The sequence below is a fragment of the Macrobrachium rosenbergii genome, chromosome 23, assembly GCF_040412425.1.
Source record: "Macrobrachium rosenbergii isolate ZJJX-2024 chromosome 23, ASM4041242v1, whole genome shotgun sequence".
Classification (NCBI taxonomy): Eukaryota; Metazoa; Arthropoda; class Malacostraca; order Decapoda; family Palaemonidae; genus Macrobrachium; species Macrobrachium rosenbergii.
In genome coordinates this window covers 52265525-52386635 of record NC_089763.1, presented here as the reverse complement: position 1 = coordinate 52386635, position 121111 = coordinate 52265525, and the positions used below count along the sequence as shown (strand labels likewise).

Here is a 121111-nt window from a genome sequence, read left to right as displayed (position 1 = left end):
CTCAGCCTTGTTCATCCTGTCGAGCGAAGAGCATTAATATAACTTCTAGAATGGAGCCGAATCACATCCACAACCATCCGAATCATGTCCACAGTCTTCCGAATCACGGCCACGGCCATGCACATTCTGTCCATGGCCATGCAAGTCACAACCACGGCCATTGGCGACAACCATGTGCAAGTCACCAACAGCATGTCTGTGCAGTGCCTTTCAATCATGTAGGTAACGGCTAACGTTCAAGGGCTGATGCATGTCCATTTGCCCTTGTCCGTAGTCCTGACTTTTCAAGTCCGTCTGAGGAATGTGACTCTTAACATGTCCATGGACATAACTCTTTACGATTCCGAGGATGTGACTCATCAAGAGCGGGAATGATGGGAGCCCTTCATGTGAGAAGAGGTACTTCATGTGACAAGAGGTCTCCAGTTTCCAATCAGGACCTCTCTCTCTCTCTCTCTCTCTCTCTCTCTCTCTCTCTCTCTCTCTCTCTCTCTCTCTCTCTCTCTCTCTCTCTCTCTCTCTCTCTCTCTCTCCCTTATGGTGTTTACCTTCACCACAGGAAATGCAGGATTTGAAGAATAAGGTTTTCTTTCCTCTTATGAAGTGGTTATTGATCTCATTTGTGATTTCAATAATAATCATATAATTCTGAAGTTTAAATCCCCACCTGTGATTGTTCCTACTGCTGTTGAAGCTCTTCTACACTCAAGAAAGGATTCGAGAACGCCTCTGGAGTTTCTTGGCTAAGGACAGATGAGGAAATACCTCCTGTTCCTCAAGAACTTGGTGGGATTAGATTTGGTGGCTTATTTAGCCTACCCTAAGTGATTGAGTCCTTAGCCTAGCCTACATTACATCAGAGGACTAGTTCCTCTCTGGTGTTTAAGAAGAACTCGTCTTTTCATAGGATTTTGAATGCTGGTTCTTGGCTTCGTCAGATCATTTTCACTTCCTTCTACCTGAAGGACTTTGCCCACAGGACCTTGGACACTTTTTCCTTGGGTCCGGTGGTGACTGCTCAACAAATTGTGTAGCTCATCCAGTGCCCGTGGTGGGACAGTTTGTATCTTGCCTAAGATGTTAGTGTAGAAGAGAGAATGAGTGAGATGACAGGTCTCTTTTCTTTCCCTTTTCCTTTCTTCCCTACCTACGGACGGTTTTGAAGGATAGACACATCGTACGCTGGAACTGGCTTGATGCAGGTGAGTGTTGCAGTCATGCTGTTACAGCACTTATATGTTCCATACAACATACAAATATGCTTCTCAGTAGCCTTACTTCTCTCTCCAGCAAGGGAAGTGAGGAGTGGTGACAAACCCATTGCAAATGGCTGACATGGTTTGTTGCTTAAACAGATATAATTCTCTTTGACTTCCATATATGAAATGAATCTAACACGTCACATTGTATTTTAACCTAGTGGACTGGGTGTTAGATACCCACATATCTAACAACTCAGAGGCTTAGGTCCTCTTCCTTAGAACCCTAATTTCTAGGAAGAGTAATCAGGTGTGCCGAACCTCCAGTCGGCTCAGGATTCACATACCTCTCTCCAAGTATAATTCTATCCTAATGTTAAGACTGATGGTTATTTATGCATATGAACAAATGAAAAATTTTTAATTAATTTGTATTATTCTAGCTAACAAACCTGAGGTCTTAACGCTGACTGCTCACCTTTTGCTACCCCTCTTATGCCTTATCCTGGGCTGGAAGAAAGACTGGATATGTAACGAGGTTCTAGCAAGGTCTCTAACCTGCTTCCACCTCTACATATCAGATGCCAGATGCCACAGATTCCTTGCATATACAGTTTTTTATTTTTTCCCTTACGGTATCGATAATATCTTACTGATAAGGATAGTGGAATTGATTGAGACACTGAACTCTTTCTTTTCTAGTTGCTTTCTTCTCCACCAAGATGGGTAAAAAGATAGGACCTATCAGATGTTGGATCTATAGGATACACGTGACTGAAGTATTCCAACTGATATAACATTTTGTTTTGTACACTATTGTATATTTCAGTGGCATAGCCTTCCTCTCTCTAGCTAAAGGGAAAAGGAATGATATCAGACATGTATTGATAGATACCTTAGTTTCTTGTCTGAACAGATATGTATATCAACTGATCTAGGGACTAAGTTCTAAAAAAAGAAAAAACTTACTTTCAGTCAAGGAAGAGTGTCTGGAGCCCCTTTCCTTGGTCGTCGTGCTGTTACGTTACTCCTGTGAAGAGTGGGAGATGTAAGCAGTAATTGCTGCTTACAATCCTCATTATGATAACAATGACACCATGATACTAACATGGTCTCCAAAGGTATTAGTGTCCTTCCATGTCAGGTATGCAACAGTGGTAATACTCGGACAGACAGAAGTACTTTTGGTATGATGTCCAACAAGGAATCAGAAGCGAGATGGATGAAATGTCAGCACTTTTTCGTTGAAGTTAAGGGATAGGATGGTTGATATTGACTTCCAGATCTCGCTCAGCCTCGAAAGAAGATTGATCATACTCTTTCTTCCCTCGATTTCCTGTTGTTGGCTCTGTTCTGATCTGCTTATTCTGCATATTCGAAGGTGATCAGTTAGATTGATTGTTTTCCTTCGATGGTCCTGTGGCACCAACGACAGTATGACTTCTGTGTTACCCCCATAATCTAGTCTTTCAACCCAAAGCTAATGACTAGTTCGTTAGCTTCGAGTTGCTCAAGTTAAAAGTAAGTATACCTTACTTTAACCAGACCACTGAGCTGATTAACAGCTCTCCTAGGGCTGGCCCAAAGGGTTAGACTTATTTTATGTGGCTAAGAACCAATTGGTTACCTAGCAGCGGGAACCACATTATACCGAGAAATTAATTTCTATCACCAGGAATAAATTCCTCTAATTCTTCATTGGCCGGCCGGAGATATGAACGCGTGCCCAGCAGCGTGCTAGCCAAGAACTATACCGACCTGTCCAATGAGGAACTCGAGTTGCTCAAGAAACGATAGCCAAGGGACCCTTTCCCTAACTAGGGAACTGATCAACCAAGCATTCTGTGAAACTTCCTACTAGACGTCAGGACGTTTAGGGTAAGATTTCTAGAAGGCAAAGTCATCCATATGTCTGTCACATTCAGAAAAGACATGTAGTCGAGTACTAGGATAGGATGTATTTGTGAAATTCACATTCATATTCTCTTACCTTGGAGTGTTGACCATAGGCAAATGGATCATTTCTCTGCCTAGGAGAATGACCTTCTGAACGTACCCTGCAATTTCCTGGTGGTCATCAGTACGTTTGAGGCAACATCTCTAGGTGCCACAGTCATCCATTGATCTATGGCATTCAGGAAGAACCTGTCGATCTGGTACTAGGATGGAATGTAATTATGCAGTTCACATTCGTATCCTTTTACCTATGGGTCCTTGCACTCCTTTTCCATGGATCCTTGGTGGATTCTCATTAAGTCATGTAGTTTACCCAGCTCTTAAAGGACAGGTTGCATCTCACCTAATGTGTGCAGCTGCAAGGAGGTGTGGGGAACTGGCCTCCTACCTTCCTCCTGTTTTCTGTCCTCTTCCAGTGGATAGAGGAAGAGTGAACAAGCCATCATGACCTGGATTGGCTTGCATGCAGGTGATCTGCATGACTGAGTAGTCTAAAATCCAGTTTTGTTTGGATTATTAGATGCATTTCCTACCTTCTCTCTGGCAAGGTGAGAGAAGGACTGACTATGAGCAAGCCAGCTGGTTATTTTAGCTACATAGTTTTTGACATTGTGGGTTCATACATACCTTTTGAAGCAAGGGTTTTCATACCTTCCTTTTATTCGAGGTGCCCAGAAATCTGTCAATTGAACATCCCTTGTTCAATAGATCTGAGGTATGGGATCCTTCCTTTGTTTCCTCATGACCAGCAAGAGAATACCATGTGAGCCAAACTGCCAGTCAGTTCAGAGAATTACTTGGAATCCTCCCTCCAGTAGTAAGTCTCCATACATAGGGTTTGTATTTGTGTAGGAAAAAATGACAAATTTTTAATTAATTTGTATTTTTCCTAACATACAAACCTGAGGTCTTTACATAAAAGGCCCACCTTTTACCACCCCTCATTCTTCTAGCTGGGCCAAAAGGTTTGTATGTTAGGAAAAATACAAATTAATTAAAAATTTGTCATTTTGTTAAAGTTTTCTTCTATAATTGAAGACCAGAAGTTATATTTTTTGAAGAGTTGAGCATTTTCTAGCATGATGCTACTATATGACTCCTTCTCTGATACTGAAAAGTTGTAGATGTAAAAAGATCACCTTTATCATCAGACAGCTGTGAAGATTTCTTGCATATTATGCATGAATCTCTTATCATTCAAAAGTGAGTACTCCAACCTGTCAAAAATGTATATAGTTATGGGAGAAAATCAGAAGGGATTGAATGAAGGTGTCTATGAGCTGATTGTAGTACAGTAAGCTCCAAAGGCCCTTTTGCTTTGCCTTGAGGATAATGAGATTGAGGTCTTCAGTAGAATAGGGATAATCCCATGTTTCTAAGAGGATTAAAATTACCCACTTACACACAATGTTCATAAATATAGGTAGTGTCTTAAATGGAAAAAGATACCCCAGCAGAGTCTGCCATCCATAGATTAACCCTTAAACGCCGAGCCTCTATTTACAAAAGTGTCTGTCGTATGCCGGCGGCGTTCGGGAGTTAGCGCCAAAGCGGAAAAAAAGTTTTCTTCAAAAAATCACAGCACGCTTAGTTTTTAAGATTAAGAGTTCATTTTGGCTCTTCTTTTGTCATTGCCTGAAGTTTAGTATGCAACCATCAGAAATGAAAAAATATCATTATCATATATAAATATTGAAATATATGACAGTGCAAAAAAAAATTCATATATAATTGTATACAAATCGCTGTGAGCAAAACGGTTAAAGCTAATGAGTTATTTTTTCTTTGTATTGTACACTAAATTGCGATGATTTTGGTATATAACAAATTGTAAAACGATCAAAGCAACACAGAGAAAATATTATCACAAAATGATGCATGAATTAAAAACGCACGGACGTAAAAAAAAAGTTTTTAAAAATCCACCATAGATCGAAATATTGTGCTAGAGACTTCCCGTGTCTTGCAAAATGAAGGTAATTGATTAATATTACTAGACTGTAAGTGTTTTAGCTTACAATTGCAGTTTTCGACCATTTCGGTCGAGTTAAAGTTGACCGAAGGTAGAATTTTTTCTATTTATCGTGATTTATATGAAAATATTTCAAAATTGATAAAAGCTACAACCATGAGTTATTTTTTGTTGTATTCTACATGAAATTGCACACATTTTCATATATAAAACTTTATGTAACGACTAATATAAAACAGTGCAATCATTACAACAAAGTGACAAAAGAATTTCTGAGATGTTTGGCCGAGTTACCGCGTGGACGTAAGGAAAAAGTTTTTTTTAAAAATTCACCATAAATCGAAATATTGTGTTAGAGACTTCCAATTTGTTGCAAAATGAAGGTAAATGATTGAATATTACTAGAATGTAAGAGTTTTAGCTTACAATTGCGTTTTTCGACCATTTCAGTCGAGTTAAAGTTGACCGAAGGTTGAAACTTTGGCACTTATCGTTATTTATATGAAAATATTTCCAAACTGATAAAAGCTGCAACCATGAGTTATTTTTTTGTTGTATTCTACATGAAATTGTGCACATTTTCATATATAAAACTTTATGTAACGACTAATATAAAACGGTGCAAACATTACAACAAAGTGACGAAAGAATTTCTGAGATGTTCGGCCGAGTTACCACGCGCGGACGTAAGGAAAAAGTTTTTTTTTTTTTTAAATTCACCATAAATCAAAATATTGTGCTAGAGACTTCCAGTATGTTGCAAAATGAAGGTACATGATTGAATATTACTAGAATGTAAGAGTTTTAGCTTACAATTGCGTTTTTCGACCATTTCGGTCGAGTTAAAGTTGACCGAAGGTTGAAATTTTGGCACTTATCGTGATTTATATAAAAATATTTCAAAACTGATAAAAGCCACAACCATGAGTTATTTTTTGTTGTATTCTACATGAAATTGTGCACATTTTCATATATAAAACTTTATGTAACGACTAATATAAAACGGTGCAAACATTACGTCAAAGAGACAAAAGAATTTCCAAGATGTTCGGCCGAGTTACCGTGTGCGGACGTAAGGGAAAGTTTTTTCAAAAATTCACCATAAATCAAAATATTGTGCTAGAGACTTCCAATTTGTTGCAAAGTGAAGATACATGATTGAATATTACTAGAATGTAAGAGTTTTAGCTTACAATTGCATTTTTCGACCATTTCGGTCGAGTCAAAGTTGACCGAAGGTTGAAATTTTGGCACTTATCGTGATTTATATGAAAATATTTCCAAGCTGATAAAAACTACAACCATGGGTTGTTTTTTATTGTATTTTACATGAAATCGCGCACATTTTCATATATAAAACTTTATGTAACGGCTAATATAAAACAGTGCAAATATTACGACAAAGTGACGAAAGAATTTCTGAAATTTTCGGCAGAGTTACCGTGCAGACGTAAGGAAAAAGTTTTTTTCAAAATTTCACCATAAATCGAAATATTGTGCTTGAGACTTCCAATTTGTTGCAAAATGAAGGTAAATGATTGAATATTACTAGAATGTAAGAGTTTTAGCTTACATTTGTGTTTTTCGACCATTTCGGTAGAGTCAAAGTTGACCGAAGGTTGAAATTTTTTGTAGTCGACGTACAGTATGTTCACTCGTCACCGACAGACAATTTTAGTCGACTTACGATACATCCAGTCGGCGATTAAGGGTTAACAAACTTTTTCCAAGAAGAGGTTAGTAGCATCTTGAAACTTATTTATCTGCTATCTTGAATAGTAAGCAGAGTTGACCTAATGGAGAAATTTATTCAGTCATTGATAATTTCAAAGACATGGCAGGCAATGCAAAGAGTTGACCCACTCACCACCAGGAAGAGTCAGTTGCCAAAATATCATCAGAAGTAAGGCTTGTTGAGTTTGACCATGCTGCTGTCAGGGCCCTGATATTAGTAAGACTTTGAAGGGGAAAGGTATGTGGAGAAGACCAAAACTGGAAAACTTTGTCTCATAAAAATCAAGCTGAAATATTTGGGAAGACAGATGAACCTATACACAGAAGTGTGTTTCTTGGAGATTGAAGGGATGGCAGGACTGAAGCACTAAAGATAATGTTTCATTTGGAAAAGGAGATTAAATGATTTAGGCAAATCAGATCAATGACTGATTTCCAGCATCATGAGGGTTTCTTGACCACAAACTTCCAGTTATGGGAACTTTGGTTAGTTCTAGGAAAAGAACCAGTTCAATGGCTTGTTGCTTCATCATGATGTTAACTTTGTGATCCAAAGTACTGATTTCTTTGACACTGTGGGATAAGATAAAAAAAAAAAAGAAAATTGTTGATATTGGTGACAGTGGAAGAGGATCTTTCACATGAAACTTGAACTGCCAAAGATTTGTACACTTCACCTGTTAAGAGAAGCCAGAGCCATAGCAGAAATCCTTTTATGGGGAGTGGCAGTAAGAGGGATGTGTATGAATTAGAATTTTCATTAAGGTTATCTAGATGATCTTCATTGCTGGCATGTGTGACCCATTGACTAAGGGGGACTTTAATGAAATCGATCCAGAGCCAACATTTTTAAAGTTGAGAGTCAGAGCCTCCACATTCCCTAATAGAACCTGTGGGGAGGACATACAGAAAGAGTGATTCATTTGGTAGATGAAGGACCTGGAAAGCTCATGAGATTGTTAATGGGATCATTGATGTGTGAGATTGTTTTTGCAGAATAACAAAGTCAGAATCCAGAGAAGAGGCAGAGGCAGTAATCTCTAGATTTTTTTGAAATCCCTATATTCTGTCTTATATATGAAGGAGTGGACCCAGCAGAAGTCTGATTTATGAAGTTATGAAGAAGTTAGGCCAGTGATAAAATACTCTTGTGGGTGGTAACCATATGTATTTAGTGGCAAATCAGCCTTAAAGAAAATAGTTTCCCTTACAAAGGAACATTTTGTTTCCATTATGTGATCAGCCATCTTAGGTGTGGAATTAACTAGTTGAAAGGAACAGTGATAGAGTGGTAAAGTCGATAACAGATCTCACAGAGGATATGAATTATTTTTTACAAAAGACCTCCATTCACAACTAACCAAGTTCCTTGTACAGAGCTAGGATGGGTCTGTTCTTATAAAGGAGGTAACCAAAGCTTCAAAGCAAGGCATCTTTTTGGATTGAATCTTTTTAGAACTTACATTGGTCAGTAGGAGAATAAGGAAGTTTTTTTTTTATTTTATTGGTTTATGTTTCGTAGATGATCAAGAACCTAGCTATGAAAAAAAGGAGATTAAGAAGACATCTTATGTCTATTTTAACCAAGGAAGGTCATATGAGGCAAGGCAGGATGAAGACATGTTGATAATTTCATCAATATCTGAAAAAGTATCCTATTGGCATACAGAGCAAAAGCTTATGATGCACCCAGAATGCCTGTACTACTGGCATTTCATGCAGCAGAGGCATGGACACTGGAGGAGATTTTGAAAAGTTGCAGCTATAGCATGCTAAGATCATAGCTAAAGTTGAAATGGAAAGTTCATATCACAAATGAGGAAGTTGCGAGAGATGAGGGTGGAAAAACTCATCTCACATCTAACTATGTAATGGAAAATTTATCTGATAAAATTATCGATATAAAAATGTCAGTGATAATGAGTAGGGTTGCAGGTTGAGGAGAGGTTGGTTGGAGAAATGAGAGTTCTGTACCTCACTCAGTGACCTGGAGGAAAAGCCAGTGGACATCTTTTCACCCAACACATGAACAGTATGATCCCTGGCGAAAGATCATGAGATTCAGGGGAAACCAAAAAGTCTGTCAGTACCATCCTATCTTTAAAGGCTGAATGAAGGGGAGAATGGTACTTAGTGGGATAGAAAAATTTGGTTTTAGAAGAATGATAGGAATTTCCAATGTTCATCAAGAGTGTGATTTGTAAAGGGATTAAGGGGATCGGCCGGTTTCCGACTTTTTTAACGACAGGTTGTTGATATATAGGGGGTTTGTTAAAGGATATTGTGTGGAACTTCTGGGAAAAATTTTTGTTCAGTGACCTTAGGTTTTGTGACGCCAGAGCATTTTTTCGGCCAAAAATGGCCATTTTCAAAATGCATCTCCTCCTTTGCTTTTTGGTTGTAAGGGATGAGATTTGAACCACGTATAAAACACATATGGACCTTCGATACAAAGCCGGGGATTTTTGAATTTTCAATTATTTTTCGAGATATGAATTTTTTTAATAAAATTTTCCCGGAAAAATTACAGAAAAAAAAAAATTGCCAAAAATCAGAAACTCAAAATATTAAAAATTCCAACTTTGTTTTAATCTACCATGTTTCCCCATGTTATATTTAAAATTTCATTTAGATTGGTCCAATACTAAGGGAGGAGATGCATTTTAAAAGGCGAAAAACTTATGTTTTGAGAAACGGGCCTTCAAAGTTTTAGTTACATAAAAAAAGTAAAAGGGACTTCAAAGACTGTGTTACAATTAATTCTATGGTTTTAATTTTTATTTTTGGGTATTAATTAATGCAAAATGATTATAAATAAGAATATTAATTGATTATTTATGTGCCTAAGACACATTCTTATAAATTTTAGGTTCCTGGTCCCCCTGTCTGATCTTGCTGCAAGGTATTACTCTAGGTATCATAGTTGCCTACACTTTTTATTAGTGTCTCGAATCTATCCCTTGCCAAATGGATCCTGGGAATTACTTTACATTCACAATTAGGGATTCGTGATTCAAGTAATTCATCAAGTCTTGCTTCACTTATTATGATCATTTTATTTTCAGGATCGTCTATAATATCAACCTCCGAGCTACTGCTTTCTTTTCTAAAATATCTTTGCCCTTTGGTAGTGACGAACAAATAAAAAGGCGTTTAGGGGTGGATGTGGTTGGTCTCTGGTCAGCAGAGATCGCTGCCTCGCGCCGTTTGATGGGCGACAGCTCTCTCTCTCTCTCGTCGCTCCATTCCCCTCTATGGCACTAATTTCTTGAACTCTTTCTTCTACTTCTCGGCTTGGACTATTCCACTTGGCTTTTCTGCATTCTAGAAGCATGAAGTGAACTCTTGGACCTTTTAGGCACGGTGAAAAAACAAAAACACCGCAGAAAATACAGAGTTCAGTCAAGGCTAGCGAGCATGAAAAAACGTGTCCTTCTAGCTTGGAAGTTTATAGGCAACTCTCGGCCACAGTCGGCGTCATGGTATGGCGTGTACGTTGTCATGGCTAGGAATAACTAAAAAGGTGCCGAGTAGGATATTATTGACATTATACATTTCATTTCAAAGGAAGTTTTTGTAATATATATCGCAAAAACTATACCAGACTAAATCATTTGCGCTACTGGTGTTTTATGGGTATATAGTTATTGTTACATTTTAGGCCATAACTAGAGAAATACGGCAAATTTTAGCATAATATTTCGTGGACACATTCTTGAACCCTATACGAAGCCATAGAATTTTTTTCAGCAAATCGAATTTTTTAAAGATTATTGGGTTTTTTTAGGCGGCCGATCCCCTTAAAACTATTAGAGGTATGAAGATTACCAGAAAACTCTCATAGTCACCCATTTGACACAAGGTTCTTTTCATCAGTACAGGTCTTGTCAGTAGTATGCTGAACAGCCAGGCAAGAACTTTGTTACATCAGTGTATGACCATTCTAGGGTGGTTCTTCTGTGACTCCAACAGATAGAAAAATTAAGATGAGAGTTATTCTCAGAGAATGCTGCCAGTATGGTAAGGAGGGCAACTAGAAAAGAAGCCATCAGTCTATTCAAAAATTGAGGTGAAAGGAAGTAAAAAGAAGAAGTAAGAGAAGATGGATACAGAGCAGTAAAAAAAGAAAGCTGATGCTCATGCATCAGAAGAGAAAAGGAGTAGCCAATGACTACAGAACGACAAGGAGTATTACAATGTGCTGATTAGAAATTGAAGGAATAAGAGAAGCAATTATTTCTCTCAGATCTTCAGATTAGTTCTTCATGAGAAAATGTTCAGACAAGCTGGAAGGAGGATAGAGAATCCATGTAGGACTAGCAGATGAGGCCAACGGCCATAACACATTGAAAGCACCTCTTCTTGTCTGACTAGTAGATGAGAAGAACTTTACCCTCTACAATGAGAACAGGTCTTTTACAATGAGAACAGGTCTCTTGGGAGTCAAAGAGAAGGACATGAACTTTTAACAATGTTAGCCACCACAGGTCAGGAAATAAGACATGGCATCTTAGACAAGTAAGTCTAGATATGCAATGCTTGTACAAAAGTAAACTACTGTAGTATGGTTCATTGTGATTTGTCCAGAGACTGCTTAGCAATAAAAAGGTATTACAGTACTTACACAAAAATAGATGGGCCTACCCTTACCTGTCTTCCAAATTTTGACAAGCTTTTGATTGAGGTACAAGCTCTAAGCTACGTACCATACAACACAATACATATATGTACACAAAAGGGAATATAATCACTAAAGAAGAAACAGTCATGGTAGACTCCTGGAGCAATACCAAAAGAAGCTGGAAACGGGAAGGACCTGAAAACATTATGGAAAAAGACAGAAATAACAAAACAAGAGCACTCTTAAAGACACAGTAACAGACCAAAACTGTATTGTGTAGGTGTGTGAGAGATTTTGAGTGTTTTACCTTCCGTGAGGAGAATCTTTCTCTCATGCCTTAGATGAACTTTGTAATCCCCTTTATACCAAATTGAAAGGCTGTTATGAGTGTTATGAGAAAATGGGTTGTATTGTGTATGGATGTGTAAAAGGTTAAAGTATAAAATTCAATGAGAATTTAGGTAATGTAAGAATATTTTTAATGTGATGAGTACTTCAGAATACTTTACTAAAAATGCATAATCAATGTAGATTTTATAAGAAAAGCCAGATGTCTTCAGAACTTCCTCCAGCTTAGGTTTGTTTAAGTGAAGTTACCAAAACTAGTCAAACCTGAACTATCCATTACATAGATAAATCTTGCACACAAATTTGTTCATGAAAAAAAAGAAAAAGGTTAAACAGTCTTAACCTAAGACTTTTTTTTTCTTTGTTGCTTTACCATATTGAAGTACAAAAACCTTTTGTCTATTTCTGCTTTCGAGAATTCTGTGACAGTTGTGCATTTGTATTTTAACATTTTTCCATGCACACAGACAAACTTAATCATGAAAACAAAGTACTTGTTTGATGATTCATGAGACCTCCCCCTTTACTATACCTGAGAGATGCATACTTCTTAAGAAATTACCACTCATAATGTTCCTTGGCTAGCATATGTAGATTGTACAGAACTAAAGTTTTTGTACAGCATCTAAATATAGTGCCTCAGCATGTCAGAAATGGAAATGTTAGTAAGGTACAGTAGGTGAAATAAGTTCTCTTCATAATTTTACTACATTTTTCCTCCTTATGTCCTTAAACTGTGTATTGCCATGTGTATTTTTTGCCTTCCTTGTCTTTCATCCTTTTATATTTTTGTATATTTTACATAAGGAATGTAAGTTTAGAAACAGATGGGAAAGGGGGAATGTGATTATTATGGAATCTCCTCTAATCCTGATGAAGTCAAGTGACTGGAAAATATTTGGCTAAGCCCATCCTCACTCTGTGCCCTATTGGATCTCTTTTGTTGCCTCTGACTCTACTGCCACTCCTCAGCAAGGCTCACCTTTTTCATATGGATCTGCTCTTCCCCCCCAAGCCCAGTGGAAAGATGCATACTTTATTTGTGCAAAATTCAGTCCAAGTACAACCACCATAACTGTAGTCATTTCATTAGACACAGGAACATGTCTTCTCTCCTTGACACTGTTCTTCCAGCTTCTTGTACCTTGATAGAGAAGTCTGTATGGAAACCACTCTCCAGCACATACTATGCTAATCACTACTACTCTGTGCGTAATGCTTGTGACGATGATTACCAGTGTTAATAGGATGGTTATAGCATTTTGGAATGCTAATAAATGCAGTCATCTGGACAGTAACTGTAATCATAAAATTTGACATTAAATGTCATTTGAATCATCATCTCAGCATAATCCCTAGTTGGGATTGCTGTTTCTGTTTTTAATAAGCCTTTTCCTTGCTTCCGTCTTGTACCGTTTCATCTGTTCCTTAGTCTCATGAAGTCTTAACATCTTCTCTTAGGCCTTCCTCTCCTTGCCCTTAGCACTTCCACTTACTTGATTTCTCCTGCAACATGTCACCCATCTTTTCCCCTCTTCATCAGGTGCCCAAACCATCTCAATCTTGACCCTTAGACTTTCTTTGACATAGTGACATTTGCTAATCCACAGATACAGTAAGTGACATTTGCTAATCCCCAGATACAGTATATTAATTTTTTTGTCCCATCTCTTCTTGTCACTCCACTCATCCATGTGAGCATCCTCATTTCTGCCACATTAAAATTATTTTGTTCTTCAGTGGTGTTGCTTCTAGCAGGTCTCTAACCATCACCTTGAGCTTCATGGGACACACTTGTTACAGAATAAGCCTGATAACCCTCCAGTATCTCATTGAGCCCAGATACTTAAATGGTCTCTTAATGTTCATTCTTCCCATCTTAATCGTTGCTTGCTGGTCATCGGCCATCCCTTTTGTCAAATGTTCAGTCTTTGTTCAATGTATCTTCATTCCTCTATTCCCTAATGTATATCTCCACCTCTCTAGGTTCCTCTCCAGCTCTTTTCTAGTTTCTGTGATCAAACAGTCATTACATCCTGCTTGAAAGTGAATGAGGAGCTCACCTCTGATCCCTGGTGTAGTCCTACCTTGAGCTGGAAACTGCTTGTTATTCCTACTACACTTCTCACGATGGTTATATTTCTATACATTTCACACAATGGGTGTTGCATTTCTGTACATTTCACTAATAACTTTTTTATTTGTGCCTCCTACACCCACAAATTTATCCACATTTCTTTTTAGGTACTCTTTTCCCATGCATTTTGTAGGTCAAAGAAGACCATATAAAGAGTCCTCTGCTTCTCTCTGTACTTCTCCAGTACCATACGTAAAGGGGAATATTCCGTCAGTTTTACCAGTCCCTTTTATGAAACCTAGCTGCTGTCTTCCATCTTGACCTCCTGTCTAAATCTTTGGTGTATAATTCTTTCAAATATTTCCTGGGTATGGGCCATTTATCTAATTCCTCTATGGCTTTTGCAGCTTTGCATGTCTCTATCTTTAAAAATCAGTATCATTATGGTCTCAATTTTTCTGGTATAATTTCCTTTTCCATAATTTTATTCATTACTTCCTGTATTACCTCTGTTCCCTTCTTGCATGGTCTTCCATGCTGCAATAGGTATGCCATCTGGCCCAGCAGCTTTAGCACTGATCATCTTTCTTAGAGCTTCCTTTACCTCTCCTTTTATCTTATAAGCCTTTCCAAAATTTGAACATCCATCTACCCTTATGAACTCACATTTTCTTCATGAAGTAGTTTTTAAAAATATTCCTTCCATTTTTTTATAATGTCCCCATCTGTCTTTAGTGCTTTTGTAGTGATGCACAGGAATTGGACATTGCTTGAATGTTATCTGCATGGCACGGTGGAAGATGATCAAAGCATTGCAGCAGTTATGTCTAGGATATAAAGATGCAGCAAGCTTGCCTAGTTCCTGTCTTTAGTCATATGCTTGATTTGGTGGTAGATAGCAATTTTTAGTTGAAGGAGCAATTTTTTTGGTTAATCCCAGTAACAAGCAAGACTAGTCTAGTGTACTAAATAGTTGACAGGAGTTTTGATGCATGGGCCCCATTCAACAGTCTTTTAGAGGTATGAACAGTGAATATAGTTGCAGGGGATTATGTGGCCTTTGAATACAATTTCTAAACAGAATTCATCTCTTCATCCCTAAAAAATAATCTAGGTGGTGCTCTTTCAAGCAAATAAGCGTAACACAGGATTTTTCTTCTGTCCTTCTCAAAGTGGCATTTCTTCTTCCTTGTCTTGTAGGAAAACCACATCTGTTCGCCATCTCTCTGCAACTTCCAGTAATGAGAATGCAGCCTAAAATATGTTTGTTCTAATGAGATTACAGTTGGGAACAGTTGCTGAAGCATGGTAACAGGTGGTCCATTGGTAGCAAGCAGATGAGTGGGCGGGGAACTGCCTATTCAACTGTTGGTAAGTTTGACATCAAAGCATCCCTGTTGTTTTTTGTTTTGCAGTTCAGTAAGTTGGAGGCTCAAATGATAATTTGAATTATTTTTGTTTCTCATAGGCAACTTGTATCACTGACTTCAGATTCCTGTGTTATTAAGTGTTCATACAGTTCAGTAGCCTCGTCTTACAGTAAGACTGTTTTTTATATTTGAGAAGCAAACTGGTAATGTGATTTTCTCCAAAAGAGGTGGGTGAGATTTCTATTTCTGCCCTTCTCACATTCACCTTCCTTCTCAGTCTTTGGATTGTGTAGTTTTGGGGAGTGTTGGGAGTCTTCTTTAGGTTATCCTTCAGGATTTCCTACGATCAATCCATTTTGCTGTAGAAGAGATGCCCTTGGGAGGACCTGTTAGTTAATCACAAAGTTCGTGATCAACTTTCAGGAAGATTTCCAGAGAAGGTGTAGATTATTGCCCCCTTTGTCGGTCAGTCTCTAATGAGACCACCCTTAAGTGCAAGGTCATATCTTCAAGAGGCTTCCAAGAGGTTAGAAAAAAAGCTCTCTACCCCTTTTGTCTGTCATCCTTCTCTCGGTCACAAGTGTGTTTGTGTCTGTGCTCATGTTTCCTCGCTACTCCCTACAGATTTGTCCCATTAACCAAATTCTCCCATTTACCAGCTGGTATAGGAAAGGCGCTCATAGTATAGTGATGTCACCACCCTCTGTGCTAAACCAAATGGTAATTGTGGATGCATACCCAATCAATTTTGTCCTGGCTATTTTTGTCCTGAAGCAACCAGTGAATCTGTTGTTACAATTTTTGGTGGTTGCCCTAGAGTCCATTTTGGCTTGTGACCTTGGCTGCTGTCCTTCAGGGCTACAGCGAGGGATTGAATTAGTAAGACCAAAGTTAGAGTAGGAACGGTTTACCTTCCTTCTGTCTTTGAGCTCTTCTCTGCTCTTTCCATAGTCCCCTTCTGTCTCAGACTAAAGAGTCTCTCCTCTGGGTGATCCACTAAGAATTCCCCAGTGTTCCTAATGCAGAAGGAGCACCAGTTTTTTTCCCCATGGTGACCAAACTCTGGGAGTAGTCAGTCTAGTGTGATCCTGGGAGTCGTCAGTCTAGTGTGATCCTTCATGTATGTCTGTTTACAGGCTCCTTTTGGAAAGTTATTCCAAGGATGGTTTTTATCCACAACTCTTTTGAGCAAATAAGCACAACGCAGGATTTTTCTTTCGTTCTTCTCAAAGTGGTATTCCTCCTTCTTGCAAGAAAACCACATCTATTCCCCATCTCTGTGCAACTTTCAATAATGAGAATTCAGCTTAAAATATGTTTGTTTTTATGAGAATACAGCTGGGAATGGTCATTGAAGCATGGTAACAGGTGGATAATTGGTAGCAAGCAGATGCGTGGGTGGGGTACCGCCCATTCAACTGTTGGTAACCTGTTGGTAAATTTGATATCATAATATCCCTGTTTTTTTTTTGTGTTTTACAGTTGTTCAGTATGTTAGAGACTCGAACAACGATTTGAATTATTATGGACTTCAGGCTTGTGTGTTATGAAGTATTCATTCAGTTCATTAACCTAGTCTTTACAGTACAATTTTTTTTATATTTGAGAAGCAAACTGTAGTGTGATTTTCTCCAAAGAAGTGGGTGATGTTCTGTCTCTGCCCTTCTTGCATTCTCCTTCCTTCTTAGTCTTAGATTTTGTAGTTTGGGGGGGGAGGGGGGTTTGTGTTGAGTGTCCTCTTTGGGTTATCCTTCAGGATTTCCTGTGATCAGTCCCTTTGCTAATGGGAGGGCTGTTAGTTAATCACAAAGTTCATGATCAACTTTCAGGAAGATTTCCAAGGAAAGTGTAGATTATTGTCTCCTTGGTCAGTCTCTAATGAGACCACCCGTGTGTGCAAGGTCACATCTTCAAGAGGTTAGAAAGAAGCTCTCAGCCCACGTTGTCTTGTATTCTTCCTTCTCTTGATCACTAGTGTGCTTGCATCTGTGCCCATGTTGCCTCTCTACCTCCTACAGATTTGTCCCCTTAACCCAAATTCTCCTGTTTACCAGCTGATACAGGAAAAAATAAAGATGTCACCACCCTTGTACTAAACCAAAAGGGCAAGTGTCGATGCATACCCAATCAGTTTCATCCTAGTTGTTTTTGTCCTGGAACAACCAGTGAATCTGTTGTTACAGTTTCTGGTGGTTACCCTAGAGTCCCTGTTTTGGCCTGTATCTTAGGCTGCTGTCCTTCAAGACTACAGTGAGGGGTTGCATGAGTAACACCAAAGTTGAAGTAGGAACAGTTTTCCTTCCTCCTGTCTTTGAGCTCTTCTTTGCTCTTTCTATAATCTCCTTCTGGCTGGGTCTAAAGAGTCTCTCCTCTTGGTGATCACTAAGAATTCCCCAGTGTTCCTACTGCAGAAGGAGCACCAGTTTTGTTCCTCTTGGGGACCAAACTCAGAGAATAGTCAGTCAAGCGTGATCCTTCATGCATGTGTCTACAGTCTCCTTTTGGGAAATTATTACAGGGATGGTTTTTATCCATAAATTCCATTAATTTGGGTGGGGGAGGGTTGCTGATTAGAAGGCATTAAGGTAGGAGTAGGAAATATGGTTTCTCTTTTCTCCTGTTTTTTAGTTATTCCCATCTGACAGCAGTCATATATTTGACCATGAGCTGAGAACCCATTCATACACCATTGTGCTATTGTTTGCATCTCTCTTCCCTTGTATACCTCAGATATCACAGGAATGAGTGGGTCTATTCTAGAGACCGTGCCTCTGGATTCTTTGGAATCTGTTTGGTTATGGTACTGGGTGATGATAGTGATCACCATTCTTATAACCTCAGTTGCTTTCTTATGCATGTGCACTGCCCTTGCTTGTACCTTACAAATGCACGTGTGCTACTTATCTGTGTTTTTTGTGCACTATCTGTGCTTGTACACATGCTACCTGTCCCTGTATGCTGTGCACACTCATTCAGTGTTCATGCTCCTGCCTTAATGACACTGCCCTTGCTCAGGTGCTGCATATGCACATGCCTTGTGTGTGCTTCTGCAGTACTTTTGCACTGCCCATTCTCTCATGTATGCACTACTTGTGACCATATGCCATGCATGCTTGGGCATCGACTGTGCTTTTGTTTAGTCACTGCCTATATACAGGTACTACCTGCTCCCATACACTGTGCATGCTCATTTAGTGTCCGTGCTTGTGGTTGCATAGTGCTTGTACCTGGACATTGTCTGTGTTCTTGCACGTTCAGTACCTGTGCCTGTACACTGTGCATATGCTTGTGGTGTCTGTTTTCATGCCTTGCAGTGCTAGTTGGTTCGATCTGTGTATGTTTATAAGCATTACCTTTGTGTTTACAGTGTGCCCCTTGCCACGATGCAAGAATCGTTCCAGGTTCTTTCAAACTCTTAAACAATAATTTTTCAACACCAGCAATTGAAATATGAGAAATGAATATAAAAATAAACTCTCACAACACTACAACACTATTTATTCACAACCTTATTTACCAAGAAAATGAAATGTTGTTTCCCCTTTGCTCTCAGTCAACATAACACTAAACAAAATAAATCTAAGCAGTTATAGATAGGGGGAACAGGTTGTAAGGTAGAGCAATCTTAATACTTATATGGTGAGTTGGTGAGTTAACCTTTCGTGGCTGGGGTTTCAGCTGAGGAGATGATGCTGGCACGATAACCTCTGGCTTGAAGATGTCACAGAAGGGTGGCTGGGAAACCAGCAGAAATGTTGCTGGTACGATGACCATGGGCTCGTAGACGTCACAAAAAGGATGCCTAAGATGAGGCAGCAAGTGCTGTTTTCTCCAAGAATCTGGAGATTGTGCAAATGGAGGGCAGGAAGGGTTGAAGACTTGTCCTTGCTACAGGCTACTTCACATTGTCACAGGTAGGAAGGGCTGACTACTTCACATTGTCACAGGCAGGAAGGGCTGACTACTTTTCTTCGTCATTGGAATGTAGGCTCGCTGTTCCGCCTCATCTCGAAATATGAAGGGCTTAGGGACTTCTCATCACAAGCAGGAAGGGCTGGCTGCTTCTCTTCGTTTCGGGCAGGACAAGATTTTATGGAGAAGAGTAAGGGGCGTCTGAAGGGGATACTCCCATCGGAACCTTGCTTTGTCCGACCTCTGAGCAGTCTCTGTCTTTGTCTGTCTATATTTCTCCCTTGGGAAGTCTCTTCTGGAAGCTTATATAGGCAGAGCTAATGAAGACAGTCATTATTCCCATATAAGGAGTTTTTTGATTTTCTGCGCAATGATTGGTTCCTAATAACTGCCCACTTCCGGTCACACCATAGACGAGTCCAGATCAAATTTTCTGATGCAATGTCGACCGATTATTGTGCCATGTTACAAAGGCATGGCATGAGATATCACGTGGGGTCATTTCCACAAGACAGGGTTTTCGTTGACTCACTAATTTTCCAGGACGCGTTGACAACAGGAACTGACTGGTGAGCAAACAGGAAGCATCACGTCTTGGAAAATGATATATTTTTCAATATATTTCACCATTATTGCATCTACCCATGACACCCCTCTGTCACAGAGTACTGGACCAGTTTTCCAGCTTGGCCACTGCTGCTGTATGCAAAGATGAATGCTTTGAAATGAGTTTAGATAGTTTGCAGTCTGCTCGAACACCATGCTCTCTGGTTGCATGCACAACACCATAAGGTCCAAGTGGTGGTATCTTGGATCACAATTGCAGTCCAAGGGGTGTGTCAGCTTCACACTTTTCACACTTGCAAGGATTGATTGGGATATAAAGATACCTCGCCTTTGTAATCCATATGTGTAGGTTTGATAAATTACTGCCAGCTCTCATAATAGTTCTCACTTTCATGATGTTCTGTTCAAGAACCGGCATACATTCCACTTATTGGAGGATGTCAGTTTCTGATCAGCTGCCAGTATGCAAGCAGCATGTCTGTATTTTAGGATATGCTCACATTTTGAATGGTCTCGTTCCAGAGTAAAGCCATCACAGACATGTCCCTGCATGAGAATTTGTATGTTCTTGTATATTAATTGAATAACAATTCTTAGACCATGGAAACATTGGTCTCAACTTTTTTGTATACGCTGTTTATAAACAAGTACTGTATGTGTAATATCTTGCCAATACTTGTGTTTGACTGCTTACATTTGTCTGCAGGATATTACATTGTATGCACAACTGTATTGTATTCATCACTGCCTCAGTCCAACAGTTAACAATAGAGACCGGATGGCACAATGCTTATCAGTTTCCTGCTCGGTGCTCTGGCCGGTGAAGGCTTGCATCGTAGCGAGGGTTTTTCATGGTTGCATTTCTAATGGTCAGATTCTTTCACATTTCTCCTCCACTCATGCTCAGTAGGAACTAAGCACTTACTAGCAATTCTTGCTGGGTGAGGTGAAGGTGTTTTGTGCACCAATACCTTTCACAGATCTATTGTGATATCACACAGCCTTAACCAGTGTTCTTGGTGCCCATGATGAGTTGACCAATATGTCTGTGCTCTGTTGCCCATGTTTTACGTGCATTACCCTTTGCAAAAGCTGGTCTGGTCAGTAAAGCTCAATAACTAGGTAGTTGATTAGTGGAGGTGGGTGAGGAGTTGTGGGACCCGCCCATACGTGTTTACTAACAGATGACTGCCCTTCAAATATGTATACTGATGGATGACTACCCATCAAGCATGATGGATGGCTAAAGGAATCATACATCACTAGGATGACTGTAAAAGAAAGGTTCTTTTTGCCAACAAAATGACTCTGCCTATCTTTATAAAAATGATTTAAAACAAGTTGTGATTATCAGTGGTTTTTTAGAGATCAAAGTAGACTTCTGCAGGCTGGGTACTTTGGCCCACCTATCACAAATATGAATACTAAGTTGCAAATCTGCTTTTTTTTTTTTTTACAAATGGAAATATTTATATATCAGGCACTGAATAATATTTCAAATTTTCAGTGCACACATTCACACCTGGAAGAGAGATAGAATTTAGGCCAAAGGCCAGGCACTGGGACCTATGAAGTTATTCAGTGCTGGAAGGGAAATTAAGAGTAGAAAGGTTTGAAAGGTGTAATAGAAGGAAAACCTCACCTTTGCACAATGAAACAGATGATAGGATAGAGTGGAGAAATATATAAGAAAGAATATGAATGGAAGTACAGCAAAAGGAATGAAAGGAGTGGCAGCTAGGGGCCGACGGGACGCAGCAAGCAACCTTATGTAATGCCTACAGTGCACTGCATGGCGTGCACTGACAGCACTATCCCCCTACAGGGTTATTCATACCTGGTTCATCCTACAATGCGAGACAATTTATTAGACTGATCTTGATACCTAAATTGAGTATAAACATGATTGATACTTTTTTCCTAATTCAGGTTATGCAAATCAACAGTAGGTGTTAGAGGATATTTCTGCCAATCATCATTAATGCAGTCTTTGTCAAAGGTTCAGTAACTGGAACTTTGCTGTTGGACTTCAAGTGAACCCTTATTTTCTTTGCACTTAGGTCTTGTAAAACTGTGTTGAGCTGAAGTATGAACAATCATAGGCAACACATTGTATTCCCAAGTAACAGTGATACTGTGATTTTTATGTACAGTAATATTGTGGCCTCTGGCTTTCCTTTTTATTCATGCTAAAGGCATAGGATGGGAGACTTCCTAATTAATTTTGTACCACATCATATCCCTCCTTTTCTTTTATGACGGTTCTGAACACTGGAGGGTAAGCATCTACAGCCTGATGTTTAGAGCTGCTCTCCTCATCCTTCAACCAATCATGCAGTAGTTTTCATTGATTTGAATCCATATTCCTTGGTTTTTATTTCATGGTAGCCATATCTAATGGCATTCCAGGCTTTCGCTAAGCCATCACAAATTTCAAATTTTTGTGCCTTACTCTTTACAGGGCTAACCATCATATCTTACACTCACATCTTGTGCATCATTTACTGTGCTCCTCCAATCTTATAATTATTTCTCCTACTGTAGTACAAATTATTGAGTCACCAACATATATAAAAGGTTTACAAATTAAAATAGTAAAATTCTGTAAATGATTTATAACACTTTCCATTCTGTACATAATTTACAAACTTTTTACTGGAAATGTCTGTTTCAATTTAAGCACAATCTATTTATAAAATAAACTTAAATAATCTGCCTATGCATTATCGCCATGGTTCCTTACACCAAGTTATTTACAATGCCAAATCTTTTTTCACTTTCGTCAAAATGAACTGGTCGCCCATGTCCCTGTTGAAGCCCACTTCATATCTCTCACCAGGTGCCTGAAAAATTAAGCAAAAAAATTTAAGATGAATGTTTAAAAAGCATGTTGCAAGTCTACAAGAGGTATTGTGTTAACAAATGAACGAGCTTGTATTTCTGCCAGTTCAGTTAAAGTAACCAGAAAATTCTCTGTCATTAATTTATGTACGGGATATTCATACAAAGTTAAATTTTGTTCATTAATGTAATGACTAAATTCAACTGACTGTCCATTTTTCTTTTGCTTGGTCAAATGCATTCTAATGTTTTATACAGTACATGCCAATCGTATTGACAGTAGATTAACATAGCTAAATCTCTATATTTATTCATAACCTTCCGCACCAAATAATGCAAAGGGCCCCTGTAAAATTCTGCCACTATGTCTTTCCTGTGCTTATCTTCCACAATTACTACTCATCTCTAGCCTACCGACTCATACTTCACAATCCAAATACGTCTGGGCCTTCTAACTTTTCTGATGCTCACTATAGCCCAGCTGACACTGTCATATTCTCTCAGGGGTTAAACAAAGGACACTGTCCATGATTTATTAATGATCTAACTACTGAATATAAGGGTCTATTATTTTGTGATTTCTATATATAAGAGTTCTTGAGATCTTTGATAGTAGTACATACCCATGTACAAAAATGTCTTTTTTTATATTGATAATAATGTTTACAATAAATTTTTAATTAAAATTTGTGATAAAAAGATTTTAATAATTTATGGGGTGTCCAAAGGCAAGTGCCCATGCCAGCATATGGCTGTTTTAATCTCAACTTACTGTGACACATCTTCCCACACTTTCCTCTCTTAATATACTATCTTGTATGACATTTGGGTTATCTGCTTACAACTCTGATGATGCCTTAAGTCTGTTTCCAAGGGAAAGACCTTCTATTTAACAGTCATCATTTTATGAATAAATTCATTCATAATGGACTAACCTAGTGGCTGGTTAAAAAATTCATAAAAGTTTTGAACATAACAAGTTATTTACTGTATCTAAGTTTACCTTTGACAGGAAACTTGAAAGTATACAACTGATTATTAGTTTTTCAGTTGCAACTATTAGTTTTTCAGTTGCAACTTGTTATTTTTTTACATGTCGGTGCTGTACAGATGTATAAGGTACCTATTACATGCTTAGCTTTTGCAGCCACTATACTGTATATACTACTGTATACTGATATGTTGGGTATAGTTTGACATCCACATGCTGGAAAATAAGAAACAGACTGAGTCTGTGTAGACAAGTTATCTATTTTAGTAAGACCTCTGACAAATGTATATTTTTCATATTGTTATTAATCAGACATTTTAATTCTGTAATCTACTACCTATATATACAGTGTAATTTACTTTAATTATAATATAAAGTACTTCTACTATTATATTTCAGTTATCCAATAGCAGCAATGCCTATCTATGTTTTCAAGCTGCTACCCACTTTACCCTTTCTAGTATTAAAAGCAGCCATTGTAACAGAGGAGAAAAAATTCACATACAATTATATGTGACTCGTTTCTCCTTGTATGCTGTCCATCAATGACCACACCTTTCCTGTACTTCTCTTCCTAGTTCTCTATCGATGTAAAAAGTTTAAAATCCCAAGTACATTTGTCAAGAAGGTTGCATTTCAATGAAGTTTAAGCTTGACCCACTACCTGATTCTAAGTCCACGTTTGCATGCATGTAGTATTTCCTTGACTTTTTTATCCAGTATTCCTCAATGACTTATAGTTGTTTAGATCTGGACTTTAAAACAATACTTAGTAAGGGTGGATAGACAAATGAACAAACAAACATACTAAACAAATACCCCTTCCCCAAAGACTAAACAAATATCCCTTCCCAACACCATTCAGGAAGGAAATAAAAATTGTGGCTAGTCTTGTACACACTGGTATATGAAAAATATCAACAATGATATACAGTATATTAATGCTAATCCCCTATCTTATCAAAACACTGAATGGACTATGATAAATTTTAGGCTATTCTATCTTAAGGAAAATAATAAAAATTTGGACTTATGTTCAACTTGAGCACGATGATGTAGACAAGCATGTGGATATATGTTCAGTATGCGGAAAAGAAATGGCAACCAGCTAAACTGTCATAACTCTGCTGGAAATGTCAGGAAGCAAATATGTCTACAGGGGATGTGTACCGCACTCCCCCAAATAGCTAAAATCCGCGAATACTTAAAACCCCTCTAAAAACACATAGAACTGCCTATTTTGATAGTTCAAAAAAAAAAAAAAAAAAAAAAAAAAAAAAAAATGCTTACTCTATACCTGAGTATTTTAATAGTTTTATCACATTTAGTCATGAAAATATGAAAATACAGTAATTAGTGAATATTTCTCAGTGAAAAATACCACGAATGGGCGGATTTTCCACAAATAATATGTATATACGTTCCACAGAGAAATCCATGAATAGGTGAGTCCGCGAATCTTGAGAACGCAAATATGGGGGGTTTACTGTATACTCTGAAAGGAATATTAATTTTGTAGTGCTATTAAGCATAAACTTATGGTAACCTAGCACTATGCCACCATAAACTTCTGGTAACCTAGCACTATGCCACCATAAGTGAAACTGATTTGTCAAGTACGTAGTTGTTTGTACAAGACTTATCAGGATATTTTATACAGTGGGGTGTTAAGGAAAACCGATTAAAAAGTCTTTTGACACCAGCTGTATTACACTAGTGACAACTCATTACATAAGAATGAACTGACATACACACCTTAAATAAAAGATGCATAATGTTAAACATGCAAGACTACTCAAGTCGATCAAGGTAAAAACTGACGTATAATGATTATAATGAACAATAACGATGATCTAAGAAAAGAGAACAGCCCTGTCAAAACTGAGAATGAAGATCTATGTTGAGAAGGGATCAATGAGGGCCTGAAGTGAAAGAATAAAAAGACAATCCAGTCATACACAACAATAGAGAAAATATAAAATATGAATAGTGACAAGGAGGGAAAATTACAGAAAGAGGATGAGCACTGAAATGATAAGTAGTAAACATTTCCTTACCATACAGTTTACCTACTGAATAAAAGTTGGGAAAATGATACTTTCATAATAAAATTAAGTTATATGTATATTTACCAAGTAATTACATAGCTATAGTTTCTAACTCGTGCGGCAGCCTTTTATTTAAAAATTGCAGTAGTGCTTCGATAGTTTAGTGTAGGTGACAAGCCCCGCCCACTAGGGAGTACTGGAAACAACTTAGCAGGAAACTCATTCTGTCTGTGTCCTCATGTCCATGAGAGGGGAGGGAGGGAGGGCTCTGATTCTGTAATTATTTATCTGGTAAGTATATATGAAACTTATTCTGCCCACACTGATAGGGGGTGGGATATATGGACATATTCTACTCCAAAACATTAAGGTATGGTAATGACTTTGAAATAGCAAGGATTGCTAGCATTGAAACGATGCTTGTTTTTCCTTACCTGGTAAGAGAGCTACTGCAGGTGAATACTGCCTCTGGTTGGTGCTTATCTTAAACTGTAGTGGTGTGGCAGTTGAGCCATGGGTCACCTCTATATAAGTGGGAGTCTTGCAGTGGAGGATAGGCCTGATCGCTGACAAGACATACATAAATGCCCTTCCCCTGGGTGCAGTACCAACAAAACATATAACCAGACAATGCTGTCATCTACACTGACAAAAAAACACTACCCATCCACTAAGAATGGTGGGTACTCTAGGTACAAAGTACCCTGAGGCTCCCCAAAACTCAACACCCTATGTCAAAGCGAAGAGACAGAAAAGAGAAAGAATGCTTCCTATGCTACTCCCCCCAACACCATGCCAGCCACTGATAATGGACCCGGGCTACTGCAATTCCCAAACGATGTTTCGACTTCTTTTAAATAGTGACATGCGAAGATCGATTTGCACCTCCAAAAGGTCACCCAAAAGGTCGACTGATGAATGGACGAAAGGGACATATTATGCCTGAAAGCAAAAGAGGTAGCGACTGCCCATACTTCATGCACTTTCACTTTGAAAAAAGACAAATCTAAGAGACCCCTTTCCAGCGGCCGTCTGTTGAAACCTGGGTTCATGCAACAGGCTCAACTGGGGGGCAACTACCTGTGGGCAAACCCCACCGGCCTCTCTTGGACTCCCGGTATGTCTTCTCCCAGGTTTTACGGGAGCAGGACAGGGACCTTCATCTAGAAGAGCCGCAGGATGAATAGCCACCTCCTCCACTTGCACTGCACTATCACTTGACACTTTATGATCACTGGACACTTTTTCTTGAAACACTTTGTCCATTAGGACTCTCAGGGATGCCTCTAACTCCACAGTATGCACTACCAGGTTTATTTTCTTATCGAACTTGGATTCAAGGTTGGCAATGGCATCGGGGTCGGAAGCATGGGAGTAAGTGGACTGATAGTAGGAGGGCTGGGAATAGGGGAAGGACAAACATCAGGACTAAGATCTGACTTGGGCTTAGGAGTAGAATCTATGCTAACAGAAGCTCTACTCTCGCCCCTAGAGGCCACCTTTCTCTTCCTATCCTTTTCAAGCTTATTGGTGAGATTCAAGAACCTTCCACTTTCTCTCATCCCAATCCTTGCACTCATCACACTCATCATCTGCCCTCTAAATTTACTGCAAATTCTTAAGATGACTTAGTCAGTCTTACTTTTACAACACTCGCTAGATGCATTGAATCATATCTGTTGACAAAAGCTAATAAAAGCTAAATTTACTGCAAGAATAACCAAAACCCGTATGTGAATCTTAAGATGACTTAGGTTGTCTGCTAAGTTTCAGTACTTACAACACTGCGCTAGATGCATTCTTATATGAAAATTAAGATTCATGAAATCATATCTAAGGCAAAAATATTGAATAAAGCTAAAAATGTTTTCGCTTAACTCCGTGTTTTTAAAGAATCAGTTTCAAATTTTGTGCCTGGGTTTATTTTTGAAAAAAGGACAACAATAAAATTTTTCAAAATGCATCTCCTCCATAACTTCAAATTTACAGACAGAGATATATATTAGAACAAAGTAAGAGAGCGAGCGTTTTTTTTTCAAATTTTTTTCAAAATATTTTTCGTTTTTGAAAAACCGATGAAAAAAATTCCCAAAATTTTCGACAAAATGAAAAAACTCTCTCTTTGTTTGTAGACAAACTTTCATTTGCTTTTTGTTTCATTGAGATTGATTTTATGGAGAGCTGAATGTCGATAACTTTAGTTTTGAGATAGTTTTAAACAGAATGAGGTTTTTTTAATGAATCAGTTTCAAATTTTGTGCCTGGGTTTATTTTTGTATAGGGCAAAGGACTGTAACCATAATTTTCGTCTTCCGCCCCCATTAGCTGGTAACCCCACCCCCAAAAATTTTTCAAAATGCATCTCCTCCATAACTTTTGCAAACTAAGAGCTCAAATTTACGTGGTAGACAGATATTATATATTAGAACAAAGTAAGGGAGCGTTTTTTCAATTTTTTTTCTTTTTTTATGAATATTTTTCGTTTTTGAAAAAACTTGATTGATTTTTGGAAAAAATTCCCCAAAATTTTAAAACAAAATGAAAAAACTCTCTCTTTGTTTGTAGACAATTTATTTAGCTTTCGTTTGCTTTTTGCTTCATTGAGATCGGTGCATTCGTTATGGAGGAGATGCAGTTTGAAAACTATTTTGAGCTATGTAATTTTGCTTCTCTGGTATTTATTTGCTTGCTGTTACATTTGATGTTTTTAAATATTTGAAAAGATTCATGAAATCATCTAATGTTATAAGGCAAAACTAAGATTCATGAAATTGTCTAATATAAATATCTAAATAAAGACTGACTGAACACTGTCCACAGAGTTGCCATATAACGCATTTAGATATTATTATTTCATAGCTAAAAAAAGGAAATTACTACCGATATACTGACATTATCATTACATTATTTTAATTTTTTTCTATGATAGGGTTACTGTTTTTGTTTATAACTCCTAAACTATGGTTTTTTAATAAAACTTTCTGAGAAGATAGTCAGGATATGTATGATGCCATAATTAAAATATCTCAGAAAATTTTGATTTTTCGATTTTTCGTCAAACGCTCCCTAAACAAAGGTAACTTAGGGCAGTCAGGGAAGGTATTCAATCACTGACTAAACTTATTTGTTAGCTGGATTACATTACAATCAGGCTTGGTAAAATTAACTTTTGTTTGCAGATTTTTTAACTTTTTCTTGCCTTTTAGATCGTTTTTTTTCTCTAATTTTTTTTTAGTTTAATTCTGACTTTTTAGAAATAAAATACACTGTATTAAATAATTTCATATTTCTATTCTGTCTACTCTACTGGTTTGCTATTATTTAAAATATCGGCATTAACTGTATACAAATACAATACCCTAACCAAGTCTACAGTCCATCAAAATATATTCTTACAAATTATAATTTGCCTCACAAAAAATGTCTAAAGTCAGGCAAAATATATTCTTACAAATTATAACTTGCCTCACAAAAAAGAGTGGTTTGTGGATACAGTGTAATACTTACTAAGAGAACCTAAGAAAACCAAGGATAATGTGGACAAAAAACTCCTATAGCTCTACCATTTTTTCAAGAAAAACATTTACAACTTTCCTTCCACTTGTGAGATATTTTACAAACTTCATCACCAGTTATTATCTTCAAGAATAAAATATGAAATACCAATATTGAAAGATATGGTATACTATACTACAAAAATGTAATGAAAATCAATACATACTTGAAGCAAAACATCCGCGTATATTTTGTGATCTCCAGCTGGAATAACCATCTCCTCAACATCAAAGTCAGGTACAACCAACCACATCATGAACTGACTTCTGTATTTAGTATACCTAAGAGAAAAGTGTCATCAGTACAAAGAAAATAATTATTTCCTTAATGCCAATTCTGCTTTATTTTGTTAAACACACATCTGTAAGAGATAAAAAATGTGCCTTAATATTTGATGAAAAATTTAAAAATTTTTCACAAACCATTTTCTTATCATAGCCTTTTACTCTGATATCCTGGAGGGTACACCATCCACACCTTATAAAGAAAAGTGTAAGCAATAAACAGTAATCAAAAAATGACATTTTTATGATAAAATAGTTTTATATATACTTACCAAGTAATTACAGTAAAACTTTGCTTTAATGGACCCAGAACCAACGGACATCCAATTTAACGGACAAAATCTGGCCAAGGGTAATGGCTGTTGTTGTTTACGTTTACTCGTGCACTAACCTCAGCATTGGTGCGAAATTGGAACTTACCGTGTAAGTCAGTGTATAAGACAACTTCTGGATAAGATGAGGTTGAAAATTATGACAAATTTTCATGAATTTATCTCCTATCTGTAGTATAAGACAACTGTATAAGACGACTGCTAAATTACAAAACCATCTGTGTTTTAGGCTAGCTTTTGCAACAATAGGTATCTTATGAAATACTGGTTATGTAAAGATGATGTTATTATAAATGCTGTTTTCCTTACTGTATCCCTAGAAATTTAAAATAAACAAAATAAAGCCAATTCTATACCATGTTTTTCCTACACACATTCCCTAAAAGGGAAACCATTGTTTTGTTTACGTTTCATTGCCAGTCACAATCCCCTAACAATATAATAATGTACAATAATTATTGTACATTTATTGTTCGTATGATTGAATTGTTCCAAACAGTTATTACCACCAAAATGATAATGAATTTTTAATGAAAAATTAATATGTTATCCTAAATGTTATTACTACTGTAATTACATTACCATTAAAATTTCTGAAAAGTTACCAAAAGATAAAAGGTTGCTGTGAGCTCAACCATACCTCGATGTTTACATTTTGTCAACTGGCCTCACATAGATAAAAGTTGATGTCAATGATATGGAATTATTCCTCAAATATGCTTTTTATTATGAAGAGATATATAGGGTATAAAAAGGGTTTTATTACCTTTACTATCAGTGTATTTCATACTGCGAATCTTTTCATGTACATAGGTGATTATCACACCTAGGCTGAGGCTAGCCTACTGATAAAAACCTCTTTTAACACACAAAAAAATGCTTCACTTTAGCAGACAATCGGCTTTTAACAGATGACCTCCCCCCCATTAGTCCGTTAAAGTGAGGTTTCACTGTATATAGCTATAGTTTCAACTCGCACAGTAGCTTAAATTTTGAAATTTGTGGTAATGTTACTTTTGTTTTGGGTAGATGACTAGCCTCGCCCACTTTGGGGAAAGAGAGGAACAACTCGGCAAAGAGCTTCAATTTGTTTGTGCCCCTATGTCCATGTGAGGGTGGGAGGGAGGGCTCCGATTCTGTAATAGTACTTGGTAAGTATATATAAAACTTTATCATAAAAATGTCACTTTTATATATACAAGTAACTTACCAAGTAATTACATACCTGAATCCCACATTGACATGAGGTGGGACACACGGACATATTCTACCCCAAAACATTAGTAATGGTAATGAATAGAAAGTTTGCTAGTATGATACAATGCTTGTTGTTTCCTTACCTGGTAGAGAGCTACTGCAGGTAGATACTGCCTCTAGTTGGTGCTCATCTTAACCTGCAGTGGCATGGCAGTGTAGCTGTGAAGCGCCTGCTAGTTTAGTGGGAGCTTTGCAGCAAAGGACATTTCCGATGGCTAGCAAAGCATCAATAGTTAACCCTGCCCTGGGTGCAGTACCACAATAAAAACAACCAGACAAACACCGCTGTCACCTACAGCACATAAAAAAAAAATAACCACTATCTGTCCACTAAAAAACTGGTGGGTACTCCAGGTACGGTACCCCCGGGCTCTCCTAAGACTCGACACCCTATGTCAAGGCGAAGAGAAAAAAGATGGAAGGGATGCTTCCTACGCTTCTCCCCCAAAACCACGCCAGCCACTGACAATGGACCCGGGTACTGCAATCTTTGCGTTGCAAAGATTGACTTGCACCTCCAAAATTTTGATTGAAGAGTGGAAGGGAGCAATAAGTTATGCTTAAAACCTAACGAGGTAGCAATTGCCCTGATTTCGTGAGCTTTTACTTTAACAGAAGGCAAGGCGTCCTCTCCAATATGGGAATGTGCTTCCAAGATAAGGTTTCTAAGAAAAGACCCCAAGGCATTCTTGGAAAGGGACAAGAAGGATTTTTAACAGAGCACCACAGGTTACTCGAAGGTTCACGGATTTTTTCAGTCTTGTGTAGCTAATATCTTAATGCCCTCACAGGACAAAGAACAATCACTTCTTCTGGGCCCAATATTTCCATTAGGTTCTTAATGGTAAACGAACGAGGCTAGGGCTTAGACAGTGTCTCAATCTTAGCTAAAAACCAGACGGTAAAGGAACAGATTGCATTCCCTTGGGAGAAGCCAATCCCCCTAACAATGGCATGCAGCTCACTTAACTCACTTAGCAGTTGCTAGGGCTGCAAGGAAAAGGGTATTCTTAATCAGATCCCTTAATGTTACTAAACGAAGGGGCTCGAAATGGGAACTAGAGAGCCACTTTAGAACCACATCCAAGTTCCACGAAACTGCCTCTACCTTCTTCTGTTTGGATGTTTCAAATGATTGAGATCAGACAGACCCTGGTTTGTGGAGATCTACATCCATGGTGAAAAACAGACAAAAACAAAAAACAACAGCAACCTCTTCGTATATTTACAAGCAAATTTACAAAAAGACTCGTGAGGAGAGATGCAGTACTTGAAAATTTTTCTAGCCTAACCTATCCTTAAATTATTCAATTATGTGATCCACTCACCTGTTCACGTTGTTCTTTTTACTCTATGCAATCCAGCTTACGACAACAAAAACCACAAACAGACTTACAACCCAACCATTATCGACCTAACCTTCAGAGAGCTCTCTCTACCTTTTTTCCACCATGCTTTCAACACTCCCGCTTATTGTTTGTTTACATTTTTCTCCCTCCCGCCATTTTCGTCCTGTGACGTCACTTCCTATGACGTCACAACAATAACACACTCTTTAAACATAAGGAGTGCTATGCTACAAAAACATCTTATAAAATTAAACATGAGCTTTCTTTTTATACATTCTGTAATACCCATACACTTCATCAATGCAGAAAATAAAATAATGACTAACTTATAAAACTAACATACAATCAGTACTTTCCGCCTTCAAGTCACAAGCATTACTGATGGCTAGAAAGATGTCTGTGGCAATACTGGTACGACTCGTAGGTCAGTATAAAAGTTGCCATTAGTGTGAATTTATAGCATATAGAAGTATTGGCACCTCTCTCTCGCCCCATTCTTACCATAATCAGTGTTGCGTAATACTGTTTCACACTCAGGCTCAATCCGTCCATCTCCCCAATCCTGTTTTGCTTCACACTCAGGCTCAATCCGTCCCTTAAGGGTTAACATTTTGATTTCATGTATGTTATGTGGGTTTTCTAATTCAAGTGAGTATCAAATGCTAATCCTAAAAATTTTGCTTTTGGCCAATTGGTATACTAAGATTTCTGATTTTTAAATCTATTTCTTCACTTTTCTCCATATTTTATTTTTATAAAACATGACTTCCTGTGTTTTATCTATGGAAAATTTAGACCCTATAGATGAGGCCCATTCATCTATTTTTTTATGGTTTTATTAATGATTCATTCTGCATGTTTTATGCAAGATGCTGAATAATATATGGCAAAATCATCTGTGTACAGGTTACTTTTAATTCCAATAGTTAGAGAATCTAAAGTAGATCTATTACATTGTGACCCAAACTGAGTAGGATTCAAAATTTGTTCTTGAATGTGTCATTTTAGTCGAGCATTTACCATTTTCTCTAATAGTCTGCATACACAACTTTTTAAAGAAATGGGTCTGTAATTACTTACATTACTGGGATCCTTTCCAGGTTTGGGAATAGGAATTATTATGGCATTTTGCCATTCATCTGGAAATAAATTTCAAAGCCATATATGATTATAAAATTGTAACAGGTATGACTTTGCCAAGGTGGGAAATGGCAGATCATTTCAAAACAAATATTGTCACCTCCAGGAGCAGATTTATTATTGTTCAAGAGAGCACATTCCAACTCTTCTATATTGAGTTTTTTATTATAATATATATCTTCTATTACGTATTGCAAAATTTATTGTTAACAATTCTATATTATTTTTCTTTGTGCAAAAGTGTTCATCTAAATTTCTACCACTGCTTACATTTGGTAAGTTTTCTCCTATTACATTACTTATTTCTTTTGGATCAAGTATTCTTTTTCCATCTTTTAATATGGTATGTCTAGGAGGCTTAAAATTGGCAACACTTATTTTCCTGAATTTTGCCCATGTTTTTTATATAGAAGTGTTATTAGGGAAATATGATACACATTTCCTCCATGAAATGATTCTCCCTTGAATTACTTCCTCTCCTTTGTCTGAGCCGAGCTCTAAAGCCTGAGGCTCCTCAGAGGGAATAACTAGACTAGAGGTGGTAGCATCAGAACTCCCAACTCCTTGGGATGAATGAGGTTTCACTCTTCTCAAGAGACTTTAATTTAGAAGCAAAAACTCATTCAATGGAAGAGGAAGAACCAACGCCAAGTTGCGCTTGGCACTGAGAGCAGAAAATTCCCCCATATTAGCTCACTACTGTGTCGAAAATCATGAGGTGCTGATGACAAACAACCTGGTAGGGGAGCCATACCAGTACTCTGTGCTACCAAAACAGAACCAATCAAACGTGCAAGATCAACCTGCCTAATCAGGGAAGGGACCAAGTGTCAGCACCATACAGGAGACCTCAAGCACCTCAAAGAAGTTTGTAAAGACTGCATACTTATGAGGAGACTTGCAAGGAATTGTCAGTATCCAAAGAGACTGTGATTCATAGATTGACTGTAAGGAATATGGGGCACAAAGGAAAGGGCTAAGTATGGCAGTATGACACCAGAGGAAAATGAGAACAAGTGTGACACTTTAGCATGGCGCAGCACCAAAGGCAATAAAAATCTATAACTAGCAGATCAATTATAATTGCATGCTCCATTCCTGCCGCACAAATAACCTCCAGCACATCACACAAATGTGAAAATGGACAGGCAGAACCTGAACATCTAGGAGACCAAGAAGGAGAACAATGGTGTCTGGCACCAGAAGAGTGTCTCAAGATGCCAAAGCAACATTTGAGGGAGACATCATCAAACGAGGGTTAGGAGTGACAGGAGAACCAGAGTATGAACCCAGATAGGGATTGCTTGCTAAGAGTTCATCCCTTTCTACCTTGCAACCAAGCATCAACCTGCCTGTGTGCAACCCACGCCAGATCGGTTAGACGAAGGAGGCAACAGGCACACACCACTTCCTCTCTCAGACTTACCCCACTTCCCTGTACCTCCAACAGTGAAGGGAGCTTCACAGGGCATGGCTAAGGTATGGTTAACAGAGGGAGGGCATTGGCTCTTCCTCTGTTGCCAGGGGAAAACCTGTTAAAGGATGATTTATTTGTGCTGGTAATGAAATGAGTGTAGCAGTGGTAAACTCCATAACTTTTCAAACGTAGTACTACAGCTGGCAACATCAGACTCTAATACTATCCCAAACTTGATATCCTCAATGATACAGGGAGCTTTGAGGAGTGAAGAAAAATGTTTAAAGTGAGAAGCATTCCTAAGTACACCAGAAGAGAGGGAAAAGCAACTCTTGACAGAAAAAAGCCTCTTATTTCTATTATTACTTCCTATCTTAGCTTTAGGAGGACCTCTTTGTCATTTTTCCTTAACTTGTCAACTTCTCGCCTCCTTTCATCCTTCAAATAATTACTCAAAACATCTGGACAATCGTCACTGCATGGGCCACTGAAGGGCCAATCCTTGCTCCTAAATTTTAAGCATGGGTCATGACCATCTTAAGCCTAAGTGTAAAGACAGGTGTTACACATTCTCACTTTACATATCCTATACATTTTGTCATTATCTTTCTGATTAGATATCCTAAATAACAAACAAAACCAAATTAATATCAGACCAAGTTTTAAAAAATCCAAATTTTCAATGAGAATATGTAAACCGCACTCTTCCAATACATCCTCGCAAAGTGATGAAAAGAGAACCAAGTAAAAAATGTGCCGAAGTTTCTTCAACGCAATCAAGTTTTCTGTACACCTTTATAATCAATGTCACCGAAAATACATCTATATTTCGGTGGTCTCTGTATAGACCTGTATGAGCTACGGCCCATGAAGCTTTAACAACAGCCAGGTGGTGGCCTGACTGAGGCTAGAGGGTTGCAATTTGGTATGTTTGATGATTGGAGGGTGGATGATCAACATACCAATTTGCAGCCCTCTAGCCTCAGTAGTTTTTAAGATCTGAGGGCGGCCAGAAAAAGTGTGGACAGAGTAAAGTGCAGATGGGCAGACAAAGCCAGCACAATAGTTTTCTTTCCAGAAAACTAATAACTAAAAAAAACTATATATGCTCGCACCAGCAGTTCACCACCACAGTTCAAACTAAATGATCCAGTTAATTTTTTAGTTTTAACATTCAATCATTCTACCGCCTGACGTGGGGAATACAGCTATCATAATACTGTAGTGAGGTAAGATTCATATAACTAACTTCTACTTCTAGAAGTAAGGAACAATTGCAATTGAGAATGGCACTCTAGGGCAAATGGAAAAGCCATGAAACTACTACAATAATTACCACAAACCTTCTCTCACAAATAACAAGGAATATCAAATCAAATGAGAAAAATTTTAATGAGGAGCAAGTGTGGAGGTCTTTCCCCACATATGAAGTATTTCTTGCTTGTTGAGAATTACTTTTTCCTCTTTCAAAATTCCAGGTGGCCTGTCTAAGAAAATGTAATATGCTAATGCTAAAGCAATGGTTTCCATTTTTGTACATTCAATATTATCACAGAAACAAAGTGTAAAGTTCTTGTCTTAGGCATTAGGGAAAAAATACAATGTACTTACTGCATTCGCTTTTCACACCATTCCCATTCATCCTTAAGCTTCCAATCCGCCATTTTAGGGTCATTCTTGCCAAATTCAAAATTGACCCGTTCAATGTCCTCTACTACAACTTCAGTATCACCTTCTTCTGACCAGTCATATACCAAAATCTCAGCATGATTTCTGCAATAGAAATTAATGAACACACTAGGTCGTATTCCAGGTTTACTGATCTATCTGAAATCCTTTAAATCATACAAAGCTTGCATCTCTAGGCAAGATTACATTTCAGTTCAAAACTAACAGTATTATTTATTATTCTGTGAACTTCAAAATTTCCATAATCTCATTCTGTATTCAGTAAGTTGGAAAGCACATAGCTCAAATTATGGTTATTTGCAGAATAGATGAAATTAAAACTGTGCTTATCAAAAGATTTTTAACAAATATGCCAGCACAGCAATTCCACGTTTATAAAAAACCAAATGTAACCTACTTCATTTCCCTAAGGAATTGCTGCTTATACTTCATTTCCATCTGAGAAAGAAACTCTGCAGATAAAACAGAAGAATTTATCTCATGAGGCAAACCCCTTGCCTGGATTCTTTTCAAGGTAACATCAACAGGAACATCCAAGTAAACAACAAGATGAGGTCGCATCAGAAGTGGCACTGTCATTTTTCTGCACTCATAATACAGGTTAAGAGCTGAAAAAAATATATTCTTTAATATGCTTCCAAGAAGCTCTCATACCTAAGAATCCATTCAGCAACTTGAAAAGAAAGAGAAAATGAACAATGCCAGCAGTGGATAGCTAAGGTGAACTGTATTTAGAATGAAACAACTCTTGGATGCATACCATTGTCTTTAATAGGCCTAAACTGAAATAGAAAGGGATAACTAGAATTTATCACTGCTGTTGATGATTTTCTTCCAGGGCTTAAGAATTGTTCCTTGAATCAAGTATACAGTTCTGTACCACCCTTTCACCCTCCCTCACAACCATATTTTATCAGACCATGAATATGACATTTTTATAATGAAATAAAGTTTTCAATACACTTACCAAGTAATTACATAGGTGTTAGTTTAATTTATTTGCAGCAGCTTAAATTCAAATTTCGCGGTAGCAACACCGATGTTCTGTGTAGGTGACTAGTCTTGCCCCCTAATGACAGAGTTAGGAGCGACTTAGCAGATAATCCTCAGTCTGTTTATGCTTATGTCCATCAGAGGGTAAGTATATATAAAACTTTATTTTATTATAAAAATGTCATTTTTATATAAGTAACTTACCAAGTAATTACATAGCTGAATCCCACACTGATGGGAGGTGGGATACATGGACATACTCTACTCTAAAACATGTAATGAATTAGAGATAGAAAAGTTGCTAGCATTGAAAACAATGCTTGTCATTCCTTGTTAGTTAATACAGCCTGCAGTATAAGCTACCTCTGGCTGGTGCTCAACTTAACCTGTAGTGGCGCGGCGGTGAAGCCAAGGGCCACCTCTACTAAAGAGGGAGCTTTGTAGCAGAGGAGAACTCCAATCGTTACTAAAGCATCAGTGGAAGTTACGCACTCAAGGAATTATCTGATGGCTAGCAGAACTTTAAAGGTGCCCTTGCCCTGGGCGTAGTACCATAATAAAAACAACCAGGTTATGCTGTCACCTACACTGAAGAAAAACCACAACCCATCCAATAAGAGTGCCGGGTGCTCTGGGTACACTGTACCCGCCTTCCCCCAAGGCTCCCCAAAATTCAACACTGCACTATAAGGTGAAGAGGCAGTAGGAGAAAACACTATAAGGTGAAGAGGCAGTGGGAGAAAGCCCTATGCTTCCTTCCGTGATACCATGCCAGTAACTGAAAATCACAAGGTACTGCCAAAATTTTAAATACTGTTTAAACTCCCTCAAGATTATAAGAAACGAAGAACGATCTTACTACCAGTAAGCTGATCGTCGAATGGACATAAAGGATATATAGTGTTTGAAACCTGATGAGCTAGAGGCTGTTCTGACATCTTTAGCTTTCACTAGGAGGAAAATGCTTCTCCTAAATCTGAGTATGTCTCAGAAGATGAAGTCCAATTGGATAAAAGGCAAGATGTTCTAATTAGAAAATGAGAAGAGCTCTTGCCGTAACTCCCTGGGTTATGGATGGCCTGGGACTTCTAGCTTTTTAAGCAATACCATACCATCCAGCTGGGCAGAGAGCTCTCTATTCCTCCTCAGAGCCAGTGAGCACTTCTGGCTCTCAAGAGAATGAGCTGGCATCAGAAACTTTAGTCTTCCTTAAAGCTATTGAGCGCTACTGGGCGCTCAGAGCAAAAGCTGACGTCATAAGGCAAAGCTGGTGCTGGGTTGGCGCCAAAAGAGCTATGAGCTCAGGTGTTGTCTGGCGCTCCTGGAAGACATGGATGTCTGTAAAATTCCTAAGGAAGAAAGAAAACAGAGCCAGGTCTTGGATTGGTCCATGTCCTTGACTAAAATCCAAGGAGAAACGAGCAAACCATGTCTCCTCCTTCCTTGCTTGGGCGTGTCAGTAACTTCAAAGAAAATTAAGCTAGGGATGCCAACGAACTAGGTCTCCATGCTTACACGAGTTACGCATAGTTTGATACCCCTTAACGGGTAATTGCAAAAGGAACACGGACGACTTGCAGAGGAGACCTAGGGACTGAGGTACTAGCTTCAGAAAGTCGATCCCCAGGTCTGGAAGACGAAGAGAGAAGACTGACTTACACGTCTTGCAATGGCCTCTGCAATACGTCTAAAAATGATCTTCAATTAATAATCCTCCAGATAGTCTGGATTCTGTCGGGGGAAGATCTGACTACCTTGGTAGATCTCTTGAAGCGAAGATGTCTGAGAAGACATAGCGGGGGAGGATCCTGTAGAGTCTGCCCACAATCGAGCAGGTTCAGGGACCATGACACAAGCCAGAATATGGCCATGACACAGTCCAGAATATGGCTAAGTGGACAACGTAACTTGGAGTTAGCCTGAAGATTGTGTTGCTCCTCCTTGACCATGATGTAGGGTGTGAAGAGAGGTGGTCCGACGATCTGTCTATAGCACGAGGATGTTGCACAGGATATAGGGATGGTATGGACCACAAAAGGAGGAAAACGAAGATTCCTTGGAGGGACAAACAGGTCCAAGACAGGTCTGTCCCATAGATTCCACAGATCCCAGCAGCCGGGAGACTGACAGTCCCGTTCTGACATCTCAGTACGTCTGATAGGGCTTTAGTTCTATGAACTGATCAAGTGACTAGAAGATCTGACTGATCTGTCTACAGAAACAGGGCTCTTCCTATAGAGGTGGGGAGATGTGGGATAGAGCCTTGCTTACATAAAACATTAAAACTGTAGTCTAGTCTGAATGGTTACCACAGTCTAGGAGTGCATGAAGATCAAAAAGCATTGGAGTTATGTGAAGAAACTTCCACCTCTATGAGAAGGAAGTGAAGGATTCGTCTTTCCGGGGACAACGCCCCAGAAAAACCCCGGTTCCCTAAGAAGGCTCCCCAACCCGTAACCAAAGCGTTAAAAAGAAATCAGGACTAGGTTTACGGATGAAGGAACTTCCTTTCCAAAAGACTAAGTTCGGACAACTATAAGTATTTAAATACAAGAGGAACAAGGACTCCAGAGAAAACTTGTGCTGTCAGGAGGCTGATATCTAGCAAGGACAAGGAAATGTGCTTCCCGCATCTCCAAAATACATTCAGTGGCCATGAAGCTTGAAGGAAGAGGCTGTCTGGTTCATCTTCTATCCACTGTGGGCATGCCTGGCATTGATGATTATGCAGATTCGCGGCCAAAAGAGCAAATTAGTAGAAGGACGTGCGGAATTGCAGACAACCGTGCCAACTCTGCCAACTTTTTACAACAGCCAAGTGAAAATGTCAAAAGCCATGCAGAATCAACAAAAACTGACCTTGATGACGCTTAGCGTGGACTCGATGACACCCTTGTACAGAACAAAGACATGCAGAACTGTATGCAGCTAAAAATTCTGAAAAGTTACAATGGCTTAAAAAATTCCATAACCATAAGAACCTGGGCTCCATGAGCTTACACCAGGTGTACAGAGGTGGCCACTGAGTACTAGAGATATAATGACGAGCGCTCTACAGCAAGTGCTGGGCACTTGGACAAATGTGCCAGGCACTAGGAAGTGGCGCCAGGAGCTGGGGAAAGGGTCCAGGTAAACACGAATTGGTGCCTTACAGGAAGGTCGTTCAACAAAGAACAAAACTGCTAGAAGACCATGAGAAGAAGGTAGCTTTTACTGTTGACAGGAAGTAGAGAACAGCAACTGTCAACATGTAAATCTTCAGCGGAGTGAACAGCCAAGAACCTCATGGCGTTCGGTCTTTGCCAGAAACCTTGGAACTGAAGGAAAATTGGAGGACACATTGAAAAGTCCTATTAGGTCTGTCCAAACTGGCCAATGACTTGTAGGCGCCAGAGCTAGAGTAGGCTCACTACTAACATCCCAGGCATGAAAGGGGGGGGGGGGTTCGGAAGAGGGCAAAACTCTCGGACCATCTGAAAGCAGAGGTCCTTGGCAAACGGAAAAACTCGAAAATCCAAGAGATGCAACTGAGAGTTGACAGGAGGACTCTGGCCAGTGCTCCTGATGTAAGTCCAGAAAATTAGGACTTCTAGCAATCTTGACAAGAAAGTCTAGATCTGACAAGGTACTAGAGTGAGGGAAGACAAAAGACACTTGTCTTGCTCCTTTTAAACGAAAGCCAAGTTTCCAACCTTGACAGATGCTTGGATGACTAGGAAATAGCCCAAAAGAGGGAGCTTCCTTCAGCAACTTAACAACTCTGACCCAGAAGTCTTGTCCGGAGGTAGATTTGGTCCTTGTTCAATGGGAACTGGCGTACAAGACAGGACAACAGTGTGTTCTTAAAATTCAGGTGCTGGACACAGCAGGTTGGTGCTCGGATCCCTTGGATCCCTCGGATCCCACTGTACACCTGGATCCTTCAGATCCCACTGGGCGCTTGGATCCACTGGATCCCGCTGGACACTTGGATCCATCAGAACCCACTGGACATTTGGATCCATCAGATCCTACTGGACACTTGGAGCCATCAGATCCCCCGAAACACTCAGATCTGCTGGGCGCCTGAATCCCACTGATCACTCGGATCTCAGTGGGCGCTTAGATCCCTCAGATCCCACCATATACTTGGATCCCTCGGATCCCATTGGGTGCTTGGATCCATCGGATTGCACCAGATACTTGGATCCATCAGATCCCACTGGACACCTGCATCCATCAGATCCCACTGGACACTTGGATCCATCAGATCCCACCGGATGCTTGGATCTATCAGATCCCTCTGGATGCTTGGATACCACTGGGCACCTTGATCCCATGGGACGATCTGCTCCCTTTGGACTTCTGGGATCCACTTGGCATTTAGAGGCCATTGGGTGCTTGGGATCCACTGGGAGCTCTGCCTTGTCCTAAAAACTACAAGAGGGGTCCCTAGGGCACTTACAAGGGATCGAAGGAGCCTGAACCTCCATTGCAAGCCTGGAAATGTCAGCTGCGCCCTGTAGACTCAAGAGTCTGATCCACTGGAAGATAAGGTGTGGGTGTCTACTGGTACTGTACACCTTTCCAGTGGTTATCCACCAATACCTGGGAAATAGTGACAGGTTCAGCTGAGGGAGCACCTACCCATGGGCAAAAACACCTTTGGACTCCCATGGACCGACAGTATGCCTCCTCCCAGGTTTAGGAGATCCGATAGGGCTGGATAGCCACATCCTTCTCCACACATCCAGTAACATCCAGTAAAACACCTTTCCAGTGGCTGTCCATCGATATCTGGGACTGGCAACAGGCTCGACTGAGGGGGCGACTACCCGTGTGTAACCCCCAGACCTCCCTTGGACTTCCAGTATGCCTCCTCCCAGGTTTAGGGGAGTTTGACAGGGACTTTCTGTCTAGGAGCATCGGGGGACAAGCAGACATCTCTCCATTGCACTACACTTCACTTCACTATTACAAGGTTAACTTCTGTTAACCTAGACACAAGACTGGCAATGGCATGGAAAGGAAGCGAGGAAGCCAGGCATGGGAACAGAAAAAAAAAAAAAAATTAGAGGGCTAGTAGCATGAGAGAAAAAATTGGACAAGGGGAGAGTAGGCACCAGACGATCAGGAGCTTGGTGCTCCCACATGCAGATGGTGCCAGGCAACTGGTGGCGTCAAGTGAGCTAGTACCTCGTAAGTTACGAAATCGGGAGCTGGTGAGCACTCCTGGGCGTTCGGAACCAATCCTCGGCTGTCAAGAGCGTCAATTCTTCCAAAAACCCAGCACAACCAAAAAAATGAACAATTTCTCTCCTTACTACATTCTGCCCTTACACTTTTTCAGTTCTCTACAAAGGAAAGTGTAATAAGATGTTTAATTCTTTAAAGTACATAGAGTACCATCAAACAACCAAATCTCAACTCCTAACAAACATTATTTGAGACTTGCAGAGATACAGAGTATCATTACCAAAAATATCAGTCCTGTAGCCAACGCAATGTTTACATTTTATCATGCTACTAGATAAAGATGATAGAGACTGCAAAGTTTACTTTATCACGTTACTCAGCAACACTTTACTTTGTTACATTACTTGTCGTAAAGGTGAGTTAAAACAAAGATTGTAAATTCACTACTGTAGAGGTATTCATTATCAAAAAAATCAGTTCAGTAGTGAATGTAAATATCGGTTCCACAATGAACCAATGTTTACATTATAGTACGCCACTCAGCGAAGGAGAGCTAAACAATTAACTGCAATGTTCGCTGTAAATACGAACATTTGATATACTAGACACCACTTAGTACCAAAAAAAACAAGAAAAAAAACTCATCCTGAATGCATTCGGCTGAAATTACTTGACTTTCAGCTTAAACACTAAGGTCCGGTTAAATAACCAAAAAAAAAAAAAAAAAAAAAAAAAAAAAAAAAAAAAAAAAAAAAAAAAAAAAACTGCCGACACCCAATATTAACACCAGACGTCGCAGAAACAGACTGAGGATTATCTGCTTAGTTGTTCCTAACTCTCTTGCTAGGGGGCGAGACTAGTCACCTACGCAGAGTAGACTAGAACGCGTACAGTTAGCCGAATCTGTTAAGTTTCCCATACTATTGCCAAAGAGTTGCTATGTTACTCGGGTAATTAATAAAGAACATCATGATGCTAACGCTCATATGGGTGTAAATGCCACTGTGGCGAGTGTCAGACAGGAGTTCTGGATCCCACAGATAAGGCAACTGACTAAGAGTATAATACACCATTGTGTTATTTGTAGGAGAATGCAGGGGAGGCTGTATAGGCCCAATGTAGTTCCTCCATTACCTGAGTTCAGGGTGCAATGTAAGCAACCTTTTAATACTACAGGCATGGACTACACCGGCGCATTATGGGTTAAGGGAAAAGGACAAAACCCTGAGAAGGCTTATATCATCTTATTTACGTGCCCAGTAACCAGAGGCATACATGTGGAGCTAGTTGATAACCAGTCCTGTGACTCGTTCCTCATGAGTTTTAGAAAATTCTGTAGCACAAGAGGTTTCCCAGCACTCATGTTGAGTGACAATGCCACCACGTTTGTAGCGGCATCAGAATACCTTAAGACCATGTCAGAGAATCCCAGGGTAATAGAACATCTGTTAGATATAAAGTGTAACTGTAAGTTCATTCTAGTGAGAGCACCATGGTTTGGTGCTATATGGGAAAGACTGATAGGACTTCTGAAGTCATGTCTAAAAAAGATCATAGGCCAAGCCTTGCTCAGTTTTGAGGAACTGACCTGTGTGCTGGTGGAGCTGGAAGGAATTATCAATGACAGACCATAAAGTTACGAGCCCCGGGATTTGAATCAGCTGGAAATTTTAACCCCTAACCATTTGATCCTTGGACGAAAGCTGAAGTCCTTCTCAAGAGAAGTAGTAAATTGGGAAGAGGTTTCCAGTGACCCTACCTATGGACGGAGAGAGTTACCGAGAAAAGATTCCTGTATGTATCCAAGTTGTGTGACGACTTGTGGAAGAGATGGGAGAGGAAGTATTTAACAATGTTAAGAGAGACCCATCAAATAGGAATAGTGCATGGCTCTTGGCCCAGGATAGGGGAAGTTGTCCTCATTCATGACAAGGGGCGAAGGAGCAAGTGGAAGTTGGGCCAAGTGATCGAGTTACACATGGGGAGAGACAAGGTCCCTAGAGTGGCTACTCTAAGAATGGCACATAGCCATCTTATGAGACCTGTAATTAAGTTATACCCCTTAGAGCTGTGGAAGGAGATAAGGGAAACTAATCCTGCGACAGATGGCATTCAGTCAAGCACCCACCCGAGCAGGACTGCTCAAAAGTAAAAAGTAAGCTGCAGATTTTACCCACTGAAAACAGGCATTTATAAGAACAGGACTAACTGTAAATAATGACGGTCTGAAGTTCAACCAACTCGCCAACAAAGGGCTTTTGCAGATGCCAGAAAGGCATTTATAAGAACAGGACTACTGTAAATAATGTAGGCATAAGTTTTCTTGCGGGGGAGTAAGTTGAAACTTCGACAAGAGAGACTGTACTTTTCCGCAAGTTGTGGTACAGTTTTATGTATTCTCTTTAAATTTATGCAAGTGGAAATGCATATTATGTAGAAGAAGGATATTATGTTTTGTTGTGTTTGTAGTTAGTAATGAAAGGCGTTGTTTTGGCTGTTTTGTGTGTTTAATTGTAAGTATACATGTAATAGTGCTTAACTACTGGTATCGGTTGTTTGTCCGGTGGTTAGTCGCAGGTTTGGTGTCGGTCACAGATGGCTGTGAACTGAGTCTCTTCACAGCTTTGATACAGTGAGGTTTGAGCTAATAAGGACTCAAGATTGCAGCCATAATTGTCAGTGCCTACAAATCCACTTAAGTATTCCTATTCATCTTAAAATACATTTAGGGAAAACTTCCTTTAGGAAATATGCATATCTAAATGTAAGGAGAATTTCTTGAGGTGTGCTTTGGATGAGGGTCATGAGATAGAGAATGCTCACACCAATCTGACTACTGTACTTCGAGCTAGGGACAATTGAATGCGCCAATAGTAAGTTTATATCGTTTGTTTAGTTAATATACACAACTCACTGCATTAATTTAATTACAATTTGAACTAGCATAAGAGTGAAGTAACCTGGGTATTGTAGTATAAGACTTGGGCTACGACTGGGTCAGTATATTTCGAATTGTTCAGGCTATACGATAACACTGACGATTTGAAATGATATACTTATTCTGAGTGAGTCGGAATAAATCATATTGACCAGTTAAAAGTGAAAGTGAAAAGATCACTAAATATTTTAAAAATAGTATCTAATTTTAATTGGGGTGCTAATAAGAAATCGTTGTTAAGGCTTTATAATGCAGTATAATGGCTGCCATGTATACTCATCTGCTTCAAAGACTAAACTTAAGGAATTGGATGCTGTGCATAATATGGGGTTAAGGATCTGCACTGGAGCTTTAAGAACTTCACCCATTGAAAGTATTTTATGTAGACTCCCATCAGCTACCACTGGACTTAAGGAGGCATGAGCTAGGTCTGAGACACAACATGCGGCTGAAATGCTCGAAGGAGAATCCTCCTTTTGAGATCTTAAAACAGTGTGACTCAAGTCTTTTTGGATCTGGATCTTCAATACCATTTCAAATCAGACAGCTGGATGATCTGGAGGATGAAAGCACAAACATGCAGAAGATCCTACAAGTTAAACATCCTGCTATCCCTCCATGGTTTATTCCAGCAATAGATGTCTGCATTAAAGACACAAAGAAGAAAGACCGTCTGGAAGAAGAAGTCAGAGACAAGTTTTTGGAGCATGATGAGAGGCATATAAATGACATGAAAATCTATACTGACGGATCAAAATCGGAACATGTAGTAGGATGTGCAGTGTTATGTGAGGGGGGAATCATATATAAAAAAGTTGATCAGACTCCTCACCCATATTCACTGCTGAAGCAACAGCCATAGTTGATGCTTTAAATCTTCCATCTGCTAAGAAATTTAAATCCAGTCATATATAGTAACTCAAGGAGTGTTTTAGAAGCCCTAGAGAAGTTTAACCCTACCCACCCCTTAATTCAAAAGGCTCAGGAATGGTTTTTTTATCTTTCTGTTCACCACAAATCAGTTAAGTTTTGTTGGATTCCTGGGCATACTGGTCTAGAAGGGAACGAACTGGCTGATAGTAAAGCAAAGGATACCGCAAGATGAGATTTCTTAACTAATAAGGTGCCACATTTGGATATGCGTCCAGTTAGCAGACGATATATTCGTACAAAATGGCAGCAAAGATGGACTTCCCCCATTTTATCCACAAATAGGAAGTACAGAAACATTAGAAAAAGTATTGATTTTTGGAATTCGAGTTTTAATCATAACAGAAAATTTGAGATCATCCTAACACAGCTTAGGATTGGCCATACCCGCTTCACTCATAGCTATACATTATTTTAGAAGGAGCCAGTGCCCAAATTTGTGCTCACTGTGGTGGTCAGCTATCCGTTGAGCACATGCTGGTGCACGGTCATAAATTTAATCGCCTTAGGCAAAAGTACTTACTAATTGGGAAGACTATTTTAGAAATTTTAAATGATGATGTTGAGGTAGATAACCTTATGGGTTATCTGAAAGAATCTGGTTATTTTAATGATATGATTTCAGTATATTTAATAAAGATTTTAATCATATTTATTCTTATACTAAGTATATATTTTGAATATAAAAGTTTAATATATACTTATTTTTTGTTGGTTCTATCTAATATCATTCTTCATTTTTTACGTTCATATTTTAACACAATTTTACTAGTATGTCACCATTTACCTATTCATTATCAATCGTATCATTAATTTATATATTTCACCTTCGTTATGGTGCTGAATAATCCTGGTGGGTTCTGGCGCTTGGTCTTCCATACCTAAATTTCATTATCAATAAACCAATCAATCAACCTCATAAAACAGGTACTGGGGCATGGTAAATAAGAGGAAGGTGACAGAAGGCACAGAACCATATCACCTCAAGAACTGACCCGGTTCCCTGGCAATGGACTCTTCTGACTGTCACATGGCAGTCCTGAGATCAGGCTATAATGATGAGGGCGCAATCACCAAACCTCTCAAAGGGGAATGTGAAAAAGACTGCACATTATGGGGGGGGGGGACATGGAATGGTTCCCTATAATCCATTAAACCTCTGAAAAAATGACAATTTTTTATAAAACTGTATTTTTCATAACATACAAACCTGAGGTCTTTGCATATGGATAACTTTTGCCAAAGCTGGAAAGTCCGGCCATTAAAATTTAACAAGGCAGTTATGGTAACAGTTGCCAAAGGTAGGGGCAGGAGTACTGCCCCCCAACCAGTATGCATTCGATCTTTTCAGTTTACCTTTTGGCCCAGGTAAAAGAATGAGGGGTTGTAAGAGGTGGGCCTTTTATTTAAAGACCTCAGGTTTGCATGTTAGGAAAAATACAAATTAATTAAAAATTTGTCATTTGTTTCTCAACGAATACAAACCCTTGGTCTTTACATATGGAAACTTACTACTGGAGGGAAGATTCCAAGTAATTCTCTGAACTGACTGGTAGTTTGGCTCATCTGATATTCTGTTCCTGGTCATGAAAGAGCAAAGGAAGGGTACCATACCTCTAATCTACTGAACTAGGGATGTTCAACCGACTGAAAAACCCTTGATTCAAAAGGAACAGATGAACCTACAATGTTGTAGACTATATAACTAAAACTAACCAACTGCCTTGCCCATAGTCAGTCTTTCTCTTACCTTGCTAGAGAGAAGGTTGGAAATGCATCTATTAATCCAAACAAAACTGGATTACAGATAGGATATTCAGTCATGCAGATCACCTACAAGCACACCAGTCCAGCTCGTGAAGGCTTGTCCACTCTTCCTCTGTCCACTGGAGGAGGACAGTAACAATAGGAAGGTAGGAGGCCAGTCCCTCCCACACCTCCTCCCTGTAGCTGCACACCTTAGGCAAGATGCAACCTGTCCTTAAGAGCTGGGTAAACTACATGACTTATTGAGCATCCACCAAGGATCCAAGGAAAAGGAGTCCAAGGACCCATAGGCAATACCCCAAGGTAAAAGGATAAGAATGTGAACTGCACAACTTCATTCTATCCTAGTACCAGACTCATGGGTTCTTCCTGAATAACACAGACCGATGGATAACTGTGGTCCCTAGAGATGTTGCCTCAAATGTACTGATGACCACCAGGAAATTATGGATACGTTCAGAAGGTCATTCCTCTAAGCAGAGAAATGATCCCTTTGCCTATGGTTAACACTCCAAGGTAAGAAGATATGAACATGAATTTCACAAATACATTCTATCCTAGTACTTAAACTACATGTCTTTTCTGATTGTGACAGACATATGGATGACTTTGCCTTCTTAAGATCTTACCCGAAACGTACTGATATCCAGTAGGGAGTTTCACGGTACGCTCGGTTGATCAGTTCCCTAGCTAGAGAAAGGATCCCTTTGCCACTGTTTCTCAGGCAGCTCGAAGCTAACAAACTACTCATTAGCTTTGTGTTGAAAGACTAGATTATGGGGGTAACACAGAAGTCATACTGTCTTTGGTGCCACTGGACCATCAAAGGAAAACAATCAATCTAACTGATCACCTTCGAATATGCAGAATAAGCAGATCACAACAGAGCCAACAACAGGAAATTGAGTGAGGAAAGAGTATGATCAATCTTCTTTCGAGGTTGAGTGAGAGCCGGAAGTCAAGATCAAACATCCTACCCTTTGATTTCATTGAAAAAGTGCTGACATTTCATCCATCTCGCTTTTGAATCCTTGTTGGCCATCATACCGAAAGTACTTCTGTCTATCCGAGTACTACCACTGTTGCAGACCTGACATGGAAGGACACTTAGACCTTTGGAGACCATGTTAGTATCATGGTGTCGTTGTTATCAAACTGAGGACTGTAGGCAGCAATTACTGCCTACATCTCCCATTCCTCACAGGAGTAATGTAACAGCATGAGGACCAAGGAAAGGGGATCCAGACACCCTTCCTTGACTGAAAATAAGTTTTTAGAACTTAGTCTCCAGATCAGCTGATAGATATATCTGTTCAGACAAGAAACTAAGGTACAGTTATTGCCGCTTTAATGGTGCTTACAGCGCTGTAACTTGATGTTGCATGAAGTTGCAGCGCAGTAAGCACCATTAACTTTATGCCTATTCTTGCTGTTAGTGTCGATCAAGTTACGGCGCTGTAAAACGCTGTTAACGGTGCTGAAAAAGCGTCATTATTTCAAATCCATTATAACTTGGTGTAGCCATAAGTTAGTAACACACTGTATCTATCAATACATGTCCGATATTCCTTTCCCCTTCAGCTAGAGAGAGGAAGGGTATGCCACTGAAAGTTAAATGTGTACAAAACAAAATGTTATATCAGTTGGAATACTTCAATCACTTGTATTCTATAGGACCAACATATGATAGGTCTTATCTTCTTAACTATCTCGGTAGAGAAGAAAGCAACTAGAAAAGAAAGAGATCAGTGTCTTGATCAATTCCACTGTCCTTATCAGTAAGATCTCATCGATACAGAAAGTGAGAGCGGTTTAGCATAGCTAAGAACCATCGTTCAAAATTCCATGAACATAAAAGTTCTTCTTGAATATTAAGGAGATCAGTCCTCTAAACATGAGTGCTCTTGTATACACATTATTTGTGTTAAAACCAATCTGGCAGTAGAAGCTGATAAGGGAAATTAGGCATGCTAAATCACTTCACACTGCCAAAGAAGTGGAACTCCTATACCCGTGCATGGGCACAGACTCCAGTGACAGAACTTGTCTGACACACATTCCTCATCCTAGAATGTGTCTGATTGACGTCTGTGTTGAGGATGCTACTGCAACCCCATTCATCAGCACTGTATACAGAGAAGATGATAGGATAACCCCAGGGGATGTCTTATGATAAGATGATCTATGCAGATATGTGCCAAGTACTCTACTGTCAACTTGTGCACTGTCAACGGACTTTGCACCATTGACAGAGATGTCCTAGCACTGTCAATGGAATGTGAATTGTCAACAGAGGAGACATCCTGTGAGGAGATCCCCTGTGATGACATAAGTTCAGTATGCTACTCAAAAGAGGACCATAGGACACCTATCATCATAGGTGTCCTATGATGATAGGACACCAAATATGGTTCACATTCTAATGTGAATTATCAAAATGCTTTTCCTGGACCAAAAAGGGGACTGAAGGCAGAGCTAAGAAGTCTGGTCTACTAAATGAGTAGCAGAGAAAAGAGCTGGAGAATGAGTAGAAACAAAAGCAAATGCACTTGAGAAAGAGAAACAAGGCTTCTTAATCTATTTGCTTCCATTCTATTCTATAACTAAGAAACTCAAGCATGAGTCTTGTGACCAATCCCCATATTCCTTTATAGTCAAGATGACACTCTAGATCCATGCAGCCAGCACAGTCAGTTGTCGAATTCAACATTAAACATCCTCAAACACAATAACCATCTACATAGCCTGACATTCTTGCTTTGCTTGCTGTGGAAGACATCCTAAAGACATCTTCCATAACTATCAGCCAAACTAGTGAAATACTGACAACCACCCACAGCCATGGCATGAATTCTGACAAGAGCTAAAGCATTCAAAACACACCTGGTAGAGAACAGGTGAACTAAACAGTCAATTGGGTCAGCCAAGCAACTCACCTGCCACTACAAAGATATTGCTATCTTTATCAGTAGGTAAGATGTATCCCAAATAAAAAGATAGCATTCTTGAACATAGGAGTGTTTGGCTACCTAACACCAAAATAAATTCTCAACTCCTCTTCAAGGATTAAGTCTTACTAGATAAATCCTTAGGGCTCTAACTGGACATAGCAGAACTTCCTTTTCATTGCCTACTAAAGCAGTTGAATTGAGCAACATCACACATCTGGGAGGGGCTTTGCTCTTTCTTTGTCTTTGGCCCTAAACAATGGGAGAAAAAACAAAAGACATGTCCCTTTGTATAAAGCCTTACAAGAAAGGGCTTTAAGCTCACTAATACACTTTGCTGTAGCAAGAGCTAAAGGGAAAAGTGTTTTGAAAGTTAAGTTCTCAAGGGAAGCCTTATCCAAAGGCTCAAACTGAGATGACATTGTGTTTAAGGGCTACATCCAAATTCCTAAGTCTAAAAAACTGGAAGACCTCATCCAAAGTCAAGAGCAATTTTCAAGTTAGCATGTCCCAAAAATGAAGACAACATAAAGTGATATACTTCAGGCCTTGGAACACAAAACTGCTTTGCATACCTGAGATACTGGAAGAACTGGATTGAGTTATCTATAGGTACAGTTGGTTGAAACCCTTGGGACAAGCACCAAGATCAATTACTGACCACTGTTGTTGATAAGGTCTAACAGTGTATGGCATTCAAAACTTGAGGATTGGTTGCAGGGCTTGGTCTTTGGGAAGAGTATGTGAGATAGCAGAAGATACAGCAGAATGGCAAGGGGGAAAAGCACATTCCTCCTACTTTCAAAATGTGCATAGTGACTGTTCAAGCAGGGAAAACATTCACATATTAGAACTAGTAGAAAAATCCTTAAGGACCACAATTAATGGACAAGGCTGATGCTTACATTTAGACAAGGTGATAGAAGCAAAGGAAGCAGCAAAACAATATTCATTCGAAAGCTGTGCTGCATGGCAGATGGATTAAACATGTAAACATAGCCCTGACATTTAATGACTGATTTCTCACAGAACAAAATTTCAAATTTTAAAATCATGGAAAACATAGGCCTGCACTGAGAGAAATAAGCTGTAAGGATAATTATTAAGGAGGATCTAACAGAATGAGGATAGATGTACATACAACCCTACAACTTCTTTTCTTTTTTAAGTAACTGTCATGTTAACAATAACATCCCTGGAGATTTGAACTACCAACAGTGAAACACTATGCCAGTTCTTTATGCACTCTACCAAGAAGTTTTTATGATAAAACAAAGTTTTATGAATACTTACCTGGCAGTTATATATATATAGCTTAATCCCTGTCGAACCGGCAGATTTTTCAAAACTCGCGGCAACCGCCGAATGGTAGGTGTCCGATAGGTGGTTAACAACCCTTACAGGGTGGTAGTTGGAATCATTCCCGTTTTCAGTTCCTCAGATCATCTCTTGCCCGACCTGTCTCCTGAGGGGAGGAGGGTGGGATTTAAAATATATATATAACTGCCAGGTAAGTATTCATAAAACTTTGTTTTATCATAAAAACTTCATTTTTACGAATAGAACTTACCTGGCAGTTATATATATATAGCTGATTCACACATTTGGAGGAGGGTGAAAGACACGCCAACATTGTTGGGAAACAACTAAAAGTCGTAGGTAAACACCTTGATTCCTTACCTGCTAAGGTAGCTGACTTCAAAGGTTCCTGCCTCTTGAGCCGCTTTCCCTTAGGAGCGCCAGCCAGGTGAAGACCTGTTATGCTGAAACAACTCAATCGAGTCTGTCAAACGGGTGAGACCAACAACGTGACTAGACTTCTGTACTTCCTATTCCCCTTCTATTACCTGTAACCTTACTCAATCTAACCACCTAACCTTGCAGACTAGATATACACCTATCTAGTTAGACTGGGGTTGCTGTTCCCACAAGGAAGCTTCCTCAGACAACCATAAAAACACCAGCCCAATTACAGGTATCCCAAACAAAAGTTAAGGTTGAGGGGAGGCAGTAACTCCTTTACCCAATACCGAAGCTGTAGCTACATATGGGCCAAGGTGTAACATTTCTCATAATCACTCTTACCTCTCTGAGGTAATGAGAAGCGAAAACAGAGTCACTTCTCCAAAAGTGGCATCCATAATTTGTTTAACTGACATATTCTTCCTATATGCCAGAGAAGTTGCAATGGCTCTTATTTCGTGAGCCTTCACCTTCAACAAACCAAAGTTCTCCTCTTCACATAAAAGGTGAGCTTCTCTTATTGTCTCCCTCAAAAGAATGATAACGCATTCTTCGAGAGGGGCTTTTGAGGATCCTTCACTGAACACCACAAGGAACTGGAAGAACCTCTTAAGTCCTTTGTCCTGAAATATATGCCTTTGAGGGCTCTAACTGGACAGAGGAGTCTCTCCTCCTCTTGGCCCACTAAATCAGTGAGGTTAGGAACCTCAAACGTCCCCGGCCAGGGTTTGGAAGGGTTCTCATTCTTAGCAAGGAAGTCAAGCCTTAATGCGCAAATTGCTCCATTACGATTGAAGCCTACTTGTTTCTGAATAGCCTGAATCTCGCTGACCCTTTTGCTGTAGCAAGAGCCAGCAGGAAAAGAGTTTTCTTGTAGAGTTTTCGTCATTATTTGTTTAACTGACATATTCTTCCTATATGTGAGAAGTTGCACTCTTAAAGATGGAAAAGGTCTCCTCTTCACATAAAAGCTCTCAGGGTTGCTTGAGATGGGTTCGAACTTCCTGCTGCACAAGAACTTCAAAACCACATCCAAATTCCAGGACGGGGTCTCAAAGTCTGCTTCGTTGTTTCAAAGACTTTAAAAGGTCTCTCAAGTCTCTATCTTGAGACAAATCAATGCCTCTGTGCCTAAAGATGGTAGACAACAAGCTTCTGTATCCTTTTATGGTGGATACGGCCAGCTTAGAATCTTGCCTGAGGGACAAGAGAAAATCAGCTATCTGGCTCACAGAGGTAGTGGTTGAGGAAACCTTATGCTGCTTACACCAAGATCTAAAGGTTTCCCACTTTGATTGGTAAACTCTCTGTGAAGAGACCCTCCTCGCTCTGGCGATAGCTCTTGCAGCTTGAGCTGAAAATCCTCTCGCTCTGACAAGCTTCTCGATAGTCTGAATGCAGTCAGTTGAAGAGCGAGGGGTTTTGATGATACCTCTCGAAGTGGGGCTGTCTGAGAAGCCTTGGACTTGGGGAAGACTTCTCGGAAAGTCCACTAACATCTCCACCACCTCTGTGAACCACTCTTGCTGGCCAAAAGGGGGCTATCAGGGTCATTCTCCCTGAATCTAGGAGGGCGAATTTCTTGACTACTAGATTGATAATCTTGAACGGAGGGAACGCATAAGTGTCCATCCCCGTCCAGTCCATCAAAAGGCGTCTACTGCTATTGCTTCTCTGTCCGGGACTAGAGAGCAGTAGTTGGGGATTCTCTTGTTCTGGCTGGAGGCGAAGAGGTCTATTGAAGGCCTCCCCATAACCTCCACAGTTTCTGGCAAACTTGAAGATTGAGAGTCCATTCCGTGGGCAGAACTTGCCCTCTTCTGCTGAGCATGTCTGCTCTTACATTCTTCTGCCCCTGCACGAATCTCGTCAAAAGCTCCACTCCTGTGGTCTTTTGTCCACAGAAGGAGCTCTCTTGCTGTTTCGTAAAGAGGTAAAGAATGAGTCCCTCCTTGTTTGCTGATATACGCTAGAGCCGTGGTGTTGTCGGAATTCACTTCTATTACTTTCCCGCGACAGATTCCTTGAAGGCTTTTAAACCTAACCAGATGGCCATCAACTCTTTCCTGTTGATGTGCCATCCGATTTGTCCCTCTTCCCAAGAGCCTGAAACTTCCTTGTTCTCCAGTGTTGCTCCCCATCCTGACTCCGAAGCATCTGAGAACAACACTAGGTCTGGGTTCTTTCTGCGTAGGGAGATTCCTTCCCCTAAGATCGACGGATCAGCCACCAACTCAGATGTTTCTTGATCTCTGCTGGAATGTGGAAGGAAAATGAGTCCTCCTGATTCTTCCTGTCCCAGATTCTTGAAAGGAAGTGTTGCAGAGGTCTGAGATGCAACCTTCCCAGAGAGACAAATTTCTCGAGCGAGGAGAGGGTGCCCAACAAACTCATCCACTCCCTCGCCGAGCACTTCTGCCTCCCAGGAAATACTGAACCTTCTCGAGGCACTTGGTTTGCCTTTCTTGTGAGGGAGAAGCCCGAAAACGAGCTGAGTCCAGAACTATCCCCAAATAAAGAATCGTCTGACTCGGTTCGGTCTGGGACTTCTCCTTGTTGATAATGAGACCCAGATCCTGAGCAATCATAAACGTCTTGTGTAAGTCCTCCAGACACCTGTTCTTCGACTGGGACCTTATCAGCCAGTCGTCTAGGTACAGGGATACTCTTATCCCCTCTTGATGAAGCCATCCTGCCACATTTGACATTACTCTGGTGAACACTTGAGGGCTGTGCTGAGGCCAAAACAAAGAGCTTTGAACTGGAAGCATTTGTCCTGGATTACAAACCTTAAAAACTTCCTTGAAGTCGGGTGGATGGGGATATGAAAGTAAGCGTCCTGCAGGTCCAGGGATACCATCCAGTCCCCTGGGCGGACTGCTGCCAGCACAGACTGAGTCGTCTCCATGGTAAACTTGGTCTTCCCACAAAACCGTTCAATGTGCTGACATCCAGGACCGGTCTCCATCCACCCGAACTCTTGGGCACTAAAAACAGACGATTGTAGAACCCTGGGGATCCTAGTTCCAAAACTGGTTCTATCGCTCCTTTCTCCAACATCTGGTCTACTAGATTCAGGAGTGCCCCTTGTTTCATATGCGTTCGAGTACTGAGCCACTAGGGCTCGTGGCGTTGTTGAAAGTGGCGGTTTTCCCGTAAAGGAATCTTGTACCCTTCCTGATGACTGAGAGGGACCAGGTGTCCGCCCTCTTGCTTCCCATGCCTGCCAAAAGTGAGACAGCCTTGCTCCTACTGTTGTCTGGAGGACTTGTTTCTCAATTCCTAGAGCGTGTTCTAAACGTCCTTCTGTTAGTTCTACCCCTGTTTCTTGTCTTCTTCCTCTGAATTCAGTTCTAGAAGGAACTCTGCCCCGAAAGGGCTGCTGAACTTTCTTTTCCTCCTTTTTGCAGCTGGAGGAATTGCCGGAGGAAACCTCCTAGCCGAGCGAGTAAGTAGATCTTGCCTAGCTTTATGTGCCAGAGTCAGAGAAATATCCTGACCAAGGACTCCGGAAACAAATGCTCCGAGAGGGGGCGTATAGGAGCTCTGCCTTCTGTGCGACTGTAGTAGATTTGGACGTGAAGGAACATAACAAAGCCCTCTTCTTCAAAATCCCTGCAGTAAAAAGAAGCCATCTCATTTGCTCCATCCCTCAGAGCCTTATCCATACAGGCCATAATACTGGAAAGGTCTTCAATTCCTGTTGCCTGAATGGTTTCCATCCTCTTGGATAGAATTCCAACAGACCAGTCTAAAAACTAAACACTTCAAAAGACCTAAAAATTCCTTTAATGAGATGGTCTAGTTCCGTCATCGACCACATCACCTTAGCTGAGTTAAGGGCATGTCTTCTAGAAGAGTCTACTAAACCAGAGAAGTCCCCTGGGAGGAGGCAGGTACTCCCAGGCCAAGAGCTTCTCCAGTGTCATACCACATGCCCGCCTTCAAGCAAGCCTAGCTGGAGGAAAAGAGAAGGAGGACTTCACTGCTTGCCTACGCTCCTTAAGCCAGTTATCAATCCTGGTCAGAGCCTTCTTCGCAGAAATGGAAAGTTTCATTTTAATAAAGGCTGACTGCTTCCTCGATTTCTTCCTGTTAAACTGGGACTGAGGAGAACGAGGAGCAGCAGGCTTAAACCTCCTCCCCATACAGCTCCAAAGAGAGCGAGAAAGAACCTTATAATCATCAGCCGCATTAGAAGGTTTATCTTCGTCCTCTGAAACGTCTTCCAAATCATGCATTCCTTCCAACTCTGTCTCTTTCTCTTCTTGCTGTATTGCGCCCGGGGAGGACGTACGATCGCCGAAAGCGTCCTGGCGGCGAGAGCTGGTTGCGTCCTGACAAACCGCCCTAGAAGAATCCTGATGTCGAGAGCTGGATGCGTCCTGGTATCGAGAGCTGGAAGCGTCCTGGCGTCGAGCATTGGATACGTCCTGGCGCCGAGAATTGGATGCGTCCTGGCGTCGAGAGGAGGATGCGTCCTGGCGTCGAGAGAATTCACTGCGTTCTTTCCTTCCTGGAGAACCGAAGTCGTAATCTTGCTGAACAAAGGAAGAATGTTCCCGGCGAGAGGAAGAAAATTCCTGTCGTTTAGCGTGGAGAGGAGAAGAGTCGAGCCTCAGGAGAAGAACCCTGAGGTTTTTGCTTGGGAGAAAAGAGAAGATTCTTATGTCCCAGGCCAGAACTGCGCCACTTGTTGACTCGAACGGGAGAGGATCCAGTTCTCTCTTATCTCTAGAAGAAACCTCAGCAGGCACTCCCTTCTAGATCTCTTCACTGGTAACTTGGAGTCTTTACGTCTGACCGACTGGGGGGAGGACGACTAAAGGCCTGAACAAGAGAAGCCAATTGGCCTTGCATGACGGTCATAAATGATTTAGCCGCAGCAGCTGCATCTTGAGGTTCCGAGGGAGAAGTTTGTCGAGACAAGCTGGGAGAAGGAGAAGGATCTCCTCGAGAATTCTCCGGAAGCAGAAAGAAGAGAGATCTCCCTCCTCCGAACAGCGAGAGGAGAACATTCCGAAAAAGGTCTTGACCTTTTTGCTGGAGAGACGTTCCGGTCGTCGTCGGAAGCAAAAGATTCAGGGCTACTCCACGCACCCGAAAGGGGAGAGCGAGTCGAGGTTGATCCTCTTGCTGCAACCATCTTCTTTTGGTCGGTCTCGAATCCTCAAACTGCCATCTACGTCTAGGAGAGGGGCTAGGAGAAGACGCAAGCCCTTCCGACACGCCTTTCCTGTGGCGGTCATAAGCAGCCTGGGAAAAAGCAACAGGACTGCTTGAGGCGACGGCTGACCGAGGATACGTCCCTCTCACCCCCTTACGATCGTCGACGTACCTTCTCCCTTGGTCCTGGGAGCTTGGTAGAGGTCTAGATCTAGGGGCATGACAGGGTCGATCAGTCGCCACCTCCACTGCACTAGCACAAACACTATCACAAACTTCACTTGCACTCTTACCTTTCTTCAAGGCTTCAAGTTGATCCTTTAATTCTTTCATCTCAGCCGCCATCCTGGCGAACTGAGGGTCCATAACAGCAGATACAGTTCCTGTAGAAGGAGCAGGGGTTACCACCTCGGGAGAAGGATCTACTTCTAAGGGTGATTTAGGAATAGAAGGGTTAAAAGAAATGTCTAGGCTAACATCACTCACAGACCTAGATTTAGATTTAGAAGCCCTCCTTAACTTATCCATTTCTAATTTACGCACATAGCGTTTCATTTCCATCCATTTCTTTTCATCCAAACCCTCGCATTCTTTACATCTTTTATCCAAGGCACACTCAAAACCCCTGCACCCTAAACAAACAGTGTGAGGGTCCACCGAAGCTTTCGGCAACCTAACCTTGCATTCCTCATTCACACACACTCGAAAAAACTTAGGATCAGACATCTTATCCAAGAACAGTCAAAAGAATAAACCAAAACAAGCCACAAAAGCGATTGCCAATCCAAAGGTCAATATACGTCACCAATAAAAGGCCAAACACAGCGACCTAGGGAAGCGAGCGAAAAACCCGACGGAGAACCAACAACGATGTTGTCAGTCCAACCGGCAGAGATGATCTGAGGAACTGAAAACGGGAATGATTCCAACTACCACCCTGTAAGGGTTGTTAACCACCTATCGGACACCTACCATTCGGCGGTTGCCGCGAGTTTTGAAAAATCTGCCGGTTCGACAGGGATTAAGCTATATATATATAACTGCCAGGTAATCCTTCTCACCATGAACCCAGTTAAAATCTTGAGGTCCACAATACCTAAGTCAAGTCATACAAAAGAGATGAGTATATTATGATGAAAAAATCTTTTCCACCTATCCCACACATTACAGTACTCAGTCTTCCTAAGCTGACAGGGCAGCCTTAGATATTGTGAGTTTTGACACACAAAGCTTACCTTTCTTGCTCAAGTAACCAAAATGAGCCAAGGTTTCTGCAAACACTAAATCACTGTAAACACTCCTTTCCATTACAACACCCTGACCTGCAAATACAAAAATACAGCTCTTATAACTAGTCAATATATTTTATTTTCCCAGTTTATAATACAATCTGCAGACTGTCTTTCTACATAAAAAGAGAAAATCATTTTATAATTTTCAAAGGTGCAAAACATTGTTTACCCAGCACATTCATATTTTTTTGCATTTGTGTATCTCTTGAATCACAAGTGGTCAGGTTGGTAGAGAGGAATATTTAAAAAATTTGCTAAGACTCCAATTTCTGTCATAGTCTGACATCATTAAACAATAAAAAATTTGCATTGTAGCAAAGAATCTATGAAGGTCCAGCTGCAATAATAACTTCTCAGGGTCATATTTTTGGAGGCTTTAATGACTACAAGTAAAAATTTACTTGAAACATGTTATTAAAAGATAATGTGATATTCTATACACAATGTAATAATTATAAAATAAATTTTTTTCTTTAATACTTTAATGTACTTTGTTGGTTTTACTATGTAATTTCTATTTAGTTTCTACCTTTTCAGAAACTGAGTGCCTGACAAGAATCGGCTTTATTTTTTCAAATCTAAAAAATTGTTTATTTTGAATAACTGGACTTTCACAGATAATCAGAATATTTTCCTTTTTAAACATTAAAATATTTGCATTTTTACAGATAATCTCAATTTTCAGAATAAATACATGAGGTAAAGTGTATATTGCATCCCAGATTGACCAAACATACATACAGTCTCAGTCAAGTTAAAAAGAAGTTATGACAATACAGTTTACCCCCGACTATTTGGTTTCAGGATTATTGGATTCACAGTTTAACCCCCTTAGGAAAAATGACTATTTATAATAAAATGAAGTTTTAGGCATTCGTTCCGGATTCACCTATTTGCTAACTTTTCTGTGGAACACAAGTCCAAATAACTTAGGAAAAATGACATTTTTATAATAAAATGAAGTTTTATATATTCCGCTTTTTAGTTCCCAGTAATTACATTAGCTAGAGTTTCTCTTGCCTTGGCAGCTTAAATTAAAAAATTCGCGGGTCAGTGCTTCAGTTTAGTGCAGATGACTGGTCTTGCCCACTAACGAGAGTATCAGGAACTACTCGGCAAACATTCGTCATTATGTTTATCCTTTATGTCCATGCGCGGGGAGGATGGAGGGCTCCATCCATAATTACTGGGTAAGTATATATAAAACTTCATTTTATTATAAAAATGCCATTTTTATATACAGTGAACCCCCCGTATTCGTGGGGGATGCGTCCCACACCCCCCCGCGAATAGGTCAAATCCGCAAATGCTTAAAACCCCTCTAAAAACACTTAGAACTGCCCATTTTGATAGCTTAAACCAAGAAAAAACCTGTAAAAATGCTTATACCTGAGTATTTTAATAGTTTTATCACAAAAAAGTGCATTTATTCATGAAAATTATATGAAAATACAGTAATTAGTGAATATTTCTCAGTGAAAAATACTGCGAATGGGCGAATTTTCCGCTAACGATGGCTAGATGTGTTCCACAGAGAAACCCGCGAATGCGTGAGTCCGCGAACCAAGAGAACGCGAATACGGGGGGTGTACTGTATGCAACTTACCCAGCAATTACATTAGCTGATTCCACATTGACAGGTGGTGGGGAATCATGGACAAATTCTGATCCCAACCATTAATTCATGTAATGATTTGAGATAATAGATAAGTTGCCCACATTGGACACAATGCTTGTAGTTCCTTGTTAGTTAAGAGAGCCTGCAGTATAGAACTGCCTCTGGTTGTTGCACAACTTAACCTGTAGCAGCGTGGCAGTAAAGCCTGGAGTGCTAGCGCTTCTACTTAAGTGGGACACTTCGCACCGAAGGAGTACTCTAATGGCTGATGATGTATAAGATTAAGCTTTGAGACGAAGGTGTGCACCGATGGCCGACACAGCATACATAATTAACCTTGCCATGGGCGTAATACCAATAAAAACAACCAGATATGACTGTCACTTGCACTGAAAAACAGACCATGACCCAATCACTGACAGTGATGGGTGCTCCAGGTAAATTGAAATCTCCGGCTCTCACAAGTCTCGGCCCCTTACTACAAGGTGAATAGATAGTAGGAGAGAATCCTGTGCTTCCTTCTACGATACCATGCCAGTTACTAATAATGATCGCAAGGTACTGCAAGAATCTAACACTATTTAGACTTTCTTCGAAAGGCGAGTAGTGAAGATTGATTACACTTCCCAAAGGACAATTGTCGAGTGGACGTCAGGGGCATACAGTGGCTGAAAGCTAAGGAGGTAGAAGCTGTTCTGACATCTTTAGCCTCCCTAAAAAGGAGCAAAATGCTTTCCTACTTCTCAGAGTGTCTCGGAGGTTGATTATAGACTGGACGTCGGGGGCACACAGTGCCTGAAAGCTATGAGGGGAGGTTGTACTGATGTGTCTAGCTTCCACTAAAAGTAGGCCAATAGCTCTCCAGAAACTAAGAGTGACATCAGAAAAAACAAGAGAGGACCACATGTTCTTAGACGGAGGGTGCTAGGACATTAAAGGTCATGAAAAAACCTCCTATGCTTCCAATCCTGCTGAGGTCATACCATAAAACTCCAACAGAAAACAAGCTTCCAACTCCTCTCCAGAGCCAAGGATGCAGTAGAGTTGGCGTTAGACCACCGGAAGCTGGCGCTGGGTGTACTGAGCTGGTGCCAGGCTGTGGGTGGGGCCAGCAGAGCTGGTCGTCAGCTAACTAATTGGTTGGGAGCTGGTGGGCACTCCTAGCAGCTCGGGGTAGAGCAGGCACCCAGCTGCAGCTGGTGCCAGGTGAGGTGAAAATCAGGTGAGGAAAAAACAACTCGGGCCGTGGTATTGTCCGCATGTACCACTACAGTATTGTCTTGTTGTGTACCTGCATCACAAAATGTTGTAGACCTAGATGTATCGCCTTCAACTCCTTCACATTGATATTCATCTCTTTCTCCTCTGAAGACCACTTCCCTGAGACTTCCTGATTCCCCAGGAGTGCTCCCCAACCTACATCCGATGCGTCGGAAAAGAAGTCTAGGTCAGGGCTCACTGGAGCAAGCGACTTCCCTTCCGAAAGTCTTTCCTAGGACCTCCACCTCTGCAGATCCTCCTTTATCTCTGAGGTTATCAGAAAGACATGGTTGTCCTGATGAACTTCCAATCCCAGCAAGCTCTTAAAAAAAACTGGAACTGGAGAGGTCTAATGTGAAGTCTCCCTAGTCTTACGAATTGCTCCAGAGAAGGCAACGTCCCCAAGAGACTCATCCACTGGGTGGTGGAGCAAGAACGAAGTGATAAGAGGAGGTCTACCTTCCTCAGACAGTCTTCCACTCTCCTGAGTGATGGTGAAGCCCGAAAACTCAGGGAGTCTATCAGAACTCCCAAATAAAGAATCTTCTGAGTGGGAGTCATTTGTGACTTCTCGAAGGTCATTGTTAGTCCTAATCCCTGGGTCAAGAGAAGAGTTTTTTGCAAGTCCTTCATGCATTGATTCTTTGTGGGTGATCGAATTAGCCAATCATCCAGCTACAGCGAGATCCTCACTCCTGCTAAATGTAGCCAACCTGCCAAAGGAGCCAACACTCAGTGAAGACTTGCAGGGCCATCAAGAGACCGAAACAAAGAGCTCGAATTTGAAAAATCTGGTCCTCAAAAACGAAACGTAGGCATTTCCTTGAATCCGGGTGAGCCGGAATATGGAAATAAGTGTCCTGCATGTCCAGGGATATCTGCAATTTTCACTAATTCTATTGCCTTTTTGTTCAGAAGAGAGGGCACTTCCTTCGACAAGGTCGAATACTTCTCCTGGCCAATGGAGTAAGCTGTCAATACAACATGAGTGTCGGTCAATGGCGGATTGTCCTTGAAGGGGATAGAGTATCCCTCTTTTAAAACTTTGACTACCCACTGCTCCGCTCCTCTTTTGCTCCATCTCTCCCCAGAGACGAAGTCTGACCCCCACAGGAGCATGAAGGACTAAATCCTCACTTGCAAGAGGAAGATCTTGAGGAAACAAATGCTGTTTATCCAGAGGGGAAAACAGGAGGGCCGATTTTCGTGGGGTCGAAACACCCTCTGCTGTAAACAAGACCCACAGTTTGCGCTTCTTCAGGACACCCATGGCATACAGGGCAGCTACTTCATGCGATCCATCTCTGATGGCTCTATCTGCGCGAGAGGAAATTCTCCAGGTCTGCAGCTTCAGCACACACGGAAGGAGATCTTGAAGCTTCTTGGTGACTGCTCCCAAACACCAGTCGAGAAAACTCAACACCTCAAAGGTCTTAAAAATACTCTTCAACAGGTGATCCATCTCCTGAGCTGAAAACGTTTTCGCAGATGCGAGAGTTGATCTCCGTCCCGAGCCAATGAGCACAGAAAAGTCCTCCTGGAAGGAGGCAGGCATTTCCTGGGAAGGAGCTTCTCCCATTGCATATGGCAAGTACCGCCTACGTGAGAGATGAGAGGGGGAACACTAAAACAGGCCCTTCCTTGATCCCTCTTGTCAGAAAGCCATTCCTCTACTTGGCGAAGAGCTTTCTTCAAAGATTTAGAAAGAACCATCTTAGGAAGACTAGTTGAATCCATAGGCTGATAGCTCATCATGTAAGACAAACCTGGAGAAGAAGGAGAGAACGGAGTGAAAAATCCTTGAACTGCTGAAGAAGGCACTTAAGGAGATACAGCATAGAAGACGTATCCTGCTCTCTTCTTCCTCCATAGAAGAAATCGGAGATGTCATCATATCTGATCCAGGGGCAGTCTGCGCTGCAGGTTTCTGTAAAAGGTGAAGGATATCTGTTTTTTTTTTTTTTTTTTTTTTTTTTTTTTTTGCAAAGGTTCAAGTGCTGGGTCCAAAGCAGAAGAAGGCTTGTCCAAAGATGCAGGGCACTTGGAAACTTGATAAGGTTCAGAAAAGCTCGGAAGTTTGGCAGCTTCAGGCGCTCGGCGAAAGAGAACGTCGACCCTGACTCAGGGTGCCTGACTGCATCAGGGCGCTGGGCTGCATCAGGGCGCTGGGCCACATCAGGGCGCTCGGCTGCTACAGGATGCTTGTCTGCTTCAGGGTGCTCAGCATGACGTCCCACCGAAACAGGATGTTCCGAGGAAACAGGGCGCTTACGTGAAACCTGGAGCTGCTCGCCTGAGAGGTTTAGAGAGCTAGAACCTCGCTCCTGGCGCTGAGGAGAGGAGAAAAAAGCTCTGGAGTGCCCCACTTGCTGCATGAAGGTTGAGGACTCAAGGAGGGCTCCCTCATTCTCTTGTAAGGGAGATGTGGGGACTGATCTTTACCCGAGAAGCGTCTCTGAGCGGGCAAGAATCCTCCATGAAAGACGGCTCCTACGAGGCAACGCCTCTTCAGAACCTGATGAAAGCCGATGCACTTCCGAGATGCCTTTCCAGTGGCTGTCCCTGGTCGCAACCTGGAATGCAACAGGTTGGACTGGGGAGATGACTGCCCGTGGGCAGACGCCACTGACCTCCCTTGGGCTGCCGGTATGCCTCCTCCCAGGTAGAGGGGAGTATGGCAGTGACCTGCGCCTAGGAGAATCAGCAGGACAAGCAGTCGCCCATCCACTACGCATCCAGAGAGATGCCTTTCCAGGCTGTCTGTTGATACCTGGGACCGGCAACAGGCTCAACTGCAGGGGCGAATACCCATGTGTAACCCCCCGACCTCCCTTGAACTTCCAATATGTCTCCTCCCGGTGTATGGGAGTGTGACAGGGACCTTTGTCTAGGAGAATCAAGGGACGAGTAGACACCTCCTCCACTGCACAATACTTCACTATCACAAGGTTAACACCTATTAACCTAAAACAAGACTGGCAATGGCATGAGAAGGAAGTGAGGGAGCCAGGCGAGAGAGCAAGTGGATAAAATGGGCAGGAAGGTTAGCAGTGGGAGAGAGATGACTTAGATGGCGCCAGAGTACCAGGAACTGGCGCTGAGTGCCCGCCCAATAGCGAATGCCGAGGCGCCAGAGAGTGAGCCCCGAGCGCCTGAAGCGTTCTGCAGTTGGCAGCCTTCGAGCCAGTAGCTCGAGCAGGTGCTGAGCACTCTGCAATTGGTGGCTGCCGAGCCACTAGCTCGAGTAGGCGCCGAGCGCTCTGCAGTTGGTGGCCGTTGCGCCAGTAGCTCGAGCAGGCGCCAAGCGCTCTGCAGTTGGCGGTCGCCGAGCCAGTAGCTCGAGCGGGCTCTGAGCATTCTGCAGTTGGTGGCCGTCAAGCCAGTAGCTTGAGCAGGCACCAAGCGTTCTGCAGTTAGAGCAGGAGAGTGCTACTGGGTGCTCATAGAAGGAGCTAAAAAATGTGTACTCTTCACGATTCCTGTCATCCTCCGAAAGCACGTTGTAACCAAAACAATGAGCACAATTCTCTCCCACTGTATTCCTGCCCTTTCACTTTTCAGTTCTCTGCAAAGGAAAGTGTAATAATATGTTCAATTAATTTTTTAAGAACAAATTTATGAAGTACACAGAGTACAATTATACAGATATCTCAATTCCTTTAACATACATATCTCAATACTCATCAAACATCATTTGAGACTCGCTAGTGCATTTCATTCAAAAAATCGGTTCAGAGCGAATACAACGTTATGTTTATTACACTACAGTACTCGGAAAAGGAAAGTTAACCTTTACGGACTAAGATGATATCTATGTCTCAATTTCTGTCACATGTTTGAGATTTACAGTTACGTCTTTCAAAAACGAAAATATTGGTTGGGTAGATAACGCAACATTAATATTTTATGCTAAAGAAGAGGCAGCGAACGCAAAACTGTAAGTTTCTCTACAAAGGAAATTGTTTGGTAGCAAACACATTATACGCTATTCAAGACGAAGTACACACAGTATCATAATACATACAAGTCTCATATTCTATTGAAGACTGAGACTTGCAGATAAGAAACAAAATCATGTTACTGGTTCGGCAAAGAACACGTTTACAATTACCGGTAAAGGCAAAATCGTCAGTTAAACTATGCTGTCGGTAGTTAAACAATTGATTATGAGTTCTCTACTGTCGTGAAATATGACAAATTAAACAAAACAATCAAAAACTATCCTGAATGCTGTAAGCTTGAAGGCTTCCGAATTCGGCGATAAAACATCACCAAAATCTGGTCTCTGATCGGCAAATTTAAGAACAAAGCTGACAAAAAACCCTCTGTGTTGACTCGAGCATCGGCAAAAACGTAATGACGAATGTTTGCCGAGTAGTTCCTGATACTCTCATCAGTGGGCGAGACCAGTTACCTGCACTAAACTGAAGCGCTAACCCGCGAATTTTTTCATTTAAGCTGCCGAGGCAAGAGAAACTCTTAGCTAATGTAATTACTGGGTAAGTTGCATACATAAAATTCACCTACTTGTAGATTTTTTGTAGAGCATATCTTCAATATTTGCTCATTATTTTTATTTTATTTTTGTGACTAAATACATTTTTTATGATAAAAAAATTATTTACTAATTTTTAAATACTATTTTAATATTAATGAAAACAGCAAAATACAATCAAACCCTGAACTTATGCGAGGTTAGGTTCCGGAGCCCCTCGCGCAAGGTGAATTTTCGTCTAAGTTTGGCATGGTCTTTAAAAATGCTAATAAATATTTATTTCTAGAGTTTAATTACTAAATATCACCATAATCATGCTCCCAAAGTATTAAGCTAACTTTTAAATGAGCTAAAGTTAGTGTAATTTTATTTAAAATATAGCTTATTACCATTAAAAAAGAAATAAATGGTTGACATAAAAATTGAGTACTGCACAGTTTCATAATAGCGCATTTACAGTAGATGTGTACGTAAACTAATGTTACCCCTAATTCATGGGATGCCATTTTCTTTTTCACTTAGAGTAAAAGCCGTTTTCTTTGCATCACTAGGTAAACTTCATGCGTCACAGTCATAACAAAGGTACAATTCAATAAAATAACAAAAACATGTACATAATGTTTGTAGAAGGTAGTACATTGCAGGTAAAATTCAATCAATTTAAAATTATATACTGTACAGGTAATGACGTACAGACAAATAATAGTTGTAAAAATATGTCTGAGCACTGAGAGAGAGAGAGAGAGAGAGAGAGAGAGAGAGAGAGAGAGAGAGAGAGAGAGAGAGAGAGAGAGAGAGAGAGAGAGAGAGAACTGTTACTGTACTGCTTTTGTATCGTATTTATGCCTAAATATATAAATACAAATTTTCCATTCTGATTTTACACCTAAAAATACCAAAACTTATAAAATTAAACACACTTTCTGCAGGAGTATCATCTTTGAAAAGTGCAGTAACTTTGCAAATGGGTATCACATCTTGTAAAAGTACACCAACTGAACGTGCTGTAATTACATGCAAATACAGATTGCACCAGCACTTTTCTCCGTGGTTGCACCAGCACTTTTCTCTGTGGTTAACAAAGCAATTTTCAATGAATGACACTTATACAGCTCTTAGTTACATCTCTGATATTACATTAACGAATTCATTTTATCAAATGAGCATGACTGAACCTCATCTCAAGGTCATGTGAAGTCCTAGTGACAAAGACTTTGCGAATGGACATACTTGTATGATATTTACGTACAAAAATATAAATATAAATTTTCCATATCGATTTTACAGTTAAAAGCATCAAAACTTATAAATGTAATTAAACAAGCATTTTCTGCAGGGGTATCATCTTTGAAATGTGCAGTAACTTTGCAAATGGGTATCACATCTTGTAAAAGTACACTAACTGAATGTGCTGAAATCACCTTTGCATCATATTTATGCATGTACAAAAATAAAAATACATTTTTCATATAGATTTTACACATAAAAGCATGAAATGCATTTTTCATACAGATTTTACACATAAAAGCATGAAATACATTTTTCATACAGATTTTACACATAAAACCATGAAATGCATTTTCATACAGATTTTACACATAAAAGCATGAAATGCATTTTTCATGCAGATTTTACACAAAAGCATGAAATGCATTTTTCATACAGATTTTACACATAAAAGCATGAAAACTTGTAAATTACTTCAAAAATTAAACATAACCACTTCTGCAGGGTTTCTCGAGAATTTCTTGTGTCTGAAAAAATCGCTTATGCCAATTACTTAGGTTACAATGAAAATTCGTCTGTGTGAATTCGCGCAACATGAATCATGTAAGATCGAAATATTACTGTATCAATAAATTTTTTTTCTTAAAAACCATTTGCCAAACAATGTACCAATGTTACCCCTCTCTACGTTAAAAGAAAACAGTAAGGCTTGAATACTGTATGAAAGAAAATGTGAGTGCCTAAATATAAGGGTAACTTGATTTGTTTTTGCCTAGGTAAGAGTAACAGTTGTAGGAGTGTGCATGTGTAGCTGTAAGCCATATATTTTTAAGGATAATGTTGTAAGATGACTTTGAAATGATATTAAAGTGTTTTTGGATGACAGTTTGAGGTATACAGTATTTGGTTCTGGTACTATTAAAAATGTTATTTTCATGATAAAATTAAGTTTCATACATATTTACCAAGTAATTACATAGCTATAGTTCTTACTCGCTCGGCAGCCTTTATTTAAAAAATCACTGTAGCGCTTTGATAGTTTAGTGTAGGTGACAACCCCTGCCCACCGAGAGCACTGGAAACAAGTTATCAGAAAACCTCATTCTGTTTGTGCCCTTATGTCTGTGAGAGGGGAGGAAGGGAGGGTTCCAATCCGTAATTACTTGGTAAGTATATACAAAAATGGTATTTTTATGATAAAATTAGATTTCATATATACTTGCCAAGTAATGACATAGCTATACTTTCTACTTGCGCGGCAGCTAAAATTTGAAGTTCGTGGTAGCGATTCTATTGTTTTTGTGTAGGTGACTAGCCTGCCCACTACTGGGGAACAATAGGAACAACCAAGCAGAAGAGTTCACTTCTTTTATGCTCAATGTCCATGAGAGGGGAGGAAAGAGGGCCCTGATCTGTAATTACTTGGTAAGTATATATGAAACTTAACTTTATCATAAAAATACCATTTTCATGTAAGTAACTTACCAAGTAATTACATAGCTGAATCCCACATTGATAGGAGGGGATATATGGACATTTTATGCTCCAAAAACAGTCCGGTATATAGATGAATTTCAAACAAGTTCTTCACATGGTCAAAGTTTACACTAAAATCTAAACCAATATGGTCAATAGTAACAAAAATGCATTGCATGTACCAAGGCCTTTAAGAAATCCAAACTGTAATGGTGGTAGCAGGCTGTCATCTTCAACCAAGATGCTTAGAGAGCGCCTTCTCAAAAACCTCAGATAAAACAAGTAACTGAAATCAGCCTGTATTCTGAGGTGCACAAGGGCAGATTTAGTCCCTTTTCTGGAGGTATTTATTGAATCCATGTATATATATGTTATAGTTCTCTTTTCCTGTTGCTACCAGCCACACAGGAGGTTTGGTATGCCTTGTTGGTATGTTCTATTAGTTCTGATATCTGCAGCCTATTCAGAAGGTATATAAACATCCATTTTTCTAGGAGTTTTGTCAGTCAAGTTCCTCTTACAGCAAATAGCATATTTGTAGTGTCAATATTGCAGTTTACTTTGAAAGCATCTTTATGCTTCTTGCAAGTAACCCAAGCTTCCCATTTCATTCCAACAAGGTGCCAAATGTATTTAATGTAGTCGAGATGGTTTCATAGTTGCATTCAAATGGTATAGTCTCAATATGCAATACTCTAAAATCTTTAACATTCATTGATTTGATATTACTGAGTTGTATTAATGATTTATTCTGGGATGAGTCATTTGCATACTCCTTTGTAGAGCCAAAGCAGAGGACCGTACCTATGACTGTCAGGTAGAGGATCAAATGGTGGATTGGGAGGAACAGGGGGAATAGGAGAAGGACCTGGAAGTTTGATTTCTGCCTCAAAATTCATTTTTCATTTAGTTGTAGCCATGCTTAAGAATTAGGCAATTAGGTGTGCATGGAAAAAGATACCATTGCCTCCCAATGCTTTTGGAAGAAAAAGAAGTCCCTACATGCTGGGCCTTTGAAGTAAGCAAAGGATTTTGACAACCTGGCATATTTTGTACTCTGGAAGAGGAGAAGAGTGTCAGCAACCTGGCTCCTCCCCCACAATGCACATCCAAAAGCCATTAAGCTTTTGGCCTGCAAAGTGAGTAGGGACCCGCACAAAAAAAAGGCACCGGCATTCCAATCTCTAAGGGCAGGTCCTTTTCAAGTATTATTTAATTATTTGCACCATGAATAAGAGCATCTTTTCTAGGTCACCATCAAGTAAGTCTAGGAGAGAAGGAACCGAGAAAATCCTGAATCTTTTATCAGGAGCTCATGGGTTCTGTTGTCACCAAACCTCAGGGATGAAGGTCAACCTGGAGAGTCAAGGTGATCTGAGTACCACTGGACTTGTGGCCACAAGGCAGCCAACAGGGTTATCCAGAGACTGGGGGTGATGAGCAATCAGTTGATCACCTTGCAATCAAATTGAAAGGTCACAAGGCACAGACATCCAAAGTGTCACCACTCCTTTGTCTAAGCATGTGGTCCAAAGATCTTGCACGTCGAATAAACAGGTTGCACGTGCCCTACCTTATGTGTGTGAACTTAAAAGAGGCAAGGAAGCATCTTTTCTTGAGCAACAACACACTTAGTCGCCAGACTAAGAAAGGGCAGAACAAGCAGGATGCACAGACTGATCCACTGATAGCCTTGAAAGATCAAGTTTGGAAAAGCCAACAGTAATCCTGTTGGCTACATGGGTAGGTGCATGAGCACCTCCCAAGCCAGAGGCTCAATGATAATGCACCAGTGACCCTTCCTCTCTCATATCTCATTGGTCCTCAACACTGAAGGGAAGGTCAAGGCAGAAACCAAAGTACTGCCACTACACCAGCTCCTGACAGCATCAGCAGGTGAAGGAGAGAGCTCCTTCTTCCCCCCTAAGTTAAAGATCAGCTACCAGGAATGTTTAATGTAGGCTACATATTCTACTCATACTGCTAGAAAGATGTACAAGAACAGGAATATTCTCCTCCAAAGAGTGTATGTGACAGAACTCCTTCACCACTTGAGTACTCTGCCCCCCCCGCCCCACCACCTCAACAAGGACGACTACCTGTAGACAGTTTAACAGGAATGGAAAAGGGAGAGAGCTCAAGAACATGAAGGCTATGGTAGTGTCACCAGGGGTGAGTTCCCCAAAACTGACCCCAGCAAATGCTTCTCGTCCTTCTTTTCCTCCTATCAAACTTCCACAGATGAGGCCAGTGAATGCTTCTCATCCTTCTTCCTCCTCCTAAGAAACTTCTCCCACTAAAAAGAAACCAAGCCAACACACTCCTTGCAGGTGGAAGCACAAGTGCATACCTTCCCAAAGAAAAAAGACAAATAACAAATACATATACAGTAACTCCAATAGAAATCATATAAACAGATCATAAGTTCCCCATAAGACTCAATGGCAATAACAGGTTCAGACTGAGATATTGAAAAATACTACTTTTTTCATTTATTTTATGAAAAATTAATTATATGACTTCCATGTAATTCTTAACTCTGACAGCTCTGATACACAACTGCCTTCTTTCTCTCTCTCTCTCTCTCTCTCTCTCTCTCTCTCTCTCTCTCTCTCTCTCTCTCTCTCTCTCTCTCTCTCTCTCTCCACCAGGGTTTATTTTTTATAAAAAAACCAGAAAAGAGAAACCAGAGAGAGAGAGAGAGAAAAAGAAGAGAGAAAAGAGAGAGAGATTAGAGAGAGAGAGTACATATGCAAACATATAATGACTGAATAATTGTCACACCAAATTATATTAAGTACTACATTACTGTATTGCATTAGTGTCAATATAACTACTGTACCAGAGAGAAAGAATGTTGCAGTAAGTGCAGTGTTTTGTTATTTGTTAAAATACACACACACACTGTATTTTTCATATTTTATAAGCATACCTAGTGAGCATGCTATAATTTTGTTTACAGCATATTTATCTGAATCTGAATTATATTCACAAAATATTTCTCTGAATTTAAGTAAGTAAATTAATACCATATTTTATATCAAATGAAAATTACAAAATACCAGTTACGATACGCTATTAATTACTTATATGGAATTGCTGTACACTGTAAGCTAAGAAAAGTTGCTCCAGGGTACTGTACTATGTTGGCTATATGCCAGTCTTTGTTACTTGATGGATTTCATTACTCACTGAGTGAGACAGACCCCTCCCCCAACTGTCAGTATAGTAAAATTGAAACTCAGGAAAACACCCTAGTGTATGCACTGAAAATACAAAACCACATTAAATTTTCATACCTGTACTCAGTAAATGGCCAAGGGCATCAAGGTACTGATTCAACCTAAGTTTGAGCATGTCAAACTGGAAGGCAGCAACACGTCGATGATTTGGGTTCCCAAGAAAATCCCTCTCATCAAAACTTTTGCAAGTGTCTGGTACCAGGGGATCAAGCTGCCGTAAGTCGTACCCATAGCTGTTGATATACACCATATCCATGTTGGCTTGAGGGATATAATGCATATCTAATTCTTCCGCCAATTCCTGCAACACAATAAGCATTAATGAATCATCTCAAGGTTTGTAACTATTGACATGAATATAACACAATTTAAATTTCCAGTATATTCAGCTCAACAATGCAGTTCAAATATGTATAAAAATTACAAACAAGCCTAAACTCCTGGAAATGATAAATACATTTTGTATATTAAAAAAGACAGGGGTACTGTTCCACATAACTTTTACTGTTTATCTGTGAAAAAGACAATGTTCAGCATATTACTCTAACTTCTAACCCTTGGTTCTGGATCTGAGCAGCAACTGTGTACCAGTTACCACTTGCCACTTCAAAATCCTTCTGTCCACTTACTCTAATCTACCCAACTGTAAATTTTTTGGTTTATTTAAGGTGAAACAAAAGGTGAAATTGCACCAATCTTTCCACATGTGAAAAAAAATTCATGCAATGGTCTTTCAGTAATCTGGATTCTTCATCTTTTCAAGGATTTCTATTTAAGGTGTGGTCATGTTAGAGGCCTTTAGCATACACACTTGGGTAAGCTCTATGAGACTGGTAGTTGCCAGGGTCTATCACACACCCTTTTCAGGTGGAACCACTTCTTACTGCAGCAAATCATGTCAACTCAAGAGTGGGGCCACTACAGTATACCTTCTGATGGGACATACTTAGAGTGAACCTGCAACCTATCAAGAAAGATTACAGATTCTATGCCAGCCAAATGATGACCTAGAGGTAGCTGATTACAAGGTTATCTTTATTTTGTTCTTAAGCAAAGATTTGTGACCTGATACAGCTTTTCACAATTCCTGTAAGTGATATGATGATGAAAAGACCAATGCATTTAAATTTTGCTCACATGAGAATCATCATCACTGCCTCCAGTGAACTCATGATGCAAAGGGCATTTGTGAAATGATGCAACTCACATCTTTCTTGAGCTTCAACTTTTGCAAAACTCTACCCATCTTCAGCCTCATTTCTCACAGACCTGGGTTTTCCAACACTTCTGGTGCTCACAGCACCCAGCTGACACTATCATGTAGTACTATTATCCTATGGGTTGTGCAAAGGACTTGTCCATCTCCCTTTCATCATTATCTCATCTACACATGGCACTTGCATAATTTCCCTTATGGTATCATTTCTAATTCTGTCACCTGACTCCCAATACTGTATTCCTCTTAAAGCATTATTCTCAAACCAACAAAATCTTTTAGTTTCATTTTCATACCAAGATTCATTCTCTCCAATTAATTCCATTTTAGCACAAATCACACCAGAACCAAGTTTCTCACCCGAGCTAAAGCGAAACACAATCTCATAAAAAACAATAGCAACTTGTACTGATAGCATATGCAGTTTGCTTGTTCTCGTAAATACTGTACTGGGAAAGAAATTTTTTACACCACAAGCCTGAAAATCTTTTTCTGGCACACTGTGATGTTCCATCAAACTCTTGACAATTAAAAGTTAAGACATATTCTGGTGGTCAAGTATTACTTTACAGGGGGTGTAACTACTTTGGGTTAAAAAAAAAAATAAAAATTTTAAAAGACCGCTAAATTCATCCTAAAGCATACAAGAATCCATTATGACACACACTAGAAACTGCGTTGTTAGATCAGTGTATGCAAGGTCTAGAGAATACAAGGTCTTCTCACGCCGCAGGATTAACGGGTTGGGAGATGGGAGTTAAGAAGCGGACGCCACGCTGGTCTACTTGCTTTCACCTCTGCCCAAGCTCTGTACTAATGGGAAAACTTTTCTCCTGTTTCCTCGTTGTCTCTTTTTAATATTAAAAATTATGATTCATTCTTTTTCGGGAAACAAAGCACATGTTGACCATATTCATTTCTATACGTGTATTCATCCAAATAATTACAACTGGAACTTAAAAAGGAAAAAAACATTTTTTCACTCTAATATACAACTCACACTCAAATACACATATACGAGTACATGTATACATAAGGTTAACAATTATACAATTATGTGACCAACTTTTTCGTTATGTTTACAATGATAACAAATAAATATCTTTTCCATCGATTTTAAATGCTCCAAAAATTCGGGTCGAGGTTTCATTAGCTTCTCATTTGTTCTACTTATAGTGCCGATCCTTGTGCCATCTCCTTCGGTTCTTTAGTTCCTAGAAAGTCATACTCAGGAAACTTACGGGCTACAAACCACCCACATATTGCATGCCTCCTTCTTCAGTTTTGTCTTCATTGTCATCCTGCAATTCCTCCATTGGCAAACGAAACAAAATTGCCGATAAGCTTAACGCTTTCTGAAGAGATGTTTCTTCAGCCTCGTAAGAAGTGCTTTCTTTAGTTATCAAGTTAGAAAATGAGACCTCAGTCATATTATCGCTAATACAATTTTCAACATTGTATTTGGCGCCTCAAGAGTTCTCTCTTTTCCCAGGAGATGGGCTCAAACTCGGTGCTTAAATTCAACAGGTGATGTGTGCTGATGACATGCACCCATTTACCGTATACAGCCAAAAAAGTGTTCCAGTCCATCCCGATTCAACCTATGATCAAGATGTATGATATTGCAAAATTTCACTTAACATCCCTGGCAAGTTCGTTAGAGATTTGCAAGATATCACAAGGCCTTTTTGGAAAGGGTAAAGTCCTTTTCCTCCCAGACTTTTCATTGTTCTGGATAGGTGTATCATGTCTTGCAATGTTTTGTTTTGGTTTCTAAGATTAGCTCGTAAGCATTCCGTGTTGATTTGGTTTCTAAGATTAGCCCGTAAGCATTCCGTGAAGACTTTCTATCGAAAGGCACTCCAGAACTGAATAAATCAAACCACTTATCAACAAGGCAAATTAACTGGACTGCACTCTCCCAGTGCCTATCCACAATCAGACCTTTTTCTCCGAAGTGTTTGAGAGTTTTGTGAGTGGCAGAGTAACTGTAACGCTAATTTCACTGTCGCACCCTCCATACCTGTAAACACTTGAATGCTTTTCAAATAGTTTTCGAGTTGTCATTAGATCACCTTTACTTTTCTTAATTAGTTCCCTGACTCAATGTAAGCAGTCCTACAGTCCGATAACCTAGATCCATGGTCTGAGAAAGTGAAGTGTTTCTGATGAGTTTTATCAAGTGAGGGGCATCGACAAATACTTTCCTGCAATAATCCAGGGATTAACAATGTTGGATTAGCCTAGTTCGCCATTGCCTACAGAATTCCATAACCTTATATTTGTTGCCCCAAGTCATGAACCATACCAACTATAGGAAATCCAGCTCGCTATCTTAATGGTGAATTAAAATAGGAGAATTTTAGTTATATCGGTGTCGAAATTACAATGAATAAGCGGTTTCCAAGGTCTGACCTTTACACATTGCACTTTTGAGCTAGGTTCATATAAAAGCATCTGTGCCTTTATCATAACGCCATCTTTTGCGACACTACACTTTTCGTTCATAGGAAATCTATGAAGAATTAGATCCCTATTTTTTTCCTATTTTCAAAGTACCCGTTTAGTGCACATGATTTGGCTCATCACTTAAACTGTCTAAATTGCAGCAAGAAAGAAAAAAATATAAGGCCGCTATTACGGACAATATCAATACCAAATATGTGGAAGCAAGGCCTACAGTGTTTGTTTGTAAACGAACTGATCAGTCAGAGATTACTAAGAACCGTGAGTAGACCGTGTGACGTCACAACCTCTACCTGCGCATTAGATCCCAATTTTGGGTCAGCCGTGAAAGACCTTGTATTCTCTAGACCTTGAGTGTATGTGCTGTTGAGGCCCCTAGGGTACCAAGGGTATAAGGTGCAATTGGCCAGCATAGTGGAAACTGACCCTATTTACCAAACCATAATGCTCATTTTACATGGTAAAAATAAGTGATCACAGTATGGAATCAGCACTTTGGCAACTCTGGTTGCTATGGTGACAATTGTAGGAGCACATGCAGTTACTCAGGACGATGATATTTTCATAATAAAAGTAAGTTTCGTATATATTTACCAAATAATTTGCATAGCTAAGGTTTCTACTCACACGGCAGCCTTTTTTTTAAAATTCGCGGTAGCGTTCTGCTGTTTTGTGTGAAGGTGACAGGCTCCGCCCACTATTGGCACACTCGGGGAAACAACCAGCCAGTTGGTTCAATTGTGTTTGTGCCCTTATGTCCATAAGAGGGGAGGAGGGTGGGCTCCGATTATGTAATTACTTGGTAAGTATATATGAAACTTAATTTTATGAAAATATCATCTTTATATAAGAAACTTATCAAGTAATTACATCGCTGAATCCCACATTGAATGGAGGTGGGATACATGGACATATTCTACTCCACAACATTAAAGCATGGTAATGACTTTGAAACAGAAAATTTGGCCGGCATTGATACAAGGCTTGTTGTTTCCTTACCTGGTAAGAGCTACTGCAGGCGAATACTGCCTTTGGTTGGTGCTAACTTAACCTGTAGTGGTGGTTGAGCCGTGGGTCGCCTCTACTTCAGTGGAAGCTTTGCAGCAGAGGATAGGCCTGATGGCTAGCAAAGCATATAAAAGTGCCCTTGCCCTGGGCGCAGTACCAAATTAAAAGAGACAATGTTGTCACCTACTCTGAACACACCACAATCCATCCACTGAGACTGGTGGGTACTCCAGGTACATTGTACCCCCAGGCTCCCCAACAGCTCGAAACCCTATACAATACCAAGACGAAAGGATAGTAGGAGAAAAAATATATAAAAAATTTTCTTAAACACCCTTTTATTAAAATGCGCTTAAAAGTGAAAAATAATTTTTTGAGACACCCACCAGGATTTTCTTACAATTAATCATGTCTACAAAAATAAAAGCGTGGGTGCCAAACATGGAAGGAAATGCTACAGAAGAAATACAGTAAACCCCCCAGTATTCGCATCCTCACGATTCACAGACTCACGTATTGGCGGATTTCTCTGTGGAACGTATCTACCCACTATTAGCGGAAAATTCGCCCATTCGCGGTATTTTTCACAGAGAAATATTCACTAATTACTGTATTTTCATATCATTTTCATGACTAAATGCACTTTTTGTGATATAACTATTAAAATACTCGGGTACTGTATAAGCATTTTCTTTGGGATGTTTTTTGTGTTTGAACTACAGTATCAAAATAGGCAATTCCAAGTGTTTTTAGAGGGGTTTTAAGTATTCGTGGATTTTAGCTATTCACAGGGGGTGCAGTACACATCCCCCACAAATACGGGGGTTTACTGTATTTCGCTTCCATAATCAATGATAGACAGCACTGTTGCTTTATACAGTACAGTAAGGGTATGTCTATCGGTTCCCCAAGCAGTGTTTCATAGTTTTTTAATTAGGTTTAATGCTCTTACATTTTGATTTTATGTGTTATGTGGGCTTTCCAGTTCAAGTGAGTATCAAATACTAATCCTCAAAATTTTGCTGTTTGGCCAATTGGTATGGAATGATTTCTGATTTTTAAATCTATTTCTTCACCTTTTTTCCACTTCTTATTTTTATAAAACATTACTGCTCGAGCCTACAGATGAGGCCCGTTCATTTTTATTATAGTTTTATTAATGATTCGCTCTGCATGTTGTATGCAAGACGCTGAGTAATATATGGCAAAATCATCCATGTGCAAGTTACTTTTAATTCCAATAAGTAGATTATTACTGATATCATTTATTGCTAAAGTAAACAGTGTGCCACTAAGGACGCTTCCTTGTGGAACACCATTTTCAAGTGGAAATGTACTTTACATCATCAATTTTCACTTGAAAAGTGCGATTTGTTAGAAAGTCTCGGATATACCAAGGTAAATGTCCACAGATGCTGTTTTTATGTACTGTTTTTAATATTGCATATCTCCATGTAGTATCATAAGCCTTTTCAATGTCAAAAAAGACGGCTATAGTAATTTGTTTTCATTCAAATCCTCTTCATATGTTATCTTTCACGTTAGACATAGAATCCAGTGTAGATCTGTTACTTCTTCTTCTTCTTTCCCACCGTTATCCCTACGTTAAGGGGTCGGCTGCCTGATGTGCCTTCTCCACTGCCTTCTATCAAAGGAATCATCCTCCACCAAACCTCTTCTCTTCATATCTTCCTTCACTTTATCTCGCCATCTAATTCTCTGTCTCCCTCTCGATCTTCTTCCTCTAACAGGTTCTTCCCAAGCCCTCTTCACTCCCTCCTCATCATCCATCCTTAACACATGCCCATACCACCTCAATCGTGGCTCTCTTATCACCTTTGTTATCTTGACTAAGCCTGCTCTTCTCATTTCTTCATTTTCCAATCTCTCAAACAGCAATATTCCCATAATCCACCTCAACATTCTCATCTCTGTTCTCTCAAGCTTTACTTCCTCTTTTCTTCTTGGAGCCCATGTTTCTGATCATACATTAATGCTGGTCTTATCATTGTGCTATAGATCTTGACTTTTAGCTTGATCGGCATTTTCTTATCACATACAACTCCAGCTACATCTCTCCACTTCCCCCAAGCCGCTTTCATCCTACTGTCCACTTCCGCCTCACATCCTCCCTCTTGGCTTATAGTAGATCTTAAGTATTTAAATTTTTCCACCTGTTTTATAATTGAGCCTCTTCTTTCTTGTACTATTATTGTCTCTATCTTCCCTACTGCTCACCAAAACCTCTGTTTTATTCACATTCACCCTTAAGTCACCCTTCTCTAAAGACTCCTGCCACTCTCCAACCCTTCTCTGTAGGTCCTCCTCATCTTCAGCAGTAATCACCAGATCATCTCTTCACTCAACACATCCATGACCAGTACAAACAAAAATGGGCTTAATGCTGACCCCTGGTGTAATCCAACAATAACTTCAAAAGTTTTCTGTTTCCCCAACTGATGTTATTACTTTTGTGCTTGTTCTCTGATATATCATCTCGACCAGCTTAACCAACTTTTCTGGGGCTTTCCTCCTCCTTAAACACCAAAATATCACTTCTCTTGGGATTCTACTGTATGCTTTCTTTAGGTCTATAAATGCACAATAAAGCTCCTGGTTCCCCTCTGCCCTCTTTTCCTGTAGCCGTCTATGAAGATGGCATCCACCGTCCCTCTTCCTCTAATGAATCCATACTGCTGTTTCACAATCTTTACAATTTCTCTGAATCTATCATCCAGTACCCTCTCTAAAATTTTCAATCGATGCTCTGTTAGTTTAATTCTTCTGCTGGTACATATACTATTAGACTCTCCTCCCAATCCCTTGGCATTTCCTCCTCTTCCCATATTGTTTTTAATAAATCCAGCATCCATTTCTCCACCTCTGTACCTAGTAATTTGATAATTTCAATTTGGAACTCTGATGGACCTGGTGCTTTACCATTCTTCATTTTACTTAATTCTATCTTCACTTCTCTACCCTGTATCTCCATCACTGGTCCCTCCACCCTCTGTGCTTCCCCCATCTCCTCTCTCATTTTCAGTATTTAAAAGTTGTTCAAAATACTCTCTCCATCTCTTCCTAATGTCTTCATCCCTATACAATATATTTCTATCTCTATCCTTGATGACACCCAATGTACCCAAATCCTGTCTCTGCCTTTTCCTCATGTTTAAAATCTTATAGATATCCTTTTCTCCTCCTCCAGTTCCTAGCCTTTCATTCAACTGTTCTGCCGCCCTTCCAATAGCCATACCTACCCTCCTCCTCGCATCTCTTTCCTCTTCTCTGTACCGTTCCTCTGCACCCTGTGCATCCTTACTTTCCGGTCCTTAAATGATTTTGATTTTCTTTTAATTGAGGCGCCTAACGGCAGAGTGTCTCAAGCGCCAAAAACTACAATTGGAGAAAAATGCAGTCAAAGTTTGGCTACTTTCAGAATGCAATATCTCAGCATTTAAATGAGGTCTTTGTTTTATTTATCATTCTGGATAATTTCACGACACTGGGGTTTGTTTTAAAATAAAATAAAAAAGGTTATTGTGTCTGCTTTCAAACCATCATTGTAAAATAGCCAAGAGTTTAATGCATGCCGAAGATAAAGCGATGACTGCATTCATCTTGAAATCAATCTTATACTCGGTACACTGAATCCCATAAAAACACACACCAATGCCTCTGTAACCCCTCTAGGACCCCAAAGATATTATCTTTGTTTTATTTATCATTCTGGATAATTTCCTTGATTATCTTAATCTTACATGAATAACTAGGTGATTTTGTTCACTTCAAAAAAGACCTAAAACGGTAATGCTTTACACAATAAAAAAGCAGCAGAAAGATAATAAGATATTTTAATTAGAATACTCTGAGGCTGATACAGTCGTCACACCTGCAAAACAATAATAATTGCCATCAATAATGGCTAAAATACATTTTGATTGGAAAACACGTAAGCGCCAATTACTTCAGGCGAGAATCAGACGTCATAGTCCAGTAAACCATTACCCACGTCATTCTCATGAGGAGTATCTTGAAGGGTGTCTGGAGTAGCAGTGAGGGTATCTTGATCACAAAATAACAATTTTTAAAAGTAAATTGTATTTTTCCTAACTATACAAACCCGAGGTCCTTTACATTAGGGATTACTTTCAGGAGTAGGCTGGAAACGGCCGTTAAACTCTTGAGCAAGGTGGTTAGGCAGTAACTACCTCCAGGTAGGCAGGGATACCCACCTGTCCGGATGTAAACATTCCAGTTTGCCTTTCGGCCCAGGTACAGATTGAGGGGTGGCATGAGGTGGGCATAAAGTGTAAAGGACCTCGGGTTTGTATAGTTAGGAAAAATACAATTTACTTTTAAAAATTGTTATTTGTTCCGACACAATATACAAACCCTCGGTCCTTTACATTAGGAGACTCACTGATTGGAGGAGGAATCTGATAAAGTCTCTGAACTGACTGGAGTTCACCACCTTGTCTTCCCTTCCTGGCTGTGAGAGCGAGGAAGGAAAAACTACCTCTGACAAAAGATCGGGTTGTAAGAAACGCAGGATCAGTTGTCAGACTTCTGAGTCCTTTGCATGAAAGAGGAAACGTCAGTTCATGCAAAGTAGGCTAGGAAGAATTTGGCGTCGGATGACAATAAGACAAATACAAGCATTGGGTTTGTCTCATAGTCATGGTCTCCTTCCTCCCCTTGCAAGAGGAAGGAGTGGGGTTACTTCTATTAACCTGAGCGGAAATAGAACGGGCTCCGTTATGTGCTTATCTGCCTTGACTGCCCGGTCCAGCTTGTAACGGCATGTCCGCTCCTGCCCGTGGGAAGAGAGCCAGGATGGGGAGAAAGAAGAGAGGCCAGTCACTCAACATTCATTCTCCCAATCACAACCGTACAACATAGGCGAGATGCAGCCTGTCCCGTTAGGGGAGCTGGATAAGCTACACAACTTGTTGAGCAGCCACCACAGGACCCAAGGAAAAAGTGTCCAAGGACTTGTGTGCAACATCCTGGAGGTAGAAGGAGGTGAAGGTAGTCTGTTGGGACCACACACCGCCCTTCAGCACCTGTGGTACTGACATATTCTTCGAATGCGAGGGATGGACCAAGCCATCGACTTTGTGAGCTCTCGGGTGAAAGGTACTGGTATTTTGTCGTCAGCTGCCAAGTACCTCCTTTGATCGCTTCATTTAAGTCAGGAGGAAGATGTGTCATTAGACACTTCTTCCTTGGGAGAGACAGTACTAGCGAAAACGTTGACGATATCCAGGTTAGGAATGTCAGACCTTTCGAAAAGTACCACAGCTCCCAATAGGACAAAGTAACGAATGATCTGGATCATCGATACAAAGTCCAAGGAGGAGGGAACAAGAAGGACTCGAACCCGACAGTCGATGCCAATGGATTCGAGTCCACCTCGACATCCGAGAAGGAGTCATGATCCCCATCCCTGTTCTTCCATCTTCTACGAAGGCCAGGGTAAGATGAGAGAGGGACCTAAGAGGGCATATCTCTATCCGACTACTCGTGGGGCGAGTGCAGAGCACGGACAGGAACCCTAAATGAGAGTCGCATGCCACCCAGGAAACAGTTCCCTGGGAGAGCGTGACTGAAGAAGCTTCTCGTCCGTAGCTAACTCTCGACTGAGGAGACGAAGGCTACTTCAGATAGAAGACTAGGTTGCAAGGCCCTACATTCTTCACAAATGAAAGGGAGAGAACCAGCCCTCGGCAGAGAAGACGAGGAAGTCCAGACTTGACGAGTGACTCTGACCCAAGAAGAAGTTCCGACAACGACACCACCAGCGAAGACGGATCCAGTCCCTGGGACAGTGTTGCAGAGGACTTCAAGGGATATCCAACTATATCCGTTGCCGCTTGGCGAGAAAGCCTGTGCTTGCAAGGAAGGCTGGAAAGTCTCCCAGTCCTGAACACACAGGGATGTACTGCCTGAAGAACCGCTTCTTGTGTAGCTGCACAGGAGGATGGGTCAACCGGAATTCTTCTCGATGCCTCGGCAATCAGGTCGGATGAAGGCGAAGTCTTCAAGTATTTGTCTGTAACTCGGGGTGAGCAATGTTCGTGAACCCTAGCGAAACAGGACAAATACGGAGGAAAAAAAAGTCGATATCGAGTTTTCACCAAAAGACAACATGCCTCAACAGAGCGGCCCTGGTCTGGTATGAGGGAGCGAGAAAACACTACCGACTTGTGTGCAGGAGGCAACAGAAGGACGGTAGGGATTTCTCAGTCCAGCAGTCTCTGCATGAATCTTCGTGAAGAAAGAGTGAGCAGCATGTTCCGTCCCGATCACTCAAAACCCGAGGCCAGGCTTGCCTACCAATACATCCCCACCAGGAATGCATCTGGTTAATTGAGCTGTCGAGTGTGCAATAGAACAACACTTTCGAGTACCTTCAAATGTCGAGATAAAACAGGAGGAAAAAACGATTGCCTCCTGTTTGTCGACAAAATGCCACTCCTGTGGTTTTGTTGTTCAACAAAACCAGTGAGTGCATAAAACCCATCCTGAGTTCTCGGATAGCCAAAGGCTGCCCTGAGCCCAGGGCGGTGACGAGAAGGTACTAATCGTCTCGGTCACACAAATTCAAGACAAGGTCTTACCAGTGTGCGCCTATTCCTCAATCTGTGAATCCGTAAGTAGACACAAGATGTGAGGGAATATGCAAGCATATTTGAAGGTTCCTTCAATCAAGCATTAGCCTAACTCTTTCCTCATACATCGAAGAGGAAAGAACGGGGAAAAGGAAGCAGACTTCCATTTTCTTCCATGGGGAAGCTTCTGCAAGATGACAGGGTACCGAGGCAATTAGCTCTAGCCGGCTGGCATTTCCTGAATCGGGAACACGGGAGAGGTGGTGGGATGAAAGTTCGATGGAAAGAATTGCCGAGACCTAAGGCATCAGCAGTTACAATCTTCTTCTGAAGTCTAGGACTTCTTAGCTAAGGAGTTGAGGGGGGCTGGCTTGAACTCAAGGTCGAGTTGAGATGACTAAGACCCAAAGTTCTTGGCCATTGTCCAAAGGACAAGTCAGTGCCCTAATGGGAACCTTCATTACCGGGGTATCTGGCAAATCTCTGAAAGAGAAAGGCAGAACCAAGTAAAGGTTCGTTCCCAAGGGTCGAGCCAACTCAGGACTTACTGAAACCGGAGATCCGATTGGGACAAAGTCCTTCTTCTTAGCACCAGAATTGCCCAAAAAACTGCAGTCGGCAAGACCCTCCGAGGCAAGAAGAATTCATATTCTGTCGAGGCAGGGGTGGAAGCTTAGTGTCTCGACCTGAATTAACTCCTTCAAGAAAAAGAATTCATCAGGTCAAGAACGCTCTCGGAAGCCAGGACAGTGGCGGTCCCTGACACTCTTGGCCCCTCGGAAACAGCAAGGGTTGTGAGTGATGAAGGTTATTCATTGGGGGAGCCGCGGTCCTGTCCCGGGGATCCTCGCGCCGATTCGTCGGTGTGAAGTTCCCCGAGAACACGGGGGCGATCGTAACTTGAAGAGGAAGACCCTCGCTGTTTCCGATGCGTGAAACTCCTGTACCTCTCCCCTTGGAGGAAGACCTTGACAGATCCCATGAAACCCTCCTCGGCTACCTGGTTATAATACAAGAGAATTGGGGGACCGATATCCAAAGCACGACAGGCAGCCGAACTCCGAAAGAAAATTTCGTCGGAGCTCTCTCTGTCCGTCTCGCGCCTCTCGTAACAACCGAGAGGAGAAGAGAACAGGTGAGGAGAAAAGAGTATCCCTACCTGTCCTGCCAGTATGATAAGCAGGAGAGGCGGACCGTGAGCAATAATCGACCGAAGGAGATTACTGCCACACGGGGAAGGAAGAGCACTTGTGCCGTGGCAAACCGCTTTCCTGGGAAGAGCAAAAAAAGTTCACTTGAACATAGCCGAGAACCTGAACCGGAAAAAACCGAGTAGGGCCGAGCTGATCACATGAATGCGATCCAGCTGGTCGGTATGCGGACTGGGAGGCGGGGCGGGCCAAGCCAGTCTGGCAAGCAGCCGAGAGCCAGTCTGGCAAGCCAAGCCAGCCAGTCTGGCAAGCAAGCCGAGCCAGAAGTTGGCAAGCCGAGTCAGTCAGTCGTAAGTGCGACCGGGGCCGAGCGAGCCAATTGCGCAAAACACAATCATAACTGGGCAGGCCGGACTCGTCTGCTGTGAACAATTGCTAGTTTCCCGAACTCTAAACTCCTTCAAGGCGAGGCCCCTCGAGAAGAAGGTTCAAAGGGAATTCTGTGTCTGCTATCTTGCATGCTCCAAACCCTAAACTTCCGGACACAAGAACGAAGCCCGCCCGAGCAACAAAGCAGCTGGCGGGCAGTATCGAGACACCTGGCGTCGCGGCACACCGACACCTGGGTGTCCCGGCAACCAGACACCTGGGTGTCTCGGCACTTTCTCTTGTCCTGTGCCTCTTGTAAGGAGAGCGCTCGTGATTCATAGAATTCGAGATACCCACGAGACTTCCGAAAATCAGGAGCGGCTGCTTTGTTTCCTAATAGATCGAAAGAGCCAAGCACAGAACCAGTCTTAGACGCCCAGACTTCCAAGACTGACAACGAGGGTGGCCTCGAGAGGCCGCTCTCAAGGCCCCAAACGCAAGATCCCACAGGAGAATGCGAATCGGTCAACGAGAGAAACTTGTCTCCTGGAAGAGAGTCAGTCCCTTAGAAGTCCCGCAGGACTCCCAAAGTGAATCTCTTCCCTGCTTCTTCTGGTGTTCGAACCGAGAGGATTGAGACACCAGGCTGGGAACCCGACCAAGCACTGGCAAACACTCGGGGAGCGCTTGCGGTGCTGGCAGGAAGAGGAACCAAGACACCTGGGTGCCTCGGCCCTTTCTCTCGCACTGCTCCCGAACTGGGCCCAGGAAAATCTCTCCAGACCAGATCGGGATACTCGATGTTCCATAGAATCTCGAGCACTCAAGCAGCTTCGCGAATGAGCGCCCGAAGCAGCCCCATCTTAGAGGCGGAACCTCTAAGACTCAGGAACAGGATCGCAAACTGAGGTCTGCGCCCGTGGCTTCCAAACACAAAAAACCCAGGGCTATGCAATCGGTTTCCCTAACCCAAAGGTCAGGAAGAGCCAACGAGAGACCCACTGCCTCCTCGGAAGGAGGCAGTCCCTAGATGTCCAAGGGCATCAAGGGCAAGAAGCAGCATTCCTTTCCTTCGGCCGATGGAGGTCTGTCCGATTCTTGGGACCCCCTTGGACCTCGGGAGAGGAAGGGAAGACGCAGCAGAAGATGAAATCGAAGATAAGATGAAGAAGATGGCGGCTACTTCCACAGGACGGCTTCCTTCACCTCCACTCCGACATCTACAGGATGGTGGACATGAAACATCGTAACCTCCAGGGTAGTCCGGCAGGAACACAACGGATGCAGCCAGGACACCACCATCAGGAGAAGCATGATCAGGACAGCCGATGCAGGAGCTACGGCAGCAATTCGGAAGGCAGGAGCTACTGCAATGGCCAGGAACATCACCTCAACAGGACGACTTCCTACATCTTCACACCGACATCTTCTACAGGATGGTGGACATCGTAACCTCTGGGGCAGCTGGCAGGAACGCATGGAAGCGGCCCTGGGCATGACCGCCAGAAGCGGCAGGAATGATCAGGACAGCCGATGCAGGAGCTATGCAACGGCCAGGAACGTCACTTCCACAAGGCGACTTCCTTCCCTTTCATGCCAACATCTTCTACAGGATGGCAGACATCGTAACCTCCAGGGCAGCTGGCAGGAACACAACTGAAGCGGCTCCGGGCACGATCACTAGGAGAAGAAGCGGGCATGATCAGGACATCAAATGCAGGAGCTACGTTAGCGGTTCGGAAGGCAGGGGCTACTGCAACGGACAGAATGTCATTTGAAAGTCACCAGCAGCGACAGGAGCGACCAGGGCGGCTGCGGCAGGAGACCAGGAGAGCAGCCCAGAGACTGTCGCGGCAGGAGACCAGGAGAGCAGCCCAGAGACTGTCGTCGAGTTGACAAGAACATAACACAGGGAACAGCAGGAGCAGATGGACCACAGATATGCAGGAAGCATTGCAACAGCATACATGAAAACCAGCAATGACAGCGATCGATCTACATCGGCGGGAACAGAGCCAGAGCGATCCCGACGTAGAAATATGTCATCTAATCAGGTATTGTGGTCGATCCCGAAGCAACACTGAATGAATGTCGGGACTGCTTCATGCAAGATATTCTTGATATATCCAGCCAACTACTGCTGTGTCTGCGATGCTCACTGCCAACCTGAAAGAAAAACAAAGATGATTAGTAGAGGGAGTCTCCTCCCGCTACAAGGGGAACAGCCCTACGCAGCGGGAGGAGGTACTCTAGACGAGGTCGCTCGATCGCTCCCCCCCCCTTCGCCCGACGAGCGAGCGAAGAGGGCGAGGAGAGAGATCTACTAAGGGGAGAAGGAAGAACCTACCGAAAGAGAAAAAAGGACGGAGGGGAGGCCACCAAGGGCGCCGTGGAAGCGGAACTTATCGACGACGGCCGTGACCTCCCACTCGGCCCGCAAATCTCTAAGCACAGGCGGCGAGAAACACTCAGCATAAGTAGGAAGAAATTAGTGATGCCCCTTACACACGGAGGGCGGAAGCCCAAGAAGGGAACTAACTCTTACGTCCCGATGGATGTAGGGGAGTGAAGATATTGCGTCCCAAACTATATCTCCGAAAGTACAGGGGCGCCTTCAGTATTTACGTAAAGGGCCGCTGAAAAGAAGCATTACCACTGGGTTACGCTACTCCAGTTATGCCCTTGGCCATCAAACCCAAGACACAGGCAGGGAACAATGACTTACGCAAGGTTATCACAAATCATGGGTTTGTATTAATAAAAATCAAACACATGTATATATAAACAAAAATACAGAAAGATCCCACCGGGATAATAAGAGCTTAACGACAGTCAGGCAGAGAGAACGAAAAACACGTCAGCAACGCATGATGGCCGAAAGCAAACTGGAATGTTTACATCCGGGCAGGCGGGTATCCCCGCCTACCTGGAGGTAGTTACTGCCTAACCACCTTGCTCAAGAGTTTAATGGCCGTTTCCAGCCTACGCCTGAAAGTAATCCCTAATGTAAAGGACCGAGGGTTTGTATATTGTGTCGGAACAAAAAGCTGGTTGAAGTATGTCATGAAAATCTGGGGATGAATGGAACCAGATCTTTTCTGCTTACATACGCCTCACCTTTGTTACGTAAGCTTTTGGCTACATTTTGCTTCCAATTAGCAAAGCCCCGGACTCTCTTTCTGCCCCTGGAAGGTCCTGGAACATTGTCATCTACGTTCGTGTCGGACATGATGAAGAGGAACCAGTATTATTAATGAATAAAGAACAAAAAGAAGCACATTAAATCCAAAAGCGATCATGGGGAAGGAAGGTACAAGAATGTTTTTTATTGCAGTGATAGCCAGCAGCTCCGCTGATGGCTAGCCTTTCTCATTGGCCGTGCGGGAGGTGTGGCAGGGCGTCTGGACTCATGATTGGTTTATGCACCATGGGTGCTTGCAACTCTCTGCCATCCAGACCAACCAGTGCAGCCATGTGCAACGTCACTAAGGAAAAGAAGTAATGTTACAAAACGAGAATTTCGACCTTGTTGTTGCGGGAAATTTGAACTGAAATTTCTTCTCCCGACAACTAGAGGGTTAGAGAGGACGTTAGTGTGCTTAACTCCAAATCGGCGACAGTGTCGCTTACGACACTCTGCCGTTAGGCGCCTCAATTGCTTCTTGCAGCTCTCCATTCCACCACCACTTTTCTCCTCCCGACACTCCTTATCCGCTGGTTCTTCCCACCAGCTCCTCTGCTCCCCCCACACATATTTCTCTCATGTCTGCCCACATATTTTCAACTCTGGTACCCTGTCCAACTTCTATGTTCACCCTTTCCTGCCATCTCTGTCCCACAGTCCTCCTAAATTGCTCCCCCTTTTCTCCTTTAACTTCCCAAATACTAATTCTAGGTCTCCTCTTTCTCTTTTTGGGTTTCCTCCCTCTCATTTTCAAATCTATCACCACCAACCTACATTGTTTAACACATGCTTCTCCCAAGATCACTTAGCAGTTCATCACATTGCTTTTGTTGGCTCCTCTAACCAGTATGTAATCTATTTGGCTTTGCACTCTCCGCTTTCATACATTATCAAGTGTTTATCCAACTTCTGAAACCATGTGTTCATACACGCCAATTCAAAACTCTGAGTCATCTCCAATATATAATCCCCATCTTCGTTTCTAATTCCAAACCCATAGCCTCCGTATACCTCCTCATCTATTCTCTTTCCCACCCAGCCATTCATATCAGCCCCTATTATTAGTTTCTCCTCCTCCCTCACTGTTCTAATGACAGCCTCAAACTCTTGTCTAAACAATTCTTTCTCTTACTCTTGGCACCCCATCTGAGGAGCGTATGCTGATATTACTACTTTGTCCCCTATTATTACTGGAATCTTTAAAAGCCTATTTTCTCTCTTTACTTCTACCACTTTTTCCTTCCAGTTGTTACTAAAATCCCAACTCCATTTCTTCCCCCTCGTCACCCACTGTAATAAAGCCTATACCCATTTCCTATCTCTCTAGTTCCACTCCCCTTGCACCTAGTCCCCTACACACACAAGAAATCTATCCTCCTCCTCTCCATCACGTCTACTATCTCCCTCAGTCTTCCTGTTAGAGTACCAATGTTCCACATACCTGCTCTAATCTTCCTTTCTTTCACTAACTTCTTTGGCCGCAGTCGTGAACCCTGCGGTACCCCTCGTCCATTTATCACGTCGGTAGAGGGATTCTGACGCATGTCACTTACAGGGGACGCCCTAGCCGCATTCATATTTTTTACAACAACATCAGACACGGTTCATTGCTCAGCAAGGGGTTTTTAGGACCACATGCCCTTGCTGTTATCAACCACGGTTATTGGCTGTGGGCCTTGCCTTTGACTAAAAAGTCCACCTGCAGCACTTCCACAGTTATTGGCAGTGGACTAGCCTTTTGCTAAAAATTAAGACTGCAACGCAGCAGTTTCCACAGTTATCGGCGGTGGGCCTGGCCTTTTACTAAAAAGTAAGGCTGCAAGGCAGCAGCTGTCCTTTTAGTAGCCTTTTACGACAAGCAGGACCTACGGTGGTAGTATTCTTACACCCCTACCACAAGGTAGATCTGTTACATTGTGGCCCAAATTGAGTGGAAGTCAAAATTGTATTTTCTTGAATGTGCCATGTTAGTCGAGCATTTACCATTTTCTCTAGTAATTTGCATAAACAACTTGTTAAAGAAACTGGTCTGTAATTTTTTACATTACTGGGATCTTTTCCAGGTTTGGGGACAGGAATAATTATAGCTTTACGCCATTCATCAGGAAATAAATTACAAAGCCATTAGTGGTTATAAAACTCTAATAAGTAAGTCTTTGCCAAAGGTGCTAAATGGCAGATCATTTCAAAACAAATACTGCCACCTCCAGGGGCAGATTTATTGCTGCTCAACAGAGCAAATTCCAACTCTTCCGTATTCAATTTTCTATTATAATATACAGTACTGTATATCTTCTGTTTCAAAATTTATTGTTATTAATTCTATACTATTTTTATTTGTGCAGAAATGCTCATCTAAATTTTTTTTACTAATTACTTTTGCTAAATTTTCTATTACAAGTTCCTCATTGGATGGGCTGGTATCGCTTTCGGCTAGCACTCTGCTGGGCCCACGTGCTATTCTCCGACCAGCCAATGAAGAATTTGAGAAATTTATTTCTATTGATAAAAATTCATTTCTTGTTATAATGTGGTTCAAATTCCACAATAAGCTGTAATCCCCGTTGCTAGGTAACCAAATGGTTCTTAGCCATATAAAATAAATCTAATCCTTCCGGCCAGCCCTAGGAGAGCTGTTAATCAGCTCAGTGGTCTGGTTAAACTAAGGTATACCCAACTTTTTTTTCTCCTATTACATTACTTATCTCTTTGGGATCAAGCATACTTTTCCCATCTTTTATTATGGCATGTCTAGGTGGTTTAACATGGGTACCATTTACTTTCCTGAATTTTTCCCATATTTTTTGTATGGGAGTATTATTGAAGAGATCTGATACATATTTCCTCCATGAAATGATTCTTCCTTGAATTACTTCCCTTTTAAATCTGCAGATATTTTGTTATATAGAGGTTTTAATGTATCAATTTCTAATAATAAAATATAGTAATTTTTTGTAAAGTTCCTTCTAATATCGGTAATGTTTTGTTTATTTTACTAAACTTTCTATTCAAATTATCTAATCGTCTTCCAATTTGGTGTTTTATTTTTATCAAATCTGTTAGTTTTTCAGACCACCATGGGACTTTGTGTTTTGTTGGATGCAATTTGGATTTTGGTATTGCTTTATCAGCAGCATTTTTAATTAAATCAACAAGAAAATTATTAGTTTCATTATGGTCTTTTAAATATTCAAATGGTGGGATATACCCAGTGTGGAATTCATAATGCTCCCAATCTGCTCTATAAATGTTATATTGAGGGACGTGCTTGGTGTGATTATTTTGTAACAATGAAATTATTAGAAAATGATCATGTGTACATAAGTCATCAACTGTGTTCCAATCCAATCTGTCAACTATGTTTGTTGTACATAGAGTTAAGTCGATTGAGGAAAATGTTCCATGCGTTTTAGAAAAATATGTGCTGATTTCGTTATCAGTTATACAGCACGTCATATGAATCTATGATTTCTTCTACTTTACTTCCTGCTCTACAGTGAACCCTCGTTTATCACAGTAGATAGGTTCCAGAACTGGCCGCGATAGCTGAAAATCCGCGAAGTAGGGACACCATATTTACAGTATTTATTTAACATGTATTCAGACTTTTAAAACCCTCCCTTTACATAGTACTGTTAACAAACCACCCTTTACAGTAATGTACAGATATCTACAATACGTACATACAGTACACAGGCACAAATGATAAGCAATAAAACAGTAAGTGAACATAAAAAAATAGAAAGATTGTTATGGTGCGTACTGTACAATTGTACAGTATTTTACTCACCACGATAGAGTTGGAAGTTACAATAAAGCCCTCCTCGTATGTACTGTTAACAAACCACCCTTTAATGTACAGAACACTTAATGCATGTACAGTACCCTAATCTAAAACAGGCACTAATATTAAAATGTTAGAATATTAAAGTATATAAAGAAATAAAGATTGTTACTGTACCCACCATGAAAGAAGTTGAAGAAAAACTTGAATGATGATGGCGATGAATTTGCTGCACAGTAGAAATGATGATGATGAAGCTGATGATGTCTTCTACTGTGCAGCCAATGATTGTATTTTACGTCTCTTCAGACTGAGGTGTCTTTTCCTGGGACACCTCTTCAACTTCTTCCTGGGACACTTCTTCAATTTCTTCCAAGGCATAGTAGCAGGAGATAACTGGCTCTTTTTCAGGCTGGAAGAACATTGTGATCAAGGAAGTTGCTGCACAAGTTGCTTTTTTCCCTCTATCAGAAAAGCATCCTGTTTAATATGGTCATGTCTTCATCGATTTTGTTTTTTCACTAGAACTGCATGAGAACGAACCATATCCTCGTCCCATTCTTGTGACAATTCTTTTCAGCTCCTTACAGTTTACCTGCAGAGCTTGGCAAACCGTTCTAATGTTAAGCCTGTTTCTTTGACAACAATTCTTTTAAGTCTCTTCCTGTGGTTCATTTTTTCCTCACTGGCTGATTTTGTCATCAATCTTTGAGGTCTAAATGTAAAAGAGTTATGTCGGCTGGGAATGGCAGTCCAACAACTAACTCAGCATCTTCAGTGCCAGCTAATCCAGTCGCCAAACCCGTCACCTCCAATTATCGCAGCCAACTGCACAGATTTCCGTACTGCAGAGTGTTGAATCTCGCAGGCGCCCCAGACCAGCTATAGTTAGATAAACAATCTCAGACCACAACAGGATGTCCAGCTCGCGTTAAAGGTATGCAGGTTTCATTTCTTGCAGTGCCTTCTGGATGTTCTAAAGGCACGGGACTTAAATGGCACTGGATGAATGATCGCCTTCAAATTGAATGTTTCATCTTCATCTTCTTGCTTTGTTTAAGGTGGCATCCACAACGCAACGAATCCGCCAAGTATTCTTGGCAGAATGAGGGCCAATTGAACGCAGTGATAACCCCTGGTCCATCGGTTGAATTAAGGACAAAAGTGTTGGGTGGCAGGAACTCAACATCTGAATGCCCTCATGCTGAAAGATCATTAACATTCCATGTCCACCAAATTTATCCAACAGGAGAAGGATCTTAAATGGCAAGCCCCACTCTCTAAGAAAAATATTTACCATTGACTTGTGGGATAAAACACTGGTGGAACCAGTTGGAGGTCAGCATCTTAATGACCAATCCATGCAACACTGGATTATGCATCAATACACGGAAGGAGATTCAATATTTTTATTTTTCAAAAGCACCTGGGTTTTCTCAGACTTATAAACTAAGCCCTTGGCTTTAGCAAAAATCCTTAGTGAGCATTGCCACAAGTTGACTCATGTCATTGCAGGGTAACACGATCTTTTTGTGCCCTCTGCAACAAAAAAGCCAGAGGCTTTGGCTTAGCTTCTTTGAACAGATGTGAAAGTTCTGTCAGAACTGATGACATTCATTCTCTTCCAAAACAAACCTTTGTTCAGATCCATATTAAAGACTTGTTATTTTAAGCTTGTATCCACCTTCAGCGATAACAATTCTTGAGCCACCAAGTCTCATTCCAAGTTTCAAAGACAAACGACTGTGTCAGAAATTCCAGAACTTGCCTCATAAATCTGGGAAACACTTTTTCAAAGGATGTGGGTTTCTGAAATCATCTGATCTTTCAAAAACGTTATCATGTCTAAAGCTGGGAATCAGTGGATCATCCCTGCTTTGAGGTTCATCTACATCATCTTCTGTGCCTCTTCCTCTTCTTCAGTTTGTAGGGATGGTTGAGCATGGGGCATCATCTTGAGGTTCCTTTGGAGCATCAAAATTCTCATACAACCTCAAAGCTCATCAGTTCAATGGTGTTCCTGATACAAGAGGAATATTTTCTTCTTCCGACACTCAAATCCAGATTGACAAAGCACCATTCCCAGTCTGATGGGACTCTCAGTCTATTTAGGAAGAAACCTGGTTGAAATGCTACATCAGTTTCAGTATCTGACTTACTAAAGGTGATGGCAGCCGGAGATCTTAGCAAATATGTGGAATGTTAGTCTGTCCTTCTTAAGGGGGTTGTTCACCACTGCAGTGATGGAAAAAATCGAAAAATCCATGCAAAATTTTCTGACTATATTTTATAATGGCATCATACATATTTCAGACTATCTTCTGGACAGAAAGTTTTATTAAAAAATTTGCACCAGTTTAGGTGTTATAACATTCAAACAGTAACCCTTTCAAAGAAAAATTACATTTTTTCACTGCAATATAATGTAATATAATGTCAGTATATCACTTTAGTAATTTCCTTTGATACAATCTATGAAATAATAATATCTAATCTTGTTTATATGGCAACCAGCCTGTGGACCTCCAAATGGTCAGGATCAAGGCGCAAAGTGACAGACAAGAATGCCAATTCCATCAGGGCAATTTCCTAAGGCAGTGCCAACAAGACAGATAGTTCAGTTCAGGCAGCAAAGCTGCAGAGCTTGACTAAGTAAGATGGGTCTGCTGTCCTCCAACCTGAGGCTAGTCTTCAGGGACTGGAAAAGTTCTCATGAGGAAGCTGACACTCGCATCTTCCATCTAAATATGCCACATTTAGCAAAGACCATATTAAAGCAAATGACAAGATCTTCTTGTTATATATTTTGGCTTTTCCAAATCTGTCACAAAAACATCAAACTGTGTAACAGCAAGCAAATAAATACACAGAGATTGCAAAATGATGTCGTATATCTCAAAACTAAAGTTATGCTCATTTCAAACAAAAGCAGTGTCAGCCTTCCGAAAAGGGCAAAAGCTAAATAAATTGTCTACAAACAAATCCAGAGTTTTTTTCATTTTGTCCTGAAAATTTTTGGGGAATTTTTTTCCAAAAAATCAATCTGCTGGCACTTTCAAAAAGGCTGAAAAATATTCATTAAAAAAAGAAAAAAAAAAACTTTCCAAAAGGGCTCTCCTACTTTGTTCTAATATATAATATCTGTCTACCACCAGTGTCATCTGAGCTCTTAGTTTGGCAAAAGTTATGGATGGCAAATGCATTTTGAAAAATTTTTTAGGTGGGAGTTGCCAGCAGCTAAAATGGCAGGCTGTCGGGAAGACAAAAAAGCTATGGTTCCAGTCCTCTTGCCCTAAATGTGACAAAAAATAAACCCAGGCACAAAATTTGAAACTGATTCATTAAAAACACTTATCCTCGAGTTTTAAGGTGAAAAACATAGATTTTATCAAACGCTTAGTCCTCATTTCTCTTATAAAACTTTGGTTAAGTCTTATATCTCAAAACTAAATGTTATTACATTTCAGTTGAAAATGCATCTTCCTGTCTGATCACACCGATCTCAATAAACAAAAACAAATGAAAGCTAAATAAATTGTCTACAAAAAAAGAGAGTTTTTTTATTTTGTCCCATCTTGGTTTATTCATTTTAAGAATTTTTTCAAAAAATCAATCGAAGTTTTTTAAAAAAAAAGTCGAGGTTTAAAAAAAAAAAAAAAACGAAAAATATTCATAAAAAACATAGAAAAAAAATTGAAAAAATGCTCTCTTACTTTGTTCTAATATATAATATCTGTCTACCACGTAAATTTGAGCTCTTAGTTTGTTTCACTATCTGAAGTTATGGAGGAATCTGATGCATTTTGAAAAATTTTTTTTTTGGGGGCTGGAAGTTACCAGCTAATGGGGGGCGCGGAAGATCGAAAGAAAATTATGGTTACAGTCATTTGCCCTATTTTGTTGCAGAAACCCAGGCACAAAATTTGAAACTGATTCATTAAAAACACTCCTTCGGAGTTATTAGCTTGAAAAACGAATTTATCAAGCGCTTCCCAACTTACTGTCTCTTCCGGTGGATTCATTTTCTTCCTCACTGGCTGATTTTGTCAGGTCTTCGAGGTCTCGTCAGTTAACGGCCTTCCTTCCAACAACATATCGAAAGTGTCACCTTCTCAGCAATCGTCATCATTTTCCGTTGGTGTTTAGGCTCAGTACCAGCCTTAGCAGAAGCAGAACGCTTGGGAGCCATTGTAGGGGTTAAACAAAGTTAAAAAAAGTTCAACTTCAAACACACACTGTCACGCACAGCACTGGTAATGTAAACAGCATCTATCTACCGAGAGAGCGGAAATGAAGTGGCCGTGAGAAGATGCTGCGGGTCAGAGACAAGGGAAGCTGCTGCGGGTCGGAGAAACGGTCAAAACACCAATCACAGGCGAGATTACAAACCTTGGGAGCTGATTCGTCATCTATCACCAATGGAACCAATCACAGCCCATCTTACATGCTAGTTTCAAATTCAAATATACTTTACGCTATTTTATGCTTTTTTTGTTGTAGTAGTATAGGTTTATTCGAGATGTGATTTTTGCAACAAACAATATTATTGGATGCAGTACAAAAGATTCATGGAAAAGATGCACATTCATTACATTTGTATTTTATAATTAGTATATATGTAGCCATCAGCAGCCTTACACCATTCAAATATGACAATGTCAGACTGCATCTGATTAGCATTTCATGTTCAGTTTAATTTTACTAGTACTATAATGAATTATCATATGATCACATTCTCTTTTTGTTTAATTTCATTTTTGTACTGAATTATATGTCATAATGCAATGAACCAACAGTACTAGCAGATATTAATAATTATTAATGGAATTAATGAAATATTTGGGTCTTCATATATCGCGACTATTTTTGAAATTTCAGAAAATCCGCTATATATTTTCTCTTATAATATACATACGTAATGGAAAAAATCCGCGAAGTCGTGAATCCGCAATAGTCGAACCGCAAAGTAGCGAGGGTTCACTGTATTTGAGTCTGTGCAATTACAGTCCCACATCAGGCTGTGAGTGTTAAAATCACCTACTACTAATGTAGGTTCCTTGGCATTATTAAGTAAATCTTTAAGTTTGTCAAGGTCATAATTTTTATTAGGTTGGCTGTATAAATTATAAATTACATAATTATCGTTTTTTATTTGTATTTTAATACTCAATATTTGCAGATCAGTAAAGTTTACTGGTACTTTGTCATAACATACTTTGTTATAGCAGTAACTAAATTTCCTTCTTCCTCTCTAGATGTAGATGCTAAGGTATATTTACCTACTGTTGATATTGTTTTGTTGCCATGTTGTAAACATAATATCATTGGTTCATATTCTTTTGGAAATCATTGTATTTCTCCTAAATGTACAGTAATCTGGTCTGTAGACCATTTATGTTCCATTGTATAATATAGCTATTGAAAATATTTTATTATATAGTGGTTGAGTTTTACTCTTTTTTTTTTGTATTATCAACTAGGATTTTTTCTAATAATTTACTCACAACATTCATTTCTTTTTCTTTATAATATACTAAGTGCTCAATGCACATGCAACCTTTTTCATGGGTACTCAAATCTGTGGTTTCTTTTTTTCTATGTTTCATAAAATTTCTTGTAATGTTTGTTAAACCACCTTTTTGTTTTTGTTGTTATTGCACAATGCAATGAAACAATCATTACATCCACGTGTTATCATGTCCTGTATATTTCTTTCTTTATTTGTTCTTGTTGTACCAATTATTGGTGATGGGGTAATCTCTTCTCCCTTGACATAGTCATTGTTGTCTATGGTATGGTTGTCTTCCACTTCTTTGGTATTTCAGACTGTGACCACGTCCCCGATACTTCCTTGTTTTCTAGCAGAGCCCCACAATCCAGATCTGATGTGTTTGAATATAATGTGAGGTTGGAGCTCACAGGGTATAGAGATTTCCCTTCTGCAAATCTTCCTGTTATGAGCCACCACCGAAGGTCCTCTTGATTTCGGGAGTGATTGGAAAAACAAACTAGTCAGGAAGAATCTTCCTCTGCCAACTGGCCTTTAGAAAAAACTGTAACACCCTTGTGTGAAGTCTCCCTAATGGAACAAACTTTTCTGTGGATGAGTGTTTCCAGTAAACTCATCCACTCCTTGGCTGAGCATGACGTGAGAGAGAGGAAGTTCTGAACTGTCCGAATGCAGGCTTGGATACCGTTGTTGGACGGAAATGCCCGAAAAGTCCAAGAGTTGATCTTCATCCCAAAATATAGAATAGACTGATTCAGGACTAATTGGGATTTGTCTAGGTTTATCAACATGCCTAATTCTTGGGCTAACAGAAATGTCTTTTTGAGGTCCTCTGTGCAACTTGATTCTGAGGGGGTGTAGGAGCCAGTCGTCAAGATAGAGACAAATGTTGATCCCCATGAGATGTAGCCACTTTGCTAACAGGGCGAGGACACGGGTGAAAGCTTGAGGGTCTGTCGACAGTCCGAAGAACAGCGCTCGAAATTGGCAGACCTTGTCCTGGAACACAAACCACAGATGTTTCCTGGCTTCTGGGTGGACTGGAATGTGGAAATATGCATCCTGCATGTCTATAGTTGCCATCCAATCCCCTTGACGGAAGACAGAACTGAATGGGTGGTTTCCATTTTGAATTTTGTAGTCTGAACATAGAAATTCAGGGCGCTGATGTCCACAGGACAGATCTCCAACCTCCTGATGACTTTGGGACGCCACTTACAGTTGGATACTCTTGTACCAATACTGTAGAATAAGTAGAGAGTACCCGCAGTCTTGACAGTGTAAGTAGCCTAGGGTTCTTCAGCTATCCTTTGACTCCTTCAGAAGGATTTTCCAACCAAAAAAGCAGAAAGCAGTCTAGTTGAAACACATCATGCCCTTTATATTCCCACTGGAACAAAGATCATGCCCAAAGTAAAAGAGGGACCATCAGTATCATGAGACAATACAGAAACCAGTGAAAATCCAGTGGTGTTCCTAATCTAGAGAAATGACATTTTTAATTTGGTGTCACTACCAAGGTTCAGAATCCAGAAAGAAGAGCTGGATTTCACTCATCAATGTCAAAAAACTGTCAGAAAGTATTTCAACAAAGATATCATTTTCTAGTTGTTTCTCTGTGGGCAGGCATAGTAGTAAAGGTTCTAATACTCAAGACAAACCAGAAAATATTGACAAATGCAGAACTGCATCCATCACTTTTCTTACCTGAGCAAATTTAGTTTTTCCAGCAGCAATTGGTCCATCTACAACAATTATCTTTGAATTCTCATCCATCCTATGGGTTGTTTTATCAAGAAATGCTTGAAGTAAGCCATAAGAATTATCCTTGTACGGATAAGGTGCAGGGCGTTTGTAATCTCGTCCACGCAAAGCCTTACTCACAATTGTCGCAATCTGAAATAGATAATGTTTCAAGTGAGAAAATGTAGATTTAAGAGAAACTATTTTTGAACAGCCGGGTGTAGTAACTTTTAAAAATTAACTAAAATCAAACCTGCAGAAACCCACTTTTAATTTTAGTAAAACTTCTCTAAATACTGTACTGTATGTACAGGTTATCTTAAACCTTACTGAATATAAGCTTAGGAAACAATGCCTCAGCTGAAGGACTGATATCTTTAGGCCAAAAGCAAATTCACAAATCTAAACATTAATTCTATAAAACCTGAATGGCATTTACATTACTCTTCATCAGTAGCCAAAATATGATCCCTAAAACATCTCTAATGTGATTATTATTATTGTCTATAAGGGTCCCCATGGATTAATAACAATAAATAGTAAGAAGCACCTGAGGTTGAATTACAGCAGCTGGGGCAACAAGGCTGCGTCCAGCACGGCCTGTAAGGGAGATCACCCCTTTCCTAACAACAGACAACGCCATCTGGAAATAAAAACAAATGTACATCAGAATAAGAGAAACACTGTATTTAAAAAAAAAATTATTTTTTAATATTTTGAATAACAATTTGAATTTTCCCAAGTATGCGGACCACAGCCTTTTATATGGGAGTACCCTTCAGCGCATGCTGGAAACTGGTTGAAACTTGGTATCCAGGTATCTGACCAAATGAAAGACAGGTGAGGATGGGGGTGAGGTGGGAAAGTATCCCTCACTCACTGACTATCACCTTTGCTTTTCCTTTGGCCACAGGGACTGAGCAAGGCAGTTGGGGAGAGACTAAATAAAAAAAAAGTTTCTGGTTTGCATACCTGGGAAAAATACAACTTGACATCAAAAATTTGTTTTTTATTCTTACAGGTAAACCACTGCCTTCATTATGAGAGGCATGTTCCTCAGCAGAAAGGTCAGTCCCCTCTAACTGACAGTTGAAAGGCATCATGGAATTGCCATGATCCCAACTGCCTTGCAAGCAAAGGAACATGTCTCCTGTAACCTCCTACCAGTACAGCAAAAAATTTGGCCACAGCAGTAGGGACCTGGGCCAGAGTTGCTTGAGTTAAGAATGTTTCTGAGAATCACATCTCCTGTAAGAGACTTCATGTCAGGAGGCAGTTTAGCTCTTGCTATTACAAGTAAAGTGTTCAGGACTAAACCATACCAAGCCCGCTTTCCCCTTTGTTACATAAGAGGATGAGAGGACACTTCCCTATCCAAAATAGAGAATAGATACTTGAAGTGTATCCTGTAACTCGTCTGATTCTAGCGCATACTTAAGTTTGCACACCTCCTAAGGGAATGTGAGGAAAGGAATCAATCAATCCACTTTCACACCTCTCAGACTTACACCTGACCTTAAATACATTGGATGAAATACTAACTCAGTCTGAATCTGGAGCTTGGGTGATTACAGAACTTGTCAAGCAGCCACCACAGGCCCCAATGGAAAGGTGTCTAGGACTTAACAGTGACATCTGTCAGGTAGAATGACATCAAGGTAGTCTGACAATTCCAGATACCTGCTGGCATTACCTGAATAGCCAAAATGATATTTTCATAATAAAATTTAGTGTCCTATATACTTACTAAGTAATTACATACCTATACTTTCCACTTGTGCAGCAGCTTAAATTTTAAAATCTGCAGTAGCACTCCAATTGTTTAGTGTGGGTGACCAGTCCCACCCACTAACGGGAATACTAGGAATGACTTAGCAGATGACCTCATTCTGTTTCTGCCCTTATGTCCATCAGAGGGGAGGAGGGTAGGCACTGATTCTGTAATTAGGGTTAGTATGCTGTATATGAAACAATTTTATTATGAAAATATCACTTTCATAAAAGTAACTTATAAAAGTAACTTACCAAGTAATTTACACAGCTGAATCCCACATTGATAGGAGGTGGGATACATGGACATATTCCAATCCAAAACATTAAGTTATGTAATGAATTTGAAATAGACAAAACTGCTAGCATTGGAAAAAAAATGCTTGTTGTTCCTTATCAGCTAAAAGAGCTATTGCAGGAGAATACTGCCTCTGGGTGGTGGCCATCTTAACTTGTAGTGGCGCAGCAGTATAGAAAAGGATCGCCTCTACTCAAGTGGGAGCTTTGCAGTGAAGGAGTATTCCATTGGCTGGCAAAGCATCGTTAAGTGTCCTTGCCCTGGGCACAGTGCCACCCAGAGAGTGGTGGGTGCTCCAAGTACAGTGTGCCCCCCACCCCGGCACCCCAAAAAAATTGGCACCTTACCACAAGGTGAAGTGATAGAAGGAGAAAATCCCCTGCTTCCTCCCTCAGTGCCTTGCCAATTACTAATATTTGTCCCAAGGTACTGCAAAAAATTTTTTTCTTTTTAACATGTTTTGACCTTAAAGAAAAATGTTACAAGTGAAGGACTATTACACTTCCAGTGGGCCGATTGCCAAATGGAAGTGAGTGACATAATGAGCCTGAAAGCAAATGAGGTAGAGGCTATTCTGGCATCTTAGCTTTCCCTTAACAGGTAGGTAAATCAGTCTCCTGAATCTGAGAGTGCTTCTCAAAATTAAAGTTCATTGGAGATGAAAGACAATGCATCTATAGACAGAGGGCGAGACAGGATCTTGTCAGGACACCCTAGGTATGGATGGCCCTCTGATTATAAGCCCTGCTCAGGTAAAACCTGAAAGCTCAAACTATACATTTTGCTCACTCTCCCAGAGCCAGGGATGTCCGTCAATTACTTACGAGAGAAAGCATGGATCCTGTTTTTTTCTTAGACAGGAAAACGTAGTGTTAAAGCACGGACTGTCTCCCTGAGCAGAATCTACTCACTTGTCTTTACAGGCAGTCCTTGGTTATCAGCGGGGTTCCGTTCTGACAGTGTGATGATAACCAAAAGTCGCCGACAACCGAAAATCAGTGATTTTCGGCGCCTTTTCTGCCATTTTTGGGGCTTATCTGAAAATTGCTGATTTTTGGTTATCTTTTGAAGTGAGGTTGTCTGAGTAGATATGGATTGTGGAAGGAGTCATGGAGAGTCCACCAACAATCACATCTGGTTCGGGAACCATTATTCATGGTTCAGAATGGAACTAGGAGGGTCATTGTCACGTTGTGATAACTTGAAAACTTGTTCAGCCCTTCCTTGACCAAGCTGGAATGTGGAAGGGTGTAAAGGTCCAGGTTGAACCTGACTTGCAGCATGGCATAAGTTGCTCATGCAAGAGGGTTTAGGACTGGAGAACGAAAAGAGGTAGGCAAAGGTTCCTTGAGGTGCATACCGGGCCAAAATCTGCCTGTCCCATAGATTCTACAGATTCTACCAGACCAGGGGATCTAAGGTCCACTCGGCAAGAAAGACATGCTTCTGCGGTTCAGTGCATCCACCGAAACTTAATTAGTTTGCCCTGAAAACGTCGAGTGACTGGAAAACTCGTTTTGATATGCCCACTGTAGGAGTTCTCTGCTGGAGAGAGAGAGAGAGAGAGAGAGAGAGAGAGAGAGAGAGAGAGAGAGAGAGAGAGAGACCCCTTGCTTCCTTCTTCTCCATTTCCCGCCTAGGAAACTTCCCGAAGCTCGCCCATTTTTTTTTTTTTTTCTGCAGCTAAAGCCGAAAGAAAGAAATAAAACACCTAACCAATTATCTTAACATTAGAACTTCCGACAAATCTCACGAGAGAGCCCGAGGGAACGTAACAAGTCAAAGAAGATCTTACTATTAGAAATTTTCGGAAAGATAGAAAAATGTACTGCAAAGTGCTGAGCGGTAGCCAGCAATAGCCGAAAATGGAAGAATCTTGACTTTCCGAAGGAATAAAAGAAAACCAGCTATTTCGGTTATGGCAGGCCTAAAGATGGAATGACCTTCCTTACGACACAGACTTCCCCATGTCAAGTTGACCTGGTAAAGCTTAAGGGTTGACTTCTCAAGCTGAAAGAAACACTGTCTAGACATAGCTTTAGAGTGTCTGGACTGTCTGGCTGTTTGCTCGGCAGTCGCCCGCAACTAGGTTCATCACGCAAGAGTTTGGATGATAATGGTGAAAATGCGGTTGTCTAAAAGAACTTCCGCATGAGGAGGAACATCGGAACTTCCGTAAGGAGTATTAGAAATTCTGGAACCGCGAGCATTAGAGCCAGCAAGGAGCTAGAGTCATAGACGTCTTGACACTACCGCAATTCCTGATTACCTGATGAATGAGACCGAATGGCGGAAAGTATACACCTCTAAGTTCTAATGATCTTGTCTCCCCGCCCCGAGTTCTCAGATACAACAGGGCAGTTACGATGTCGCAAAGCAGACCCATTACTGTGTTGCACACTAGGACTGAGAAACACCTGAGGGCTTCCTTTACAGCCCTGAGGCTCCCGAAGGTTATGACTCCTCTCGTTCCCGATCCCTCCAGAGGTCCGAAGCCTGGGTTCCTCTAAGGTTGCTCCCCAACCTTGATATGAGGCATCTGAGTACAGATGAATGTCGGGAAGAGGGGAGACTATAGACCTTCTGGATGTCAGATGCGCTTCTTCTGACAATCACAGAAGATCTGACAAGCGAGAATCGTTCCAGATTATACCTGCATTGTCGATGTGGAAGTCCCAGCGATTCCTGAGACATACCTGAAGAGAAAGCATGCAGAGACACAAGACCCTGGAATATGAATGAGAGAGAGAGAGAGAGAGAGAGAGAGAGAGAGAGAGAGAGAGAGAGAGAGAGAGAGAGAGAGAGAGAGAGAGAGAGAGAGACCCCTTGCTTCCTTCTTCTCCATATGGTCAAGGACTGTGGTCTTGTGTCAAGATTACCACAGTCTAGTGTGAAATAGGGTTGAGAAGCACTGAAGCCGTAAGTGAAAAGCTTTCAGCTATCTGACAGAGATGAGAAATGAAGTTTTCATAATAAAACTAATATTGTAATACTTACCTGAACACCTGAATTAGCCCTGGTCACCTACCAGCCCGAACTACATCCCCATAGCTTTTACCCACTAAGTGGGTAATAAACTGTCAGCGTTACCAACGCTTACAGGAAAATCTAGTCAAATGAGTTACCTGAAGTACCGTTAGCAACACTGCTGCAAGTCCCGGCCGAGTGAGGCCGAGATACCCCAATTGCGTTATCCACCATTCAAATTGAAGTGGGGAGGAGGGTGGGAATCATTTAGGTGTTCAGGTAAGTATTACAACATTAGTTTTATTATGAAAACTTCATATTGCAATACACTCCCTAACACCTGAATTAGCCCGACTAACAAAATTTAGTGGAGGTGGGATCAATCTAATTCAGCCCGACCTGCCAACAGGGAAAGCAGGTAACTCATTATTCGCCTACTCTGTATAAATGAATGTATCCTCACCTGGTTATCCCACTCGGCAGGTGAGAATGTCTGTAGGGAGAGTACCCCCGACGTCAGTCTCATGTCTAGGTACTGTCTGAGTCGAGCTACCTCTCATGTGGTATTCAAACCTCCTCATGGATAGAGAGTAGCAAAATAAAAACAACCTACCATGTGGCTAATCACAGCCTCCCATGATTAGTGGAGAAACAATGAACCTCCCATGTGGCTAATCAAAGCACTCTCATTTATGGAGGGTCTGAGTCGAGCTACCTCTCATGTGGTATTCAAACCTCCTCATGGATAGAGAGTAGCAAAAAATAAAAACCAACCTACCATGTGGCTAATCATAGCCTCCCATGATTAGTGGAGAAACAGCGAACCTCCCATGTGGCTAATCAAAGCACTCTCATGTATGGAGGGGTACGATGAACCTCCCATGTGGCTAATCAAAGCACTCTCATGTATGGAGGGGTACGAAGAACCTCCCATGTGGCTATTGTAGCCTCTCATGTATGGAGGAGAAGTTGAGTGTGCAGGTCTTCGAGTTCTTCGCCGTCCGTTGCCGCCGATGTCTGCGCAGAAGAGGTTGAAGAAACCAAACCTGTCCACTGGATCTGCCTATCTTCACAGTACTAACGTCAAACTTAATATTCTCACTATGAACCCCGACTAACAGAGAATCCAAATTCCAAATTTCCTCAGACTGCGTTCATTACCTAGAGTTCCCCCCACGCTTAACATTACTACGTAATTATAAGACCGAGTTGGTCGTCGCAAAGGGACCAAGCAAGAAATTCTTCTTCGAAGAAAACTGAACGTCTTTTAGGTAGAAAGTCATGAAAACCAACACCGACTTCCAAGTGGTCGCCTCTAAGAACCTCTGCACTAAGAGAGTACCCCCTTAGCTAAATGAACGCACCCACGATAGAAGGGTTAGCGGCTACACACGAACTAAGAGAGTAACTTTCACGTAAAAAGGAGAACGATGCATCTCCCAAGTGACTATTCAGAGCCTACCAAGTAAGGAGGGAATGAGGCAGTGTGCCGAGCCGATGACCCTCCGCCCCTGCAGGTTGTGGCAAAGGCCGACGAGCGCAGAAGTATCCCAGCGCCCGGCCAGAAACAACCTAGGCTAGCCTAAGAGAGCACCTCTTTGGACTCTCGTGAGGGAAACTATCAAAGACTAGGATACTTAAGATGTACTAAACTTAAGTTTATGTGATTATACTATCACTATTGCTTAAGATTCTAAAGCCTAGAAGGAATTTCTCTATCTAGTTAACCTAATAATCACCGTGACTTTTCGTGAGTACTACCTTAGCTAAATGAGCGCACCCTAGATAATAGACTCACGCGTTAAACGTGGACTAAGTGAATAACGTTCCGAGTCTTCGCACTAAGAGAATACCACCTCAGCTAACTGAACGCACCCTAGATAGGAGAATTCGCCACTATACGCGGTGGGGCGAATTGAACGTCTCGTAAGTAAAGGAAGAAAACAAAGACAGACTCGCAAGTAAACTACCTCCAGAATAGAAAGCTCTGAACCATTCCTTAGAAAGGAAGATGAAGTGGACATACTCTGAATACTGTGTGGTAATGAAAAAAAAAAAAAAAAAACTGTTAAATACTAAATATAATGTCAGGTCAAATTAAATTGCGTTCAAGGGCATAAACCTCGCACCACATGAGAATCGTGAAGTGTGCCCGCAACTGTGTTCATGTAGTGAGCGCTCATGAACCAGGAATCAGGAACCCTTCTCCGAAAGTAACTAATCGCATCCTTGACAGCGGACAGGAAGGATTCCGCGGTGAGACAAGAAGTGTACACAGAAGCGGACGGAGTTTATCAACCTTTGATAAATATTCGCATCGGACATAAAGACATCCCCGCTGATGCCAGAACCAAACACTTGCAGATAAAGAACCTAAACGAACGAAGCAGAGTTTTAGCCTCGCCACGACTTCGGAAGAAGAGAAATACTTATCATTTCCCGCCTAGAAACTTCCAAGCTCGCCCTTTTTTTTTCTGCAGCTAAAGCCGAAAGAAAGAAATAAAACACCTAACCAATTATCTTAACATTAGAACTTCCGACAAATCTCACGAGAGAGCCCGAGGGAATGTAACAAGTCAAAGAAGATCTTACTATTAGAAATTTTCGGAAAGATAGAAAAATGTACTGCAAAGTGCTGAGCGGTAGCCAGCAATAGCCGAAAATGGAAGAATCTTTTACTTTCGAAGGAATAAAAGAAAACCAGCTATTTCGGTTATGGCAGGCCTAAAGATGGAATGACCTTCCTTACGACACAGACTTCCCCATGTCAAGTTGACCTGGTAAAAAACTTACGGGTTGACTTCTCAAGCTGAAAGAAACACTGTCTAGACATAGCTTTAGAGTGTCTGGACTGTCTAGCTGTTTGCTCGGCAGTCGCCCGCAACTAGGTTCATCACGCAAGAGTTTGGATGATAATGGTGAAAATGCGGTTGTCTAAAAGATCTTCCGCATGAGGAGGAACATCGGAACTTCCGTAAGGAGTATTAGAAATTCCGGAACCGCGAGCATTAGAGCCAGCAAGGAGCTAGAGTCATAGACGTCTTGACACTACCGCAATTCCTGATTACCTGATGAATGAGACCGAATGGCGGAAAGTATACACCTCTAAGTTCTAATGATCTTGTCTCCCCCCCCCCGAGTTCTCAGATACAACAGGGCAGTTACGATGTCGCAAAGCAGACCCATTACTGTGTTGCACACTAGGACTGAGAAACACCTGAGGGCTTCCTTTACAGCCCTGAGGCTCCCGAAGGATGACTCCTCGTTCCCGATCCTCCAGAGGCCCGAAGCCTGGGTTCCTCTGGGTTGCTCCCAACCTTGATATGAGGCATCTGAGTACAGATGAACGTCGGAAGAGGGGAGACTATAGACCTTCTGGATGTCAGATGCGCTTCTTCTGACAATCACAGACGATCCGACAAGCGAGAATCGTTCCAGTTAATCTGCATTCTCGATGTGGAAGTCCCAGCGATTCCTGAGACATACCTGAAAAAGAGAGAGAGAGAGAGAGAGAGAGAGAGAGAGAGAGAGAGAGAGAGAGAGAGAGAGAGAGAGAGAGAGAGAGAGAGAGAGAGAGAGAGAGAGAGAGAGAGAGAGAGAGAGAGAGAGAGAGAGAGAGAGAGAGAGAGAGAGAGAGAGAGAGAACATGCTCCCTAAGAGGCTTCTTCAAGTGGGTACCGGCTGTTCCCTGTTAGACAGGAACCCTCTACTTCCACATTTGTACCTTCAACAATGCATAATTGCCGACACTGGAGACATGAGTTAGAAGCAACAAGTTCGTTATACTGGCCACATCCCTTGAGCCCAGAGCAGCCACACTAATCATAGCTTGCTGTGACACTACTGCTGACGACGGCTACACGAGACAGACCATGGAGGAGATATCCTCCTCCCTAGAAGACTGTTGTAGAGCGCAAAAAGCGCCCTCAACAGAACCCTCTCCGAATGTCCGGATAGTGAGGTGGAAGCTTCAAAAGAAGCCCCTCCTCTCTGCCAAAGAACGCTGTACAGTCAGGCGACATGTTAGCCTGGTATGCCAGCCTTATTGACACCAAAGTGTTGAGGTGTCAGGCAGTACCAGACCGGAGGGAGAATCATCTTGTTTGAGCAACTACCAGTTCTGTCGCATACAGCGACTCGAACATCGTTGCTTCAGTAGTGTATGCTCCTCCGGAACCTTGGATTGAGGATAAGTGAGGAAGTCTACCATCCGCTTATACTCATTCTCATTGGCTGAAGGAGAACTAATATCCGGTACCGGATCCTCTTCTTCAAATGAACAATCCTTGTCAGACTGGTTCGACTGAGCCGGAGGATTGTCGGACTGGTCCGACCAAGCTGGAGGATTGTCGGACTGGTCCGACCGAGCCGGAACAGGAAAGAGGCAGGCCGATCCCTAGCAAACGCCGAACTCGAAAACCCGGAACTGCTACACCTGGGTGTGTGAGAAGGAAACCTGACGTATCAAACGCAAACATACTGGAGGCACCATAGTATAGGTTGCGCAAACCCCGCACCACCCAACATGGATGACGCATCACCCGGCCAGACCACGCCCACTCCTGAGAGCGAAGAGGCCGCAACACCCGAACCACTCAAATCCGGATGTATCAAAACCGCATGAGAATGGGAATCTGGAACTGAAGACCCGGAATCAACCCCGAACCAACATGGATGCCTAGACGGAGGGAAGAGAAAACCTGCCGGAGAGTTGAGAATGAAGAAGCCGAAGGAGGGAAGAAGGAAGAAGCCACACTCGGAGTAACCACTGGAGCGCCCAACGCCGACGTTGGACAGATGGAGAAGGTCCCAACCGGACCGAAACTCAAAGGAGTATTGAAGGGAAAGTTAAGAGGTACCGAACCGAAGGTAACAGAAGAGGGTAGTTACCAACTATCCTGGAGAATGGAAAGGCTGTGGAAACTATCGGTGCTGATACACTGAGCGCCGGCGCAGGCGAATCGCCGACTGCCGTAGCATCCGCAAGAATCGCGGAGGATACATTACAGTTAGGAAACTATCGGCGCTGATACACTGAACGCTGGCGCAGGCAAATCGCCGACTGCCGTAGCATCCGCAAGAATCGCGGAGGATACATTACAGTTAGGAACCCATAGAGAATGAAATAAGGAGTTGCTGACGCCTCTGCAAGCACCTGAGAAGCAACTAGACCGGATGCCTGAGAAACTACCGGATTTGCAAAAGGTGATAAGATGACGGATCCGTAAAAAATACCCCTTCCCTTAACCCCGAAGAGAGAGAGGGGGGCCACTGAGCTCTAAAATGCAGGGTTGAAGCAAGAAAACCTTGCTCTGCTGAGTTAAAAGCCAAGAAAACAGGATGCGCAGCAAAGACCCCGAGAGCCCTCCAAAGAGCGGACCAAAAAGAAGATTGAGAAGGGCAATGGAAGAAGGCTTAGAAGAAAAAGGAGAAAAAAAAAACGGGAAATTTCCGTAGCGGCCGAAGAGGCCAAGATTTCAAAGAAAATAGACTGGTTCCCCCCGCCCCTGATAATCTTGATAGACATTATCAAGCCAGAAAATTCTTTAAGACATGATCATGAATATTGGAAAAACTCGATCGCCAGAATAACCACCATCGCAAGACGAACAAAATTTTAAACCCCCAAAGGAAAAGGAACCTTTGAAGGAGGAGTATTCAAGGAAGAACAAAAATTCAGAACCAGATACATCAGAAACCAAATCTGAACGACCCTCCACGGATCTCGAAACCTTTGTTGCACAGAGCACGAAGCAGGAAACAAAACCGACGATTGATCTAAAAGAGAGACCTAAACCCAAAGACCACGCTCAACTACTTTTCCTGAATACTTCCTAATTAGAATTCCTACCCTTCTGAGTGATTCCTAATTCTAAATCCACCTTAGAACTTACGCTTTTTAGAGGAAGGGGGAAATCTGCTGCCAACACTGCCTGCTCCGCTGCTGGGGCCGCAGATCCTACCTTCGAGGTTTGAGGTTCTCCATGACCCCGGCACCCGTTAGGGGCTGGTTCTGGAACAGGCAGGGGGCTGAAAAGAACGATTAGTATCTACAACACTATTACTACTATCCTTATCTCTAGTTTCCGTTAATTTAGTCATAAAGCTAGAAAAATAGACTAGACATACTCAGCTAGTAACTTGTCCTCTAACTTTTTGAATAATTCTTCCATCTGATCTACCGACCAAGACTCGCCGCCTATCTGACTGATACTACACGGTGTCTTCCTACATAAAAACACAAACAGAATGTCGATCATGTTTGAGGGTACTCATCCTATGCTTGCTGAACGTGTAGGGCCGATGAGCGTCAGCATCTCTAGCAGAAGAAGGCTCTGTCATCGAAGATGTAAAAAAAAAGTGGAAGCATCGGCGCTAGCAGACGGCGACGTCTTCTTGTTTGACTTATCCAAACGAGTCCAAAGCCAAAATCAGGAGAGAAGTTCCAAATCCTATCAATAAAGTATCCATCCAGGAGAAAATGCGTTGAAAACATCCAAATCGTGATCTGATGTCCAAATTCTTGAATGGGGGTCGGGCTAAATGACCAAAAGTTCGCCTGATGTGGGACACACCCACACAGCATGGCGAACAAAAAGCAATTGGGGTATCTCGGCCGGGACTTGTAGCAGTGTTGCCAACGGTACTTCAGGTAACTCATTTGACTAGATTTTCCTGTAAGCGTTGGTAACGCTGACAGTTTATTACCCACTTAGTGGGTAAAAGCTATGGGGATGTAGTTCGGGCTGGTAGGTGACCAGGGCTAATTCAGGTGTTCAGGGAGTGTATTGCAATATACAGTACTTAGGACTGTGGTCTTGTGACAAGATTACCATAGTCTAGGTGTGAAGTAAGGTTGATAAGCGCTGAAGCCGTAAGTAAAAAGCTTTCAGCTATCTGACAGAGATGAGAATTCAGGCAGTCCCCAGTTAGCTGCGGGCTCGGTTAATGGCGATCTGGTTTTATGGGGCTTGTCTAGCGACAAAAATCGACAATTTTCGGCGCCGAAAATCTCCGATTTCCGCTTATTGGCATTGATAATTGGGTATTGGCGCCAATACATACCTAACACGTGGCGCCAATAACCGAAAATTGGCACTTTTCAGTGCCGATAAGCCCGAAAATCACCGAAAAAGCCCCGGAAATTGCCGATTTTCGGTTATCATCACACCCCAGAACGGAGCCCGCCAATAACCGAGGACTGCCTGTACTGTGTTATCTTCTTCCAAGGGCCATGTCCCAGAAACTACCTGGTTCCCCAAGCAGGCTCCCCAACCCAGATCCTAGGCGTTTGAATGGAAAACTAGGTCTGGGCTTGTGGTATGATAGAACTTCCCTTCCAAAGGTTTACGTAATGTAGGTCCAACCTAATTTAGGGCTAGGGGGATAAACAAAAGGATCCAGCTGCTTTTCCCTGTCCCAAACGTTAAAAACCTCCGCGCACTTTCCTTCGAAGGTTATCGAAGAAGTCAGTCGTCCAGGTAAAGACTGATGTTCCAGAACATGAAGTCAAATGCTAGAGGAGTGAGGACTCGAGAGAATTGCTGTAAAGAGGGCGAAACACAGATCCTCGCACTAGAGGACCCTGTCCCGCCGAACGGACTTTAGATACTCCCAGAGACCGGCAGGACATGGAAGGATGCTTCCTGCATAACCCAGGTCTTCATCCAAATGCCCTTGGAGACTGGATGACAGGATTGTCTGGTTCATCTCTATTCTGAACTTCGTCTTCTATTCTAAGGGGAAAAATTATATTTTTATGATAAAATAAGGTTTTATATATACTTACCAAGTAATTACATAGCTACTAGCTTCTACCATGGCAATCTAAAAAAATTCAAATTTCGCGGTGGCACTACCATCGTTTGTGTAGGTGACAAGGCCCTGCCCACATTCAGGACTAATAGGTACAACTCAGCAGAGAGCTTCAATTTGTTTGAAGTCTGATGTCCATTTGAGGGGAGGGAGGGCTCCGATTATGTAATTACATTAAAACCCCCTGTATTTGTGGGGGATGCATACCACAACCCCCTGCAAATAGCAAAGATCTGTGAGTACTTAAAAACCCTCTGAAAACACTTAGAACTGCCTATTTTGATAGTTTAAACACAAAAAACCCTCTAAAAATGCTTATACCTGAGTATTTTAATATTCTTATCACAAAAAGTGCACTTAGTCATGAAAATATGAAAATACAGTAATTTGTGAATATTTCTCAGTGAAAAATACTGCGAATGGGCGAATTTTCCATGAATAATGGGTAGATATGTTCAACAGAGAAATCCGCGAAAAGTGAGACCGCGTTTACTGGGGGTTTACTGTACTTGGTAAGTACTGTATATATAAAACCTTAATTTATCATAAAAATATAATTTTTATGTAAGTGACTTACTAAGTAATTACAGTACACAGCTGATTCCACATTGAAAGGTGGTGGGATACATGGACGTACTCTACTGCAGGGTACTGCCTCTAGTCGGTGCTCATCTTAATCTGTAGAGGGCGAGGCAGTATGGCCAAGAATCGCCCCTACTTCAGTGGGTACTTTGCAGCCATGGAAGTTCACTGATGGTGGTCAAAGATTAAAAAGGGTGCCCTTACCTTGGGCGTAGACTAGAATAAAATACAACGCTGTCACCTACACTGGAATAAAAAAAACCCACTACCCCAACCACTAAAAACTGGAGGGTACTCTGGGTATGATGTACCCCCAGGCTTCCTTTTTGACTCAACACCTTACATCAAAGTGAGAGGAAAGAAGAGGGACAGAAGGCCCCCTATGCTTCCTTTCCCACCACCATGCCAGCCACGGAAAGAGAACCCAAGTACAACAATTTTCAAACAAATTTCTAAGTCTTTAAGGTACAGTAATGTGAAGCGAAGACTGACCTACACTTCCAAAATGTTGACTGCAGAATAGCCTCAAGAGACATGTTATATTGAAATGCTAGAGAAGTCGCGACGGCCCAAACCTCATGAGCCTTCACCTTAAAGGCAGGCAAGACGCCCTCTTGAACTTGACAGTGTGCCTCAGTAATCAAACTTCTCAGAAAAAAGGATAGAGCATTCTTCAACAGGGGACGTGAAGAATTCCTCACAGAACATCAGAGATTATCTGAAGGTCTCTGATCCTTTCTGTTCTCTGAAGTAGCACCTCAAAGCTCTCACAGGACAAAGCAGTCTTTCTTCTTCCTCTGGACCAAGGATATCCATTAAGTTCTTAATGACTACCACTCGAGGCCATGGCTTGGAAACGCCCTCATTTTTGGCAAGGAAACCAAAAGAAAGCGAGCACACTGCATCCCCATGCAAAAAACATACTTTCTTGTTGAAAGCTAGCAGTTCGCTACTGCGTCTGGCGGTAACCAATGCCACGAGAAAAAAAGTCTTCTTGGTGAGGTTCTTGAAAGAGGCCGAGTGGAGAGGTTCGAAGGTGGGGCCTGAGAGCCACTTCAAAACAACATCTAAATTTCAGGAGACTAAGCCAGGGTTTCCAAGTTTGGAAGTCTCAAAGGATATGGTGAGGTCACTGAGATCTTGGTTTGAGGACAGATCGAGGCCTCTATGCTTAAACACTGAAGAAAGTATTGACATATATCCCTTGGTAGTGGAGGGAGACAACTTCCTGTCGGTCCTCAGGAAAAGCAAAAAATAAGCGATCTGGCTTATAGAGGTCTCAAAAGAAGAGATGTTGTGGCTGCACCATCTTCTGAAAACTGCCCACTTGGATTGGTAGAGCTCCATTATAGTGTTAGCCAAAAACTCAAACTTTTTGTCAAACCTTGCTTCGAGACTAGCAAAAGTGTCAGGATTAGAAGCATGGGAACCTGGTAAAGGAGTAGGAGGGATAATGTAAGAAAACACAGCTTGTTGAGCAGCCACCACAGGGCCAACGAAAAAAGGTTCCAAGGGCCTGTGGGCAAGACCATAGGAAGACAAGAGTATGGTCTCTGAGACCACGTTTTGCTTCCAGACCGACAGGAACTTCCGGAATGCGAGGGATGGACCAAGCCATCGGCTTTGTGAGCTCTCAGGTGGAAGGTACTGGTATCGTCTTCGTCAGCTGTCAAGTACCTCCTTCTATTGCTTCACGAAGCCAGGAGGAAGATCTGTCCTTAGACACTTCTTCCTTGGGAGAGAGTACTAGCAAAAACGTTGACGACATCCAGGTTAAGAGTATCAAGCCTTTTCGGAAAGTACCACAGCTCCTACAGGACAAAGTAACGAATGATCTGGATCACTGACACAAAATCCAAGGAGAATGGGAACAAGGACGACTCGAACCTGACAACAGATGCCGAAGGATTCGAGTCCACCTACGACATCCGAGGAGTCGAGGTATTGATCCCCTTCACCTATTCTTCCATCTTATAAGCTAAGACCGGAGCAAGATGAGAGATGGTCCTAAGAGGGCACATCTCTATCCAACGACTCTTGTAAGGGCGCGTGCAGCATGGGACAGGAACCCTAAACGAGAGTCACATGCCACCCAGGGAACAGTTCCCTGGGACAGCAAGATCGAAGAAGCTTCTCATCCGTAGCTAAATCTTCACTGAGGAGAAGAAGGCTACTGCAGATAGAAGACTAGGTCACAAGGGCCTACATTCTCCACAAATGAAAAGGAAAGAGGCAACCCTCGGCAGAGAAGACGAGGAAGTCCAGACTTGAAGAGCGACTCTGACCCGAGAAGGAGTTCCACAATGACACCCACCAGCAAAGACGGCTCCAGTCCCTGGGAGTGTTGCAGAGGACTTCAAGAGATATCCAGCTATAGCCTATGCTTGCAAGGGAAGCTGGAAGGTCTCCCAGTCCCGAACACACTGGGATGCACTGCCCGAAGAACTGCCTCTTGTGTAGCTGCTACAGGAGGTTGGGTCAAGCAGAACTCTTCTCGATGCCTTGGCTATCAGGTCAGGCGAGAGGCGAAGTCTTCCGGCATTTGTCTGTAACTTTGGGTGAGCAATGCTTCAGAACCCCTAGCAAAACAGACAAATAGAGGGAAAAATGTAGATATCAAGTTTCCCAGAAAGACAGCATGCCTCGCCATAGCGGCCCCTGGGTCTGGTATGAAGGAGCGAGAAAAAACTACCGACCTGTGCAAGGAGGCAACAGAAAGATGGTAGGGATTTCTCATTTGAGCAGTCTCTTCGTGAATTTTTGAGTGCGCAGCACGTTCCATCCCGATCACACAAACCCGAGGCCAAGCTCGCCTACCAATGCATCCCCACCAGGGATGCATCTGGCTAATTGAGATGTCGAGTGCATTATAGAACACTCGAGTACTGTACCTGCAAATGTCGACAGATGAAACAGGAGGAAAAAAACAATTCCCTCTTGTTTGTCGACAAATGACACTACTGTGGTTTGTTGTTCAATGAACCACTGTCGCAAAACTCATCCTGGATTCTCGCAAGGCCAGAAGGCTGCCTTGAGCCCAGGATGGTGATGAGAAGGTACTAATCGTCTCGGTCACACACCTTCAAGACAAATTCTTACAGGTGTGCGCCTCTTCCTCAATCGGTGAATCTGTAAGTAGACAAATGATGCGAGGGGAATATGCAAGCATATACGATGGTTCCTTCAATCAAGCATTAGCCTAACTCCTTCCTCATACTTCGAAGAGGAAAGCAGGACGGAGGAATGGAAGCAGACTTCCATTCTCCACCATGGGGAAGCTTCTGCAAGATGACAGGATACCACGACAATTAGCTCTAACTGGGCTGGCATTTCCTGAATCAGGAGCACAGGAGAGGAAGTGGGATGAAAAGAACTGCCGAGACCTAAGGGAAATAGATACTTCTCCTGAAGGAATCCATTCCCAGGTCTCGGCAATGTCACTGCCAGCTCCAGAGACTTGATAATATCATTTCATCCAGGAATCTGCAGTAGGAGAACTTCTTCCCAATCGATACTTCTTTCTCTCTTCCCTTCTTCCTTCCTCCCTTATGGGAAAGAGGGTGGAAAGAGACACAGTTATGCGCACTTGCCTAGAAGAGGCTATGTTCCGCAATCTTCTATCGAAGCCTGGGACGTCTTAGGAGTTGAGGGGGGGCTGGATTGAACTCGAGGTCGAGTCGAGATGACCAAGACCCAGAGGTCTTGGCCATTGTCCAAAGGACCAGGCAGTGCCCTAGTATGAACCTTGATTACTGAGGTATCTGGTAAATCTCCGCAAGAGAAAGGCAGAACCAAGTAAGGTTCATTCCTAAGGGTCGAGCCAACTCGGGACTTACAAAACCGGGTGGGAGCCCATGATGGGAAGCAAAATCTTACGTCCTGATCAACGTAGGGGAGCGAAGATATTACGTCCCTATCTAATATCTCCGAACGTACAGGGGAATGCCTTCAGTATCTAAATAAAGGGCTACTGGAAGAGAAGCATTACCACTTGGTTATGCTTCTCCAGTACGGCCTTGGCTGTCAAACCCGAGACACAGACGCAGGGGAACGACGGCTTATGGGTTTGTATTAATAAATATCAAACACATAATATATACAGAAAGTACATTAAGATCCCACCAGGATAATAAGAGCTTAACGACAGTCAGGCAGAAAGATCCGAAACCACGTCTGCAACACATGATGGCTGAAAGCAAACTGGAATGCTTACATCCGGGCAGGGGGTTATTCCTGCCTACCTGGCTGTAGTTACTGCCTAACCACCTTGCTCAAGAGTTTGATGGCCGTTTCCAGCCTACGCTGAAAGTAATTCCTAATATAAAGGACCGACAGGTTGTATATCGTGTTGAGGCAACCGGAGTTTCCTTCACCAGGAAGTCTAAGGGGCTTGGCACCCCGGTTCAGTAACACAGCCTACTAGGTTAGGTTAGGTTAGAGTAAGTTAGATTAGTATAGTTCCTTTTATAATACATTTCCTTAGCCAATCTGTTCTTGAACATATGGCTCCCTAATGACTTGCGCATGGCGGGAACAATTCCATAACAACAACTTGACAGTCCAGTCTTTCTCCCACCCAAAAGCCTGTGTTCCAAAAGGGTCCCCAACCACGTTGGGTAGAGATAGAGGTTAATAAAAACTGACCGACAACAAACGACACCACCTCCATCGGCAACACTAAAAGTATAAGAAAAATCAATTTCCAAGGAAGGTTAATAGTCTGTGCAGGGCTGTTATTTAGTTTTACCCGTTTTAATAAATATGCTTTGTATAGTACGCCTACCCAAGTATATAGGTCTATAATAGACTACATTGCTACATGAATAGGATACGGCAAGACTAGCTAAGCCGTGTTTGGCCTGGCCGGCAATGTCAGGGTTCTTTCCATTAACTGAATATCGTAAGCAACTGATCTGCTATTGAATAGCCTACCTGACTTAAAACAGAGTATACCTCAAAATTATTATATAAAAGTTGCTTTTAGGCTATTTGCGGTCTATGGTGCCAAATGGAAAAGAAGGGCTTCATTAGATTTGGAATACTCCACCGACAGTTCCAGTCGATTTACCACTGGCCTACAAACAATCCTCGATATGCATTACAGTCACTCAAAACACTACCCATGCAACTGAGTTACTCTTTATGAATAATTTTAATTATTTATGTGTCTATAAGGCCTAATAACATCAAGCAGATTTTCTCACCGTCAGCCTCTATTTTCTGCCGACCTCTTTCGGCAAAACAACAAACTATCAGCTGTTAATAAATGCCACCTGATAGGGTTAGATATCACAGAAACAACAATTAAATACGGAATAAGTTGCTGTTTCCTTAAAGTTGTTAAATGAATGCACTTTTGTCATCTTGAAAAGTTAACTGCCGTTTTAGAGTTCGTCTTAGATTATTATACTTACTTGTGCAGGTGTAAATTCTGGGATTAAGTGAAAATAAATGAAGTGATAAAAAGGACTATATATATATATATATATATATATATATATATATATATATATATATATATATATATATGTATATATATATATTAGAGTGTTCCACGTATTTACAAAAGATTGTAGTATAATTAATACGACAGATTGAAGTTTTCAGCACTGTAAGCAGAATGCCACCTTTTACCATTAGCATTTTATTAAATTTACGGTGGCTATTCTCTTTTGGTTGTAAGTTTCTTTTTAGTATACCAGCCATTTTTCTGTCGAAATGTCTCTAAGACTTTCACCTTTTGGTTAGTATGTAATCAATACTTTTCTATTTATGCCTGTAAAAACTACATAATTCCAATAGTAATAACAAAGTAACCATATAAACAATAGCTCCTGTACATCTTCACAAGCCTAAATTTAGATAAATTTGCATAACTGGGGACAACTTACAGTACTGTATATCAGAGAAAGCACAAAATAATGTTTCTTTAGGAAAATAAACCACTGGTGTAACATAATCTCTCTCTCTCTCTCTCTCTCTCTCTCTCTCTCTCTCTCTCTCTCTCTCTCTCTCTCTCTCTCTCTCTCTCTCTCTCTCTCTCTCTCGCCATACATTTGTATTTAATGCTTTTAAATCTTTCCTCCCTTACTGTCCCAGGGCCTGCTGAGCACGAAATTATCCTAAGAGTCACACATTGGCGATTCAAGACCGGGACCGGATTTGGCATCAATCGGCATCAGTCACGGGCCTTGGGCCAAAAAAAAAGTCAGCTGATTACGACATCATGACATCATACACAATGAACCATTACGACAGCATTGCGCGGCTCGAGATGAGATTACGTATGTACGTAGTCGTGCGCGCTTGTCCCCGATGATTTAGGCCACACCCACATTTGGTGGTTGGGACAGGATGGCGACGTCCATAAAGGCATGATGATGCATGACGATTTAACTGCGATGTAGTTACGTCACATACCGAAATATGCAATGGCATCATAACTGTGACATTAACATGGATGCCACCATATATAAGTGCCAGGTGAACTTGGCACCCATCATTCTCGTTCCAGTCACAGACAGAACAAGAACATGGAGGGGATGGATTTGCTGAACCTCATACCTGAGAATCTACATGATCCTGAATTAGTAGAATGCATTTTGGATTATTATGATGCCATGTTGCAGTTAAGAATTAAGTGCCTGGAGGAACAAGATTGCAAGAAGCAAAGAAAACCAAGAAGATGCTGGGTCTGGCCCTACTTACAAAGAAGACAGGAGAAAGTAAACTATGACGACTTGATGAAAGAATTGGCAACTGAAACTCCAGGACTGTACCGGAATTTTACCAGGATTATGGAGGAGCTTTTCAGTGAAATTGTGGAACGGGTCACATCCTACAAAATGAAGACCCTCATATTCTGGAGAAGACCCATTGAGCCAGGCCTGCGTGTTGCAGTTACCCTATGTTTCCTTGCAAATGAAGAATCTTACAAGAGCCTGTGCTACCAATTCCGGGTAGCTCCCAACGTGATCAGCAGTATTGTGCCTGAGACTTGTAGGGCCACTGTGGCTACCTTTGGAGATGAGGTCATGCAGGTACCCAGCACCCCAGAGCAATGGAAGGAGGTAGCCCCGGGTTTGAGCAGCTGTGGAATTTCCCACACACCCTTGGAGCAATAGACGGAAATACATCCGCATCCGGAACCCAGCTCATGCAGGGGCTCATTATTTTAATTATAAGAAGTTCTACTCTGTAATTCTACTAGGAGTTGTTGACGCTAAGTACAAGCTCCTGTATGTGGATGTGAGTGCTATAGGGTCCGAGTCTGATGGTGGTGTCTTTGCCAAGACACAGCTCGGCAAAAAGCTTGATCAACATGAAGCCAACCTGCCTGCCCCTGAAAGATTGCCAAACGAAACTAGAGATAAACCCCAGTGGACTATTTCTTCATTGGAGATGACGCTTTGCTCTTAAGAAGTATATGATAAAACCATACTCTGCACGAATTCTGACAATACCTGAACGCATCTATCTACAGTATAATTTTCAACTAAGCAGGGCAAGACGTACAATGGAGAATGCCTTTGGGATCCTAGCAAGCAGGTAGTTATTGTTCACAATTATTTCTGCCTGCATCTGGTCTGCTTGTTTAAGTACGTATTTAATATGAAATAGCTTTTGTGTACCATCTTTTTTTTATTAAGAAATAATACGTATTTAATATGAAATACTTTTTGTATACCATCTAATAACTAAATCAG

At 41.3% G+C, this 121111-nt stretch overlaps 1 protein-coding gene across 2 annotated transcripts; it reads right to left on the bottom strand.

The window, feature by feature from the left end:
• Positions 1–22356: 22356 nt before the first annotated feature.
• On the bottom strand, positions 22357–118759 carry ND-42 (NADH dehydrogenase (ubiquinone) subunit ND-42). Of its 2 annotated transcripts, none has more exons than XM_067126012.1 (9): positions 118610–118759; positions 100524–100616; positions 99938–100126; positions 72987–73230; positions 59555–59641; positions 37057–37267; positions 36582–36743; positions 29358–29472; positions 22357–22599 (listed from the first exon to the last, which is right to left on the bottom strand). In XM_067126012.1, the coding sequence occupies exons 2-9, from the start codon at positions 100614–100616 to the stop codon at positions 22510–22512; spliced, it is 1191 nt and encodes a 396-aa protein (XP_066982113.1). In that variant the 5' UTR covers positions 118610–118759; the 3' UTR covers positions 22357–22509. The 2 variants fall into 2 exon arrangements, with proteins under 2 accessions (XP_066982113.1, XP_066982114.1); XM_067126013.1 differs by lacking the exon at positions 118610–118759 and adding an exon at positions 101736–101911.
• Positions 118760–121111: the final 2352 nt, after the last annotated feature.

Coding starts and splice junctions, on each gene's coding strand:
- ND-42 (XM_067126012.1), bottom strand. CDS start 100,616: ATGGCGTTGTCTGTTGTTAGGAAAGGGGTGATCTCCCTTACAGGCCGT. Junction 100,127..100,523: donor CTGCTGTAATTCAACCTCAG/GTGCTTCTTACT, acceptor TATCTATTTCAG/ATTGCGACAATTGTGAGTAA. Junction 22,600..29,357: donor ACGCGGATGTTTTGCTTCAA/GTATGTATTGAT, acceptor TTAATTTTTCAG/GCACCTGGTGAGAGATATGA.